At 40.6% G+C, this 125451-nt stretch overlaps 1 protein-coding gene across 1 annotated transcript; it reads left to right on the top strand.

The window, feature by feature from the left end:
* The first annotated feature begins 6023 nt into the window (after nucleotides 1–6023).
* Zip88E (Zinc/iron regulated transporter-related protein 88E) lies at nucleotides 6024–115558 on the top strand. The gene is made up of 4 exons (XM_067149257.2): nucleotides 6024–6725; nucleotides 86824–87246; nucleotides 100545–100710; nucleotides 115300–115558. The coding sequence occupies exons 1-4, from the start codon at nucleotides 6420–6422 to the stop codon at nucleotides 115332–115334; spliced, it is 930 nt and encodes a 309-aa protein (XP_067005358.1). The 5' UTR covers nucleotides 6024–6419; the 3' UTR covers nucleotides 115335–115558.
* Nucleotides 115559–125451: the final 9893 nt, after the last annotated feature.

The raw sequence follows: 125451 nt of genomic DNA, 5'->3' as shown, positions 1-125451 counted from the left end.
CCGCGAATGTTCTTTTTCAGACACAAACGTCGACATGATCACTGAACGATACAACACAGACACTAGTGTTTGGTGGACTCAACTTGTGTATGTTGGTAGGTTAATGTCAGGCAAACAAACTGATGTGTCAAATTCATACGCTGCGTACTGTTCGCTAGCGCCATATCTTAGTGGAACTGGAAAAGACTTAAGCATACACCTGGTATTTCATTTATTACATTTTAGGTATCACACTATCATTACACCATTATGATTACAAGTCAATTAATAATCTGGTCAAAGAGATTAGTATTAAATAAATAATACAATGGTCAGTCAGTATGTGATGTCACAACACCTCCCCATCAAAGATTAAGGTGACTAGGGGTACGACGACTCTCCCACTTCTGGTTGTCTTGCATTCTCATGCTGGATCCCCAGACAGTTCTTCTAGAGGTGGTCTTGTATATTCTCTTGCTCCATTGTTGTCCATCTCAGGCAATAGGAGTAGAGTTTTTCCTAAGAAGGTCCTTGTTTGCTCTATCTCTCGCTACCCAATAGAATCAGGGCTCTCGACCTTCCTGCACAACTGTGGCTCTTTGCCAGACTGTGTTGTGAGCTCTGTGATATACAATGTAGCCGCCTTTCTTATAAGATAGCTTCTTCTTTAGAGCACTGCGATTATGAAGTTCATGTGTTCTTTCTTGTGTACAGAGGTGCGGAACATATACATCCTGCACTCCCGGGATGAGAGATTCCCCCTTTATAGAAAGTGTTTGCACCTTTGGATATTTAAAGTTTGAGGCATTGATGCCTGAGAGTGACAAATTATTATAATGCAGAATCGCTTCTCGATAGTCCCTACAATCCTTGCACATTTAAAAAAAAAATTTCTTATTCCAATGGGCCTTTTCAGCCATGCCATTGCTTCAAGCATGGTGAGGAGTGCTTTTGGTTAGTGTTATTACATCTTTGGAGACATAAAACTGTTGGCATTCCCAAAACATGAATTGATCATTGTCAGATACAATTTCCACAGGGTGCCCAAATCTACAGACTATTTCTTGGAGTTCATTGACAACTTCGGGAGAAGATTTCTTATATAATGGTCTCACTTGTAACTATTGGAAAAGGTAAGCAATCAAAACCAAATAGCTGTTCAGTTCCCAACTTGCTAAATCTTAACTTGGGTATTGCATGAGGCAAGAGGTCTTCTTTATAATCATGATTTACATATTTTTCACATGTGCAATATTTTTTGTAGAATTCTAAAATGTCTTCACATATATTTGGCCAGTAATAGAGCTGTCTGGCTTATGGCTACCAGTGTGGCCCCTGTGTAATTAAGGAGCAACTCTGGAATAGTGTCAAGATCAGAGTGCCTAGCCAGCGTTGATGATTACTTCTTCTACAGTCATGAAGTTTTCTGCTGTTTTAAAGTTTTTAAAGCTGGGCTGAGTGGCTCAGACAGTTGAGGCATTGGCCTTCTGACCCCAACATGGCAGTTTCGATCCTGACTCAGTTTGGGGGCATTTGAAGGTGCTCACATATATGTCAACCTCGTGTCGGTAGATTTACTAGCACGTAAAAGAACTCCTGCGGGACAACATTCTGGCACCTCGGCGTCTCTGGAAATCATCAAAGTAGTTAGTGGGACGTAAAAACAATAACATCATTATTAAAGATTTTATACACTGCCTGACAAAAAATAATTGAAGCACCCAGAAGAAATGGTCAAGCGGCACCTATTATACTTGATGGAAATCACCATTTCACGCAACAACTCATTCACCAGACTCGCATCCAAGTATTTGAGTAAAAAAGGTACTCTCTGAACTTCATACTAACTTCTAGATCCTTCGAGCTAGACATAGATGATCGCCAAAAATGTGTCTACGTCGAAGGCATTTATGGAAACGGACATGTGTAGATATGCGTTATGTCAAGGGTGAGATGGTAAACTAAGAACTGTTGTGCTTCATACTTCAGATGCAAGGCATTTAACATGCCCTGTCCAGCTAGTCGTCCCTCTGGAGATCGAGCAGGGTAGGGAGGATGTTGCGGATTCTTAGAGAATATCATTCGTACATTATATTTGCTCTTAGTAAATGCAATGGTGATGGTAGATGGTCAAGGAATATAATAAAGTTGTGTAAGTTATGTTCTTCTATGCTTCACTTATTAACACATTCACTCCCATGTCCGACTTAAGGCAGATAACAATTCGCCGGTGCCTTAAAAGGCGTTTGATGAGAATAATATCAAGTTTCAAAGTCCAATATGTGTTTAGTATCTTAGGTTTACTAATAATTCTTATTTGGAGCTAATACGTTAACACACCGAGCTTGATAGCTGCATTCGCGTAATTGAGGTCAGTATTCGGGAGGTAGTGGGTTCGAACCCCACTGTTGACAGCTCTGAAGATGGTTTCCCCGTTTTCACACCAGGCAAATGGTGGGGCTGTACCTTAATTAAGGCCACGGCCACTTCCTTCCCACTCCTAGTCCTTTCCTATCACATCATCACCATAAGACCTATCTGTGTTGGTGCGACGTAAAGCAACTTGTAAAAACAAAATACCTTAACACTTTTATGTGATGTAGTTTGCCATAATGGAATTACAAATATTTGCAATTATTACGCTATGCTTTCAACATTCAAAGACCGATCAATACTGCCCATGGGGATGTATTGCAAGGCGCAAGTACACTACATGCACGACCGTAGTTCGGTAATGTCTTTGAATTTGAGCCAGAGGTATTCCTGAAGCCTATGGTAATATGATGGGGAGAGCCCACGGAAAATAAGTGGTGATTGGTAAGCGTGGATGCTGATGGGGTGGAAGGAGTACCTTTGGTTGTAGGGCTGTTTTGCTGTCTGTTATATTAAAAAAAAAAAAAAAAAAAAAATAGCATCACTGGGATATGTGTCTGATTGTGTGTGCAGACGGTTTGCATGGAAGTTACTAGGAAACGGCCAGGAGTGAATGTGTTAAGTAACCTTAGATATTCCTCCGCAACCTTCTCATTTTTATGTCTGCCACTATATCTAAAATCTGTATACAAGACTCTCAGCTCATTATTAGTTCTTATTCTCAATGCTTCATCTTCAACCCCTGGTCCATAGATGCATCTTAATATCTTCCTTTCTCATGTGTTGGGCATTATTCCATTAAAGGCTAGTCTTTTATATTTTTATATGTAATCATTTTACTCACTACTCAGAATTTCAAAACTAATTTGACTATAATAACATGTTATCTCCTTTATCACTCCTACAAATTGTCCAAGTACTATACCATCATTTGCATAGGCTGGGGTTTACTTCATTGTTTATGTTTTTGTGATTTTAGGTAGAACACTAGTTGACTATGCATATCCTTGCTTTCAACCTCTTCTCACCTGAAACAATTGCCACATCTATTCCTGAACTTGGACTCCTTAAAATTTTCAGCATTAACCTTACTAAGTGTACTAAATTTGATGTATTCACAAAGACGCACACAAATGAAGCAGCCCACAAGCCACGCCATTTCAGAGATACTGGTACCAAGGCACCTTCCCTTCACAGTTAATTTGCCTTCTATCAGAAACGGAGAGAAGGGGTGCTTTTTCCATTCTGACACCTCAGACGCTACTAATATGTAGACTTGCAGTGTGTGTACCATGCTACCAGCATATCATGTGTTACACTCCTCGCTCGAGGCGTGCTAAATATTCCCAGGTCGGGGTGGTCATAATGCAAAGGCTCATCTATACGAATGGTAAGATTTTAAAAAAAGAGAGAGAGAAAGTTATGTAGCTTCCCAACTCCTTCCCGTCAATGTTCAAACACGGCTATTCTATAGCAAGGCAACCTCCCCTAGAAGGCACATCATGCAAACGTCTGCTTTGTAACAGAGAGTACATACAAATATTAGGACCAGTAACCTTTGTACTACGATAAAAGTGTATAGGGAATGCTACATCAGAATGAACTATACCTCCCATTTGTTACAAAGGAATCTTCGGCAAGATGAGCATTAATGATAGGATCCAAGAGATGAATATAATATTGTAAATATTTCCAATATTATTCATCCTAGGATCAATTTATACTGGGTATAAGATTGGAAATATTTTCTACAACTTTCGTTATACAGGGTGCAGAGAACAGACCAAGCAAGAAAATAAAAAGGCAGGATGTGAAAGGGAACGTCGTAGGAAGTAAATTGAAGATACGGACCAGGCAGGTACGACCAACACAAAGGCTACTCAGATACTGCGACAAGCTGTCAATAGTAGTTGGTATGGGGTATATACGATTACCTAAAAATGTTTGTGCAGAGAACGTGAGTCGTGATGCTGTGCAGACGTAAAGACATGAAGACCTGTAAATACGTATATTTTATTTGACTTGAACACAAATGTTCATGTGTTATTTAACCAAGGTGATAAATGTAGCAATGGAGTATTGACTCCTATCTTAATTATGCTTATTTCGATGCTTTCATGCCTTAGTGAGTTTGCTCGATCAATTTCGACTACCCTGTTCATAATTTGTCGACAGGACCAGTGGTCTATTAATGGAGATATTTTGAGAATTAGCTTTTAGGTCTTCTCCTAAGCCACTGTTTCATGCAGCATGAATAAAATACAGGGTGTTGCTAAATCTGTACATGATTTTAAGACCGGCATCAGAGCACCAGTCGCCTGGGGAGGGATTTGAATGCAGACCTCCGAGCAGACAGCATCGCGCCAATGCAAGCTCGGTATGGCCCTTAAGTTGCTCTTAAGTCACTAGCGGATTTCGCAACAGTGCTACACAAAGCCCATTTGAATTTGCCCGCGAAGCGATCTGATTGGCTAACTTAAGCGGCTGATAAAATGACAACGCTGCGAGATACCGAATTATTTATCAGCATGATCAACCCTCGAACGTTCGTATACCCGGTTCTCGCTGTTTCCAACCACTCTGTAGACTGTAGTGCCTTCTCTCCTGACATTAAATGTAAGAATTACATTCCCTTCATATTATGGACATGACTGAAATATAAAACATCAATTATTTCAAAAATTGCCCAAAGTACCGACAAAACTCTTTTGTTTGTATATAGGCCTATTTCTGTCATTTATGTTTAGTGCTTATTAATTTTCAATGTTTCAAGCATACTTCATGTACTGTGTGACATTAATACCCTGTATATAATTTCGAACAAAAACTCTTCCGGCTGTATTGGTCACAATCATGTCTGAAATATTCTCATAGCAATTTATATTCTGTGAAATGAATGCTGACAAAATATTTTCATCGCAGTTGATAGGAAATGGTGTTGGATTTAATGGCTAAAAATAAGTTGTCTCTGGATTACTTTCTCAAAATCGCAAAATACCGACTTTATTATTATTATTATTATTATTATTATTATTATTATTATTATTATTATTATTCGTTAATCGGCCAGCTAGGGACCACGATAAGTTTCATTATACATCCTGGCGTTTATACAATGTTCACTTGATCCAGTAGGCTACTTAGGTTTTCATTAGTTTCCTGTGTCGAGCACGGCGTTCATTCGACTTCCTTGCATTGAAAACTGAAGTCCCTGGTTACCTTTCTTACACAATTGCCATCACCACCAACTTGAATTGTGAAGTTTCAGGAGATGTCGCTTTCGGAAATGGAACGATTTCCAACTCTTCGCATGAGATTAAATGGCGGTTAAATGAGAAGTCGGTAGAAAATTAAAAAAAAAGATCTGAACCAATTGACCTGAGTAGCATTATCACTTTCTTTAATCTGTATTGCTTCGTTTGTCCACCCCTAAACGGAAAAATGCGTAGTAGGTGCTTCCAAAACGCAGGAAGCCTGCACGTTCCTTTCCTACTTCATTATAAACAAGAAGGTACCGGTAATTCGGAGACAGCTCATAGTGTTTATGTTATCAGCATGTCCACAATATTATCAAGGGAAGATAATATAGGTTGGTAAACTGACTAAGACAATATCAGCCACTCGAAATGGATATAGATAACATTCTAAGATTTCATTAGTCTAGATGAGATTGAAGGTACCATGTGCTGTAAGTGAAGTGCGGTGCGAAAGAAGCTATTGTTTAGGATGCAACCGGTATGGATAACGAGTCATTCAGGCATACGTACTACATAAACTATATAATTGACGCTAGGCCCTACCAGTACGCCCTGTTGAGTAGTCGTGGTGACTCGAGACTTCTGCTTCATTTATCGTAGTGAAATTAAGAACAACACAACCGGTGAAGGTAGATTATGTTTAATTTATGTAAATCTTGCTCGCGACTTGAGCGGCTTATCTGTTAGCATCACGAGATAGCCACAGTGCTCCACTCTTCTTCCGTTGTAAACATTGTTTAGGTAGCTATTACGAGTTGTGTCAGTTATGGGAAAACAGTTCTCAGACTAGACAGAATTACTATACGGTCGATGATGAATGGTGTTGTTAGGACGAAGGTCCTGTCGCTGGCAGGCCTGGCACTGGGCAGTTTCTTGTTAGGAATTCTCCCCGCGTGTCTTTCCCCAAGCCATTTCCGTCGCTGGCCCTTGGCAATGTCCGCTATGCTATGCACCGGGGGAGGTGTTCTGCTGGCTACAGCTCTGCTACACATCTTACCTGAAGCCCGAGAAGACCTACCTTACCTCGCAGAGCCTTTCTTCTGTGCGGGGTTCTTCCTTCTCTACTTGCTGGATGAACTCGTTCATTGTTTCTGGACATCATCTAGTGAATCTCGGGTGAGTTAAGTTACTGTCATTTTGCTCCATCATAAATCCCATACGGTACGGTACTCAGTCACATATGTATATCGATTAAGTACGTACCGGTATATATTTAAAGAGAGCTAAAATCTAGTTACTTCCTTACGTAATAAAACTGTACAGTGAGTTTCTCTCATCGGTCGGCCGGCGGGCAGGCAGTGCCTTCCGTTGGTTTTATTATTATTATCGTATGGTATTTACAAGCATAATGTGCAAAAATATGCAATGAACATATAAGTTAAAATAGAGAAATAATTAAACTATAATGTCCAGCTTCGACAACCAGTCCATTGCACTTGGTGTCAGTTCATGCAGAGCCCTTAAATGCTGGCAGTGGGCACCTCTCAACATCATGTCTGCCTCTCAACACCGCACTCGCACTCAGCACTTTCACAATATCCCGCTTTTTCATCATTAGTGGCGTATTCTGGATTCGCCACCGAGGCATGCAACTAGTAACGATGCAGTAGCACAATGTAGTACCGTAAGTAAATTCCAATTCTGAAAATGAAAATCCACAGCCTGTTTCCAATCATTCGACCGGGTCAGGAATGGAATGAAGCCCCATCTAGCGGCGAGGATAGTAATCGTGTCGGCTGCCAAAGCCTGTCGCACTCCTCTGGGGCAATGATTAATGAATGACAGATAAAATATTGGAGAGCGTTGCTGGAATGAAATGAGGAAAACCTCTCCCGCGTCCTCTTTGCCCAGCACAAATCTCACATGGAGTGACCGGGATTTGAACCACGGAACCCAGCGGTGAGAGGCCGGCGCACTGCCGCCTGAGCCACGGAGGCTTATTCCAATTCTACTCCCCCTAATTACTTGACCCTGCGATTCTCCTTGCAGAATTCCTTGGTGACGTCACTGCAGAAGTGCTCACGTGATTTTATTTCAACATGAAGATCCTTTTCCATTGACATCATTCCTAATACAGAGATACGACACTGACTTACAAAGCTCGAGAAGACCGCTGTTATGACCACTGGTCAATAGGAATTTCTGGATTTGAGCCACAGTTTTATCTTTGAACTCTTCAGAAGTGAACATTGCCCTCAATTCGGATTTAAGTCGTACTATATCAAAATATTTCCCATAGACTTCAATCAGTTTACTGAATTGCTCTTTAGGAAAATCGCCAGAAAAAATAAAAAATTCTTACACGCAAGCATTTCAGTGGACAAATCTCCTATTGAACAGAAACGATATTTTAACTGTGCTAGAATTTTCATTGGTGGATCAAATATCTCTTCTGTTCTGTCCCAGACATTAGCAAATCCACTGTTTCGCATTATTGACACTTTAGTTTCTGATGAATTCACTTCGCTGGTGCAAAATGCGATGTCTAGGGTCTTAGATTGAAGGATGTTAGGCCTATATGTGACATCAGTCAATGAAAACATTTCATTAAAAATATTCAGAAGAAACTTGAACTGAAATTCCGTTAATTTCGCAAAGAACCCGCTTGCCTCATTGCTTGTAATGTTATCTCAGTTCCCCGGCTCCTCCAAATGCTTTCGTAAAGCTCTTGGAGGGGAGTACGATATTCCGCGATGGTCTGTACTAATCGGCTGAAATAGTTCCACCTTGTTGGAGCTAGCTTAGGAAATCTTTTCTTGAGCACACTGTCCAGCAGGTTAGTTGTCTTAGAAGAACTACTCAAAAATGTCTGAAAACCACTCATCATTCGCGCATGACACAGCTTGAGAAATAATTAAATTAAGCTTGTGCGCGTAGCAGTGGGTGGATACAGCCTCAGGAACCATTTTTTGTAGCTATTTGTTCGGGGCGTCGACCTAGAAACATCTTTTGCCCCTACTTGCACCATATGTGAGGAACCTGTGTGTACTTTTTAAATGGCGGAAGTGTAAAGTATTGAATGTGAGGACGACACAAACACCCAGTCCTCAGGCCAGGGATATTAATCATTTACAATTAAACACCCCTGACCCTGCCGGGAATCGAACCCAGGGCTTCCGGGTGACAGGCGGACGCGTTGCCCCCTACACCGCGGGGCTGGACAACCACTGCTTTTAATTTGGCTTGCACACCATTCAGCTGACCTGCAAGCACCGCCGCTCCATCGAAAGTCTGCGCAATTTATTTTTCGCGGCAGTCATTCGTTTACTATCCAGAGTCGGCTTTTCCCTCGGACTCAGCGAAGGATCCCACCTCTACCGCCTCAAGGGCAGTGCTCTGGAGTGTGAGACATTTAGTCGGGGATACAACTGGGAAGGAGGAGTAGTACCTCGCCCAGGTAGCCTCATCTGGTATGTTAAACAGGGACCTTTGTGGGAGGGGGGGGGGGCGGCCGTGACCTTAAGTTAGGTTCCATCCCGGAATTTGCCTGGAGGAGAAGTGGGAAAACACGGAAAGCTTCTTCAAGGATGGCTTAGATGGGAATCTCATTTGACCTCCCGAGGCTGAGTGACACCTATCCAGTCCTCGTACCACTTTTCAAATTTCGTGGCAGAGCCGGGAATCAAACCCGGGCCTCCGGGGGGGCGGGGGTGGCAGCTAGCACTAACCACTACACCTCGGAAGTTGGCCGTTTTAGATTCATCCATCGTTAATACATAAAACATCGAGCATGGGGGAATGGCACAGACACAACACACAATTAATGAATTCACTAATCAACAAAACAAAATGAATTAACCCCCTAGTAAGCCACTACTCAAGCAGTGGAAGTAAATCACCCCAGTGACAGTGATCACTTTCGTCACGTTGGGTTCTCGCTAGGGGGTAATCAGTGGTTCCCGCTCGCTGTAAGCTAGGAGTGATTCAAGTCATTGAGCTCTAATAATTAAAGTATTTGCCTTGGACATGCCGACTTTCTCCAAGTTGTTAACAGATGACAGAGGTTAGCACATGGATGGTGACCAAATTTCAATTGCAGCGATATCATTCGGAGGATTTCAGAACTATGTCTGCCACCGAATGCAATTTAAAGATTGAATGCGTTACGTTCTTAACTTCTCAATTTGCTTTCTCTTTCTATCTACAGTTGATTAGATGGCGAGACTACACCAGCACCACACGTAGTCAAGCAACGGAACTAGTGCAGTTGCGCGGAAATTTTGCTCTTCTGAGATATGAAATTGCCAATACTTGACTTGAAACAACCTCAAATCGTACTTCAGACAATTCTTCGCCCTATCATAACGCATACAATGAATGCCTTGCATGCAAGGAGAATACGCCCCTGTTCATCATATATCGGCACATGGCGTGGCCTGTTCTGAAACGGTTGAGTTTTGACCACTCATGCCGAGGAACATCGAAATCTGGCACTTTCTTCGTTGGGTCTTTAATCAGAAAGGCGTTGGTGGGTGGACATTGTTCCCATCGCTGTCTCCATTCTGCTGTTACACCGTCAATGTAATAAGTACGGTAGTACCTTACGACAGGAGATGGAAATGTTATCGTGCTACATCCACATATTTTTTGGCATCGTGTTGGGAAATTGCGATTTTTCATCACCATCATAGTGTATTTAGTCCACAGACTGGTCTGTTGTCACAAAATGATGCCAAGCTGTACAGCTGTTTGCAGTCCTTTTCATTGCTACTTAGTTTCCCATTCCGGTATCTTCCTGGATTTGCTTGCGATACAGTACAGCAGTGGCGGCGCGTGAATAAAACGTCTGGGTGTTCACTGCTGTGGAAAATAAGGTGTTCAGATTATTATTGTTACTTGATGTTTACATATATGTAAAATAGTGACATTGCTTGATTAGAAACATGACTTTGCTTTGCAGAGACACGGCTACAGCTCGAAGAAGTTACCAAAACAATGAAGAATGAAAGGCAGAGGATATGAGGTGCAATTACTTTAAGCTGATCCAATTTCCCCTCATTTTGAAGACGTTGCTTACGTAGGAATAACTTCTTCAGGAACGTGTTAGGCAGACTACTGTTATTTATTTGTTGACGTATTTTGCTGTTTACTTTTCATAAAACACGTATTACTAATGAAAAGTTTCATTTGATTACATAAACTTAGGCTACTTACGCCTATTGATGCTATACAAACCGTAGTTAGCAAACTATTCTGGCTCATTGCGGTTAATTACATCAGAATGGCAAAATCGCCAAATTAAAATCCCTTCAAAACCTACCACATGCGGCAAATTTTAACCGCGCGCTCTGACAATGCTTCGGCTAATTTCGGAGCTGCTCGATGTAACTCGTGTCTATCGCTGGTCCAGTTGTCAGCGATTCCTGGGCTATGTTTTCCCTGCTTCTCATTAGCGCTGTTAACGGAGCGGTTGTTTACGGAGCGGAGGCTCCGGGCGCTTTCAATCGTTTGCCTCCGGAGAACCTCCGATTGAATTGCAAGCGCGTAGTTTGAACTTGGCACGGGAGAAATGAACGAGCATTTGTACAGGAATTTATAACTTGTCGCTATTAATGTGAAAAACTACGCCCCTCCGTTAATACTTCAGTTATTTGGCGATTTTACAAATAGGCCTAGCATTCTTACGTACAGACATAATAATTATGTAACAGAACCTCCGATTGAATGACAAGCGCGTAGTGTGAACTTGGTACGGGAGAAATGGAAGAGCATTTTCTCAGGAATTTAAAACTTGTCGCTACTATTGTGCGAAACTAGACCCCTCAGTTAATACCTTAACTATTTATCGATATTGCACATAGCATTCTTACGTATAAACATAATTATGTATTTTCTTAAATATAAACATGTTATAATTTAGGCCTTGTCCGTGACTGTAAATTACTTCGTTATGAAATAATTAATACTATTATCATTGCATGCCGGGCTGAGTGGCTCGGACGTTTGAGGCATTGGCTTTCTGACCCCAACTTCGCAGGTTCGATTCTGGCTCAGTCCGGTGATATTTGAAGATGCTCAAATTCGTCTGCCTCGTGTTGGTAGATTTAATTACACGTAAAAGAACTCCTGCGTAACCAAATTCTGGCATCACGGCGTCCCCGAAAACCTTATAAGTAGTTAGTGGGACGTAAAGCCAATATTATTATTATTATTATTATTATTATTATTATTATTATTATTATTATTATTATTATTACTAGCTGATGTACCCGTGCTTCGCTACGGGATTCTCAGAAAGACTGACTTGGTGGTTTTCCTAACTGAATTCAACATAGGTCATTACAAAAACGTCAGTAGAAATGTAGCGATTGAAAGCAGTGTTATCATATAAAATACTCGATCAAATGAAAAACCGCACACTTTCTCACTTTCAACGAACAGTACTACGGTGCCGATCTAAGAGTCCAAAGTTCCAGAACTGGAATAACCAGGTCGCAGACTGCCGTGACCACTCCTCTGTCATTATTTCGTTAAATATGCACACTACTCATTCCAATCAGTGGCTCAGAGTAGGGATTTTATAGCTCGAATACAATGATGAACCAGTGTGTTACGTACCAGATATATCAGAAAATGTATGAACCAGAGGAATGGCATGCTAAAGAAGAAAGTTATCTTACCCCCCAGCTACTTCCCACCAATATACAGGCAGGCTGTTACAGTCGGTACGACCAAGCGAGTTGGCCGTGTGGTTAGGGGCGCGCAGCTGTGAGATTGCATCCGGGAGATAGTGGATTCGAACCCCATTGGCGGCAACCCTGAAGATGGTATTCGGGAGATGATGGGTTCGAGCCCCACTGTCGGCATCCCTGACGATGGTTCTCCGTGGTTTCCCATTTTCACTCCAGGCAAATGCCGGGACTGTACCTTAATTAAAGCCACGGCCGCTTCCTTCCACTTCCTAGACCTTTCCTATCCCATCGTCGCATAAGACCTATCTGTGTCGGTGCGACGTAAAACAACTAGCAAAGAAAAAAAAAACATTGAATGACAAGCGCGTAGTGTGAACTTCATACGGGAGGAATGAACGAGCATTTTCACAGGAATTTATGACGTCGCTGTTTTTGCGCGAAACTACACTCCTTCTTTAACTTCTTTTAATGCTATTTGTTCGGGGCATCAACCTATGAAGATCCTTTGCCCCTATTTGCACCATATATGAGGAAACCTGCGTGTATTATGCAAATGGCGGTAGGGTAAAGTGTTGAATGCGAGGAAAGGAACGTTAAGGATGATACAAACACCCAGTCCCCAGGCCAGGGATATTAATAATGTACAATTAAAAAACTGACCTGGCCGGGAATCGAACCCGGGGCCGCCGGGTGACAGGCGGACGCGTTGCCACCTACACCGCAAGACCAGTGGTTAGGAGTCATTTGTGCCATGTTTTACAGAGCAGCATTTACAGATTTGAACCGCTTGAACTCCTCCCTCCGCTCGTAAATAATCATCCCTTACTTCTGCCACGTCTTTCACGTGTTTTACGTATGTCCAGAAATTAAAAACGAATTCTAATTTAACTTGAAATTACTGTATTCTAGCGCCAATATAATGGGAATATTTCCATAATAATGATAATAATAATGAACGAACCACTGTGTAAGTTCTGCACAGGTAGGGCCTGTACTTTTCTGAGGAACAACTGAACCTATTAAGATATATTGTTTGTTGTATCTACAGGGTTTATACCTACAGGTATATGGGGTATGTATTACATGTCGATATAATTGCATTTTCTTGATAACAACTGAGAGGATGCATTAATTATTTAGAATGACTATACGTTCTTTGTTAAGGGGTATTGTATGGAATATCGGTGATATAGATCAATTTTTGTTTATGTAGGTAACGATTTTTATAGGGCGCCTACATTCATGGACGTTTGAAATTACAGCCCACTAAGTCCTTACACTCGGAGCTACTGTTGCGAATAGAGTTGGGAACGGAGCAGTTGCTCCTATGATTGCAATCGGTAGTGCGAGTGAGCGCTCCCTCCGGTATTCTCCGGTAGTAAATTGTTGCTGGGAAACCAATCGGTGCTTCGGCACGCGAGCGGAGGGCGAGCGGAGGACGGAGCAACAGTACTGAATGTGTGCCTCGCTTGCCGTTCCATCCGTGGTGCGCAACGGATGTGCTAGCGACATAGTAAATACTGCTTTATAAGTATGACGAAGGAGAATATAGGAAATATATACATTCTCATTTATCGTTCGTGTTTCATTTGTCGATTACTTTTGTAAAAATTTGCTTTACGTCATGCCGTCTTATGACGACGATGTGATAGGAACGGCTAAGGAGAGTAATTTCTAGGCGTGAAAATGGAAAACGACGTAAAACCATCTTCAGAGCTGCCGACAGTGGGGTTCGAACCCACTTTCATCCGGAAGATAGTGGGATAGAATCCCACTGTCGGCAGCCTTGAAGATGGTTTTCCGTGGTTTCCCACTTCTCCTCCAGGAAAATGCCGGGATGGTACCTAACTGAAGGCCACGGCCGCTTCGTTCCCACTCCCAAACCTTCCCTATGCCATCGTCGCCATAAGACTTACCTGTGTCGGTGCGACATAAAACAAAACCCAAAGTCTCACGCTCCAGGACACTGTCCTTGAGGCGGTATAGGTGGGATCCCTCTCTGCGTCCGAGGGAACACCCAACCCTGGAGGGTAAATTGATGGAAGGATTATTATTATTATTATTATTATTATTATTATTATTATTATTATTATTATTATTATTATTGTACTCCCATAACCACTTCTGTGGTTTTCTGTGACGTTAAGGTGCCGACATTTTGTCCCACAGGAGTTCTTTCATGTGCCGGTACAGTAGCGGCGATTAGGGGGGGCGAGAGGGGACAGTCTCGCCCCCCTACTTCGTGGAGAAAACTTTGCATTTGTATTCCATTTTAGCTGGATGAAACAAGGTATTATAGGAATTATTAAAACAAGCAATTTGTACAAGCCATGTACATTATTATTTGCTTTAATTAATAACGAAATTATTAGCCGGAAATACGCAACAAAGTCATTCACGCGGTTAACCGATTTGTATAGCGCCACAGCGAGTACTGTAGTGGAGACTTTGTATGTGCTGTGAGGAAGGGTACGCGTGCATTCGTTAGTCTGGCAGTCTATTTAGTGTCAGTTAGTTTTTTTTTTAGTTTGCAGTCAAATACTAAATGATTTTAATTATATAATCACGCCGTACGTCTATTTAATTGTAATACGTGTGTAATATTGTTCCTCTCGTGAAAGTTTTATTGTATAGTATTGAATCAAAATCTCAAATAAATATTATCAACACAGGTAAGTTGGTAGGCTGAGAATCTTTACCTCTCTGTCGAAATTCCATTTAGTAGCTTTTTTTCAGTTTTAATGTATAACGTATATACCCCCCCCCCCCGCTATATCCCACAAACTGGTGTACTTTGTTGTCTTTACATTTCCCCCCCCCCCTACTTCTAATTCCCAATCGCCGCTACTGCCGGTACACCTGACCACCTTCAGGTACCGCCGAGCAAAGTCGGAATCGAAACCGCAAGCTTGAGCTCAGAAGGCCAGCGCTCTACCGTCTGAACTACTCAGCCCGGTACAGCATATAACCAGTTTCAATCAGTTCGTACTCTTCAGTAAAAATTGAAATGGCGTATGACTTTTAGTGCCGAGAGTGTCTGAGGACAAGTTCGGCTCACTAGATGCAGGTCCTTTCATTTGACGTCTTTAGGCGATCTGCGCGTTGTGATGTGGATGAAATGGTGATGAAGACGACACATACACTTAGTTCCAGCGCCAGCGAAATTAGCCAATTAAGGTCAAAATTCCCGAACCTGCCGGGAATCGAACCCGGGACCCCTGTGACCAAAGGCCAACACGCTAACCATTTAGCCATGGAGCCGGATGTACTGTTCCGTAATAAATGAGCTACGAGTATAATTAATGTAAGAACATCGTATATAATACATGTTTACATGCAATGGAATATAATTACCACTTAAACTATTTTACTACCAGTATTAATAATATTGTTAACGCATTTGCAACAGTATAATATATGCCAATATTCAATCTACAGTATTCTGTACACCTGCACCTATTGCAAACTGAACGTCAGCAGATTAAAATCTGTTATTCATAACGTAACAAATAATGCGGCGATCTTGAAACGACTACATCATTTGAATGACAAACGTAGGGGAACACATACATCTGTGGAATTAGTACTGAAATCTAAATTGTAATTCCTCCTAAGATCACCGTTGCAACATTGCCCACATCAAAGCGTTTGAATTTTCCGCCAGTGAATTCAATCGGAGGACTACCGGAGGTCTCCGGAGGAGCGCTGTAATCGTATTATCCGATTCAATCAACAGGAGGTCCGCCTCCTCTTCACAGCGCTACTTCCACTGATCTCTATACATGGATCGCTGATGGCAGGTCTCCGCTGCAGGAGAAAGTACGCCAAGTTGAACGCGCGGTTCGCCATGTTGGCGTACCCAACCTCGAGCTCTCCTTATGGGGAAGCAATGGTAATATAGTCAATTTTAAGCCGCAATTAATGGCGCATTGGAATAATTAAAAATATAGAGACATGTTCACTCAAAGCATAAGGACATTGGGATCACTGACATGTCATTCCGAGGTCAGTAAATCTCCGGGATAGCAATAAACATGAGTGTATAATAACGGCCGACAAATATTAACTTAGATGCTGAATACATGCAATTAGCGATCGGTAACACAATACGAGTGAAAACCAGTTTCTGGAAACATTGCTGTAAATTGTATACATGTATGCCACGAAATTATGCATTCTTAAAATGATGTACCTATAAACGTAGCTCAATATACAGGCCTAGATTCGACATATCGTAATCGGTGCTTGATAATGAATTTCTGTTTCCTGTTTCCAAGAAATAACGCGCATATTATCAAATTAAAATATCATTGAAGCAAATGTACACATTTATAAAATCAGCAAATATTCAAAACTAGTCAATATATCACATTACCTGCAGCTTAATGTACTATTACAGACCTCTTTAATTAAATTCAGCTAGCAAAAGTCATCATCAGAAATATGTAACACCAGTTAAAAGAGTCCCAAATACCACGAATAGTATAATGGAATAGCCCCAAACACCCACCACACTTTCCCTTCTCCCACCACTCCAGTGTCTGAAACCCATACTTATTACTGATGTAAATAAGGTCTAGAATTCCTCCAGACTTCATTTTCTAAGATTGTTATAAGGTCACGTCAATTATTTCATCGAAACCGTCAGTTTAATTATGAGAAATAAAAACAAAATATATAAGTAAATCTTTACTTGCAGTTAATGTTCAGCAAAATTGAAAACAGTTGGCTGTACATCACTTCTAAGGTGTACAGTTTGTCCATTTCTATCAAAACAGTCTTCCTCTAAGTGATCCGAGCAGAGAACAGCTGTTTTAGAAGGCTCCCAATTCTCCCGCCTGATATTCCTAAACGATGATCTTAGATGTTCGGGTCTCGAGAAAGGAAACCTACAAAAATTAATTGCCATTTTGCTCCCGGAATATGCGAAATAAGATACAATAAACCTAAAACTCAAAACACTACCCTAGGAAGATTCTTATGTACAGTATAAAACTCCCCGAGCCGGGCTGAGTGGCTCAGACGGTTAAGGCGCTGGCCTTCTAACCCCAACTTGGCAGGTTCGATCCTGGCTCAGTCCGGTGGTATTTGAAGGTGCTCAAATACGACAGCCCCGTGTCGGTAGATTTACTGGCACGTAAAAGAACTCCTGCGGGACTAAATTCCGGCACCTCGGCGTCTCCGAAGACCTTAAAAAAGTAGTTAGTGGGACGTAAAGCAAATAACATTATTATTAAAACTCCCCGATGAAATGATTTCTCCTTCTGCTGATCGGTTCTGTTTGTACATCCATAAGCTGAACACTGTGGTATGTTAATGCCCCGTAGAATGTTTCTTCATTCATATTTCAGATAAACACATACATATTTACATTTAATCTTGTAATTCACAAGCATACTACAAGGCAACGAACCTAAATTCGTAAAATACACTACTATTTACTTTGCAATAACAAAGCACAGAACACTCGTGGAACTACAATCAAGAGGCCTGGCGTCACTGAACTAAGCATAAACAAAGCAAGCGCGCTCCTCGTGGTCTATTGCACCATGCGCTCGCTGCCATCTTACGACGCCAGTCATCTTCTATTCGGCTTACTGCTACCCAAGCTACCAGCCATCCAGGTATAGAGATCAGTGGCTACTTCTCATAACCCCTCGCCTTGCGCACCCTCCTTACGTCTCACGGCCCCGCGCGTTCAGTCCTGAAATTGAACCTCTTCGCTGGTTCCGGAGAGCAACCGAGTGTTGATGTCAAAACTACCGCTACGCGCGCTGATATACAGAGCAAATTTAAGGAATAGCCTCTGATAAAGCATTTTACCTAGACTTATCTATTTCTAGGGGGTTCACTGAACCACTGAACATATAGAACGCGCCGCCACTGCCAGTACAGTATGCATATTTTCTTCGATTTGCTTGAGATACAGTGCAGTATGTATATTTTCTTCGATTTGCTTCAGATATAGTACAGTATGTATATTTTCTTCGATTTGCTTGCTATACAGTACAGTATGTATATTTTCTTCGATTTGCTGGAGATACAGTATGTATATCTTCTTCCTCGAAGTCGCTTTCCGGTAATGAATCCTTCCACAATAAATGTCATCCGCTGAGAATGGCATAAAAATAATGTTATTGATTTTACGTCGCACTAACTACTTTTACGGTTTTTGGAGGCGCCGAGGTGCCTGATTTTTTCCCCACAGGAGTTCTTTAACGTGTCCGTAAATCTACCGACACGAGGCTGACATATTTGAGCACCTTCAAATACCACCGGACTGAGCCAGAATCGAACTTGTCAAGTTGGGCTCAGAAGGCCAGCACTCTACCCTGCGAGCTACTCAGCCCAGCAAACTTCGATTCACATGCATTATTTCGTCTTCCGTAAATGAGGCTATTTCTCGCCTGATATGTGGAGGTTTCTTGTATAGGCCTACACTTTACTTGTTTTTCTAAGTTCTCTTATGCCGGGCTGAGTGGCTCAGGCGGTTGGGGCGCTGGCCTTCTGACCCCAACTTGGCAGGTTCGATCCTGGCTCATTCCGGTAGTATTTGAAGGTGCTCAAATACGACAGACTCGTGTCGGTAGATTTACTGGCACGTAAAAGAAATCCTGCGGGATTAAATTCTGGCACCTCGGCGTCTCCGAAAACCGTAAAAGGAGTTAATGGGACGTAAAGCAAATAACATTATTAAGTTTTCTTATGAATAAAAATCGCAGACAGTTAAATGTCGTGTCCTTGGTGGCTATAAATGCGTACTAATAACCCGATCTTCAAAAATGTCCTCAGTGAAGCTGAGTGTGTCATTAACTGTATGTGCCATGACAGTCCTTCCAACAGTCAATGCCAGTCAGTTCGTCAAAAAATTGTTTGCGTAGATTATTCTTGTACCTTTGTGTATTAATTGTCCCCTCAAAAAGAAAATGATCCTGTTATTCCGTATCCATTCACTGCGCACACACTCCAATCCGTTCTTCATGCAGAGGAATTTCGTATATGCGATGGAGGTTTTCTGCACTCCAGTGTCTGTTATTCTGCGTTGAAACATATCCATGTAAAAATGGAACCGTGCTTCGTCAGAGAACAATATTAAACGCGGATCAATTACTTCATCATCATTTCGCAGCATCCAATTATTACATTAAACGTACCCGCTTATCGTGATCACGTGGATGCGGTTCGTGTACTACTTACTACATTTACCTTGTATGGTTTCAGTTTACACATTTTCGTAGCTGGCCATGCTGAGATCTTCGAAATACCGGTTTCTTGTCTAAGTCATCGTATCGATTTTGTAGGCGTATGCTTTGTTTTTCTTTTCTTTTTTTTTTTTTTTTTTTTTTTTTTGCGTCGCACCGACACAGATATGTCTTATGGCGACGATGGGATATGAAGTGCCTGGGAAGTGGAAGGAAGCGGCCGTGGCCTTAATTAAGGTACAGCCCCGGCATTTGCCTGGTGTGAAAATGGGAAACTAGGGAAAACCATCTTCAGGGCTGCCGACAGGGGTACTCGAACCCACTATCTCCCGATTACTGGATACTGGCCGCACTTAAGCAACTGCAGCTATCGAGCTCGGTCGTATGTTCTAATTTGTCTGCGATTTCGTTTACGTTCCCCTCATTAAGCACACTTGTTTCTTTTTGTTTTCCCTTCGCTACTTGTTGAGTAACGAATCCATTACTCTCAATTTGTTTACAAGCTACCGCAACGGTATTTCTATGTGGAGGGCGTACAGCTGGGAATTGTGTTGTGAATAATCTAACGACTTTCCTGCAAGAATTTTATTTTACACAACTTCTTCTTATCCGGGCTGTGTGGATCATTTTGACTTCCATCTACTTCTCGCACATCCCTGGAGACACAGAAGGTGCGCGTCGCTTCTAGGGGTATCTATTAGATTTTTGTTCTGGTCCTCTCGGACGCTTCATATAGGCTATTATTACGATGGGCTCGCCATACCCAAAGGCATGTTATACTTAACTGTCAAGTTTCAGTGGTAAAATGGGAGAGGTCTGATACTTGGAAGGATGAAAGTATGAGCAAAAGGAAGAGAAGGGCTACAAAGGACGTGAAAATGAGGCACTCCCTAGGCCTCGCAAATCTAATACCGTCGGCATCGGAAAAGAACAAGAGTTGGCCAATGTAGGTCGGATAGGAAAGATGAAAACGAGGAGCCTGACACAGCTAGGGGAACCGTAATCGTCAACTCACGCTCGAAAGTTCAGAGTTCCCCCTTTCAGTCGTCGCTTACTACAACCACTGGAGTCCGGCTGCATGGCTAAATGGTTAGCGTCGGCAGGGTCGGGAATTTAAATCATCATTAGTTAATTTCGCTGGCACGGGGACTGGGTGTGTATCGTCTTCATCCTCATCACGACGCAGGGCCTACGGGTGTCAAATCTAAAGGCCTGCACCTGGCGAGCCGAACATGTCCTCGGACACTCCCGGCACTAAAAGCCATATGCCATTTATTACAGGGGGGATACCGTTGATGCATTATACCACCCCTATCCAGAGGGAGAAACCATCGTACATAAATACGCTATCATTTTATCCTCATCACAATACGCAGGTCGCCTATGGGAGTCAAATCAAAAGACCTGCACGTGGCGAGCTGAACATGTCCTCGGACACTCCCGGCACTAAAAGCCATATGCCAATTATTACAGGCAGGGGATACCGTAGATGCATTATACCTCCCCTATCCAGAGGGAGAAACCATCGTACATAAATATCCTATCATTTCATCCTCATCACGACACGCAGGTCGCCTACGGGAGTCAAATCAAAAGACCTGCACATGGCGAGCCGAACATGTCCCCGGACGCTCCCGGCACTAAAATCCATACGCCATTTCATTTCATTTCATTCCATGCCATCTCTCCACTGATAGCTCGGAACATACCGCTTAGATGAGCTGCTCGTCTCCTTTCTCCCAAGTTTTCTCAGCCCAAACTTTGCAACATTTTTGTAACGCTTCTCTTTTGTCGGAAATCACCCAGAATAAATCGAGTTGCTTTTCTTTGTATTGTTTCCAGCTCTCGAACAAGTAATCCTGGTGAAGGTTCAATACACTGGAACCATACTCTAGCTGGGGTCTTACCAGAGACTTATATGCCCTCTCCTTTACATCCTTACTACAACCCCTAAACACCCTCATAACCATGTGCAGAGAACTGTACCTTTTATTTACAATCCCATTTATTTGATTACCCCAATGAAGATCTTTTCTTATATTAACACATAGGTACTGTAACTTATTTGTAAACTACCAATAAATAAAATCATGAATAATATATAAATAAAAATATGTAAATTAATAACATTACTCAAAAACTTCATAAAATACTTGAAATAATAAAAATAGTTAATCGAAATGTCCGTAGTATGGGCGCCAGAGTTCACCAGAATGGATCCTCGAATTTTGATAGAGCATGATCATTCATTATATCCCAGGGCGTGTACATAATGCTGCGTACTGGTACATCTGCTGCAGGCCTTACCTAACCTCCTGAAAACGACTAAATAGGTAGGTTCATCAATAACTCCACTGATTCTAAAATAGCTAACTATATTCTTAACAAAATCCGTGCATGAGCACCTCATCAACACACACAATTATACATATAATACACACACAAAAGACTGCTGGAAGACTCCATATTTACAACAACAACAATAATGAAACCAGTGGGAAAACGAAAGCGAGAACTAAGCTACCATTTGTAGATAGTCCGATCAACAATATACATATACGTAGATAAATACCCTTCACTGTCTCTGTATCAATACAACTTGCCGATTCTCATAATCGGCAGTTATAACATGACACAGATACTGTACCACGTAATACTGTGTTCACAGACTTAAACACTTGTTGTAAAGATATATACATTTGAGTAACACACGCTTATCGATCCTGAACATAAATTATGGAAAGTCTGAGATAGCTTTCACCAACATATAATGCCAAGCCGCCACAAGTGCTACAATCCTTAATGCGTAAACACTCCACATTTGTCGAGCAACCACTTTCCACGAACATAACAAGACTACGTTCCACGAACGTTTGAAGTCCAGTCCATTGTAGCCGTGTCACTCCAGTACCGTGTATCAGCACTACTTCCTTCCCGCACAGTCTGTCAGTTGTGGTTTTCTTCCGCTGTGATGTCGCCGTATATAAAGACCTCAGGTCTCACATGATTCGCCGAGATTGACCCTTGCCAGCCAATCATGAGTGATCCTCTTGTCAATACCATGCCCTGAACTTCTTCTTGCTCCCAAGACATAAACAAACTCTCGGGTTTTTACATGAGTCATAGAACTTTCCTAGTACAACAAGCTCAACTCATCAGACTGGGATGACCGCATGAGTCATCCGTATTACCAGAGTCCAATATAGCAATGTTTTCCCACTCGTGCAAAACAAATTACTCATACAGCATATATGGATACCTTCCAGCTTACAAAGATTAATGACCAATATACAAATGAAATACTGACGATAATAATAATAATAATAATAATAATAATAATAATAGTAATAATAATAATAATAATAATAATAATAATAATAATAATAATAATTCGAATATTGACAATAATATCTCTCACTTCTACATATAGTGCGAGGGTGTGATATATGTACTATCACAGTACTTACAATAATTCCCTTAGGGAACTTTCACTCCATCAACTCAGTAATTAAAACTGAGAGGACTTTTACTATTTGTGAAACTCACAACCTGACTTTTAACCCCGTTTATCATCATACCATTGCCTACTGTCCATTTCACAACATTATCGTGGTCATTTTGCAGTTGCTCACAATCTTGTAACTTATTTACTGTATTACTCTATACAGAATAACTTCATCCGCAAAAAGCCTTGTCTCTGATTCCACTTCTTTACACATATCATTGATATATATATAAGAAAACATAAAGGTCCAATAACTGCCTTGAGGAATTCCCTCTTAATTATTACAGGGTCAGATAAAGCTTCGCCTACTCTAATTCTTTGAGATCTATTTTCTAGAAATATAGCCACCCATTCAGTCACTCTTTTGTCTAGTCCAATTGCACCCATTTTTGCCAGTAGTCTCCCATGATCTACCCTTTCAAATGCCTTAGATAGGTCAATCGCGATACAGCCCAATTGACCTTCTGAATCCAAGATATCTGCTATATCTTTCCAATTTTACAAGTTGAGCTTCAGTTGAATAACCTTTCCTAAACCCGAACTGCCTTCTATCGAACCAGTTATTAATTTCGCAAACATGTCTAATATAATCAGAAAGAATGCTTTCCTAAAACTTACATGCAACGCATGTCAAACTGACTGGCCTGGAATTTTCAGCTTTGTGTTTATCACCATTTCCTTTATACACAGGGACTACTATAGCAACTCTCCATTCATTTGGTATAGCTCCTTCATGCAAACAGTAATCAAATAAGTACTTCGGATATGGCACTATATCCCAATCGCTTGTCTTTAGTATATCCCCCGACATTTCACCTAGAGCCACCGGCGAGTGCAGACGTACGGAGTGGAGGGTCCCTGGAGTGGGAGAAGGTAGTGTAAGTGCGGAGTGTTGGAAGTCAGCGAGGTGCTTACAGGCAATGATTGGTACAGAGCAGTACAGGGCGAGCATAGGTGGTTGGGAGGGAAGGAAGAAGAAAGAAGAAGTGAAGACAAGAAGATGCAGAATAGAACGGGATAAAATAGGATACTTTATACTTTCTGCAGCGGTGATTTTGATATTGCTTTGGATTGGGGGAGTAGAACTGAACCCAGGTCCGACTTCCAGAGGAAATATGAGCTGGGAGGACATGAAAACAATCAGAAAAATCGTAAAAGAGGTGGTAGCAGAGACATGTCCCTTCGAACAAATCAAGAACATGATCAAGGAACAAACGAGGGAGTTTGAAAAAATGAAGGGGTGGTTTCAGGAAAAGATAGAAGACACAGCTTCACAGGTGAGAAGAAATGGTGAAGAAGTTTCAGCATTAAGAGAGGAGATAGGGAGATTGGAAGAGGAGATATCGAAACTGAAAGCCGACGTAGTTGTTAACACCCGAAGTCGCAGAAATAAATGCTTATTTATATATGGAGTGCAAGAGGGTAAGAAGGAAGATAAGACGAGTATAGTTTATAAAGTAGTGGACATAATCCAGGGTAAAATGAAAATAAATTTCAGTGAAGTGGACATTGATGATGTGACAAGAGTGGGAAGATTTAGAGGTAATAGGCCTATCAAAGTGCAATTATTTTCTACACTGATGGCTGATACAGTGGTGCGTAATGCAGGTAACGTGCAAGGAGAAAAAATATGGATAAGGAGGGACATAGGAGCTGAAGAGTGGAGGAATGAAAAAACTCTTAAAAAACACATGATACGAGCTAGGCAGCAAGGGTTGAATGCAGTCATCAGAGGACAGGAATTAGTGGTGACAGGCAACAGATGGAGGAGAATATGGTCGGTGAATAGACTGATGGACCTAGAACGGAGGATGAAACAAGATGAGGAGGCTAAGAGAAGTGTAGTGAATAACGGGGATGACAAACGAGTGGAAGATAATAGGCAAGTGAAAGATAACGAGGGTAGAAGTGTAATTATAGGAAGTAGTACTGAAAAGTGTCAAGAGAGACAGAGCGAGGTGCTAAGTGGAAGTATGAACAACGGTAAGGAAAGAGCAGTGGACGGGCAATGCAGGAGAGAGGCTGAAGATCAAAGGGGTGATGGGGGAAAGGAGAGCGAGCAACAAGAAGCTGAGAGAGCTGAGTGTAGTGGTGGAGTTGGACAAGATCAGGGTATAAAAGTAAGGCCAGTGTTAACCCGTGAGTACCTCGCACAGAATTTGAGTTTGAGCGCAGGGAGAGATAGAAGATATACGGACATGATGAGAGCAATGAAAAGTAGTGAGAGTTTTGTTACAAGAAGTAAAAAACAATAATATAGCGAGTAAGTAAGTAATTAAGGGCGTGGAGGCTGAAATGTTGTGAAGGAGAAGTGGTATATAAGTTATGATATGTTATAGGGTTGAAATGTGGTGTTGGAGAAGTGGTGGTATAAGATGGTGGATGGCAGTTTGTTGATATTTGGAGCTGGAGGAGTGATGGTAAATGTGGTGCTGGATAAGTGTTGTAATTTGGCTATTTGTAAATTTTGGTTTGGGGGAAGTTGGAGTTTTCGGTAGGTAATTATGATGGGTGTTAGGATGAGTATGAGTGTATGGCAAATTGAGCAAATTATGATATGTTATAGGGTTGAAATGTGGTGTTGGAGAAGTGGTGGTATAAGATGGTGGATGGCAGAAGGTGAGTGTATTTGTAGAAGAAGTAGAGGTGGTGGTACTGAGATTGTATTGGTGTCTGGTATAAATGCTGAGTGATGGCAGATGAGTGTGTGTTAGGGCTGAAATGTGGTGTTGGAAGTAGAGGTGGTATATGTTGAAATGTGGTGTTGGAAAGGTATGGAGATGTAGTAATGTAACTCGGCTATTTGTAAATTTTGGTTTGGTAGAAGATGGAGTCTTCAGTAGGTAATTATGACGGGTAGGAGGAGTATGAGTGTATGGTAAATGCAAGTTATGATATGTTATAGGGTGGAAATGTGGTGTGGGAGAAGTGGTGGTATAAGATGGTGGATGGCAGAAGGTGAGTGTATTTGTGGAAGGAGTAGAGCTGGTATGCTGATGTGTGGTGTTGGAAGTATTAAATTATGATAGGTTATAGGGTTGAAATGTGGTGTTGGAGAAGTGGTGGTATAAGATGGTGGATGGCAGAAGGTGAGTGTATTTGTAGAAGAAGTAGAGGTGGTATATGAGGTAGGGTTAGTGTGGTATTGCTGAAATGTGGTGTTGGAGTATTGCTGGCCAAAATTTTTGGAGGCGTGATTGGTATTTGTTATTCATTGCCGAAATTTCTGGAGACGAGAGGTAATTTTATTATGGAGTGTTATGACGGAATGAAATGAAATGAAGCAATGTTAACGCAGATTGGTAAAAGTTGCGGTATGGTTGATTGGAACGTAATGACGGAATAAGATGGCCGGTTTGGTATGCAATCATGTAATGGCTGGTTTGGAATGCAACCTGGTAATGCTGCGGTTGCAGCTTATCCTGGAGTAGGTCAGGGAACAATAGAGGTGATGAAAATGCTGAAGTAAGAAGGTTGCGTACGTGAGAGTGATAACAAGCATGGAGTTGTAACACCAGCAGTAGAAGGTAAACATTGACCAGGCTGTTGTGAATTGATGTAGATGGAGTTGGTTCTGGTATAAAACCGGGACGGTATTGTTTATTTCATTTTATGTTATTTAGTATATAGTGGAGAGGGGTGGCTCAGGTTGGACTATTCTTATTAATCTTATTTGTTATTTATTATTATTATTGTGAACATGTATTCGGGGCTGAACGCCTGTTTTGTTCACTAATAAATACAAATACAAAATATCCCCCGACATCTTATCAATTCAACTGCTTTTCTAGTTTTAAACTTTTGTATCTGATTGTAAAAGTCGTTCTTACTATAGGTAAATTTAAAACTTCCTTCAGTATTAGTGACCTCCTCTAACTGGTCCATTATCCCTGTACCCAAATTTTTTTATATACTGCTGACTGAATACAAATGCCTTTTGAAAATCCTCGCATACACACTCCCCTTGTTCATTAATGATTCCTGGAATGTCCTTCTTGGAACCTATTTCTGCCTTAGAGTATCTATACATACCCTTCCATTTTTCAATAAAATTTGCATGGCTGCCAATTATGCCTGCCATCATGTTATCCTTGGCTGACTCCTTTGCTAGATCCACGGTAACTCGCAGAAAGCGCTCACTTCCCCTTCTATATGCTATGGTATAACGGTAGAAAGAAGGTCGTTATGCAGAGTTAAGCAATCTGCCTGCAACAGGCACATCTTACAAGAGGCATATTAAGGATTCTTCATATGCATGTGTAAAACATGGTAAATGGGGTACTGTAATAACTGCAGGGGCGGCTCTATGGATAGTGGTACGGCGAAGTGTCACTCCCTGGATTCATTGTATTTTTTAAATGTTCATTTAGTCAGTTTACTGTCCAGGTTTGGTTTCTCCGCCGGACTCAGAAATGGAACCCACATCATCTCAAGGACAGCGTCCTGGAGCGTGAGACATTTTGTTGGGGAAACAACTGTAGAGAAGGTCTAGTACCTCTCCCAGTTTGCGATGCTGAACAGGAGCCTTGTGGGTGATGGGAAGATTGTAAGGTTAGGAAAGGGAGAGAGAAGGGAGTGGCTGTGGCCTGAAGTTAGGTATCATCCCGGCATTTGCCTGGGAAGGAGTGGGAAACCACAGAAAATCATTTGACGATGGCTGAGGCGGGAATTGAACCCCCTCTACTCAGTTGACCGAGGCTGAGTGGTCCAGTTCCATTCCCCGTACTACTTTTAAAATTTCGGGGCAGAGTCGGAAATCGAACTCAGGCCACAGGGGCGGACTAAATTCATGAAAAATAAAGTATTTTTAGTTAAAATTTGTACGACATTGTTAAGCAGCAGAGAAAACTTCAGTAACAACTTCCCTCACACCAGTATTTTCTAATAAGAAGCATGTTTATACATAAGCCACACCAGTATTCTATAATTTTCTTTCATAGTCAACCGTTCGGTTTCTATCTTGAGCAGATGAACTGTAGGTTTCAGCTATTAGAAACGAAACTTTGCACATTAATTAACGTGCACTTGAAAACAGAGAAAAATTTTACTTTTGTTAAACATATTTAAACAGCTGTTATATATAAGAAATATAAGATTGATTCCACGAAAATGTCATATCGAGGCGTAACTTGCCAAAATGATATTAGAATATTTTTTTCAAGAATTATGTTTATATATAGTTTAAAATCTCTTATTACAGAAGGACGCATCGGAGAATCATTTTGCAATAGCCAATATCTTAATTCAAATTTGTGATATTGAGCACACTGAGAAATACACCAAATAACATGCATTATCCATACCTTGATATTTACAAGTAATTTTGTTTTTCTTCATGCTGAAATTTTTATATGTCAGAAAGTGACCTTTCCTGTACGTACATTGTTATAAAGTATAATTTTACTAATTCTGTTATTTGTTTAGGGCATATTGTGGTCACTCAGTCACGATAAAGATGTGAAAAGTCCTCTATATAGCACAATAATCGATGGAATAAAATTTCCTTCAGGATCCTACGTCACCTCAACGACACCATCAAAAACATATTTGAACACGTTCTTCTACGCTCAATCAATTTCCCGCTACGGCACCATGACTGACTAACATTCGCGTGCAATGTTATGCACATCTCACATTCCAGTCAGGTTGTTTTGGAGACACTGGTGAAGTTAGTTCACTGTGGTAGTAAAATAGTAATATGGGGAAGTCGCCAGCAGAAAGAAAACGAGAATACAAACAGCGTCTGAAGGAGAAAGGTCGGTATAAAGAATGGCAAGAAAACGTAAAGACAGCAAAAAGAAAAGTCTGAAGCAAGAATAACTAAAGCAAGAATAGAGAGACTAAAATTACGAAATAGAATCCACAAACAATCTCAACGGAAAAGGGACAAATTGGCGAGAGTGCGGAAAGTTAACAAATCGTACCAATATCGCAATGCCTGACACAGCATTCAGAAGTAGGCAGCATTATGGGTAAATGAAGGAAACGTGTAGCAGTATTGCCCTCTTCATCGCAAAAAAGAAAAGAGCTTATCCACGAGCAACGCAGCCGGTTGGTATACGCTTGGATAGTATTTACAGATCGTTTGATACACCTTCTGCTCCTTGTCTCGTTAGACGACCAAGTAAGCTTCCTCCGTGGTTAATTCGACGACCTGAAATCATCCTGGATCTGCATACTGGGCCTTAGATGAACACCGACCCCTCCATTTTTATGCAAGTGTGTAATGGACTAGTATAACTTGAAAACAATACTCTAAACCCATGGGTAAATAGTGAAAATGTCGATCTCGATTAGTAGGTATTATTATTATTGTACCGGGCGGTACACCTCCACGCCGCTAATTTAAAATTTGCGCCAGTTGAAACTCCTCTGCTGGAGGAAGTCTGAACTTTATATACGCTATTAATTCGCTACCTTCTCAAAAGATGTCACCACGTGGAAAATTTTGAGTTTTTGAACTGTGTCATTTTTGATGTGTTTTTGTTTTGCTTGAAGTAAGAAGTGTGAACTTTCTCTTCTAGAGGACACTACTGAAGATCAACAATAGTGCACCCTAGTGCGAAGTCAAAGAACTATTTTGTTGGAGAAATTTTTATTTCAAATGTTTGTCTTTGCTAAAATTTTTTCAGTTATTGTTTAAGTTGGCTGTATACCCCTCTCTTTCCCCTTGTTTTGCATTTAACCAATCCCGAATTTCTGTTATTAATTTCTGACCAATCGTAGGTATCTTCCTCCAACTTGAATATGTTGCTGTATCCTACCCAATAAAAAGTTTGTGGGAGGGTGTTTTCATTCCCCTGACACCTAGAACCTTCCGCGAGAGGATATAAACTGCTGATTTTAGGGTCTCCGGGCCACTTCTGTTCCATCTTTCAGTGTATTAAGTACATAGCAGGAGGCGGGAAGCGCCTCTTTCCTCGGCAGCGGTCAACAACAAGGTAATGGCCGATTAATAACTTCTTTCTTTGCTTGCTCAGCAGTTTAACTCTCGGGGCGGGTTCTAAGCGTTCCACCATGTAACCTTTTCCTAAATGTAACTACTCTTTTCATATATTCTCTTTTAAAGCTACATACTGGGATAGAGAGTGCTAACCCTCTCGAGCTCCCACTCATGTTGTTTTGAGGTGAACTTATTTTTCTCAACCTATTCTCGTTAACGTTAAACAAATTGTTCTCTTCTTAAGTCACCTCTTTAGTATGGGATTAGCCCTGGTATTATCGGCCTAGTGCCAAGTAGGTCTTAATCAAAGTGTATTAGGAGTGCAAGTTCGCCTCCTCTCAAATTGTTACCTTAGAGGTCATTTAATTAACCTTCTTTTCATTTTATAGACCTCAGTAGATTGGGTATTTTACCCCTGTGTTTATGTCCGTTGAGGACAACTTGAAGGTGGAGTTTGGTGTGGCCTGGGAGAGGCTTAAATTTGAGAGCGAGTGGCTCTTTTGAAAATTGAGTGTTGTATGCCTCGTGGAGGCTTTTCAGTGTAATTTGGAGCTAGGGCTCCTAGGCATGAATGGGGTTTTCTGCCCCTCTGTTGAAACTTGTGTTTGGAGGTAAAACTGAGCTGATTGCCCAGGCATTGTGTTTTCAGGCCTCGAAGCCCAAATCCTGTAAATATTGTAACTACCCTTTGACTTGCTACTTTGTACCTGCCATGCTTGTTATTTCTTTGTTTTTGAAAAGAAAATATAACCTGGTTAAATTTTAAATTAATTTTACTTTAGTAGCTTGAGACCCGTTCACCACCCCGCACCTTCTTTCACGCATAACTACCACAAAGACACGGTAACAAGTGGTAGCAGAGCGCGGTTGAATGGGTCTCAATTTAGCCCCTTTTGACGGCTAAACATTGTTTTGTTCCGAACTCTAACTATTTTTTCAGTTGCTGGAATTTTTTGAGTTTTTCAAAATTGTTCTGTCACCATGCCCGGCCCTCGCGATGTTCTCCATCTTAACTATTTGCGCAAGGAGGAGTTGATCTATGAATTGACTATTAGAAATGTACAATCTGGAGGCACGGTTGCAGTAGACACAAACAAGCTTAGAGAGTCCCTAGATTTGCCCATTTCCATCCCCAATTTGGGAGAGAAAGAAATTGACGACTCTCTTTCCACGATCACGGAGAATATTACTGGGCTAGCTTCTGTAGTTAGTTTTTTTGATGAAAATGATCCTTCGCCTAATCAAATTAAGCGTGTGCAAGCTAGGCTATATCACTTTTCAAATAGAGTTAACGATCTGTTGTCTCTAAAGTTGAATGACGTTCAGAAGAAGGAAGCTAGTACGCTGCTTGAAAATATGTCTGAATTATCTAGCAAGGTCACTCAATTGTTAACTGGGGAGGTTCCTCCCAAAAGCGATCTACCCACCACAGTGAATGTAGGTAGCGAGGAAGAGCCTCATAAGGGAGAAGTTAATAGGATAACCGTTGCTGCTCAAACTATCTCTGCCCCATTGGACAACGAATCTGAACGCCGTGCATCGTTGAGTAACATCCGTTCTGAATTAACTTCCTTGCCATTGAAACCTTTAAATACTATGTCACCCGGGTTTAGCAGCTTGCCTCACCCATTGGCAATGTTGCTCAGAGGTATCTCTAAGTTTTCGGTTAATACCACCAGTGAAGTAATTTCATTTTTAAGATTTCTGGTTGAATTTCAGGATCATGCCCTTGTGTTTTCTCTTTCTCCATGTCAAATTTTGCAAATTATCTATCCTTATGCAATTGGTATTCTTTCTGACAAATTAGTAAGAGCCATAGCCGAACAGTCATCTATTGAAGATTTTCATGCACACTTGCTTGCAAATTTTATTCCAGCCCGCGCGAGGTCTTCTCTGATTCAGAAGTACTATTATCGTGTACAGCGATTGGATGAGAACTTGGCTGATTTCATACAAGACATTAAGTTTTATACTAGGGTGTTTGCTCTTCACTTCCCTGAGGATCAAATTGTACAAGCTATTGTGGAAGGTATTTCACCATCTTATAGGTCATACTTGTGTTTCGCGGCGTGCCCGCAAACTTTCTCTGAACTTGAAGCGTTGGCCGTCTCAGCGGAAGGAGTTAGGTATGCCGATTCTTTGCGTGTGGCAAAAGAACCCCCTCCTTCGTTTAGTAATACTCGGCCTCCACCTCGCCGACCAGTCACACCCCGTAAATGTTATGCTTTCGGGTCGCCTGACCATCTTCGCAATAAATGTCCATTGGTCAAAACTAGTAGGGCAAATAATGGAGCTGGTTCAGCACAAGGCTGTTTTAAATGTGGGGCTTTCTCACATATCGCCAAGAATTGCCCAAACTCGAATAGCACCCCCTCCTGCTCAACTACTGGTGCAAATTCTACCTATGCCAATAATAAAAAGTGACTAGTGGCTTCGGCTGAGTCGACTAATCCATCTTCCCGAGACTCAGCCCCTGGTAAACAGGTTGTAAATTCAGGGAACGAGCAATTTTCAAATTTATCTTTTGAAGGTCCCAAAGAGTGTATTAGGATTGCGGCGGATTCCCCCGCACCTGTTCCTTTTCTTAAGATTGAGTTAAATAACGAGCCTATTACAGCTCTCTTAGATTCAGGCAGTGTTTGTTCGATTATTTCGGCTGAATGGTATTCTAAATTGAAATCTGTCTGTAAACTACCTGACTATGTCTCATCTCCTGTTCAATATGTTTCGGCTAATTCATCCCCATTAGAAATTCTAGGTTCCTTATTGGTCAAAATTCGTATTTTTAAATTCACTTGGAAAGTTAAATTGTTTGTGGCCAAGCTCTTGTCTTGCCCCATTATATTGGGAGCGGACTTTATTTCTCACACTGGTCTTGTGCTCGATCTTCAGAGTAGGTCTTGCACTTTCAAATTTGCCTCTAATTGTAGCATCCCTTTATTAAAGTGTAATTCTGCATCATGTTCTTCTATTTCGCCTACCCAGGATGAGATGTTGTTAGACCTTAGACATCTACCTGAGGAGCAGGCTGATAGTATTCGTTAGCTGTGTCAGTCGTTTCCAGAGGTGTTTTCTGATACTCTTGGTGTTACTGACCTGATAGAATACAAAATTGAGGTCACGGATTCGATTCCTGTCCGTTTTCCACCGTATAGGCTATCTCCACCTAAAATGAAGGCTCTGAAAGAAATTATCGATCAGATGTTGAAGGATGGTATTATTAGGCCCTCTAAGTCAGCGTATTCCTCGCCTATTTTTCTAGTCCCGAAACCCTAAGGGGGCTTCAGGCCTGTCATTGATTACAGGGCTCTCAATCGGAAGGTGGTGTTACAATCTGTGCCCCTTCCCGACCTTCATTCTTGTTTTTCATGGTTTCGTAAGGCCAAGTTCTTTACTATCTTGGACTTGAATCAGGCCTATAATCAAATTCCCCTTGCCGAAGAGTCTAAACACCTTACAGCGTTTGCCACGGACTGGAATTTATATGAATACAACCGCGTGCCTTTCGGGCTCCCCACGGGAGCAGCTGTACTCACTAGGCTGCTAGATAGGGTCTTCTCCGACATCAAATTTGAGTACTTATATCACTACTTGGATGATGTCGTATTTTCAGAGACTTTTGAAGAGCATCTAGATCATCTGCGAGAAGTTCTCGATCGCCTTCGTAAAGCTGGGTTAACTGTTAAGTTGTCCAAGGTTGCCTTTGCTAAGCCCTCTATGTCTTTCCTAGGGCATATTGTGTCACCTGATGGTGTAGCCGTCGATCATTCTAGAACACAGGCCATCCGTGATTTTAAACCTCCCAAGGACATCAAAGGCATCGCCAGGTTTATTGGTATGGTGAATTTCTTCAGGAAGTTTATTCCTAACTTCGCTAATAGAGCGGCGCCCTTAAACCTTCTTCGTAGGAAAGGCATCAAATTCGAGTGGGGACCTTCTCAACAAGCCGCTTTCGAAGACCTTAAATTAGCTCTTTGTAATGCCCCTGTACTTGCTATGCCTGATTTCTCGAAGAAATTCATCGTCCAAACCGACGCGTCGTCGTCAGCAGTAGCGGCAGTCCTTCTTCAAGAGACTGAACTAGGGAGGCGACCCATCGCCTATGCATCTAGGACCTTGTCGGCTCAAGAAGCCAAGTATTCCATATATGAGCTCGAAGGTTTGGCAGTCTTATTCGCCTTAGAGAAGTTCCGTCTCTATCTGGAACATGTTAAATTCGACCTGGAGACAGATAATCAAGCCTTAAGCTGGGTCTTAGGTAGGCCGCGTCGTACTGGTCGTATAGCCCGTTGGGCCATCCGTATTTCTGTCTTCCAGTTTGATGTTAGACATATCAGAGGTACCGAAAATATTGTCGCTGATGGACTCAGCCGTATGTTTTCAAACGACGTCGAGACCCAAGAACCGGTCAACAGTTCATCACCTCCCGAGTCCATACTATCTGATGTTAATGCCATCTTAACGGATGCCCCCATGCTCTTTAGGGATATCGAGAAATACCAACATGAAGATCCGACGCTGGCTCCGATAATGGAAACCCTTTCTTCTGGGGAACATGTCGTCCCTTATGTTCTGAGGAATGGTGTTTTATGTTGCCCTTCGAGGCATGACAAGATGATGAAGGTTGTCGTTCCAGCTGTCCTTGTGCCTATGATCTTCAAATACTATCATGAGACCCCATTGGGGGGGCATCTGGGAATATTTAAAACTCGTGAAAAGATTCGTGAAATGTTCATCTGGAAAGGTATGGACGGTGAAATCCGTGAACTTGTAAAAGCTTGTAAATCTTGTTTGCTCAGTAAACCCACCATGTCCACCAAGGTGGGCCTTTTGTCTTCGCATCAAGCATCGCGCCCCATGGAACGCCTGTATATTGATTATGTAGGACCCTTCCCCCAGTCGAAGGGAAATGCCAACAAATTCATCTTTGTATGTGTAGATGGTTTTACAAGATTTTCCTGGTTATTTCCGACTAAGCTGGCTACCGCTCAGTCCACCATTACTTGCCTAAATTCTGTTTTTTCTTCTTTTGGTCCGTGCCAATATATTGTATCTGATAATGCTAAGGCTTTTACATCTAATTTATTTCGTAAATTCTGTTTTGACTTATCCATCTCTCATGTAACTACTTCTGCTTATTACCCTCAACCATCTCTGGCTGAACGGGTTAATCGTAATCTCAGGTCCGCACTTATTGCCTATCATCATGAAGATCATTCCAGGTGGGACAATTCCCTGCATTGGTTAGCTTTTGCTTTGAATTCGGCGGTTCATGAATCACATAAATTTACTCCAGCTTCTTTGATGTTCAAGTTTGTTCCCAACTCGCCGCTCTCTAACCTCTGGTCTCTGAGTGACATTCTACCCGAGACAATAGATCCGGATAATATTAAAGATCTTTGGAAGAAGGCTAAAGCCAATCTTAAGGTATCTCATGAAAAGGTTAGGGAAAGGTATGATCGTGGACGGAGACCCACCACTTTGAATGTAGGTGACCAGGTGATGGTCAAGAACTTTGTTCCCGCGGGCAAGCTTGCCCCCAGATTTCATGGGCCTTGTATCATTCTCGATTTTCTTACGCCAGTTACGTTGTTAGTAAGCAATCCAGCCACCGAGAGGATATTTAGGGTTCACCTGTCACAGGTGAAACCGGTGTAATTTCCGTGTTAACTTGCTTCATATTATTTTGAAAGGAATATGAAGGTTATATTTTTTTTTTGAGTTTCACTTTTAAGGCTTTCTGCCCCTTCTATAATATTTTGTTTTATATGTAAGCATTTGTGTGAAACCTCCCCCGATTTGTTAAACTGCCATCCTGTCCTTGCCTCGGCCATTACCACGCTCCCGTCTCCTGCTCCAATACACACTGTGGCTGAATTATATTAAATGCCATGGACATCTGCACGCCGCTGACCCCTCAACCTCTTCACCAAGCCTGTGCCCTCAAAAAGATGATGGTCCAACACAATTCTGCCGCCTAGCTTTAATGTTTCAGTGCCCCCGCAGCCGCGCGGCGCCGTGCAGCAACTGGGGCAGAGGACGGGCCCCCTCTTCTCCAGCGAGGACGTCAGGTGCACGGCGAGCCGGAGCTCTCCTCCCGGCCAAGGCTGATGCGCGGCGCACGACCTGCTACTTGCCCGCAGCCTGTATATGTTCACCGCGGGCGCGGCGTGTTTCAACACCTCTGCTCCCCTCATAGTGCGGGCGAGCGGTATCTCAGGGTACTTGAGGGGTCCGAGCGGCCTCCCTTTGGACGCAAGCTGCAACGGCCGGTCTGGCCATTCAACGTAATCAACATCAACTACATGGACAGTTACGATAAGCAATGACTACACTTGGGAATTCCACAGCAATATTTGGTGGCAATTGCAAAATTTTTCTTCACCTCTAAGTATTAAAAGTTTATCTTCAGAAATTCAACTTCTACAAATATAAAGACTTTACTTCACCTGCAACAACAAAATTTTGAAACTGAATCAAACCAAATTAAGAAATCTTATAAATGCTTCTGCAATCAATCTTCATATCCACAGCATAACTTGGACCTTGTTTCAAACAGATTTCATGTGTCACCCCTGGAGGTACTTTTGGGGGGGGGGGGAGGTCTGTACCGGGCGGTACACCTCCACGCCGCTAATTTAAAATTTGCGCCAGTTGAAACTCCTCTGCTGGAGGAAGTCTGAACTTTATATACGCTATTAATTCGCTACCTTCTCAAAAGATGTCACCACGTGGAAAATTTTGAGTTTTTGAACTGTGTCATTTTTGATGTGTTTTTGTTTTGCTTGAAGTAAGAAGTGTGAACTTTCTCTTCTAGAGGACACTACTGAAGATCAACAATAGTGCACCCTAGTGCGAAGTCAAAGAACTATTTTGTTGGAGAAATTTTTATTTCAAATGTTTGTCTTTGCTAAATTTTTTTCAGTTATTGTTTAAGTTGGCTGTATACCCCTCTCTTTCCCCTTGTTTTGCATTTAACCAATCCCGAATTTCTGTTATTAATTTCTGACCAATCGTAGGTATCTTCCCCCAACTTGAATATGTTGCTGTATCCTACCCAATAAAAAGTTTGTGGGAGGGTGTTTTCATTCCCCTGACACCTAGAACCTTCCGCGAGAGGATATAAACTGCTGATTTTAGGGTCTCCGGGCCACTTCTGTTCCATCTTTCAGTGTATTAAGTACATAGCAGGAGGCGGGAAGCGCCTCTTTCCTCGGCAGCGGTCAACAACAAGGTAATGGCCGATTAATAACTTCTTTCTTTGCTTGCTCAGCAGTTTAACTCTCGGGGCGGGTTCTAAGCGTTCCACCATGTAACCTTTTCCTAAATGTAACTACTCTTTTCATATATTCTCTTTTAAAGCTACATACTGGGATAGAGAGTGCTAACCCTCTCGAGCTCCCACTCATGTTGTTTTGAGGTGAACTTATTTTTCTCAACCTATTCTCGTTAACGTTAAACAAATTGTTCTCTTCTTAAGTCACCTCTTTAGTATGGGATTAGCCCTGGTATTATCGGCCTAGTGCCAAGTAGGTCTTAATCAAAGTGTATTAGGAGTGCAAGTTCGCCTCCTCTCAAATTGTTACCTTAGAGGTCATTTAATTAACCTTCTTTTCATTTTATAGACCTCAGTAGATTGGGTATTTTACCCCTGTGTTTATGTCCGTTGAGGACAACTTGAAGGTGGAGTTTGGTGTGGCCTGGGAGAGGCTTAAATTTGAGAGCGAGTGGCTCTTTTGAAAATTGAGTGTTGTATGCCTCGTGGAGGCTTTTCAGTGTAATTTGGAGCTAGGGCTCCTAGGCATGAATGGGGTTTTCTGCCCCTCTGTTGAAACTTGTGTTTGGAGGTAAAACTGAGCTGATTGCCCAGGCATTGTGTTTTCAGGGCTCGAAGCCCAAATCCTGTAAATATTGTAACTACCCTTTGACTTGCTACTTTGTACCTGCCATGCTTGTTATTTCTTTGTTTTTGAAAAGAAAATATAACCTGGTTAAATTTTAAATTAATTTTACTTTAGTAGCTTGAGACCCGTTCACCACCCCGCACCTTCTTTCACGCATAACTACCACAAAGACACGGTAACAATTATTATTATTATTATTATTATTATTATTATTATTATTATTATTATTATTATTATTATTATTATTATTATTATTATTATTATTATTATTATTATTATTATCTACGTAGTTATGCACGGACTGTTTGGTATAAATCGTGGTCGTATCAATTATTATTTGTGTGTTGTTTGGTCTCTCTTGTGTAACAACACATGTGAGGTTATGACACGATACTTATGCTGTATGTATATTAATACGACTTTATTTAATGTAAGAACACGTAATTAATAGTACATAATTTATTATTACCTGTAAATATGATGTATAAATCCGATGTAATTTGAGCAATACAGTGTAATAGTCTAAAACAACGCACTTTTGTCATTCGAGTTTTATTGAATGTTCTATCCATTTGTACAAAGGTTATTGGAGACTCGAGAAGATACGAGAAAGCATGTTGAGCCATACTTTTCTAGAAGCCTGACCAGGCAAGTTATATAAAGGACCGTCTTGGGAGTTGAGTTGTTAGTAAAAGACGTTGGTCGAGTTAAGTCGGCTTGTGTGAACTTATTTTGTGTTGGTAGTGTTCTGTAGTTGGTTGACATGCTAATGGTGCAGTCTTCTTCTACTTCTTCTTTTTCTTCTTCTTCTTCTTCTTCTTATTCGATTAAGTTCATTAATGTATGTATGTGTGTGTGTGTGTGTGTGTGTGTAATGTGTAGGCCTATATATAAGTGTTTTCTGTGCATTACTCAGAATTTAACAAGGATGGTATTTCTTCATCAGCCGTGTCCACAGTAATAAGGATGTGCACTTTTTAACTTTCCGTAATTTCTGTATGTCTGTCTGTCTGTCTGTCTGTCTGTCTGTCTGTCTGTCTGTCTGTCTGTATGTATGTCTGTATGTATGTATGTATGTATGTATGTATGTATGTATGTATGTATGTATACGCATGAGGAGAAAACGGCTGAAGAGAATTTAATAAAAACGGTATGCATAGTCGGGAAATAATTCGCTACAATCTAGGCCATAAATAATTTTATCCGCGCTGAGTGAAGGCCTAAAAGTTAATTCTCAAATATTTATGTTCTTAGTGGTCACATCTTAACGAAAATCGGTAGGCGAAGTCGGGGTATAAATCGCTACGATATAGGCCGTAAATAATTGTATCCACGCTGAGAAAAAATGGTAGTCTAGGGGAAGGTCTAAAATTTAATTCTCAAATATTCATGTTATTAGTGGTCCTATCTTGAAAAAAAGGTATGCAAAGTAGAGGAATAAATCGCTATAATCTAAGCCATAAATAATGTTATTCACGCTGAGATATATGGCAGTTTAGAGGAAGGAAATAAATTTAATTCTCAAATATTGATGTCATTAGTGGTTGTATCGATAAAAATTACATAACTAAAGATATATAGTTTTAAATTTCCGATCATTTATGTCTTATACATTGTTACCGTACCGGCTATGACCACAGAGATATTCATAAATTTGGATTTTTGTAACCAAGTCCATATCAGCGCTGAGTCACGAGAAAATGGGTAAACAGAATTTACTGAAAATCGGTATGTGAAGTCGGAGAATAAGGAACTACAGTCTACGTTATAAATACTTTTACAAGACTCCCTAATATCATAGAGTCGAAAGAAAACTAAATGTGAAGGCCTACAATATAGAAAGCTCATAAAATTGGTCAACAATAGCATTACATTGACCATTGTTTGTGATGTGCTTTGTCTTCTCTTGCCACTCATAAAATTGGTCAACAATAGCATTACATTGACCATTGTTTGTGATGTGCTTTGTCTTCTCTTGCCACTCATTTACGATAGCTAGGGTTACTGCTGCGTACCGAGTATTCTTTTCTAAATTGCCCTACGTCACACCGACACATATAGGTCTTATGGCGACGATGGGATAGGAAAGGGCTAGGAGTATGAATGAAGTGGCCTTGGGCTTAATTAGGACACAGCCCCAGCATTTTCCTGGGTGAAAATGGGAAACCACGGAATACCATGTTCAAGGCTGCCGATAGTGGGGTTCGAATCCATTATCTCCTGGATGCAAACTCACAGCTGCGGGCCCCTAGCCCCACGGCCAACTCGCCCGGTCGTACCGAATGTAACAGCCTGCCTGAATATTGGCGGGAAGTAGCTGGAGAGTTAGATAACTTTCTTCTTTAGCATGTCATTCTTTTGGTTCATAAATTTTCTGATACTATTGGTACGTAACGCACTGGTTCATTCAGCATAGCATTCGAGCTATTCAGCCCCTACTCTGAGGCACTGATTGGAATGAGAAGTGTGCATATTTAACGGAATAATGGCCGAGAAGTGTTCACCGCTGTCTGCGTCCTGGTCATTCCAGCCCTGGAACTTTGGACTGTTAGATCGACACCGTAGTACTGTTCGTTAAAAGTGAGAAAATGAGCAGTTTTTCATTTGATCGAGTATTTTATATGAAAATATTGTTTTTAATCGCTACATTCCTACTAACGTTTTTGTAATGACCTATACTGACTTCAGTTAGCAAAACCACAAAGTAAGTCTTTCTGAGAATCCCGTAGCGAAGCACGGGTACATCAGCTAGTCTATATAAATAAAATCGTAACGACCGTGTGTCTGTACATTGACTATTTTGGCAAAATTTCTCTACAGTTATCCGCTTCAGGTGTAATAATGACCATCTGCATATTTTTTAGCTTTGGTGTCTGTTTGTTTGTCTGAGTTCTTATAACTTGAAAACTACTGGATATATTTCTACCAAACATGATATTTAGACTCCATCTGTCCTTGGGTAGGTTTTAGGGCCAATATTATATCTGAATACCTAAATTTGCTGCGGGTTAAAACATTTTTCTCAAGTGCATCATTTCGATAAGAGGATTAATAAGGGAGGTATCATGGACGGTCGGTTTCTCAGGCTAAGTCCAGCGGACATGGCCCGAATCTGTTGTACGTGGAGCAGATTACTTATCTATATAAATAAAATCATAATGACCGTGTGTCTGCACATTGACTGTTTTGGTGAAATTTTCGTACAGCTATCCGTTTAAAGGGTAATAATGGCCATCTGCACACTTTTGGTTTTAGTTTCCTGAAAGTCCTATTTTTTTCCGCCCTCCCCCAAAATCAAGAATGCGGCACAATTTGCCAGACGAGCTAGAAAATTTAAATTTGGAAAAATATACGTTTTAGCCTGTAACAGACGGAAAACTTAAACGATCTTTAAATTTTCAACTTTTTATTCCCGAAGAATATCGAAGTATCGAGGCAATTCTAATGACTGTGCAGACCTTCGCTTCGAGGTATTTTCTGGTTAAACGGCAAGTCCAATCACAAAACGGATGGCACAATCTACGTTCAATTAGAGTGATCTACAACTTTGGTCCTATGACGTTTTATCCCATCTCTCTCCCTTATACTTTAGATTTGGTTGTACTTCTCGATTGTATGTACATTTTATGATTTTTACACTATGTTTCATTGTTTGACACACTTATAAGAAAGATAGAGTCATCAAATTTGGTACGCACATTGATACACCAATGGCCATACGGGAACCAAATTTCATCATTCTAGTTTATACATAAGTATGCGAAAAATAATGTTTGGTGTTAAAATGTACCCATATTTCACACTGTTCAAATATACGAACTCAATCTAACCCATAATTATTAGAGATACGAGAAAATGTTTCGGATAACATTTGATTTTAGATGAAGGTGTCATATTGAGTTTTAAAATAGTTAAAATAGAGCCCTCTTGAGATCAACTGTAAAATAAGAAAATGAAAAGTGTAAGAGTATGCATAAAACACATATAAAACTTAATGATGATGTAAAAATACATATGACATACCATAGGAAGGGCAGGATTTTCCTCGTGGTCTGGTATTAGACAAACGTTTAGCTTTAAGTACGGGGCACGTTGGAAGCACATGATACTACGTTACCTCAAGTTATATATCGAACCCCTCAGATAATTGTATATAAAACCCAAGAACACCTTCATCACTCATTCCTCCATAATAAACCTAACCCACATCACCGCTTCATCTCATTCTCTATTTCTACAATTAGATCACTTATCTCTTCTTTTACTAGTAACGATATACCCACAGGATTCCTTCCTTGCTTCTTCTTGGTTTTATTCCTTACCACGAATCTCTTCCATGTTAATTGTTTTCCTTCTTCGAGTCATGCCTCTAGGAGGGCCTCTGTATCGAAATTCTCCACTATCTTATCTACTTCTTCATTATCCAGCTTACTTACCACCCCTTCAATATTTACAAAGCCAATCTTCCACCCTAGTTACCTGGTACTCTCTTTTGTCGCCTCTTTCTCACACTTATTTCTATTTACAACCGTTGTATTTGTAGTTTTACTTCTAGTTCTCCGCATTCCTTCTCCTTCCTCACTACTATCTTCCTTTTTGGACGTCTTAGCAAATTCTTTAACCCCCTCTCCCCCTTCCCTTCGCTTTTCTTCACCCACAATCTTTTAGACTTAAAATTCTAGCCCTGCTCATTACCTCTTTTCGGCTTCTCTCCTCCCCCAACACCACAGCACTTGCCGGTGTCGCTCTGCTGCCACCTCCTCTCGCCGCTCGTTGATCAGCCACTTCCTCGTCCTTCCGGTCTTCTCTGCTTACTCTTCTTTCCTTGCTCTCGACTTTACTCCTCTCATCGCCTTCAGCCTTTGCCTCATCGTTACCACCCGGACCCTCCTCGTCTCTTCTTGAACTTTTCACTACCGTTTGCATAACAGTTTGTAGATATTTTTTGTCCATTTCCTGCAACTTCTCAACCGACCATTCTCTTGACCATCTGCCGTTCCCCACTACCAACTGTTGGCCTCTAATGAACGCTCTCAGCTCTTGCTTCCTCGCACTCCAATAGTATGGTCAACATCGGTTCTAAATCAATGGGGGTTGAGTCAGTAATTTCCCACGAGGTCATCGAACCCCCAGTAAGGTCATTGACCCCTAGTAGTGTTCCTAGGGAAGTTCTTACACGTGGTCATTGACCCTTAGTTGAGTAGTAGGGCAATGGGGATTTGCGGATTTTGCGTACGAGAGCAAGCCTAACCACACAGTCGCCATCTTGAAGGGGCCTAATCTCACAGGGCGTAGTTTTACGGACAGACGGACAGATACCTTTCCCTACGCTATCTTGGAGGGGCCTAACCTCACAGGACGTACTTTTACGCTCAGACGCACTTCGTGACGCCAAGGCCCTAGTTTAGGGCCAGATGCCCTTCTCGACGCCATCTTGGAGGGGCCTAAACTCACAGGGCGTAGTTTTACGGCCAGATTCCCTTCCTGACGCCAAGGGCATAGTTTTATACCAGATGCCCTTCCCGACGCTATCTTGGAGGGGACTAACCTTACAGGGCCTAGTTTTACGGACAAATGCCCTTCCCATCGCCATTTTGAAAGGGCCTACTTACACCGTCGTCATCTTGGCCTAGTTTTACGGTCAGATGTCCTTCCCGTCACTATTTAGGAGGGCCTAATTTCACCGTCGTCATCTTGGCCCAGTTTTACGGTGAGATGCCTTTCCCGTTACAATTTTTGAGAGGCCTAACTTCACATTTGCCATCTTGGCGTAGTCTTACGGTTAGAAGCCATTCCCGTCACCTAACTACACCGTCGCCATCTTGGCCTAGTTTTACGGTCAGATGTCCTCTCCGTCACTAGTTGTGAGGGGCGTAACTACACTGTCGCCATCCTGGGCGCAGTTTTACTGTCTGATGCACTTCCCGTTACCATTTATAGGAACCTGATTACACAGTCGCCATATTGCCCAGTTTTTTCCTTGGCTAGATGCCCCTCCCTCCTCACACTAGCCATTATTTGTACAGGGGCTAGTTGTATTTTCCTCTTGATCTAACCCAGTTCTACGGTCAGATGCTGCTGGCATCGCTTATCATTTAGCACAAGATGCCCCTTCCTGTCACATTGGAGGAGCCGAATCGACGGACCCCTTTTTTCGGAAAAGTATAATAATAATAATAATAATAATAATAATAATAATAATAATAATAATAATAATAATAATAATAATAATAATAATAATAAACATTACAATTCAAGCGCTATCTGATGGTGTGATCTCGACCCCGGTCTAGAAAGCAAATCATAATGGCTGAGAGGATCTGTTATGCTGGCCACAGGACACCACATAATCTGTAGGCCTTAGAGCTGAATAATTTACTAATTATCATTACACGTTATTCTTTCTTCCATGGCACCTAGTTTAGCAGCCGAATTAGGTGATGAGAACAAGAAATAATCATAGAACACATGGATAAAAAGCAATTACCATTTCTTTCATGACTGTATAACTTTCGTTATTGAAATGACTTCAGACTGGTAAGCACGGTGTAGAGGAGTCCTTTTGTACCTTCTGATAAGACGTGATCATTGAGTTCAACATTTTTACTTACCTTTTTCCATTTTAACCTTTTGCGAGGTAAAGAAGAGGTGGGTGAGGAGGATAAATGAGTAGGGTGCGGTAAGGAGGAGGATGTGGATTATATGTGTAACACGATTTTTTCTTCTTCTGCATTTTTCATTTACCTTTTTTCAGGCATTGATATCATAAACATAATTAGAAGGATAAAGGGAGAGGAATAGAAGGGTAATGTTAAACTATTATACTAAAAACAATATAGCTTTTTGTATTATTCACCATCATCAATAGTGATTTCTTGTGTATTGCAAACAAATATAGAAAAACGATTTTGTGAAATATTAACATTATTATTTGTGATTTTGTAACGTTGTAAAACCTCAATAACTTTTGTATTCTGATTTTCTCATCGTCAACGTTATTTGTGATTTTTCTGTATATTGCAAACAAATATAGAGAAATAATTGGTGAAATATTATCATTACTATTAGTGATTTTATAACATTTTAAAACTACAATAATGTTTTGTATTCTGATTACTTTCAATTAAAAAATCATGCCATGAGAATCAGATAAAAATGTAGAGAATATTATATTTCTCATAACACCACATATTTAATATAGAAATAAAAGTATAATTTTAAAAATAAATGATGATGTAGTAATCTTTTATGACTTTTTATTTACATATATTTTTATCGATATGTAGAAAACTTTGTATTTTAGATAATCTTATCCCTTTTTCACTTAAACATTATATTTACATCAATGACAATTTCTTCAATAAAAAGATATTATAACATCGTAAACTAAAATAACTTACTGTATTCTGATTATTTACAATTTAAAAATCATGTCATATCAAACAGCTAAATGTTTTTGTACCCCCAACGTACACTCGTAAGAGAATCACTTTTCCACTGTCGTTTGTTATCAAATGCAAATAATGAACATTTATTCTGTTCAATGGTAAAACATGATGTCTGCGTGAAAATATTCTCATCTTTCTACAAGAACCAGCATTTTTAGATGCTAGTACATTACGATAGTGTTGAACATGTAAATGTCTAACTACACTTGAACACACACTTTTTGCCTTTCTCACAGATTGTGAATTTTCTGTCTCGTATGCATACATTTTTGTGCTAAACCAATAAACTCAGTCATAATATTCATACTACATTCACCTTTCATAAGACCTTTCACTTCCTTATCAAGTGGCTTCATGCCAAATTGATTACATAGCGAAAAAGAAGGTGTGTCGAAGTGTTCAGAATGGTTACGCATTACAACGTAGACGTTTGTATTCCGAATATGATAAATAAAACTATCTGTATCCATATACAAAAGTGAAAGATCGGTAAACTGCTGCTTTGCAAAATCATAATGAAAATCATACATTTTTAGTTTTGAGAAATCTAATATGACCATTCTCAAATAAATTAGCTTTGCATAAACTATCTCAGTTTTTCATTTCAACAATAATAAGATCACGATCAATGATATGATAGCTTTTAAAATTCGGTTTTGAGATGTACTTACGTGCACCATACCGTCTACCTCACTGACTAATTAAATGAATGTCGCGATGTTTGCGTACATTTTCCATAGATGGAGTTATTCATAAGTTTGAAAAACGTACTCTCAAATGTTAAAGTAGCACGTTGACGATGCTCTGTATTTAAATCCACATACGGTTTAAGCCATGCTTCCTACTTAAACGCAATAATACGGTGAATACACTCTAATTGTAAGCCGTATTCTAAACATTGAACAAGACATTGATGTGAATAACATACCGCTTTTTTTGGAATACGGTAGCTAGCAGTTTAATATGCTTTGATGTATTTTCAGGGGGAATCATTTTTTTCAACACAGAAAAGGTCAGAATAAGAATTATCCAGATTAGAAGGGTAATCAAGATAAACTTCTAAAACGAAACCGCGATTAGGATCTTTAGCAGCAAGGAAAACATCAAAATGTTCAATTTCATTTTCGGTTAGCCATACAAAATCGTTATATGGTAACGCCTGTGACATTGCATTGCCGTACAGATTATTAACATCAAAATGCATACCGGTAAGATAAGAATCTTCTTTCTCTGAATCATAATTGTTGGGGTATGGATTATTTGCAATTGCATGTCTGTTAACAAGCGGAACAACTCCACCGCGAATTCGGCGCTCAAAAAACAAAAGTACGTTAATATCAGTAAGAAGATACTTTATAACATTGCCTCACACGAAAGACCGGGAGACGTGTAGTAATAGCAAGGGTCCAATCCATAAATGGACAAACACATTTACCGAATTTTTCAAACACATCACAAAGTAAAATTGTATCTACTTTTAAATACACGTCAGCATATTCACATAAGATTTTATATTAAATGCTGACCACACATTACATGCAAGTAGATATTATTATTATTATTATTATTATTATTATTATTATTATTATTATTATTATTATTATTATTATTTCGTATGGCAACAAACAAGGATACATTATAAATACATATAAATAAGTTTGTAATTTACAAGTCAGCATTCAAAACTTAATGTCCAGACTTTTCAGCCAGTCCATTGCTTCTGTAAAGGCACTATGTAATTCTTGAACAGATCCATTGAATCTTCTTTTTGGGCAGTCCATAACAACGAGCTGGATGGTCTGAGGCACATTATCAGAGTCGCAGAATGGGTCTTCAGATTTTCCCCACTTGTGAAGCCAGAATTTACACCTTCCATGGTTTGTCCTGATTCTGTTTTGAGATGTCCATTCCCTTCTCGATAAGTTGAAACCAGGAGGAGCTCTACAAGGATGGTAGATTAAACCCAGGTGGTCAGGATTTGAAGAGGTCCATTCTTCGTGCCGGATCTCATCAGCATCAAAATGTATTTCCAGGAGTTTCTCGCCTAAATTCCACGATGGGTTTCTGGACTTTAATCTCTTCGGTTTCTGAGGGTTGCAGTCCTGATGTAAGGGCAGTAGAGAATTACTGCGACATTTCTGCCATTCTCTTACAAGAGGCAGTTCTCTTTGTATGTGAGGGGGTTGGATGTTTGATAAAACGCGTAACCATTTTAGGGGCGTCGATTTGATGGTGCCTGATATTGTCCTCATGGTATCATTCAGTTGTGTATCAACTTTTGAAGTATATACACTGTTAAGCCACATAGAGCAGCAGTATTCTGCAACTGGATAGATCAAGGCAAGAGCTGATGTTCGTAGTAGTGTCGCGTTTTCTCCCCATCCTGTTCCACTGAGCTTGTGTAATATGTTGTTCCTTGTTTTTATCTTGGCTGCAGTGTTAGAGAGGTGTTTTCTTGTATGAAAGTGTCCGATCCATTGTGACGCCCAGACACTTTGAATATGGGTTATACTTATGTTTTTGGCCTTTGAATTCGACTTGAGGTACATAGTTGGCTTTTTGGTTGTCTAGGTGAAAGCAGCTAACTTCAGTTTCGTTAGGGTTAGGTTTGAGTCGCCATGTACTCAAATATTTGTTCAGGTTATGGAGATCCTTTGTAAGTGTAGTTTCTGCTGTTTTAAGTCACTCGACTGGGCAGCCACAGCTATGTCATCTGCACATGTGAATTTCCTGGAAGAAGTTTCTGGAAGATCTGCAGTATTGATGCTGAACAGTAGAGGGGCAAGAACTGATCCTTGGGGTAAACCATCGTTTAATATATAGGGCTTACTCTTATTGCCGTTCAAATGTATTTTGAATGCTCTATTGCATAGCATGTTGTTCAGCAGTGTTGCAAGGTTCTTACAGGAAATGATCTTCAAGAATTTCAAAAATCATCCCTTGTCGCCATACTGTGTCATAAGCTGATGTCAAGTCCACAAAAACAGCGATGGTCTTCTTCTTGTCTTGAAATCCGTTCTGAACGTGGCTGGTGAGTGCCAAGACCAGCTCACAGCAGCTTCTGTTACGTCGGAATCCTGCTTGTTCACTTGGCATGTGTTGGAAGGCTGTGGTTGAGATTCTGTTGTAAATCATTCTCTCCATTAACTTGTAGCAAATATTAAAGAGTGCTATTAGCCTATAATCTTCAGGACTATCTCCACTTTTTCCGGGCTTTAGAATGGCAACTATTTTAGTTCTCTTAAGCAAGGATGGAAGCCTACCACTTCTTAAGATGTCATTAAAGAACATAAGTAACCAGTATAGAGTTCTAGGTCCACAATGTATCAGGAATTCTGGATATATCCCATCCACTCCTGCTGTTTTGCCTGGTTTTATTTATTTTAGAGTTGTTGAGATTTTTTGGATAGTTTGATGATTCTTTTAGCTACATCTACTGGAGATACCTCTGAGCTCTTGGGAGTACAGCTACCAAGTTTTCTAAGAAGAGTCCATGTTTTTCTGCTTGAGTGTTGGAAATTCATGCTTGCTGTCATTGAGTTCCATTTATCTTTTCCGGCAGAATTTAGGCAGAACAATAGTTCCTCTGCGACTTTTGTTCTGTTGCTGATTTGGCATTCTTCGTACAGCTCATCACATCTTCTATTCCATCCTGGGATATATTCTTTTCTAAATCTTCTGGAAATGTGTTTCTTTGCTATGGATCAAGTTAAACTAACAAATCGCCTATAGTTGTCCAGTTTGGGTGGAATCCACTGGATATCATGCAAGTAGTTTTCATCTGAAATGGATATTGTATGCTTATCATATGGTGATGTGCTTACTGATGGTGTACTGCTTTCATTTAATACACTTGAAAATGCAGACTGAGAAGGTAATTTCGTTTCCTCTGATGTATCAAAGCTTTGAATATACAGAAGTTATATGGAAGAATACCTTTCCTAATACAAAGTTTAAATTTCTCAGGATCTGGAAAAAAATCTCATGAATGTATTTTAAGTCCTCGCTTGAAAATCCATTTAGAAGCGTATCAAGAGAAAAGTTAATAAATTTATATGAGTCTAAAGAGCAAATGCTAATATCGCCTACACGTTGACTGACTGATACGAAACTCATTACAGTTACATATAACTTTGTGCAGTTTAATCGTGCAAACTCCCGAACGGTAAAGTGTGAGTCGTAGCCTGACAAGTTACGAAAAATGCAAGGAATAAAGTTAGGAACATGATATAAAATGTTGCATGATACCAGGGCAGGTCCACGATATTTTCCAGTAAAAGGACAGTGATCTCTAAATTTAATCTCTGGGAATGTAAAAGGCTGTTTACAGATGTGGCATTCATCTGTTTCATAATGCATAATCATATCTTCAAATGTCATTTCAGTTGGAAATGGACATGATCTTGGGCGCCCGCAAGGGGGAGCGAGGAGGGGGGGCGCTTGCCCCCTGGAATTCTAAATAGGTTGATGTTCAATTGCTTAATATAATACCAAATAATTTCATAAACTGTACTTACTGCCAGTCATCTAGCATCTGTTATAATCGGAAATTTCTGTAAAAATGTAGCTGACGTTATATTGGTTTTATATTCAAGAAATTTGTTAATGTGCCCCTCCCCTGGAACAGATCCTGCGGGCGCCCATGGACATGATATAAGTAAATTAACACGATGTGCTAACTCTTATAATTCTTTTGACAGCCATAAACTGTTTCTTCCACGATACATCTTAAAATATCATAATGATGAATCATATGAATAAACAACTTTGTATGCAACAGAAAACGGAGTATGCTTCTGTATATAATCAGTTGATGGTTCAGACAGGTCTGGCTGACAACGAAGAAAAGGTGTTGTAAAACATTCGAAATCTGCATAAGTAAACGGAACAGGTTCCTGTCGATAATAATTCTCAGATTTCATTTCTGCTTATCACTATTAGGAAGAATAAGCTTTAAGGCTGGGTGTGTCGTACAATCAACTAAGTGTGTAGCTAACATACTTTCTGTTGAAAAGTATTGCAAGCATCTGTCATGAAAGCTGCGAGATGAATATGATGACGTTTGGGTGAAGAAGCTGTATAAAGCGGTCTTACAATTCTCTCTCCCTTTATACCGTACACAAAAAATGAAAAATCAGCATTGTTTTCCTCAAACTTTGAAATGTTTTGTATGTCCATTGGAAAAGTAACATCGTCAAATGTAATTTATGCTGCAACTCAATGAACATATCTTCATACTGTGAAGTTCTAGAAGGATTATATGTTACTGGTTTTAATGCAATTGCAACACACCATAAAAGCAAGTCATCATTATTCTGAATATTGAAAACAGCCTTTTATCGGCAATGGCTTTCGAAAGTGGGATATATTGTCTTCCTGAATTTAATGGATCAAACTTACAGACATTAAGCTGAAGATGTAAAACACTTTGTAGTGCTTAACTGCTTGCGCCCTCTTAAACTTTTGAAATTTAGTAAGCAATTCATCTACAATGTGTTCACGAAATCATTCTGAAATTTTATCAGAAAATAACAGCTTTGTCATTTTCGAAACTATATAAAAAGTTTCAAGAATTTCATCATTATCTTTAAAAATTATAAATGAACGTGCTAAAGCTGAATTTAGCTTAAGTGCAGAATGTGCAGATAGGAAATAAGATACTTTATCATTAAACACATCATAGCATGATATTAAAAACGAATTTTGATCTAAAATATTCATTGAAATTTTTATACCACTCGTTATACGTGATGAAATATATGTATTAATAGTTTCCCAATTAGAAGCCATGACATAAAAACATTCCTGTTTATTCCATAAAAAATTAAAATATGTAATATTGTAACTAATCCATAATCAAATCAGGCTATGTGTGTGATGTAGTTTACGTGACATATTAATCGATTACATATCGTTAAAACTAACAATGCATCTATTGTGTTCAATACCATGATATGTCATTGAAATTGTTCTTTTTTTATATTTCAAGATCGGAATCGGAAGGTATATTAAATCAATTGGGTAAAACGCTTTAAAATCTTAACATGTGCATACAATTCTTTCCCCAATCTTGTTTTAATGTTTATTTATTGTCGCTTTAACTTAGAAAGTCATATCGCGACATTCATAATTATACATAAAAGATAATCACATTGATTACATAGAGTTACAATTGCAAAAATAACAACAATACATATTTATCATATAGTGATTACATGTCATTGAATAGATTTGTTTGTCTAAAAAATTTAATGATGTTTTTACACTGAGTATCTTTGTTCAAGATGTCACATACACTATTATTCTGCTTTAAATTACACAATTGTCTTTGTTGATCGTATAGATGGCATTCTAGTAAAATGTGGTCAACAGTTTTTCTTTTTTGACAGGTGTCACATATTGGTGGAGGTTTCTTACAGAAGATATGTGCATGAGTCAGTTTGCTATGGCCTATACGTATTCTAGTAATGAGCACTTGTTCTCGACGCTGAAGGAATGAAACATCAAATTTATCTGTAGATCCACGCCTGATATCATGGAGTCTTGTGGGTTGTTCCCGTGTCCACTCAGTTAACCATTGTTTTCGGATCTTTGTAGTAAAAAGGAGCAAAATCGGTGTGGGGAATTGGAAAGTTTGAATCATGTACACGAAGACGAGTTGGTTCTTTGGCTGATATGTCAGCTTGTTCATTGCCTTTTATTCCCTTATATGAGGGAATCCATATTATGGTAACTTGCGGTCCTTTATTTTTCACAGTATTGTAGGTCTGCAGTATGTCTTGGACTAATGTATTTGAGGTTGATGCAATTTGAATGAGTTTTACTGTTGATAAAGAATCACTAAGGATTAAAGTAGGTTCTTTTTTGGGGGGAACTCTTTATGGATTCCATAGTTTTAGGATAGCATACAGTTCACATGTGAATATGGAGCATGTAGCTGGTAGTGCATACTTCATTGTGTGATCAGCACAGCCGCTGCCATATTCGGTTTTTGAGCCATCAATGTATTGCACCGTTCCCGCGTCCAGGTGAGGATACATGTGTTCCAGACTAGCTCTTGATAATCGATTCCTTCTGTTTAACATTTCTGGGTTGTGGGTTCCGCGTGAGAAAGTCTGCCGATGGCCTATGGTAAATCTCAAGCTACGCAGAAGGACGTCTCCAACACGCTATCAGTCGGATACCATACTCGCATGTCGCCGAAATTTATCGCAAAAAATCTAGGTTATTAAGGCATTTCAAGAAATTCGTGCATGTTGCTACCGAAATCGCAATCAGAAAATAAGTCAATATAGCCTTATATCTAGCTCTTATTCTAAGTAGGCATTAAAAGAATTTTATAGTTTCACTACTCAGCTTTTATTGGCAATTCAGTCTAAGTATCATTTAAATATTATGTAAAATTTCGTTAGAAATTGCCTCATATAACGTAGACAGTCTCATAATGCTATCAGCATCTCTATGCGTTGTGATTATGTTGCAATAAAGGAAAACAGGTTTTGAAAAACCTTTAACAAGTAATTGAAAACCAGGCCTTAATCATCGACACACTAATTCTGGCCTGTCGAAATACTAGGTTGTAGTTAGGTAATGTCCGTAAAAATCAAATGAAAAAGAAAAATTAAAATATATGTAATCAAATGAAACATATTAAATATAGTTGAAATAATTAGATGCATCCAATTGGTTAAAATAAAAAGAAAATTGTACTCCCTACTATATACAACATTTCAAATTATAGTTTCAAATTCAGAATGTAAAAAACGCAGTGAAAATAACCAATAAATAATTAATTAATTAATTAATTAAGATCTGGAATCTTTTCTTAGTGAGCTGGATTGCTCCTCAAAGTTACCAAAAATTATATCACTTAATCTTTAATTCACATGTGGCTAGTGAAATGAATATCACTTTGCTGAAAACTTAACATCCGTGTCCATGCACAGTAGAAAATCGTGTGAGAAAGCAATGCTTGTTTCCTTAGGACTTCAAATAATTAATAAGTTTGAAAATTTCCATGTTCGTTTCATATTTCACAATGTCTGATCTCCATATAAGCAAATTCAAGTCCACTGTAAGTCGTAAGTAATCTCAAATTAATTCTATCATAAGGCTTATGTGGCTAAATCACTCAATTATTATTTTAATCCATGATTGAAATTCAATTTAAGTGCGTATCTGGCTAAATGTAGCATTGCCAAGTGTACTTAACTAATTTTCCAACAAATTATACCACAAGTGGAAAAATTGGTATACTAGAAGACTCTACCTTCATCTAAAAGTCCATATATGAATGACTAAGTCACCAGTAATGTGTCAAACTGCTCCCATAAAATCATAAATTAAGTTACTGTGTGTGAGAGTACTTAAAAATGATCGTGGATAACTCAGTGAAGGCCTAAATATTAACGTTATTCGCCTCTTGGCTCAAATGATGATTCTACATACTCTAATAACTCTGTATTGATGGCATTGAGATCGTATCCTAACCTATTTTGTGTATCAGGGAATAAAAACTGCAATTGAAAACAGTACGTTTCAATATATACCTTAGCATGCGCAATTTACACATACTATCATCTCTCAGAAGAATACTATGACCAACTTTTCAAATAACAATAACTATCACCATCACAACTTAACATCAACTCATATTATTACTTCATTCAACATTTATCACTTCAAATATCACGTACCATTCATATTAGTGCATCTCATGTACTCATTTCATCAAATACGCTGCATATGTGCCATAACCAACACATATAAAAACATTACCCTTACCGTCATAGTATCAAAGAAAAGTGCATCACAATACTAAGCTGTGTTACTATACTTCGTCGTAAACATTCCCTAAATACGATCTCCAAGCTTGTTGTTCTGTTAAAGCCATCGCACATGTATATTAACCTTCATATAATACTCTAACACTTCACTGACAACGATTTAAAAATATCAATCACTTTCTCTAACACCACATTGATAAATTTGCGAACGGCATTCACTGGTATTTTACGCCTATATATGGGATTAACGGTAACTTCAGATGTATACCTACTTCCTTGTAACTACACTTGAATATCATCTACGCACGCACAAAGTCACAAATCATATCACACATAGCCAAAAAAATAAAGGTTTCTACTTACGAAAAACGACTCATAGGGGACTTAACTTTGCTTATTGGGTCGAATCTCCCATCTCGCTGTTGTTCATCGGGAATGGTAGGCCTCGCTCCATGGTTCTGCTTAGGTAATCGGGTCCATCTCGTCCTCTCAGCTGATTACGAACCCTCCTGGGTCATCAATCTCGTGAAGCGCCACCATAGCCGGAGTAGTCTCTGCCTTAGTCTTTTAGTACATCATAGTGGTCTCTAGTACGTCAGGAACAGAATAATACAATTCATTAGTTAATATTGACATGCTGCAATTCGTTTCGTACTGCCAATGATATAGGAATATATGTGCTCTGAGCCGTCTAGTTTGGCTATAACAGTTCTAAATGTGTTATTATTTGTCAATTCTCTTGCTTGCTGAACGGATGTAATTTTTCCGTGAAGTTTGGAATTGCACTTTACAGCTGATTGAATTCTGCTCTCTACGGTGTGCAGTATCGGACAAAATATAATGCTTCCAAGTCCAACCGTGACGTAGTAGCTGAACAAGACTTGACGATTCCTTATCGCTGGTCTTAAATTTCGCGTATATATGTCAATCTATACAGTTGACGTTGAGCGGGCTGCCGCGGATTTAATTCTCCTCCAATAATTGATCATAAAATCAGATAACTGGATTGTTTCTTTACTCGATTCAGTCCTATTTACTGCAGTGCTGGATTGAGTCTAGTGTTCTAATGGAAGTCTCTTTTTTTAATAATTAGTTTAAATAATCCGCTTCTGTCATTCTTTTCTCACAGCCTTCTAAGAATGGTTCTTTCGGTGACTACCGGTTGAAAGGATTATGTTTTCGGCTCGTACCGATGTTAATTGCGTTCATATTGATCTTTTAATGGCTGGAACGCCGTTTTTGTTCCTAATGCTGTAACTATAGAACGGTGAAATGGCACAGTATATAGGAGTGTGTCTGGGCAAACGTTCACACTTTTCAGATAGCATTTGTTTAAATACGGCACTGTCTGTTGTTTCTTTATTGAATTCACTTAAATCAAACATTATTGGTGGTTGTTCAGTTTTCCATGGAGGGAATGTGATGTCTCTTTTAGTTCTTGAAGCAATCGGGGAACTGAGGAATTAATTTCCTGTAAGAATTGCGTAAACCTAATGTGGAAGGGTATATGTCTCTTTCGTTGCGAGGAATAGCGTTGAGGCTGATAGCGTGGGAAAACGTAATCGTGTGCTCTGGAGTGAGGAGAGGCCGCTATCTTCACTGCGTAGTTGATAGTCAGTTGTTTTCTGCGAGTCCGAAGCAGGGGTTCATTAGCTTCTATTAATAAACTTGAGATCGGGCTAGTTTTGAATGCTCCCAGGGCAATACTGAGAGACGTGTTTCGAATCGGGTCAAGCATTTTCAATGAGGATGCTGTAGCTGAATTATATATAATAGAACCATAATCCAGTTTGGTGCGAATTATAGATTTGTAAGTGCTCATTAATACATGAAGATCTGCTCCCCAGGTGTTAGCTGCCAATGATTTGAGTACATTAATTCGATGTAGGCAATCTTTTTTTACAACTTTTAGATGCGAGTTCCATGTTAATTTTCTGCCAAAGGTCATTCCTAGTATTTTATTTCATTTACAATCTCAATTTTATTTCCCTCGGGGTACAATTCTGGGCAGTTACTATCACTCTTTTGTTTGGAAAATAAGATGCATTTGGTTTTGGTTGAAGAAAAGGTAAAGCCTGTGTGTTTTCCCCATTTGGCAATATCTTCAAGAGAATTTTGTATAATTGTTTGGGTGGTTAACAGGTTGCGACCTCTGCAAAAAATAGTTATGTCATCAGCAAAGAGGCAAGTCTTTACAGGAGGGTTAACGCATGATGTGATGCCATTTATACCTACTAAGAATAGTGTTACACTCAGAACTGAGCCTTGTGGGACACCATTTTCTAAACTGACTTCTTGGGACAGGACACCATTAGCTCGAAATTGATTGCGTCGGTCTTGCAGGAAGTTATCGATAAAACTGATCATATTTCCCTTAATATTATGTTGCAGTAGAGTTTTAATAACATGAGTTTTCCATACCATATCATACGCTTTATGAATATCTATGCAGACTGCAAGGAGTTGTCCATAATGAAAGGCATCCAGGATTTCTGACTCTAATACTACTAAGGTGTCAGCTGTTGAGTGAAACTGTCGGAAGCGACACTGTTCTGCAGTGAAGAAATTCTGTTGTTCTAGTACACATTTTAGTATTTTATTTATTATGTATTCCATTAGTTTGCACATAGTGCAGGTTAGAGCTATTGGTCAAAAGTAATCTGGTAACATGTGGTCGCAGCCAGGCTTAGGTATTCGAATTACTATAGCTTTCCTCCAAGCTACTGGAAAGACTTTCTGTGACCAAATGAAATTAAATATTTCAGTGAGGAATGTTAGGCCTTCAGGAGGAAGTTCTTTCAAGAAGTCATATATAATATCGCCAGGACCTGGGCTTGTACTTCGACAGCTACTGAGTTCAAGTAGTACTTCAGTAATACTGATATTATCGTTGTAGCATTGTTCAGCACTTAGATGGATGTGTGACTGTAAATCAGGACGAACTTTACGAGAGGATAAAAATTATTTTTCATATTTAGAATTACTTGAAATTTTAGCAAAGTTCTCTGCTAATGCATTTGCAATATCGTGATGTGTAGTTGTAACTGATCCAGTCGTTTTATTGAGGGCTGTGATACGTGAGGGTTTTTAAAGCCCTCTTATTTTTCGTAGGTTTTCCCAAATTGTGTTTTGTGGGGTCTGATAAGAAAAAAGTGACACATGCTTCAGCCAAGATGCTCGTTTACGCTCTTTTATGACTTTTCGGGCTGCAGCACGACTTTCTTAGAACAGTAATTTGTTTTGCAAAGTGGGATGGCGTTTATAGTTGTAGAATGCTTGGTTTTTCCTTTTAATTTCATCTTTACAGGAATCATTCCACCAAGGATCTGATTTTCTGTAGGTTGTATTGCTGGTCCTTGGAACAGAATTTTCTGCGGCTTGAAGTATAATATTTGGTGAATTCTCTTACGATATAGTCAATGTTGTAATTTTTGAAATGGTAATCTGTATAACCCTGCCTTTATATTTGCTTTGTATTCTTGCCAATTGGCATGTATAGTATTCCATTTATTTGGGCGTATACCGGGGTGGGGCTTGTTGTTTCCATTTATTATGATAGGAAAATGATCACTTCCGAAAAGGGTTTTGCTAGCTGATGATATATATATCCTTGCTGCGTCTGGAGTGCTCAGACACAGATCTATAGTACTAAAAATTCCATGCTGGATATCATAGTGAGTAGGACCATTCGAGTCTATTAGGATCAAATTTTCAGAATCTAGCAACGATTCAATTATTCTTCCTCTTGTGTTAGTGTAGAGACAGTTACATAGGATGTTATGGGAGTTAAAATCTCCTAAGAGGAGGAATGGTTTAAGAAGTTGATTTATCAGATCTACTAATTCATTTAAATCCATGTTCTGGCTGCTGGGTAAATAAATATTACAGATGCATAGGGAAAATGTTAGAAAGACGGTAACGGCTACTGCATCCAAATTGGTTTTCAGTGGTATTTCTTTTTGAGGAACATTGTCACGAATGTAGGTAGCAACCCCTCCACTTGCATGAATGGAATTGTTGCGGTTTTTGTGATATGCTGTGAAATGTCTCATATTAGCTACGTTGTTATCTCGAAAATTAGTTTCTTGTAAGCAAATTATTTCCGGTTGGTGTTCATTAATAAGTTATTGTAGATATTCGTATTGAGGATAATATCCGTTCATATTCCATTGCAGTATCCGAGAATTCATGATGGCTTTTAAGAGATGTATTTACTAGATTTAATCCTTATCAGTTATTGGGATTGTCTGATCTGGGGCAGGCCTATTGCTTTCTCCGTTTATGGCAGTAAGTAGTTTCTTTACAAGTCTGGTAATTTGGTTTTTAATTTTTTGTCCTGATAGTAGGGATATAGTTTATGCAGGGTCTCGATGAGATCTTCAACATGGGAATTATAAGATAATGCAATAGGTAAGATATTTGTTGCTGATGTTCCTTTAGTATTTTCAAATAAACTTTTGAGTTGTATGAAATTAAGAATAAAATTTGAGGGACTAGCTTCTGTTACTTCTTTAACAGGAAGTAGTTGTTCTTCAAGACTGAGGGAATTTAATACCATTAGTTTCTTCTTAGGCTGTTTAAAGTCTTGGGTTTTATGTGATCCTAGAACAGGAAATTCATCATCTGTTTTATCATCTCCCGAGATAGAAGAATTATCTAAGAAGGAATTGTTATCAGCCTTGGAAGTGTTATTTGAAGAGTCACTTGAAAGCAAGGGTCGTTTTATTCCTTGAGGTTTAGTTATGGGTGATTCTTTATTTGCTTCATATATTGGGACTGAAGTGTTCAAGTTCAAGAAAATGTCCTGTTCAGGGAGGTTTCTAGAGGAAGATGATATGTCATTAGAATATTCAATAATTTGCTGAGGGTCAGTAGTTGGCTGAGGATTCATAGTTGCATTTGTTGGGTTGGGGGTGTCCTCCTTGGAGGAAACTGAATTGTTGATTAGGTGGCTGGTTGTTTTCTTCTTGAGTCTCAGGTAGTGAGGGACATACTCGGGCCAGGTGGCTTTCCTCTTTGCAAATAAAACAGGTGGGAACGTCTGACGAAGTGTAGATCCAATAATTGGTTCCTTCAAAATATATTTGTAGTGCGTTCGGTAGATTATTGAAATCGTCAGGTTTAACATATAGTTGTCGGCGAAAGCTAAGAATGTGTGTGAATCCCGGAATATTAATTCCAGCCTTTAGGCTGGATATAGATGACATTGGTTTGCAACCCAGTTGATGTAAGTGTTCTTCAATAACTGTGTTGGGTAAAATAGGACATACATTGGATAATATCACTCTCTTGTTTGCGACAATTAACGGTCTGAGAGTGAGATCAATATTATTGATTCTATTTATAGGGTGATTGTGTGACAATTCCTGAACAATTTTTGTGTTCGATAGGAATATGCAAATTCTTGAGTTTGAAATACGAGATATATAACGTATGTTAGCTGGATCTGTTATTTTTCCTACAACAAGGACGTAGTCTCTTATTGGGATTCCGTCGTGAGCATTAATAATAATAGCCTGTTCTTTTTGTGTGTGTGTTAACTGCATTACAGAAGCATACAGTAACTTATCTGAGTCTGTTTAGGTCCATTATGGGTAGAACTGTCGGTAAGGTTATGTACGAACTGATTTCCTTGGTAAGAAGCCATTTCTTTGAGAGTGGAAGGCTTTGAAGCCTCCCTGAATTACCATGTTCAACTGTTGATTATCGATATCCTAACGTTTTCCTACACGTAGAACAGAAAAGAATCAATTTTACTCTAATTAAACAAAACTATGTCGAGTCCAGTCCTCGAAGTTTACACTGAGTCGTAATACTCACGTTTAGTCCAGTATTTGTATTGAGAAAGGACTTGAAGTATTTTTATTTATATTACAACTGGCACACATCAATAACACGTTTGTACTCATTCACTGCCAACTCGATTCTGCCTAAATCTTGTAGATATTCTTTGAAGAGAAATAACACTAAATTGTTCATTAACAGCAAGATCGGTGAGTCTTTGTGTTTGTTTTCCTGCGAATCGACCGAGATTGTTAATGGCGTCCATTCTAAAACGATTTACTTTTATTAACGAATTGTAATAACAACAAGGTAGGCTGTTTTTTTTGCTGGTGCCTTTACGTTGCGCCGACACAGATATGTCTTATGGCGACGATGGGAGAGGAAAGACCTAGGAGTTGGAAGGAAGCGGCTGTGGCCTTAATTAAAGTACAGCCCCAGCATTTGCCTGGTGTGAAAATGGGAAACCACAGAAAACCATATTCAGGGCTGCCGACAGTGGGATTCGAACCCACTATTTCCCGGATGCAAGCTCACAGCCGCGCGCCCCTAACCGCCTCGGCCAACTCGCTCGGTACTTTATAAAATGATTAAAACATACCTTAGAATATAATGAAGATGTGTACACCAAATACCTGTGATGAGGTTACAGAATTATCAAATCACGTCACAAGATTTGAAAAGATGTGACTGGACAGCAGATTCACTAATAATGTTTGTTGTTGTTGGCGTTCTCGTACAGCGTTGTGACTTTGAGAATGTCTTCTTTCTATCTAAAATAAAACAGAAACAAAATAATAATAACAAGAAGAAAAAGAAGAATTATACACAATTTATTATTATCTTACTTTTCAGATAAATGTAGAAATCAAGTCACAAAATTTGCAGTTGAGACTGGTCGGCAGTTAAATTCACTGTTGTTTGATGTTGATGATGATGTTAATAATTATGATTTTGTGAAAAATCATAAAAATATAATATTTCATTTCTACTTTTAATATTAATATATACATATTCTTTCGCATACACGTGCTTACCTTGAGAAAATGTTGAACTTGATGTAAGCGAGCGAGCTCCGCTTGATAAAAGTGTGGGAGGGTGTATCGATCGCATGCTGTTATACATATATAGGCATTGATCAAAGTTCAATCTATCATTATCATTTTTAGTACATCGGTGTGCGCGCTTGATGTAGGAGTTTTACACAGATATTATGTTTGTTCACTACTGTTGTCGAACATCGTAAATGATAATTTTTAAAAGAAGGTAATCATTGAATTACTAAATAATGCACACACACGCGCACACACACGGCAGTGCAGGCGAAACTGTCTGGCTACTGCCTGCTACGCTGATAAGCCTCGCTCCCTGTACTGTAGAAATGTAGCCAGGGGTGTACCACATCGGAGCGGGACTGCACACAGCAAGAAATACCCCATATGAATAATCACGACCGGGCAAGCAACCGCGGCCTTAAGTTAAAGTACCATCCCGGCATTTGCCTGGAGGAAAGGTGGAAAACAACAGAAAACCATTTCGAGGATAGCTGAGGTTACTATGCCAGCATTTGCCTGGAGGAGAAGTAGGAAACCGCGGAAAACCACTTCGAGGTTAGCTGAGGTAGGGGGAATCGAACCAACCTCTACACAGTTGTCCACCCGTAGCTGAGTAGACTCCGGACGACTTTCCAAATTTCGTGGCAGAGCTGGGAATCGAACCCGAGCCTCCGAGGTATGTAGCAGCTAATCACGCTAATCACTAAAGCACAGAGACGGACACTGACGAGCGAATTGGCCACGAGGTTAGGGACACGTAGCTGTAAGCTTGCATTCGGGAGATGTGGGTTCGATTCCCATTGTCGGCAGCGTTCAATGTGGTTTTTTCGTGTTTTCCCATTTTCCATCCGCTACCTTCCTAATTCTAGCCCGTTCCCTCCCTTGTGATACCTTCGATGTGATAGTGCGACGTTAAATTATTATTATTTCTGGCACTATGGCTAGCCTTTGGTCTAAGGTCTGTAGGTAGGGAGTGGTACAAGAACATCCCCTAACTATCGTAAGAGGCGACTAAAAGCGACCCCCAGAGGCTCTTAACTTGAGAGCGTGGGTTGGCGACTACGGGGCCTTCAGCTGAGTCCTGGCAATGCTTCTACTCACTTGAGCTAAGCTCCTTACACCTCTGTTAATCCTAGAGGAGAAGTACGAAACCACAGAAAACCACTTCGAGGATAGCTGAGGTAGGGGGAATCGAACCAACCTCTACTGAATTGACTACCGGAGGCTGAGTGGACCCATACCACTTTTCAAATTTCGTGACAGGCCTGCGAATCGAACCCGGGCCTCCGAGAAGTATAGTAGCTAATCACGCTAACCACTACACCACAGATGCGGACACTGATAATATATTATTATACCGATTGAATTGGCCTCGCGGTTAGGGCGGGCTTCCGAGATTTGTAGCAGCTAATCACGCTAATCACTACACCACCCATAGAGTTAGAAAATTATACACTACTGGTAGCATTGGCGCCACCGTCTACGAGAGAAACCAACGAGCTAGAATAACATAGAGAGGTGGAAGCGCTGCCTGGGTGAAGCTAATAGAACGAACGTCCGCCATGTTTCCTGTGGTCAAACAAGCAAGGGGGCATGGCCCTGGAATGACGAAAAGTGTAGAAAATACGCATTTCAGAATCACTGGGGGAGAATTAAAGACCGTTGCCGAAAGTCAAAGCATTAAAAATAATAGACTGCGAATACCGCTACTTCATCATATTGCAGAACGAGGCCAACATCACGATCAGTTCATTGTAGGGTAGTTCGAAATCATCGCACAGTGACATACGAATAGGCCTCGAAATCGGAACAAGAGCGTTACCCTACTTGGCTGTTGTGGTTAAGCGTAAATTACAATTAAAGCGGTGGACATAAATATTTATGACAGAAAGACTTAAGATTAAAGGGAACTATAATAGGTTACAACCTCATTCTGTTCATATTTTTAAAACCATTGCATCCTCATGAGTACTGTCTTTCTTTCTTAATCTGTTTACCCTCCAGGGTTACTTTTTCCCACGGACTCAGCGAGGGATTCCACCTCTACCACCTCAAGGGCAGTGTTCTGGAGCGCGAGACTTTGGGTCGGGAGATACGACTGGGAAGGAGGGTCAGTACCTCGCCCAGCAGGCCGCATCTGCTGTACTGAACAGGGGCCTTGTGGGAGGTTAGGAAGAGTGTGATAGACAAGGAAGAGGGAAGGAAGCGGCTGTGGCCTTAAGTTATGTACCATCCCGGCATTTGCCTGGAGGAGAAGTGGGAAACCACGGAGAATCACTTCCAGGATGGCTGAGGTGGAAGTCAAACCCACCACTACTCGGTTGACCTCCCGAGGCTGAGTGAACCCCGATCCAGCTCTCGTACTCCTTTTTGAATTTCGTGGCAGAGTCGGGAATGGAACTCGGGCTTCCGGGAATGGCAGCTACTCACGCTAACCACTACACCACAGAAGCGGCCCATGAGACTGTACCACTATAATTGTTTAACCCATTAGTGCATGAAGTTTCCTGGTTGCATTTTAGTTAATTTTTTTGTGTTTTCCTAACCATATGTAAGCACATTAAATATATATTATGCATAGAACACGGGATATTGCGTACTTTGATAGGGAGGTGCGATCCGAAAAATCGGATCACATGCAGGGATAAAATACATTGAGGAAGAGGGAGAGAAATAGAAGACCAGTACAACACAACAATAATTTCTTTATTGTTGATTTTGTGAGAATATCAGTTACAAATAGACTCACATACAAGAAACATGCTCAAATGTTGATACAAACAATTTTTTTTGCTCATTATTCTGTACTTCTATCACACTTCTGTTGAGTTCTTCAAAGAAACTGCCTAAGGCATAATACCACCACTGTCTTTCTAGTGTGAATGCTAGGCCTTGAAACATTTCTGGTGCAGGTCTACATCCCATTTATCGCACAAGAATTTTGCTTTACCTGAGCACTGGCGACATTTCTTTTCAGTGCTCACGGAAATAGTCCAGTGGTTCCTTCCGTCAAAGCGACTATGTTGGGATCACACGGTTGTTTTTCCCTTCTAGAAACAGTTCCATGCGTCTTCAGCAAACTAACGCATACATCCCTTCGATACTTCAGGAGAATTTGCGATTTGTCATCATCCGGCAATATTTTACGCATTATCAGCCATGCATTGACAATACAAACGTCCAGTAAGTAAATAAAGAGTGGCCAGTACCATTTTTTTTTGACGTGTTCTGGTTCTGTATGTTGTCACTAACTGATCCATTAGATCTACACCCCCATTCCTATATTATAGGAGCCAAAAAGTGTAGGCTGCTTGATTGCCACCTTTCCTTTCTTTTCCTTGGACCATCTAGAGCAGGTTCCCTCTCTATTTTCACCGTGGTTTGTTACTATGGTAACAACATTGTTATCCTTCCACCTGACAGCAAGTATTTCACCTGAAGAGCGGAAATCGCTGGAACCACGTGGCAATTTTTTCATTTCTGCTGTGCGAATGAGAGGGCATTTCTCGAATAGTTCCCGTTGCACAGTAACCTTCATCAGACAGGTGTTTGAGCAATTTTAGTGACGTGAAATACACTGACTGACAGAGCAAATGCAACACCAAGAAGGAGTGGTTCGAAAGGGATGAAAGTTGGGGAAAAAACAGAGACGGCACGGACGAATAATTGATGTTTATTTCAAACCGATATGCAGGTTACACAATGCGCACGGCATCGACTCAGTAGGATGTAGGACCACCGCGAGCGGCGATGCACGCAGAAACACGTCGAGGTACAGCGTCAATAAGAGTGCGGATGGTGTCCTGAGGGATGGTTCTCCATTCTCTGTCAACCATTTGCCACAGTTGGTCGTCCGTACGAGGCTGGGGCAGAGTTTGCAAACGGCGTCCAATGAGATCCCACACGTGTTCGATTGGTGAGAGATCCGAAGAGTACGCTGGCCACGGAAGCATCTGTACACCTCGTAGAGCCTGTTGGGAGATGCGAGCAGTGTGTGGGCGGGCATTATCCTGCTGAAACAGAGCATTGGACAGCCCCTGAAGGTACGGGAGTGCCACCGGCCGCAGCACATGCTGCACGTAGCGGTGGGCATTTAACGTGCCCTGAATACGCACTAGAGGTGACGTAGAATCATACGCAATAGCGCCCCAAACCATGATGCCGCGTTGTCTAGCGGTAGGGCGCTCCACAGTTACTGCCGGATTTGACCTTTCTCCACGCCGACGCCACACTCGTCTGCGGTGACTATCACTGACAGAACAGAAGCGTGACTCATCGGAGAACACGACGTTCCGCCATTCCCTCATCCAAGTCGCTCTAGCCCGGCACCATGCCAGGCGTGCACGTCTATGCTGTGGAACCAATGGTAGTCTTCTGAGCGGACGCCGGGAGTGCAGGCCTCCTTCAACCAATCGACGGGAAATTGTTCTGGTCGATATTGGAACACATGCTGAAGAATGACGGTTGACGTGGCGCAGTGGCGGCGCGTGACTTTCGTCACTGGGGGTTCAACAGAAGAAAAAAAATTGCACCCCCCCCCCTCCACCTCTCCCGTCGTGGGCCGTAACCTCCCAAAATAAGATGATAGAAGTTTTGAAAATGTGATCGAATACGAGAGAAGCAGACAATACATGCCGATATTTACCACATGCAAAATTAGAAATGTTTCACAATCGACTTACCCTATGTAGACAGCTTATACAAAAAATCCATCCTGCGCTCCTTGAGGGATGCAAATTTATCTATAACTGCTTCGTTGAAGTCCACAGAGTCTCGAACCAAGTCCTTTTCAATTGACAGCATAGCAAGAGCATTAAGTCTATCCTCGGTCATTGTGCTGCGCAAGAAAGTCTTTATTCTTTTCAGGGTTGAGAAGCACCTTTCTGCTTCAGATGTCGTCATGGGAATAGTAATAACTATATTTAAAAGTTTTATGCTTTCACCAAAGACACTCTGCAACTTATTTTCTAAAAGAAACTGCAACAAAGTCGTAGCCCCAGAAACAGTTCGAAAATCATTTCTCATGTATAATATTTCAAGTTCGGTTCTCAGTTTCGGTTTGTCGAGAAATGGGTAGGCCTCACACGCTTTGTACAGAAGTGAGTGGGGAAACTGCTTCTCAAAGCTGCCGAAATTTTCAGCTTGAAACAAGTTTGCTGCAAGAAGGTGGTTTGTGAATTGAAACCGTTCCTTTGCTTGAAGAATGACTGTGTCACAAACTTCTTTTGCCGCAACTCGTTTCGAGGTACGCAGCGGCCCTCGTGATACCTTCACTGGCGGGGGCAGTATATCATGTTCGTCAGCGATGTGGTCAATTTTATTTTCCCGAACCATTTTTATAGCAGCCTCGAAACCTGAAAGTGCGCCTTTGACTTCCAACGGATCTGAATTTCGCTTTTGTAGCTGACTGTATAAAATGTCCACATGAGGCATTATCTGATGGAAAACAGCCAACCAGAACTGAAATAACGGGTGCTCCAATTTTAAACGCAAACCTCTTGCTTGCGATATGGTGTTAGGCTGTCGAGAGGTAGTTTCCAGTTGATCAAGGCATTCGATGAGGGCATCTCTGTTCTCGTAAACTACTTCAACGGTCCTTGATTTAAAATTCCACCTTGTGTTTGAAGCATGAGGTACTCTTCTACCAACTATTTCGGTCAATACACCTGATCGCTGCGGGGAGTTATTAAAGAAGCTGGGGATTTCACTTAAATCTGCAAAAAATATACGGACATCCGTATTCTGGCTTGTCGCTTGTGCCATGACTAAGTTCAAAGAATGGGCGTAACAGTGAACATAATGTGCATGCTTAAAATCTTCCCTGATGAGAGCTTGCACTCCTGAATGGCGACCACTCATTACATTCGCCCCATCGTAACTTTGTGAAACTAACTTATCTGGGCTATCAACAACATCGCTCAAAGAAGATTTTAAACACTCTGCTATTGTCTTAGCATCATGACTAGCGGGTGAGAGGAAACCCCAAAATCTTTCAACTGGCTTACCGTTGGGAAGAACGTAGCGCAGTACAATAACTAATTGTGCTGTAGTTGATATATCGGTGGTCTCGTCTGCGATTACCGAAATGAAGGGCGCAGTTGTGATTTCTTTCTTTATTTTCTCGCGACAGATTTCAAACATGCACGAAAGCAGTTCATTCTGAATGTCTTTCGAGGTGCCTTTGAAAACAGTAGCTTTGGACAGATGGTCCTTTAATGCAACGTCAATTTCAGAACTAAAATTAACGAGGCCTCGGAATATGCCAGGATTCGAGGATTCACTTGTTTCGTCATGCCCGCGCAATGCCAACTCAAACGCGCCACAGAACTTTACACAGTCGATAATTTTTGACAGCACATAACGATTTTTCCGTACTTGATCGTTGTGTCTTTCGACAGACTGCCTGTAAGCACAATCAAGTTGCTGCCGGATATCGTGTTTTCCCAGAAGATCGAATTCTAACTGGGCAAGCATATGAGATTTAGAACTTTCGTGTTTCTTTATTTTTTGGGACAAATGTCCTAAATCTACTACTCCGACTTTGGTCCAAGTCCCTTCGCTTTCATCACTCACGAAGCATAAACACGGAAAACAAAACAACCTGTTAGTAACTTCGCACCCACAGATCCACTCGGTTCTTTTGTATATATCCATTCTGAATTTACGCACGATTTCTTTACTTTTACTTTTAGTCTGCTTCGTTATAACAAGATCAGGCATTGGGCGCCCGGCATTCTTAATCTCAAGTTTTCGCTCAAGAGAGAGACAAGAAAAGTTTGTCTTCTTAAGTATCTGGACACTGTTCAAACTCATTATGTAGCTCCTTACCTTTCCGGGGCACAAAGATTGTGGACGTAACTACAACGCACAAAAACACACACACGCACACGGACAAAAGATTGTAACTTCTTTATATCCTAAAAATTAAGTTTCAGAACGGCACAACGGTGCAAAAAAACACTCACACGCTTGCACAGCGTACAATAATGTTACGAATTATGATAATTGCTAAGTACAAACGTTTACAAACACTAGTTTCACACTTGAAAAACACGAGGAAACTATAGGAATGAATGTTCGCACTTTTCACAATGTTGGTAACTTAATTTTAAGAACTAGTGTGAGCTGGTCAATTAGCGTTTTCATTGGTATTACCTTCCCGCTACTCTTTGCCTCAATGATTTTTAAGCTATGTTTCTCTCCAAAAAAAGTAATTATTCCAAAGAAGGCAAATGAATAGATGTTTAGTAAGTATTGATATATTTGGGACAAGGTATCAATTGGAATTTGGCAATTTAATATGACTTTTGGTAGTAATGATGCTGTTCAACACTAGCGCTAATTATGTGCACTATTCTCTGCTGCCTGGTTAAATTCCTGTAAGGGCAACAGATGGCAGGCACATACTATTACAGTTTTCTTACCCCAACAACACGACTTGCGACAGACTTGAGAGAGAGTGGCATACTGCGCATGCCTACACCACGGATATTCTTTTCTGCGATATCCAGGTCTTGCTTTAATGCTGACAGACTTCCCCCCGCACCTCACTGGTCCCTTCGCCTAAGTACGGACGGAGATGCAGCCTTGTATGGGGGTTCATTCCAGACGAGTCTCCAGCCACAGACTATGCGCAGCTCACATGAATTAAGAGCCAGTACGAGTATATTACGGACAGATGGGCTTAGCACGAGCTTTGAGAATGACAAGGGAATCGTGAAAATTAAGTAGCTGAGTACAATTTGATATAAACTGGAGGTGCATTGCTCCATTGCGCTATACCAGAAACCGCCACTGACGTGGCGTTCGGGGCGCTTGGCGGCGGATGCGCCGATCCTCGCGTGCTGACGTCACTCGGGCTGCGCCTGGACCCCTCGCACGTGCCACATGTCCCTGCGCCAACCATCTTCGCCACAGGCGCTGCACCGTGGACACATCCCTATGGGTATCGGCTGCGATTTGACGAAGCGACCAACCTGCCCTTCTCAGCCCGATCACCATACCCCTCGTAAAGTCGTCTGTCTGCTGGAAATGCCTCCGTTGACGGCGGCCTGGCATTCTTAGCTATACACGTGACCTGTGGCACACGACAACACGTTCTACAATGACTGTCGGCTGAGAAATCACGGTACGAAGTGGGCCATTCGCCAACGCCGTGTCCCATTTATCGTTCGCTACGTGCGCAGCACAGCGGCGCATTTCACATCATGAGCATACCTCAGTGACGTCAGTCTACCCTGCAATTGGCATAAAGTTCTGACCACTCCTTCTTGGTGTTGCATTTGCTCTGTCAGTCAGTGTATTTATCAAAGTATAGCTTGAACCCTTTGTGTGGGGGTACGTCAGCAGATTTTATTAGTGAGATAACTGTATCACCACCTAAGCCAAACTGCTTCTCATCATTTTCTTCCTTCCCTGTATAAATTTTGAAGGACACCATATAACCAGATGAAGAACAAAGTGCCCAGTTCTTGTAACCAAATCTGATTGGTTTACCTCTTATATACTGCTTAGCATAATGTTTCCCATAGTATGGAATCATACTTTCGTCTATAGACAAGTGCTCTTCAAGTCCACCATGGCTCCTGAAATTTTCGTTCAGTATCTCAATGATAGGTCTCAGCTTGGACAGGCGATCGTTCGGGTCAATGTTGTCATCATCATTGAAATGCAGGTAGTGCAAAATACTTTCAAATCTATTACATCGGATGCTGCTGACCAGTACATCCTTCTGTTGGGATATTTAGCATACCCTTATAAAAGCAGGCCTCCTATCACCACCAAAAATTCTGACTCTGTTAGGCCGAGAACAAACATTTTCTGAGCTGCATGTTTTGCTTTCTTCTACAACTTTCCGTACCAAGCTCTTTGAATAAAACAACTGAAAAAACTCTAATGATGTTTGGCATGTTTCTGCAGTCTCAGGCACAGGTATTGGTTCGCACTGAATTTTCAAGACAGGATGAGGATCGGATTTCCTCCAAGTAAAAATTTGTTTTCCCCCCACAGGAACACGTTTCTTCTTTCGCAGGAGTCCGCCATTTCCATCTGTTTCAGGTACCTGAACAACTTTTGAACCAGACGCGATAGGTTCTGGTGTAAGTCCGAGAGAATTTTCGGTTTCTTCAAGGTCTGCGTCATTAGTCTGTATTTCACACGAGCTAATCATCATCCTCCAATCAAGGTGGTTAAGGTTACCCTCATGTTCGTCATCAGTTTTATCCCTGTCAATGTCTGTCTCCCTACCCTCTGCTGGAACTGCAGCGTATATTACATTTTCAGTGTCATCACTGTCTTCCTCGTCCTCTTCCTCAAGCATTTCAATTATCTTGGCCACAGGGAGACTGAAACAAAATGAAAAACAAATATTGTACTCATTATGTTGAGATCAGAAACATCCTACAACGATTACAACATTTAGTTGGTATTGTATAAGGAGAACAATGTAAGACAGCTTTGCATGTGATCCGATTTTTCGGATCCATGAAAATAAATCACGTTATTTCCAAAACGTATGAACGTAGTTGTCCAAAATACATATCAAACAAAAGCATGGATTCTCAACAATACTTCTACAACAAATAAGTGTTCAGATATGTTATAAATAAATGACATTCTTGCAAAATACTTACCACATGCTCTGAAGAGTGCTCCTCTGAGATGCCATGTTGTCTTCTAATGAATACTGTATCAGTCTGGCCAACTGCACGCACTAACTAATGATACTGACTTGTTCGAAAGGAATTACTGAACAGATATGAAAGTGGAAAGAAAAGATAATCACACAAGTTTAACATTTAAAGCCAAGTTTTCGGATCATATGCACTAATGGGTTGATGTAATTATTTATTATAATATCATAAGTTACTGGGATTACTAGCAGAAAGGTAACCTCGAAAGTTGTCCGATATGAAGTGTAGCCTAGTTTTAAATACCAAAGCAACTGGCATCTACAATAAACCAAAACCCCATGGCACTACAGCCCTACCAAACGACCGCTGCTCAGCCCGAAGGCCTGCAGATTACGAGGTGTCACGTGCTCAGTACGACGAATACTCTTGGCCGTTATTCTTGGTTTTCGAGACCGGGGCCTCTATCTCACCGTCAGATAGCTCCTCAATTCTAATCACGTAGGCTGAGTGGACCTCGAAACCAGCCCTCAAGTCCAGGTAAAAATCCCTGACCTCGTCGGGATTCGAACCCGGGGCCTATGGGTAAGAGGCTGCATAAATTTCACAAATAGCAGTAAAATATTGTATTTACCATGCTTGGTGTACGTTTGCCCGAAATAGGTGACTTTTCGTGGTCACGTTTCCTTGGTGGTGGGTGCTCTATTTTCTTTGTTTGTAAATGTGAATGAAAATGAAATAGGGTTGGAACGGCATTTGACAGTAATCGCCGTTGGTAATTTTTTTCGAAATGTAAAGAGCATAAACGACTGAATTGAGTGGGATACGGTACCATGTATCTCTTTTCGTCCTCACATCGCATTGTTCCGTTATTTCCTTGTTCTTTAAAGAAAACCTGAAACATAATCCGACAAATAATTACTATGGCTATCCGTACTTTCGCTGTGTAAACAATAAAATGGATTTAATTACAAACAGAAATTACAAAATGGAATCTCGGCTATAATTCAGTAATACTTAAAATACGATATATCCTTGGTTTAATTACTGCGATTAATACAACCATACGCTAAGCTTACGGTTGGCATTCTTGAAAGCGAGGATCTATCTTTTCATTCTTAAAACTTAGGAAATTAAATTGGAATGCACGATCTCCCTGTCACCTCAACACAGGGGTGTATATAAGGGGGGGGGGGCCCAGGGGGCCTGCCCCCCCCCCCCCCGAAAAATGTATAAGCCTTGAAGAACCGGACCAAAATGATGGGAATTTTTGATCGTTGTTGACATACCGAGCCAACAGTTAGCAGTTTATGTGCCATACCTGGACGATTTTTGTAACTCACTGAAAGAACGCTTTGAATCTCACAAGGAAATAGTTGCATCCTTACAAAACATCCTTCCACAATTGTGTATCGTAACAGATTTCGGTTTACTGGAGGCTGCTTTTAGTTTCTACGAAGGAGATCTGTCACATAAAGAGATTGTGCAAAGTGAGTTTATGTTGTGGAAAGAAAAGTGGAGTCAGGAAAATCCTTCAAATCTTCCCAAAATGGCTGTAAGTTCTCTAGAAAAATGTGATAAGACTTTCTTCCCCAACATTTATACCCTTCTCAAATTACTCGCAGTTCTTCCTGTTTTTATCGCAACCGTAGAAAGAACTTTCTCTAGCCTAACAAGACTGAAGACTTACTTAAGGAACAGCACATCTGAAAGTAGGCTTAACGGGCTTGCTTTACTCTCTATCCACAGAGACATTATAGTTAGTGATGAAGAAGTTCTTTATAAGTTTGCAAGTGTACCACGAAACCTGGACTTCGTTTTGTAACCATTGGTGTACTCTCTCTCTCTCTCTCTCTGTGTGTGTGTGTGTGTGTGTGTGTGTGTGTGTGTGTGTCAGCCCAAATCAATGTTTCCTTTTTCCTTTCTAAAGTGTTTGAAATCGTCTGACCTCTTAAAATTACTTAACCTAACCGTACATCAATCTTGCCCCCCCCCCAAAAATATATTCTATATTCGCCACTGCCTCAACGTATGCTCTCACGCCAATTCGCTTTGTTTTGACAACCGTTAACATGGCCGCCCCTTATCAACTTGCTTCAGCAGGGAGCGCTGATGTCAGGCATATGTTATTCTAGCTCGTTGAGAGAAACGCTGTAGCGAGCGGAGTATGTTGAAATCGCAACTGTTTGGCAAAAAGCTCACTCCGCTGTACTTATCAATGTAAATAGGCGACTTTTAAAACTATGTGGGTATAGATAAGGTTTAAAATTCTTACATGAAAATATTATCAGATACTACAGTATACTTGCGATGCTTCTCTCCAGTACAAAAGAAAGCCCATAAAGCATACACACAGGAGAAATGCGTGATAAAAGAGGACGGTGTTCAGGCGCAGTTAAGTAACACAAAATCAACTTACCGTTCATAGTAAGTCTTCTAACAACATAAGTTTAGAAGGAGGGCTCGTACATTTCGCTATTTTTTGTGTAAATGACCAGGAATTTGGTATAATTCTGCCCAACGACCGTAAATGCCCTCTCTCGTTCGAAGCTGATGAGTGAGGTTTAGGCCTAAAAACGTTGGCGAGATTTTGGAGTAAAGAAGACAATATATTATCATCGCCGGTTTAGACCCTGGCTTTCTGAGCCGAAGTTGGCAGGTTCGAGCCTGGCTCAGTCCGTTGATACTTGAAGGTGCTCAAATATGTCAGCCTCTTATATATAGATTTAGCGGCACGTGAAAGAACTTCCGTGGGAAAGAATTACGACACCTCAGCGTCTCCGAAAACCGTGCAAGTCCTCAGTAGGACGTAAGGCCATTATTATTATTATTATTATTATTATTATTATTATTATTATTATTATTATTATTATTATTATTATTATTATTATTATTATTATTATTATTATATTTATCATCATCATCATCGATGTTTTCTAAACGTGATTACAAGTGGAAATATGACTCTCGGTTGTGGTTTCAGCCTATTATGAAATTTTTATTTAGCTTTTCCTGAAATGTATGATTTTCTTTAAGATTTTAAAAGATTGTAAAATGATTTCTGTTAATCGAAAGGCAGTGTGGTAAATTATATGACTGAAGAAAACTGAAAAAAGAACTTATAATATTTTTTTAATAATTTGCTTTACATCGCACCTACACAGATAGGCCTTATGGCGATGATGGGACAGGAAAAGGCTAGGAGTGGGAAGGAAATGACTGTTGCCTTAATTAAGGTACAGCCCCAGCATTTTCCTGGTGTAACATTTGGAAACCATCTTCATGGCTGCCGACAGTGGGATTCAAATCCATTATCTCTTGAATGCAAGCTGACAGCTACGTGACCTAAAGCCTGCAGCCACTCGCTCGGTATCATGCACATGCCCATTCAGTGAAAGGAAAATGTCATCCCTTATATTTCCTAAAACATTAATTTCAGTCTTCAAGGTAAGATCCAATGAATCTCATTCACGCCGACAGGGGAATCAATCGTGAAGTCTGCCCAAGTAGGCCAATTCACATGACAATATGTGTCACGCAAAGTATTATTTTATACTCTCGGAAATGAATTTCAAGGAGAATACCTGTGAAATAATACGCCATTGCCCTTTATGAATCTATCTATGCAGCCATAAGCTGCACAGGAGACTGGCATTTACCTTCAGAGAAGTATATATTTCAGTTTGTCGGGAAGCTCCATTAGTGACAGTGCCAAACAATCTAGCTTTTGCCAAACAGCGCGCTCGTCACAACTTCGCACGCGACTGTAGCGCCAATGCTACATCTAGTGTATTACTTACTATGACACCACAGAGGCAGTCACTGATAGAATCTGCTTATCGTAAGGAGCGACTAAAGAGGGGCCCCGAGGGACACATAACTTGAGAGCGTGGGTTGGTGACTACGAGGCCTTTAGCTGAGTCCTGCTCATGCTTCTACTTACTTGTGCTAGGCTCCGTTATTTAACTCGTGTTCTTTCCTAAACCCCCAAACCTAATAGGACATTCGACAACTAGGAAGTCTTTTATTTTATGTCCTTTGTAGCTCCCTAAGGAGTTTACGTGACATTCTTGTTTTTGCAGATGTTTGTACATTTTCACTCGACAGAGCCTAACACACACAAACTCTGCTCTGTCTCGCACGACGATCTGTGCCCATAATATTTAATATTCAGATGAAGGTTTGAATAACACCAATAAAGAGGGGTTCCCTGTGTTCGATTCTTGGCAAATACAATATAAAATTACTGTGATATATCATCTAAAGCCTTAAAGGTGACCATTTAGCCGAGGAGACGGAAAATAATAATAACCTGAGGCGAGTCGCTCTGCTCAAGGCAAAGGACAGGAACGCAGCCGCTGGGGTGCCCCTTTTAGTCTCTTCTTATGACAGGCAGGGGATATCGTAAGTCATATTCTATTGCACCGTACAAATGTACCAGCCCCGAGGGGGCTATAGCCTACCAAGCGACCACTAGTCCGCCCGAAGGCCTGCAGATTACGAGATGATGTGTCGTCAGCACAACGATTCATCTCGACCGTTGTTCTTGGATTTCTAGACCGGGCCCCCGCTATTTTACTATCATGTAGGCTGTGTGTTTAGACTACGAAACCATCCCTCAGATGCATATACAAAATCTCTGACCAGAAATCAAATCCGGTCGCTAACCAGCCCTTAGATAGTAGTAAAAAATCCCTGACCTGGCCGGGAATCGAACCCGAGGCGACAAAGTGAAGTGGTAGGAACAAAATGCCCGCTAGTCAGCCCGAATGGCTGCAGATTACGGGGTGACGTGTCGTTAGCACAACGATTCCTCTCGACCGTTAGGTATTCTTGGCTTTCTAGACCGGGCCACCCACTATTTCACTATCATGTAGGCTGTGTGTGTAGACTACGAAACCAGCCCTCAGATGCAGGTAAAAATCTCTGACCAGGAATCAAATCCGGTTGCGAATCAGCCCTTAGATAGTAGTAAAAAAATTCCCTGACCTGATCGGGAATCGAACCCTAGGCCACAAGGTAAGAGGCAGGAACGCAACCCTCTACACCGCTGCCCAGCATTTTAAAGTCATAACTGTTAATTATTTTTGTTATAATTCTGTAGGTAAAGATTGAAAACAGCGAAGTGATGCGTGTGCAAGAGTATGATGACTCAAACATCCGTTTTCCGGTTTGCGGCGGCAGGTGGCAAGCATGACAGATCCTCTCAGCCGTTATTCTTTGCTTTCTAGACCGGGGTCGACATCACACCATCACATAGCTCATGAATTGTAATGTTAATTATGATTGCGTATGAATAATAATAATAATAATAGTAATAATAATAATAATAATAATAATAATAATTTTTTACTTTTCTGAAAACAAGGGGTCCGTCGATTCGACTCCTCCAATGTGACAGGAAGGGGCATCTCGTGATAAATGAGAAGAGATGCCAGGGGCAACTGACCGTAAAATTGGGTTAGAACCGGAGGAAGACATAACTAGGCCGTATATACAAAATGTGAGGAGGGAGGGGCACCTAGCCAGGGATAAAAGTGGGCCGAGATGGCGACTGTGTAGTTAGGTCCCTCAAAAATGTTAACGGGAAGGGCATCTGACCGTAAAACTAAGCCACGAATGGCGACGATGTAGTTAGACGACAGGAAGGGCATCTGACCGTAAAACTGCTCCAAGATCGCAACTGTGTAATTAGGTCCCTGAAAACTTTAACGGGAAGGCATCTGACTGTAAAACTACGCCAAGATGGCGACGGTGTAGTTAGGCCACAACAAAATGGCGAAGGGGAGGACATCTGACCGTAAAACTGCGGCAAGATGACTATTGTGTAGTTAGACCTCTCAAAAATTGTGACGGGAAGGGCATCTGACCGTAAAACTAAGCCAAGATGGCGACGGTGTAGTTAGGCCCCTCCAAAAAAATGGTGACGGGAAGGACATCTGACCGTAAAACTGTGCCCAAGATGGCGACGGTGTAGTTAGGCCCCTCCAAAATTGCAGCTGTGAGGAGGGAAGGACATCTGACCGTAAAATTGGGCCGAAGATGGCGACTGTGTAGATAGGCCCCTCCAAGCTGGCGATGGAAGATGGCGATTGTGTAGTTAGGCCCCTCCAGAATGGCGATGGTAAGGGCATATGACCGTAAAACTAGGCCAAAATTGTGACGGTGTAGTTTGGCCCCTCCAAAGTGGCGACGGGAAGGGCATCTGACGATGAAATTGCGCCCAAGATAGCTGCGGTGTAGTTAGGGCCTCAAAAATAGCGATGAGAAGGGCATCTGACAATAAAACTAGGCCGAGATGGCGACGGTGTAGTTAGGCCCCTCCAAAATAGTGATGGGAAGGGCATTTGTCCGTAAAGCTAGGCTCTGTAAGGTTATGCCCCTCGAAGATGGCGTCGGGAAGTGCATCTGGCCATAAAACTAGGCCCTTGGCGTCTGGAAGGGCATCTGGCTGTAAAACTAATCCCTGTGAGGTTTGGCCCCTCCAAGATGGCGTCGGGAAAGGCATCTGGTCGTACAATTAGGCCCTTTGCGTCAGGAAGGGCATCTGGCCGTAAAACTACGCACTGCGAGGTTAGCCCTCCAAATAAAGTCGGGTAGGGCATCTGGCCATAAAACTAGGCCCCTGGCGCCGGGAAGGGCATCTGGCCGTAGGACTATACCCTGTGAGGTTAGGCCCCTCCAAGATGGCGTCGGGAAGGTTATCTCTCCGTAACACTACGCCCTGTGAGGTTAGGCGCCTTCTACATGGCGACCGTGAGGTTAGGGGCTTGCTCTCGTACGCAAAATCCGAGAATCCTCATAGCCCTACTATTCAACTAGGGGTCAATGACTTCGGGTCAGAATCCTCTAGGGACACTACTAGGGGTCAATGACCTTGGAGGAAAATGTTGACTCAACACCCATTGTTTTAGAACCGGTGTTGACCTTACTACTCTCTCCCCTTATGTTTTCTTAATACTTTAAAATCTCTACTCGCTTCACTGCCTTTATCCTGTTTCATCCAGATCTTCTCTTGTTTTAGGTTCCCTGCGTTCCTTTGAACAATATCTGCCATCAGGGTTGGCCTACCACCTGCACCTTTCCCTTTCACTCTTCCCACTCTCTGGGGCTCATCAATATCCACCTAACGGAAGTTTATCTTCATTCTGTTCTGTATAACCTCAACCACCTTTTAAACTAGTGTCGCCTTATCTTCTTTCGCAGTTTCTTCTACTCATGTATAAAAATATTCTTCTTCCTTTTTTCCTGGGTTCCATACGCTACTTCCCTCTTCAATTTCGCCACTTCCCCCTCCAGCAACTGCACTTTCGCATTTTTTTCCATCTCCTCCTCGTTTCTCTCTACTTTTTTCTTTTATCTTTTCCACTTCCTTCGTTATGCACTGCCTTAAGTCCTTTAGTTCCTTGGAATTTCGTTTAATTGGTCTATCTGACACGCCTCCCTCATCACGCCTTTTATCGCCTCAATTTTTTCCCACCTAAGGGCGCTTACTGGACCAGGCCCTGGGTTAACCTCCAGACACACTATTATAAGTAGCGCTACCATCACCACCGCCACCAGCATCCCTGCCATTTTCCCCTATATTCTGTCCCTTTATCCGTTTACACAATTCCGTCTTCTTCTTCCTCCTGCCCTGATAACTTCCAATCCTCACTCGATAAAGCTCCAACGTAATCCCCATCCTTCAGCACATCCGCTCACACTGCTTACTCATTCGAGACTGTGCTATCAAATAATTCAAACTCAAGTAACCACAAGCCACAGCTTATCCACCTTAACTCTGTATTATATTAGAAGTGTTGTAAAGCACCTCTTAAAATATATTAGTGAAAATTGTAATTCATTACGTACAGTATAAAACTATTTTAGGTTGTAGGCCTAACTCTTCACGTATTTTGACCGGATACAATAAACTGCAATAAACATAAATACCTTAGTTCTTACAACGTAAATTGAAAATGACGTCGATTTCTGCCCTCTTTCATTATTTTCTGCCTCCATTTCAAACTCGGGTATCGCTGCAGTGATCGAAAGTGAATGGGGAATTTCGCCCAGGCTTCGCGGCCTGTGACTCTGCTTGAATAGCATGCGCTCATCGCCTGCCTGTCCGCCCGCTTACAGCGTTGTGTGCCCGCGGTATGAAATGCTCAGCGTGATAATCTCTGCCCTACAACTACTGTAAGTGTTGAAGACCTTTCATCCATAAGGTATACTGAACGTCTTCTTGCAATGTTTATGAAACGTCTTTTAGATACTACTTCGATCAAGAGACGTGTACGGCGTGTTAGCTTCCCACTTTTAATTATATGCACATACGCGTTTACTTTTCCGTTTTGCCTTCTCGGGTTTAAATGATGTCCTTTATTCTTTTCCTTTTTGTGTGACGAGGTAGAAGTACAGTCATCACTATTCGACGTCGAATCCATTTCACAAATCACACAAAAAGAAAAACACCAGTTAATGCAACACGTCTATGTTGATGCGCATCGTGCTACACAATGGCCACACGCGCTAAGCCACGGACTAACAGTAACTCAGAAGTCCGAAGGTACATCAGGAACGCTTCTCCAAAGATGTTATAACCTGCTTCTTTGCAGTTTCAAAATCATACTGTTGGCAATGATTACCTTAGAGCATTAATACATGATCGAAGACGATTACGCTATATTTAGTTGAAGCAAGATAGTAGGACGATTGCGTATTGTGAACATTCGCTCAGACAGAAAACGAAACAATTGTGGGACATTTACAGAATAGTTAAAATGCGGGACGGTTGGTCACCCTAGTAATCGATTCTTACGTTATCGTACGGTGTTTTCTTTCCTGATGATTGGTGCTACCATTTGAAGGAGTTCAAAACATGTTTCCTCGTCCATCCTTAAATAATTATTCCAATAACTGGGCTCGAATCGTAGATCACATAACAAGTTCACATGCGAGTGTTTTTTTCTTTCCAGTAACCATTTTTTTGTCAGTTTGAGTCTTTTCTTGCAAGGCGTTTTTGTGCATAGCGCAACGGCAACGTCACGTAACATCTCATCTTCCATACTGATACTTACTATGTAATTATACAATTTAATTATACAGAAGTGCATAATCATAGAAAACAGCTGAGCGCTTATTCAACTACCTCTAGAGGCTTCCTAGCAAATGATAAGTCTGAACGTGTATGGGCAGTTACGTAATTCCTGCTTACCTCTCGGTGGCAAGTATGTACCTATATTATGTAGTATGATATAGGTCGTTGGAATGACGGATAAGTCTCCCGGAATTCTGTGTGTGTATGGGACCTACCACATAGTCCACCACAAGAATTATTCAGCATAAAAAGTTCTACAAAAAAGTCCGCGACAGCATAATTCTCATAGTATAGATGTATCTAACGGTTTAGCCAGCGTAAGCTAAAAAAAGGTGCTCGGACGACGGTTTTTCTTCGATTTGCTTCACTTAAATCTCACTGTAACAAAAAGCACTTAAAGTAGACTATGCGTTGAAATGAAATGGCGTATGGCTTTTAGTGCCGGGAGTGTCCGAGGACAAGTTCAGCTCGCCAGATGCAGGTCTTTTCATTTGACTCCCGTAGGCGACCTGCGCATCGTGATAAGGATGAAATGATGATGAAGACGACACATACACCCAGCCCCCGTGCCAGTGAATTAACCAATTATGGTTAAAATTCCATACCCTGCCGGGAATCGAACCCGGGACCCCTGTGACCAAAGGCCAGCACGCTAACCATTCAGCCATGGAGCCGGACGACTACGTGTTAAAGATATATATGCTGTCGCGCGCTGTTTTTTAGAAGTTATTGTACTGAGCAATTCTTATTCACATAGCATAGATGTTACTTTAACGGTTTTGCCAGTGTAAGTTAAAAAGGCGTACGGGCGACAGTGCTTTCTTCGACTTGCTTCATTTAAATCGTTACTGTAATGTAAAAACGCTTATAGTGGGCTATCTGTTAAGATAGATGTACGCTGTCGAGGAATTGTTTGTAGAACTTGTTATGCTGAACATTTACCCGCATAGTACAAGCGTAACTCTAACGGTTTAGCCAGCGTAAGCTAAAAAGACGCACGAACGGCCGTTTTTCTTCGACTTCCTTAATTTAAATTATTACATCTTGGCTTCCTTTGGTCAGAGTGTCTGCCTTTATAATGTTCCCTCCTTAAAGCTACTCCACGATTCGGTGCCAGCCGATCCAAGTGGACAACCATCATCTTCCCTCGGGGAGGCCGCCAGATCCTATAGATGACATTGTTGATCGTAGTGACGACAGTGTATGGGGCCTCCCGTGGCAACTGAAGCTTCGGTGATTTCCCTTTCATCCAGACAAGACCGTACAGCCGAACCCGGTTACCTTCCTGGAAGCCGCACAGTTCGCTAGCATGTAGTAGCGGACGCTGACTACCCTCAGATGTTGTCAGGCGTATTCGTGGATTTTATTGATCCTGTCCACCAATTCTCACATGTAGTCTGTCGCTGGCTGTTCCTGAGCCGGTGTCGATCGAAGCATCAGGTTGCATGGCAGAAATTGCTCCCTCTCGAAGAGCATGTTGGCAAGTGTCAAGCCCGTCGTCTCATGGGTGAGCGCTCAGATAGGCTCAAGAAGAATGGGACTCTCCCCTCCCAGTCTCTCCGGTGCACTGATACCACCTTCCTGAGGTGCTTCTCGACAGTCATTACGAAATGCTCCACCAGTCCGTCTGAGTGAGAGTGGAGAGCATCATGTGGATCTTCCGAACTCCCAGACAATGCAGAACATCCTGCATCAACCTCAACTCGGACGTTCCTGCCCTGGTCCCTGCTCAGTTCTCTTGGTACACCAAAGCAGCAGAAGAAGTTCTTCAGTAAGTCATAAGCTACTGTTTATCACACTTCGTTTGGGATAGGGTAGACCTCTGTCTACTTAGTGAAGTAATCCATGGCCAGGAATAGATAGCGATACATGGCATCAAATTCGAGGAACGTACCAATGATATCGATGGCGATCCTCTCGAAAGTTGCTCCGACATTGTACTGCACCATCTGGCCCATGCTCCTAATATGCGGGCCTTAGCTCGTAGTGTATGTCACAGACCTGACATCCTTTCGACATCACTCCTCAGGTGCACCCAGCAGTCGTACATTGTCAAAATTTTTGTTTACTCCTAGGTGGCCGGCAGTGGTGCTCACATACATCTTGGTCACCACTTCTTTCCTCATTCGCCTGGGGATCATCAACTAAGTAATCTACTTCTTGCCGCCGGTAGACTCCCATACATGGGTTAGCACTCCGATGTTCAATTTTAGATACGTTCCCTAGGCCCAGTATGCCTTTCAGTTTGGATTGCTTTCGGCAGTATCCTTCCATTCTGGTGGCTGCTCGACCTGACGTTCCGCAGAATCTGCCTGATGTTGTTGTTCTTCTGCCACTCCCTTCTCAGGGCGGTTTGATCCCAGCTTTCAGCGGCAGTAGCCCTTACGGCCTAGGCGCTTACGGCGCTTTCCTGCCTCTCGACCTTCTGGCAGTGCGCATAGTTCTAGGGGCACGGCCTCCTAGACAGAGCATCAGCATTGCAGTATCCTCTTCATTTTCAGTGTTCGGGGGTGAAGTTGTATTCTTCGAGGCGGCGTTTTATCCAGGCAGCTGGTATCTGTTTCTTTCTCGCTCTTCCTGTCACAGTCTGAGAAGGATTCAAAAAAATCTTTACTATAGATCGATAGGTCTAGTTAAGTAATTTCCTTGCTTTATTACCTTCTAGCGAATTGCCTGAGCTTTACATGGGATCAATTTTCCCTGTAGACAACATTGGTTGTTTCTCACCAGATGAACCGGTACCAGTACATAGGTAGCTCATTGCAATATTTTTCCAAGGCCTTTCAGCCACCTGCCTGTTAGCTTGCTCATTTCTCAATATGCCCTTTCACTGAAACAATGATCTCTTAAATTATTCGTGCAAATTAGATAGACTATTGTAAAGGATGTTTTTTAATCTTAGTACCGGTAAGTATTAAGGTGAATGAACATTTTATTTTGGTAACGATTACATGATAATCTCCACACAAAAAGGGTCATAAATCTCCCAAGATTGATGTGAATTCTGGAGTTACTCAAGGTTCTAATTTAAGGCCATTGCTATTCTTCTTTTTTAATGACATACTGATATCTACAACATCTGAAGTTTTTATTTTTGCTGATATTAAAATATATACGACAAATCTATTAAAACGCTATCCAATTGGCATTAATTTCAAAACGCTTTAGATTCTCTTGTAGACTTGTAGACTTTTGTAACAGACTAAGTTAAATTTTAATATAGAATATGGTTATTATTCTTACTATATGGAATTCTATATCATTTTGCCCAAATACATGGGATCAATTTTCGCTGTAGACAACATTGGTTGTTTCTCACCAGATGAACCGGTACCAGTACATAGGTAGCTCATTGCAATATTTTTCCAAGGCCTTTCAGCCACCTCATTTGTAAGGTCCAGACTTGAGTACCGTATGGCTCAATTATTTAGTATCCAATGACCACAAAGCACATCAATCTTCTAGACAGAGCTCAAAACAAATTCCTAAAATTCGTGTCTTATAAAATCAGAGGCAGTTACGTAACATTCATAAGTTATTCAAGTATACTCAAGGAACATGGTGTGAATAGTTTGCATCACAGACAAAATTGCGAAGTTTTGAATTTCCTGTATAAAATAGTTAACTACAATTTTTTTGCTAGTTGCTTTACGTCGCACCGACACAGATAGGTCTTACGGCGACGATGGGACAGGAAAGGGCTAGGAGTGGGAAGGAAGCCGCCGTGGCCTTAATTAAGGCACAGCCCCAGCATTTTCCTGGTGTGAAAATGGGAAACCACGGAAAACCATTTTCAGGGCTGCCGACAGTGGGATTCCAACCTACTATCTCCCGAATACTGAATACTGGCCGCACTTAAGCGACTGCAGCTATCGAGCTCGGTAACTACAACATTGATGACTGAATATGTTGCTGTCAATCTCTATCTCTACACTACAAAAAACTTAATTGTCCTAGAAATATATTTTTCTTTTAAAGGTTAAGAATGAAATTCATACGAACTCCTCAATTAATAGAGTAATGAGACCTTACAATAATATTCATCCAAATGGTGATGTTTTTAGCATTACAGAAGCTACATTGACTTCTTGTAATGCTGTGCTTCTCAACTTAATAGATATGAGTGTATACATAAATCATCATATTCAATTCATTATATCGCAAGTGAATTATCCTGTTCTAATAATTGTTTTAAGTATTATATTCTACCTTAATTAGTATTAATTATTATTGTAATATTAGTTATGTCATCCTTTGTGTTTTTTCTTAAATCTGACTTGTGGTTCTTGAGATTAGCCTGTTCAAACACAGGCTTCAGCAGCAAGTAGGTTTCAACTATTGTACAATATTCTGTTGCCATATCAGTAATATAATCAAATTAGTTTATTTAAAACGTTGTAGTGAATAACTAGCTGCAATTAGTGAATATACTATAATACTAAGTACATTTAGGAAAACAGGGTGGACTAGGGAGCAGTCAAGGATGACAGTAATTGGTACCAGTACTGTTAAACTGTAGAAGTATTGTAAAGACGGGAATACAATTTAGTAATTTACCAGATATTGTCGTTGGAATTGAATAATGGTTGAGAAGTGAGATAATGGATGCGGAAATGTTCTCATGGAACTTGCGTGTTTATCGTAGAGGCAGGTTAGGAACAGTAGGAGACAGAGTATTCATACTGGTGGAAGATGAATTTGTAAGCTACGAAAAGTTAAGGATGAGAAGCATGAAAGTCTAGGTGTAAGACTCATCTCTACAAAATAATAGGCAACTTGAATTTTTTGGGGTGTACAGACCTGGCAAGGCTGATGTTGATGCTGATGCAGAATTATTTGATAAGATAATCAGCTATGTGGGGAACGACATAGGAAGGAACATGATTGTTGCAGGTGATCTCAGTTTACCAAATGTTAAATGGGAAGGGAATGAAAATGTCAGGGAGCATGACCAACAAATGGTGAATAAGTTAATATGGGAAGGACAGCTGAATCAGAAGGTGATGGAACCAACTATAGGGTAATGTATGCTAGATGTGGCGCTGATAAAAACAGATTAGCTCTATAGAGAAACTGAGGTGATAGATGATATAAGTGAACATAAAGCTGTTTTTGTCATAGTTAAAAATAAATGTGACAGAAAGGAAGGTTGTAAAATTAGGAAAATTACACAATACTATATGGTTGATAAGACAAATTGGGGCAAACATTAATTTATAGGAAGGGGAGTTAGGGATTGGAATAACTTACCAAGGGAGACGTTCAATAAATTTCCAATTTCTTTCAAATCATTTAGGAGAAGGCTAGGAAAACATGAGATAGGGAATCTGCCAGCTGGGCGACTGCCCTAAATGCAGATCAGTATTGATTGATTGATTGATTGATTGATTGATTGATTGATTGAGACAGGAATGGGGAAATTTAAAAAAGCAATTATAATTGGGATATAGTGCCATCTGAAATATCTTATTTCTGTTTACATGAAGGTACATTACTAATTGAATGGAATTTTGTGTTTGAAGGATGCACAGGATGTGAATATGTCAATATCGGGTAGTGAGTTCACAAGAGTTGGGAGGCGTTGGAAGATGTAAGATGAAAGGTGTTAATGTAAGATTAGGCTTGGAAGGGACACATGATGAATATGCTAGGTGCGTGTTGGGCAGGAGGGAATGTGTATAGGGAAGTATGTTGGAAGAGTGTTGCATTTGGTATAGCCATTGATTATTTTATGTAAGTAACACAGGTCGGAGAACTGTAAACGGCTTCTCGGGTCAAGTATACCTAGGTAGTTTATATTTCCCTATATATAGAAATGATATGAGTGAAGAACTAGAATCACAGGTAAGGCTATTTGCAGATGATGTTTTGCTGTGTAGAGTAGTAAATAAGTTATAGGAAAGTGAGGGACTACCAAAAAGACATTAACAATGTTGTGAAATGGACGGCAGACAATGGTATGATGGTAAACGGGATTAAACGTCAGACTGTAAACTTCACCAAGAGAAGAAGTCATCACAGTTTTAATTACTGTATTGATGGGGTGATAGTACCTCATGGGATCTCCCTGAATAGGTAGGTGTTAATATAAGGATTGATTTTGATTGCGGTAATCACATTAACGAGATTGTAAAGAAAGGTTACATATCTCTCCACAAGGTTATGAGAGTATTTAGGCATTGTAGTAAGGATGTAAAGAAGAGGGAATATAGGTTTATAGTAAGATCCCAATTAGAGTATGGTTCCAGTGTGTGGAAACCACACAAGGACTACTTGATACGAGAATTGGAAATGATCCAAAGAAAAGCTGCACAATTTGTTCTCCGTAATATCCGACGAAAGAGCAGTGTTACAAAAATATTGCAAACTTGGGCTGGGAAGTCTTGGGAGTAAAGAGACAAGATGCTCGACTAAAAGTGGTATGTTTTAAGCTGACAGTGGAGAGATGACGTGGAATGACATTAGTGAATGAATAAGCTTGAGTGGAGGGTTACCCTGATCTTCCAGGTTGGAGGTTGATCATAGGGCTAACAACCCCATATCACAATATGAATATAAAGTTAGAATTCAAGGGGACAAACTGGGGCAAATATTCATTTATAGGACAAACAAGAGTATGGGATTGTAATAATTCATCAAGGGGAATGTTTGAAAAAATTCCAAGTTCTTTGAAAACATTAGACTAGGTCAACATCTGATAGGGAACCTGCCACTTGGGTATTAGTCCAGTCATTGATGATTGATTGGAAATACAATTGTATTTGTATTTCCTTGAAGGATAGTACACAAACTTCTTATTTCAGACCTATAGACATCTACTTGTTAGTTGTCCTGTGGACTTCCTTTTTCCCATATATAGTATATTAGAATTTTGTTTATTTATCTGAAGCACTTCTTTCTTTCCTCTTCATCCTACTAGTGTAAGAAATTGCTGAACAAGTTTTCATATCAGGTTAATTAGGAATTGAATTTCATAACTTCTTGTCATGCTCTGTTTATCATAAAACCTAATATTAGTTCTATGTAAATCATTGTTGTGCCTCTAAAAGCAGCTATGTGACAGTCTTGTCAGGAAAATACTCCCAGCATCACCTGCACCATCGAGTGTAAATATACGTTAATGTGTCTTTTACAGTCTATCACTTTTAAGTTGCGTTATTATTTCACACATAGCTTTTTCTGGAGTTGAAACAGTGATACATTTGTAAGTTAGGTTCTATCAGCAAAATGTTTTATCCATTTTTCAGCCCTGTAGTCGCAGTGTGGATGAATCCACTAGTTTACTTCAGCCAGGTCCATCACACAGAGGTTCAGGTGACGATCCCTCACTGCTCTGTCACACCACATTCTCAGAACCATGCCCTCGAGCTCCATCAAGTAGGACAGGCTTGCTGCTGGCCCTCACTTTACACTCCTTGCTTGAGGGAATGGCCGTGGGATTGCAGCCAACGTCAGCAGCAGTCTTGCTGTTGGTGGGTGCTGTTGCTAGTCACAAGCTAGTGGTCAGCTTCTGTCTTGGTGCAGAACTCGTGGCGAGTGGTAGTTCTAGTCAAAGACTCATGTCTGAGATGTTACTGTATGCATTTGGCTCCTCATTTGGTATTGGAGTTGGAATGTTGCTGCTCAAATCTAGAAGTTCTCTAACATCGTCCACTGTTCCTACCCTACAGGTAAGTCTCCCAAGGAATCTTTCATTAAAATGCAAGAAAATTCTAAGGAAATATGCTTGGAATGACGAATAATTCAAGGACAAGATTTTAGTTATCAAATGGTGTGGTAGAAATATTAGCTCGTGAATATACAGCTAGCCATTGCTTGCCTAAGGAACAAGATTTTAAGGTTACTGTTCAACATCAAGTTGTTAGTAATATATTTATCCTGTTTAAGTTTGCCTGTAACATCATCATTCTTCATCAGCCACTTAGTAAGCAAACCATACTTGTGAGGATCATGTTTTTGTTTTTATTAGTGTTTTAATATTACACTAATACCGGGAGAAGGTTTTCAGCGATGCAAGGATGGAAAAAGTAGTGGCTGTGGTCTTCATTAAGGTACACAGCCCTAATATTTGTTCCTACACTGGTATCTTCAACTTGTTGCATTGTGGAAACTTGGGTGCTTAAGTGATCCTGAGAGCTATGCCGGCAGGAGCATAAGTTCCTAGATAGGCTTCCCATCCAGATAGCTCAGAGGTGATAGGCCAGAGTAGAGGGATACCGTGGTCTTCCAGGTTGAGGGCTAAACTACCCATAAGTAAATCATTACAAATCTCTAAAGACAAAAATAGCCGGACTGATGATAATGATAAATGGCCCATACATGCAAATTGAAGATGCAAATGGAAATATGATACTGAGCCCTTATTGAAGTGCTCATTTAATTGATCATTCATTTATTGAGAGTGCAGTGATTATTTCGTTTTATTGAGTCTTAGTAACTCGCGGGGACCGAGGTATGGGTTTCAAAATTTCAACAGGAAGCTTGGAGCCGAGGGTTTATTTGTTCACGAGCAATATTAAGAAAGAGGGGTTGCTACATGACGCACCCGACCTTCACGTGCTTTCTTTAGAATAAGGAAATAATGGAAGACAGTGGCTTGGGCCAACGGACCACATTTTGGAAGACCGGCAAGAGGCTAGGATATCATACGACATGAGTTTGAAGTGAGCATCGGGGACGCGATGATTTGAACCAATGAAAACTAGCATTATTCCAACATTGGTTAAAGCGAGAGATGGTCCTGAACGAGCATAGGACAGCGCCTGTGGAGGCGAATTAATAAAAGTGACCAGCGCGTGGGCTAGCTACCTTTATTTGGCAGGAGTCTTCGAAGTAGTAACGTCGTGAGAAGAACTGTACTTACGGCAAGCGCGGAGTCAGGTAGTATGTGTCTTGATCGTGTGGGGACTTTCTAACATTTAGCTCAATACGCTCAAACTTCACTTAATTGCTCATGATTTAGGAGTGAGCTAAGAATATTTGTAAACATGGGGGCCTGTAAGAGCAATGCCGAGACAATAACTTTACCTATACGCACTAACATTTGTGAGTGCAATTGAACTTTGATAAATTGCAATTTAATGTCTTCAAATTTCAGACGGAAAGAACAGTTTCGATACGAATATTTACGCGTATACGTGCCTGCCTATTTAAAGTAGATTTTCAGAGGACATGGACGCCACAGTTTCTAGTTCAGCATTGTGTAATGTTTCCAGATGTTTTAGCTGTGACATAATGCAGTTGAAGTGCGGAGAGAGTGGGAAATTGACCTAGTTACGGTGTTAGCTAAGCGGCGAGTAATGGCGCGACTGAATGGGAACTGGTTTTCACGGTCACGGTGAATCACCCCGACTGTTGCAAATAGTAACTGGCAGGTTGTATCGATCCAGTTGTGATACCGCGAATGAACAGGAATGTTGTAGTCAAGGTCTGAACCCGCAGAAAGAGGAAGACGCAGGGAGAACACATTTTCTACGCCGGGATGGAGAACCACGGACTGAACGTGTTCCAATTTGAAGGCATTACAGTCAATATGGCTGGCTAGAAGGATTGGGAGCGGGCTGACTTGCAAGCGGGCGGTCGAATCAACAAAAGATAAGTTTAGATTTGCAATGTAATAATGTATTTGTGCACATGTTTTAATGTAGCCAAGGGGATAGGTTAGTTTCTTTTCTTGTTATTTAATGTCAGTAGGTTTAGCCGTTGGTTGGATGGTCTACGTCCTATTACAGTAAATGTAAGGAAGCTTGTAAATATAAATGTAAATAACTGTAAAGTACATGTGGACCGACTGCAAGAGGTCAAAGCTTGCCTTTTCTTTTGTTGAGATTTTATAGCTGAGTGGTTAACGTCATTCTTTTTACAAGTCATTTTCTTGCTTTTAGCCTTGTTTATTTTTGTTTTGTTTTCCTTTGATGTTTTAGACGCAGTGAACGTCTCGGGGCTTAAATGTAAATATAAAAAGGATTTAAATTAAAGTAAGAAAGGACTAGATTCATTAGATAATGGGATTTCAAAGTGTACGAGAGTATGCCGTCACGTTTTCTTTGATTTATTGCATGCAGTGCGTACGAGGATATATGTTGGTGGAGCCTGAATCTACGACCTTTGGGTAGCGCCATCTTCATGATTATTTGAATGTAAACATGGGTGATTGGTTCACGATTTTCCTCGATCTCAGTTTCGTGTTCCAAGTTCCGAATATTAGAATCAGTTTTCTTTAAATCGTGCCATTATTATTATTATTATTATTATTATTATTATTATTATTATTATTACATACATACATACATACATACATACATACATACATACATACATACATACATATCTTTATTGCCCACCCTAGTGTACACCATCGGCTTACAGGCAATAAAGACAGACAGAGCGAAACAAAGGAAAACAAGCAATAATAGCAACTACATCTCTCTTAAAACTACTTAACTACATTTACTACCTCCACATCTACTCAGTATCATCCCACATGTACGCGGATAGCCAGCACACATGCAGGACGATACCGCACTACTAACTACCCAAAGCCCAACCCCTGACTACCACCTAAAAAAATAATTTTAAAAAAATTAATTAGACTGGTCGCTGCAACAGCCCTGGCATGGAACACATGCCCACCAACCCGTCTACAGCAGCCACCAGCCTTGCCACGTGAGAACTGGTATCGTATTTCACCGACCCTCGCTGACAAACACTGTGTTCCTTTCCTTATCATGTGTTACAAGCCATCCTGGCTGAAACCAGACCCAACAGGTGGCCTGCAACACACTTCCGCTATGTACGTCACACATACTCTTGTCCATTGTCAGCACACTACCTTCCCTATCCTTTTCATTTCCGTGCAGACATGCTCAAGTCTAACTTCTTTGGAGTTGATACGTCACCCTCACCTCTCACGCACTACTCCCGCTATCTACATCTCACCTTATAAAACTTAAGACTTAAACGTCAGCTAACAACCATTTAAAAATCCCTCATCAACGCACCTAAAACAATTAACACTTTTTTTTTACACAGGCAAACTTTTTTCATTCGAAGTCCATTAGTTCACTCAGTCTTCTCCACCTACCGCACCACACTTCATATATCAAACCGACTCACCTTATTAAGCTTCAGACTTAAACATCAACTAACAATCATTTTATATCGCACTTAAAACAATTTGACTTTTTTTTCAACATTTCACTTACACACAAATAAACAGTTTCCATTCCAAAACCATTAGTTCACTCCTTCTTCTCAGTCTACAACACCTGAATTACATCAAACTGTTAGATCCCATTTCTTCCATCCTATTAAACTTAATACATAAACATCAAGAATCCCTCAATTTTACACCCCTCATCAAGGCATCTACACCATTTAAATTTTTTAAATTTTTTTATGACCTACATTCATAATTTCCATACTGCCAACATTTTCTCCTTAACTACATTCCCACTTAATCTATCACAATTCTATCACATATACCTTCTTTATACCCCCTCCTCACACAAATATACTTAAACAATCCATTTTTTTCACTCCTCATTTACACACCAACAGACAGTACTCCATTCCAAGTCCATTAGTTCACTCAGTCAACTCGCTTTTTTTGTTTTATTTATTATTTTTAAAATTTTTTTACTTCCACCTAAGCTTTACACTACCCTCAAACCTACTCAACCTCCCCTTTTCTCAACGATTACCTAATTTTCTCAGGCTTTCCCTTTGCCCCAGGCGGATCACCTTTCCACAGGGCAAGGTGTTCTTCCCCTTTCCCCTAACACTACAGCCCCCTCTTCTGATATCATGATTACCATGATACCCTTCCCGCATTTGCTCAGGGCGGATATCCATTCCTCTGAGCAGAATGCCTTCCCCCTTTCTCCCTCAGCACGAACCACATTATCTGCACAACCCCTGTTACTCCCTCAATTTCTTTATAAATATAGCTCTGGCCACATTTAAGAATTTCGCTGTATTCTTTCCTTTCTCCCACTCTCTACATAACCAAGATGTTATCTTATAGCTTTCCCCTACCATATGCAGCTCCTTCTTACTTAGTAGTTTGATCTTTATCTCCGCCAAAGGTCGGCATTGATTAAAAATATGCAGGTCCTCCCACTTCTCTCCACATAACACACATCTATCCCTATTCTCACTACCTACCCACCCCCTATTCCTCGGAACACCCAATATCCACCAAAACAAACCTCTCTTATCCCTTCTACCTTCAAACTCCGTTTTCGGGTTTATTACTTCCACCAATTTATTTAATACTGATAAAGAGACTCTCTCTCTACATTCCCCTATTAAGCTCTGTCTTTCAATATCTAGTAGTCTTCCCTTTATCCTTTCCATACCCATTTATTCCTACCATCCCCCCAGACCTCTCCATATACCCCCAATCCAATCTTTTGTAACCATTTTTTGCACTTATTCACATAGTAACCTTCATTCGTCATACCTTTCTGAAAATTAAACGTTTCTTGTACTAACGCCCCACCCTTCCCTTTCTCCAATCTAATCCAGTACTTGAACACCCTCTTAGCTATTTCAACCTCTATCGATTCTTTACAGACTAATCTGGCCCCGGCATTGGCTGTACAATTCGGTAGGTCCATCATGATCTTGCTAAATTTCGCCACCACCTGGTTTAGTTCACTCCTGTCTTCCTCCATTCCCCATACTTCAACCCCAAATAGCATTTTGCCCATTACCAGTGATTTAAACACCGTTTTATGAATTTTGTATTTAACGTCTGGAAATTTCTTTTCTAATACTCCTACTACCGCAAGCGCTCCTCTGCCTTTAAGTTTTGCCTTCTTACACTGATTTTTCCAAGAAGCATTCTTACTAATTATTACACCTAGGTACTCAATTTTTCCCCCTGGTTTAATTTCTTCCTGCTCCAGCCTCCAGACTTCCTTATTCTTTCTCCCACCCCTTTTCCTACACACCATTATCTGAGTCTTTCTTACATTTACTCTGAGAGACCATTTCCTAGTATATTCAACTACCTTGTCCAACCCTTTTTGCAACCCATTTGCCGTCAAAGCCAAAATCAATAGGTCATCCGCGAATAGCAACCCCGGAACCTCCATTTTCCCTACCCAAGGGCATTGCCATGCGTCTCCACCATGACCCTCTAAAATATTATTTATAAATAATATAAATAATATCGGGGATAGCTTACATCCCTGTCTCACCCCGCTTTTCGATTCAAAACACTTACTCAACCTTCCATCCTGTAATTTAATCATCACAAACACTTCCTCATAAATAGTTTCAATTGCCACCCTCATTTTTTTCGACATTCCAACCTCCCCTAATCTCAAAAATAGCGCCTCCCTACTGACCGTATCAAAGGCTTTTTCTAAGTCAATCGCTGCTATAAATAATTTACGCCCTGCTATCCTCACATACTTTGTAATCAAAGTGTCCAGAATCCAAACATTATCAACTGTATTACATCCTTTCCTAAATCCATTTTGGAACTCAGATATCCTACCGTACTGTTCCGCCCAATGTGTTATCCTATTCGCCAAAACCCCTGTGTACACCTTTGACAGCGAGTCTAGGAGTGTAATTCTTCTATAGTTGTTTGGATCACTACTAGCTCCTTTATTTTTATAAATAGGGCATAATACCCCCTTCCTCCATTCTCTAGGAAATTTCCCCGTTTCCAGCAACCTATTAAAGAATTTCACAATCCCTCTCAACATCGGTTCATTTGCCCCTACCTCTTTCCATACACTATTGGAAATACCATTCACACCTCCTGCAGCCTTGGGTCTAGCATTTTTTAATACTGTAATTACCTCCTGCCTTGTTATCTCCCCATCCAATATTGTAATGCCTACTTCCAGTTCCCTTCCAATTTGTGACTTGTCTATTTCTCTACCCAATTTCCTCTCCCCTTCTAAAAGCCTTTTAAAATGCCTCACCCACTCGTTTTCTCCTATTGTATCCCCCTTCCCCTCCGGTTTCGTTCTTCTGATCTTGTTTATTGACTCCCAAATCCTCTCAAATTTCTTCTCTCTACAATATATATTTATTTTTTCAGCTTCCGCCTCCTTCCATCCTCTTTTCTTCTCATTCAATACCTCCTTATATTCCCTTCTCAATTTACAATATTCCTTCCTTTTTCTTGCACACCCTCCTTCCTAAACTCCACTAGGGCTCTCATTACAACCTCACGTTTTCTCCTACAGTCTTCATCAAACCATCCATTCATTTTATTCTTTTTTCCCTCTACCCTTCTCCTCACTTTCTTCCCCACCCTCCATACAGGGAGTTCAATTAATTTTAGCACGTTATCCATATCATTCCCTTCTACCGCCCTTTCAATTCCTACCCTTAATATATCTCCCTCCTCTTTCAAATGCCGTCTTAATTTCTCTTTAGTATTATCATCCCTTCCATCCTCCATTCCTATACCTCTCCTTACTTTCCTCCATCTTTCCCTTCTCATCAGCGACCAACGTTCTCAATTTTCTTTTGATAGGCATATGTTCTGTCAACCCATATTCTAACACCTCAAAACTTATTATTCTCCTTAACGCTATCTCTGAGCTTATTCCTATGTCCACCACACTCCCTCCATTTGTTGTAATATACGTCAAATCTCCCACACTATCCCCCCCATTTAAAATAAATAAATGTTCTAGAGCACATAACTCTAATAACCTTTCTCCATAACTATTTACAACATTATCCTTACTCTTCCTTTGCAGTACCCCGTCTACTTTTACTTCTTTCCCGTATACCGGTACTCTATTGCTCACTCTCGCATTCCAATCCTCCAATAAAATCATCCCATCTTCTACATACATTCCTTTAATTGTGTTTATTTCTTCAATCAGTTCGTCAAAAAATGTTTATTTGCATACACTGAATCGCTCGGATGGTTATAAAGCAGTGCCAGACAAATTGCTTCCGCTGCCCCCTTCCCCATTTTTACTCTCAACCACACTACCCCTTCTACCCTAGTCTGTAACGTCTCCACCCATTCAGCTATCTCATTTCTTATTAAAACTACTATGCCCCCTGGGTTTCGGCCCCTCTTCCCTATTTTTTCCTTAACACGTTAACTACTCTATAACCGTCCCATGTAATTTCAACCCCCTTCCCTAACCACGTCTCTACTAGAGCAATAATCTCAAAATCTTTCACTAAATCCACAATTTCCTTATTCCCTAACTTCCCCATCAACCCCTCAATATTCAGCATCCCTATCACCATATCTAGTTATTTATTTCCTCCCCCTCCCTCCCTATACTTCTGCATTTCACCACTTCCCCCCTTACTTCTCGTGATTCTTCCTTTTGGCTCCACCCCATCCCTCTCTTTCTTTTCACCCCCATCCTTCCCCTTTTCCGTGCCAGAGCCTTTTTTCCCACCCCATAGATCTTTTAAACTTAAGGATCTCGCCTTATTTAACGCCTGCTTTCTCTCCAGGTTTATTTGTGCATTATTCCTATTCGGGGAGGTTGAGTCACTACCCTGACTCCTTTCCCTTCCCGTCACCTCTTCACTACCTGTATCCACTTCACTTCGGTCTAGTGTCCTACTTGTTGATTCACTCCTTCCTGGGCTGTTCTGACTCACCAAGGACTCTGCTGTCTTCGCTACCTGCCCGCTGACACCGCAGTCCCCTCTTCACTCTTCCTTCTCCGTACTGATGTCGCCCTGCTCTCGATTTCTGCAACTCATTTCCTCCTCACATTTTTCCATCCTCAGCAGTTCCTCCTGTGTCCACGATCGCGACCAATTTCTGCCTGAAGTAACCAGACACCTCCCCACTATCTTGACTCGCAATCCCTGCGCTCTAGCACGCCACATATGCCGCTTATAGACATCCGACCGCATCCTGTCTTCTTTCTCTATCTCAGCCTTCAAATAAATGTTCGATCCTTTCAAATTTCCAGCATTCCTCAGAAGTATATCAGCCATCAGGGTTGATATTAATCTTAACTTCACCGGCCTATGTCCCTTGTTCCTTCCCACTCTATATATTATATCACCTATATCAACTTCAGAAAAGTTTATCTTCATTTTGTTCGAAACTATGTCCACCACTTTCAATACTAATTCCACTTTTGATTCTGTTCCTTCCTCAGGCACACCATACACAAACACATTTTTTCTTGCTGATTCGTTCCTCGCTAACCTCACTTCTCTCTTCATTGCTGTTAATTCCTCTTCCAGTACCACCACCTTCTTTTTCAAGCTCCCTACCTCATCTTCTATCTCCGCTAACTTGTCATTTACACCTCCAATTTCTTCTTTTATAAAACTTTTTAAGTCCTTCATCTCCTTCATTTGGGTTGCCTGGTGTTCCTGCATCATTTCCTTAATTTCTTCTCCTTTGCTTGCTTCCTTCACCACTCTCTTGATCTCTTCAAGCTCCTCCCAGCCGAACGGTCCCTGGTTTGGACCCGGATTTTTTTCTATACCTCCTACCACCAGCAGCGTCGCAATAACCGTCGCACACAACATAATCTCCTTCATAACCACTAATTTCTCTTCCTCTCTCAACTCCACCTTCCTTCCAACACTGCCTTGCACCATGCCATCTTCCAATTCTTAGCCTGTATTGCTGTATCGTTATTCCCATATTGCGCACCTCAGCTCATTCACACGTCCGCACTTCCCGATGTCTCGCTCGTGACGTATTATTATTATTATTATTATTATTATTATTATTAATGCGATTTTCTCGAGTTGAACAGGTAAGATATTTCAGTAACTTTCAGATTTTCAGCCATGATCTATGTCTATGTGGTAATTTCTCTGTTTCTAGTTATTGTCTTATTACAGAGTTGGCCATTTTATTTAAAGCTTAACGTTACGAGCGCGAGTGTTCTGGTATGTTTAACAGCGCGGTGCTTTTTTTTCTTGAGAGCGAAAGTTAAACGGCGATATTTATATTTGTATCAGTTTTGGCAACTTTAGGACATGCAATATTTTGTGTGATTATGCATTCCTCATTTTTAAAGGCCTGCATTTCCTTGTTTGAGTAACTTGCCTCGAGTAGACCTGTGAGCAGTATGTATTAAGGGCTGGATCCCAGATGTTTTGGTATTTGCTGCAATTTTGGGAGACTGCATCTCCGCTTTTGAGTCATTCCCTCGTGTGGCAGGCGAGAATGATGTGTGTTTCTACCGAGGAGAGTTTTATTTTAGCGGCCTATTTGAGTTGATTTCATTGGTGCTTGTCCATGTCACTTCGGTTAATGCTGTAGACGAGACTTTTATATCGCGACATTAAGTTTTAACTTGTCTTTTATGATACGATTAGGATTATTTGTGTCATGTAATCTTTTTCAGAGACCAACGTTGAGTTTTGTATTGAAGGTAAAAGCTTACTCTGTTATTTTCTTGAATTTTGTGTCATGTAATTTATTTCAGGAAACCACGTTGATTTATGCGTGATGTTGTAAGGTCCACCAGATGATTTGTTTTGTGTCATGTAATCTATTTCCGGAACCTACGTTGAATAGGAAGTGATTGCTCAAAGTATACAAATTTTTTCTTCAATATTTTCCATTGAGACTGAGTGTAAGTGAGAGTTGCATGAATGCGGCATGCTTTTTCTTGGTGATGTCTGGAAAATATGACAACATGATTTTGTTCTTTGATGTGTGCATATTGTGCCATTTATGTGATTTCTTGGTGTGTGGTTCCATTACAAAAATATTGCAAAGTTTGGGCTGGGAAGACTTGGGAGAAAGGAGACGAGCTGCTCGACTAAGTGGTATGTTCCGAGCTGTCAGTGGAGAGATGGCATGGGAGGACATCAGTAGATGAATAAGTTTGAGTGGTGTCTTTAAAAGTACGAAAGATCACAATGTGAATATAAAGTTAGAATTCAAGAGGACAAATTGGGGCAAATAGGTATTCATTTATAAGAAGGGGAGTTAGGGATTGGAATAACTTACCAAGGGAGATGTTCAATAAATTTCCAATTTCTTTGCGATCATTTAAGAAAAGGCTAGGAAAACAACAGACAGGGAATCTGCCACCTGGGTGACTGCCCTAAATGCAGATCAGTAGTGATTGTCTGATGACCCATAGTTGATCTTTTTGTGTTCATGAGTATGCTCATTATTGAGGTGTATACATTGGTAGGATGTTTCACCACTCCGTGTATGTTTTATGGTGTACAGTAGAGTAAGATTAATTATTTTCACCCCGAAAGACATTAAAACACATCTTTTCTTTAACCCTGACAATTACACCATATGCTTTTCTGACATGTTGTGCGAATGAATGCCATCTAGTCCTCATAAGGAGGGAAGAGTTTTCCCTCCACCACCTCTATTCCTTGTTCATTCCGTCTGGTAACTTTAATGTAACTTTAAATAATAGGCTTTGAGTGGCACATCTTTGAGACGTGTGGTGTAACTAAAGCGATATTTATAGACGTGTTACTGTCAGGGTTAAGGTTAGGGACCCCCACTGCAATGTAAAGTGTGCAGAAAAGGGGAAATACTCATCTAAAGTAGAAAGAAATAACAAAGCAACCAGAAGCATGGTGCAAGAACGCAGGCCAAGTGTTAAAGTGCTAGATAAAGTTAAAATACTGAAATCTCATATGTTCTTGTTCTTCACTCTGTATCCACTTGTTACAGTAATATTTAATGTAAAATCTAGAATTAGAAGTTGTGATAAGAACCCATACACATCATACTCAGGGGCTACTATAGCAACTCTCCATTCATTTGGTATAGCTTCCCTTATGCAAACAATAATAAAATAAGTGCTTCAGATATGGCACTATATCTCAACCCATTGTCTGTAGTATGGTATATCCCCCAAAATCTTATCAATTCCAGCTGCTTTTCTAGTTTTCACTTTTTGTATTTTATTGTTATGAAGACACTGGAAAATTATGTTCCCTTCTAATTTACTGTAATGATCTGTTGGAACAGTTCATTATTTTTGAATGGGTAAGCAACTTAGTACTCACCTTATTGCTCAGGTTGCCCTGATAATTCATGAATATTACATACGTAAGGAAAGAGAATCACCACACACATTTACTTAATCCCCATATATTCGGGCTAACTATCACAAATAACACAAATCCTGAAATTAGACCCTAACATACAAAATGGTACCCAATACAACACTAGAGGGAAATATCCTTTCATTCATGGCCAATCATGTTCAAATTTTTTCTTTTTACATTAAGGCCATTTAGTATGGGCACTCATTGCCTTTGTTTATGTTTCTGTAACAGAAAGTGAAAAACTGCTGAGCAGAAGATAAGCCCAAACCAAGCTGCGTGACTGTGAATACCTTATTTGAGATTGTCAGGTATCACCTTCTGCGCTGTAAGAAACTTATGCCTCTAAGAGGCTGGACTGTATTAACTTTTGGAGCTCAGACTTGTAGGTTGTGTAAATTAATGGAGCAACATGCTCTTATAAAACAGTGTACTTGTTTTGTATATTATCATGTTGATAATTCTCTCAAGGTTTGTACCTGATGTTTTGAACTTGAAGTCATTTTTGTTGGAGTTGAAAAGCTCATTATAAGTTGTTATTGTTCATTCAGATCTTCTGTTTATCAAATTTTAAATTTTTTTTAAAAAAAGGAAAGAAATAAAATTTTGGATTTTGTTGTGTTAACTTATGCTCTAGTTAATTCCTTGTCTGTCCATTCACCTCAGCAGCTTTTTACTCCTCTGTGATCCACAAAATTTCCTTAATAGTACTGAAGGAGCCAATGTTTTTAATAAATGACAATGGTGTTAGTAAGTTAGTTCCTGGCAGACCGTTGCAACATGCTACAAACTTTTGTTTATCCCATTGCTTCAACCTGGGATGAAGTGGGCAATGAGCACTTTATGCACGATGGGGCACCTCCCCAATTTGCATTGATTTCGCAAGAATGGCTTGACAATGCTTTTCCGGGCCGCATTAGTGGACGTCCTGGAAATGTTGAGTGGCCACCGAGAAGTCCAGACTTGACCCCATTCAAATTTTTCCTCTGGGGGTATTTGAAAGAGAAGGTGTATGCCAGAAAACCGCCTGACTTGGACACTTTGGAAGCAGTCAATAGGGAAGAGTGTGCGCAGGTACCAAACGACATGTTGCAATGGTCTGTCAGGAATGTTGGGCCCCTAATGTAACGGTGTGCTGCTAATGCTGGTGCCTGCATTGAAATATGAAATTGCAAGGGCCATAGTACATTATAGAATTGAATGCAACCATGTAACATTGTTAATGACAGAATAATAGTGAAATAAAAATAGGGATATAATTGTGGATCACCCTATATATCAACACTGTGAGGTCCTTATCTTCTTCAGTGTTTGTGCTGCATTCTTAGCCTTTAACCATACCATCTGTATTCATCTTTATCTTCTTATCTCTTCCTTTTTCCTGTCTTTATCTGGCTTTCTCTTCTGAATCTCACAAAAAGATGAGAACTAACTCTGTATCTTCATATACTTTCATCTTCATATTTATACTGTAGATGAGCTCTTTCCTCATCAATCCCAGTCCTTTTACATCTCTTTCTTTTCAACCCCTGATTAACTTGTTTCTGCCTCCTAGCTTCATCACGAGACTGTCTTGACAGATCTTCATTATCTGTGTGGAAAGGGATGGATTAGAAGCAAGCCAGACAAACACAGAAAAATGAGGGAAAGTTATTACATTTCTTGTTCCTATCTTTCTATATTTTGTTCTTTATTTATGATAATGAGTCATTAATGTTTGATAACATAAAATCTAAGAGTTAACCACGTCAGACAGTTTTGAAAAATACAAAAAAAAAAAAAACTTTAAATTTAAAGAGGGATATGAAAGATAATGAAGGATGGAGGCCAGTTGTAAAGTAGAAAGTTTAATTTCCTCTTATCAGGTGATCCCATTGTCCTACCTTGTACAGGGTGATTGTGATTGGTGCAGAGCAAAACTCTGCGATGTCTTGAAGGTATGGTATTTGTTATGTTCCAGGCAATTGCTGGAGGCACACTACTATATGTAACAGTTTGTGAAGTTTTGCCAAGAGAGCGAGCCAAATGGCATCATCAGTCAACGCATCGATTTGCTGGCTTGGTACAATTCTTTTCTGTTGTTACTGGTTTTGTGATGATACTGGGTATCAACTGTTTCTTCGAAGGTAAGCAATAATATAACCTATTGAACACGCACGCGTGCGCGCACACACACACACACACACACACACACACACAAAATAATCATCATCATCATCACTGGTGCGACAACCCTTTGTGGGCCTTGGCCTTCTGAAGAACTTTTCTCCATTCTTTCCTGTTAAGTGCAGAGCTCCTCCCATTCTTGATTCCAATTATCTTTACATCCTCTCTCACCCCTTCTTCCCACCTTAACTTTGGTCTGCCAACTTTCCTAATTCCTTCTGGCACTGCATTAAATATCTTCTTTATCATTCTGTCATTAGCACGCAGCACACGTCCTGCCCACTCCAACCTTCTGATTTTTATACAATGAACAATGTTTGGTTTGTTATATAAATTATACAATTCATGATTATATCTTCTCCAGATGCCATTTTCTTCCACTGGCCCAAATATTTGCCTTAAAATCCTTCTTTCAAATATACCGAGTTGTCTTTCATCAGATTTTGAGGGTGTCTGGGTCTCAGCACCATATGTTAATACTAAAACTTTATACATCAGGACTTAAGTTTTCCTGAACAGCAGCTTAGACTTCAGATGTTTCCTGAGGCCATGATAGCACTTGTTAGCAGACAGTATACGTTTTTGGATTTCAGAACTAGCATTGTTCTAGGAATTAACTTCTGATCCAAGGTAAAGCTATGCACAATATCAAACTTATACGAGCCAATTTCTATGAATGTAGACCCACTAGGGTAGTCTTTCTTGGTTATGGGCATGTACTTAGTTTTTCCTTCATTAATCTGTAAATTCATCTTTCTTGCTGCTTTTTCGAGGCTTGTGAAAGTTTCTTCAATGCTCTTGGTGTTCTTGCGATTAAATCAATATCATCTGCATATGCCAATATTTGAACTGATTTATATAAGATGGTTCCCCTTGTGTTGATACCCGTATCTCTAATAGCCTTCTACAAAGCTATATTGAATAAAAGGCATGATAATGAATCTCCTTGCCTAACTCCGTTCTTGGTCGTTACAGCACTTGATAACATATTCTGGATCTTAATTTGATTCAGAGTATTTTCCATAATAGCTTTCACAAGGGCAATGACTTTCTTAGGGTTCTCAAACTCTTCCATTGCTACATAGATATTATTTCTATCAATGCTGTCACAGGCTGATCTGAAGTCAATGAAGAGATGATGTGTATCAATTCCAAATTCTTTACATTTTTCAAGTATGTATCTGGCAGATTGTGAAGATCAGATCAATAGTAGGTCTTCCTTGGCGAAATCTGCATTGATAGTCACGAACCGCATTTTCCACGTAAGGCACCAATCTGTTAAAGAGAATATTGAAAAATATTTTATAAGCAATGGATAATAAGCAGATACCTCTATAGTTAGAACACATCATGATATCACCTTTCTTATGTATCAGGCAGATGATACCTATGTTCCATTCATCAGGGATTGTTTCAGCTACTCATATCTTGGCCACTAGTTTGTGAAAATGTTTAATAAATTATTTTCCAGCATTTTTCACAAGCTCTGATTGTATTAAATCCATTTCCGGGGCTTTGTTTTTCTTTAACTTCTTGATGCCAAGCTCAAATTCCTCAGTAGTAGGTATTGGTAGGTACTTCTATGTCTGATTTTCTTGTATTTACAGGAGGTAAGGTTTCTTGGTTATCACCTGGACTTTCATTCAACAGTTCATCAAAATATTGGGCCCATTTTTCTAGTATTGCTTCCCCACTGCCCAGTATTATGCCATCTTTATCTCTACACTAACTTGTTCTAGGCTGGAAATCCTTTTGACTTTTATTTCATTTCTGATAGAAAGCTCTCACATCATTCATCCCTTTCAACTGTTCCATTTCTTCTAATTCTTTCCTCTCATACTGTCTCTTTTCTTTCTTGTGCAATCTCTTTTCTTCTCTCCTGGAAGTTCTATACTCTTCCACTGCTTTTCAGGTGTGGTTCCTCTGTTGCATTCTCTTGTATGCTTCATTTTTTAAGGTTGTTGCTCGTGCACACTTTTCATCAAACTAATTGTGGTGCCAGACTTTCTCTTCCCTTCCTAAAACTTCATTTGCAGTTTTTAATAGTGCATCTTTAAGATTCTTCCAGATTTCATCAATACTCTCACTATTACGCAAATCAGTCAGGGCCTCATTAAGCAAGCTAGCATTTCTGAGAGCAGTTTTGGGCTCCTTCAGCCGAGCACTGTTGAACTTTCTTGCATTGGATCCATGTACCTTTCTTGCATTAGATATTTGTATTCTAATAGTCACTACCACAAGGTAGTGGTCAGAGTCAATATTGGCCCCCCTATAACTTCTAACATCCATCAAGTGTCTTGCGTCTATTGGGAGGTGATCAATTTGGCTAAAAGTACTTCCATCTGGAGACTTCCATGTCATTTTATGAATGTCCTTGTGATTAAAAGTTGTACTTCCCACTGCCATATTTCTCGATGTTACAAAATGTATAAGCCTGTTTCCATTATCATTAAAAATATCATGCAAGCTGTATTTTCCAATACAAGGTCTGTATTCGTCTTCCTTTCCTATCTTCACATTCCAATCCCCGAAGATTATTTTACAGTCTGCTCTTGGGCACTCATTATAAATTTCATCTAATTCATCGTAAAATGAATCTTTATCTTTGTCGCTCTTCTCTTCAGTTGGAGCATGTGCACAGATAAGACTGTAATTGAAGAAATTCCCAGCAATCGTGGAGGGCTGATGTTTTCTTTTGGGGTTGTCTCCCTTAGCTGGTGGGTCCCCAATTTGAAGCGTTGGGAACTCGCTTTTTTGCCCTTACATGACTTAGCCGTGTACATACAGTGTATCCGTTGCCCAGGAGCTACGGCGTGGATGTGCATGTATCAGACTAGGTAGGAATAAATGGCATTTTCTGTGCTTTATTAGTACACTTCCACCAGCAAGAAGTGAACCCACAGGACCACGCACTATCCCTTCGGCCCCCACACACACAAACAAAATTCTGATTGAATACACGTGGGGAGAGTTCTGCAAATTCTTTCCAATTACATTTCTCTAATTCTCCTGTACAAAATTGTTGGAAAAAGTGATGCTAAATTTTGAACCCAATCTCAAAACAGGCTTACATGCTTGTTATGTTCTCCCTGTAAATCGACCGACTGACCGACCGACCTGCATTTAGGGCTGTTGCGCAGGTGGTAGATTACCTATCAGTTGTATACCTAGTATTTTCGTAAATGATTTTATAAAGTTGGAAACTTATTGGTATTGAAATTTATTGGTAAATTCATCCAATGCCTAATTCCTCTTCCTATAAATGAATATTTGCCCCAGTTTAACCACTTGAATTCCAGCTCAATTTTCATTCCTACTTTATTCATTTATTTTCTTTCTTTCTTTTAAAAATTCCACTCAAGATTGATCAAGTAACAAAGAAACTTTCCAGTATTAGCTTAGAGGAGGGCAATAAAGGAAATAATAACACACAGTTGATGACCCATTTAGTGAGCCAGTCAGTAACTTATATTTCAGATATGGAGAGCAGTAGAGACATCCTACAAAATTACAAGACTAATGTGAACCCATGTTCCAGCATCACAGGGACAGAGTAAACTTGTAGAACCAAACAGAGATGAAAAGCTGATCAGATTTCCTCACCTTCTCTCGTTTATGGTAACAGCTCATCAAAATTATACAGTGCTAAGTACAATGGGCTCCTGCTGGTCTTTCTCATAACTAGAGATGAGAATTATAGGCACTAAAAACAGTTAAAATAGACAGGCATATAGGTTCTTAAATTAGCCAAAAAAGGCATGTAAATAGGCACTAACTTGTAAAATAGCAACAAAATATGCATGAAAAAATACTTATAATACAATAACACACTCAATTACTATAAAAGGAATTTACAACAAGCAACTTTTCAATGTTTTCCAGTAACAATTTTGTTCTCCTGTCAGGCAGAAGGTTTTGTACTGAGAGAGAGATCTCTCAAAATCACAGGAAATGATTGGACAAAACTTCAATGAAGTCACTTCATCTGGTTTTAGTTCAACTGCTTCATCTACCTCACCTCGTAGCACCCTGGCTACTTTTACCGTCGCTTTCCATCATGGATTCTGCTGCAGGACTCTTATGGAAGTTTTTGCTGACACCAGCTACCTTCCCAGAAGTTCGGTCAAAACTTCTCCTGACTTCTTCCACAATCTTAAATGACTCCACCAGGGGAAAGCCACTCTTCTCCAACTCGGTGATTGCTCCCGGCAGCTTGTTGAAGTTTGAAGATGCTCCAGTTTATGCAGGAGAATATTTGCTCCCACCATTGCAGTGCACAGGTCTATAGAAAATTGTTGTTGGTCGCTGTTCACAGTGGACTGGTAGAAAAGCTACGATGACAATGGTTTCTGTACTTGTGTCAAATGCATCGCAGTATTTCTGTGTTGATCTATATGGTATCTTTTCGCATTTGATCTAAAAAAATAATAAAATTGACTTAAATTACTAAATTTCTATATCTTAAATTTCTAAAGCTGTGCTAATTGGCAATAATGCTTAGTATAAACATGCATTTGTTTCATAAAAAAAGAGAAAGACTATTAGAGGTGATATTTCTAGAAGTACAAAATTTGGAATTTACATGGAAATATGTCCTCATAAATGTTGGGTTATAATCTGGCAGTTTCCTGTCGAGTTCATCGAGTGAAAAAATAATAAAAATGACATGAAACGATACCTGAGTAGCGTGGACGAGAGATCCTTTCTAAATGCTTGCCAGGGACTCACTAAGCTGCACCTAGCAGTATTCTTACTCTTATACTGTATAGAAGAATTAAAACGGAGGCACTATAAATCTCAGATTTGTGAACATTTTATATGTTGCTATTCGCTGGCTTTGGTCAGCCGGGTCAGCTGTCGTGAAGACTATTTTCTGTTGCTTGCAATAGATCCTGCATCATATGTGCCCACAAGGCTGCCACCCTTGCTGAAAAGTAGAAAACCGCATGATTTGAAATTGATATAGATGTTGATTTCCACAGGGAATCTGAAATATTTGTCCTGAATGAGTAAATTTATAATACCAATATAAATGGTCCGTTACTGGACATTATAATTTTCCAGGTAACTCATTCCTGGTTGCCAGCGTTTCGCCCTCGTGTGCTAGGTTGGTCTCATCAGTTGGTACCTAGCCCACCTACCAAGACGCTGGCTAGTGCATACCGTGGAGACCACTGCGTAGGCTACTTGGGTGCCAATGCACTATGAGAGACTTTGTCTCTTTAACAAAAATTTATGCCTGCTTGGCTATCAGATGATATAGATGTTGATTCCCATAGGGAATCTGAAATACTTGTCCCGAATGAGTAAATTTATAATACCAATATAAATGGTCCGTTATTGGACATTATAAATTTTCCAGCTAACTCATTCCTGGTTGCCAGTGTTTTGCCCTCGTGTGCTAGGTTGGGCTCATCAGTTGGTACCTAGCACACCTACCAAGATGCTGGCTAGTGCATACCGTGGAGACCACTTCGTAAGCTACTTGGAACCACCGGCAGTGCCAATGCACTATGAGAGACTTTGTCTCTTTACCAAAAATTGATGCCTGCTTGGCTGTCAGATGATATAGATGTTGATTCCCATAGGGAATCTGAAATATTTGTCCCGAATGAGTAAATTTATACCAATATAAATGGTCCATTATTGGACATTATAAATTTTCAAGCTAACTCATTCCTGGTTGCCAGCGTTTCGCCCTCGTGTGCTAGGTTGGGCTCATCAGTTGGTACCTAGCACACCTACCAAGATGCTGGCTAGTGCATACCGTGGAGACCACTGCGTAGGCCGGACCAACCTGGACTGACCCAGACCAACTGAAAACAGACTTAAATGGATGGAAGAGCGAGCAGTTAAAGGGTAAAGACGAAGTGCGCTCTCTCGAAACCGAGGTTGACAATGACGATGTGTGGGACGACAACGAACTGGATGAGAAAGGGGTCTGAAGGGATGCTCGCGGTTGTGGAGTCCAGAGTTTGAGGCCCAGCGGTGGAAGTGATTGCCCTGCATGCGAAAACAATGGCTGTGGAGATACGAATGAATCCTGCTAGCAGCGATGGCAGCTCCACCGTCGTGAAGTTGGAAACCCCACGGAACGACAGGATTACTTCCAAGAGAACATGCCAGACCCAGTTTGAGACCGGATCAACGTCCAAGAAGAGTGCCGAATATTTAATCGCCGGACTATGTGTACAGAAGATGACAGTACAACACAGCCCGCAGCCAAGTTCGACCTACGAGGAGGTTGTGGGAGTGCTCAACGTGTGCTGTCCAGCTGCAGGAGAGGACTCAGCGCACCGATACAACGCCGAGGGAATTCAACGCTGAGATCGAGCGACTAGGTGACGTGATTGTGGAAGAGTTATCCTGAGGTGACACCAAGCTTGAGGCGGCTGACGCATGTGATAAACTACGTGGTGCTGAGATCCGTTCAGGGAGGACAATCGGCAGGAAACAGAACTACAAAGAGGCTCTGACGATGGCCCATGAGACAGAGGCGGCGATTGCAATGGTACGGCTGGAGGGACACCTACTAGGAGACGGAGCACCATTGGAAGACGAACCGATGACCAATGAACGAAGATGCCACCTGACCAGGACACTTGTTGCGGAACGAACATCAAATTCCGCACCCCGGAAGAAGAGGAAATTCAGCAGGGCTAAATCTGGGACGAGCAAACCAGTCCCGGGCATCATACCAGAGGACTACGAAGAAGCTCAAGCCCTGAAAGTAGACGTGGATGTGGACGAAATGAAAACCACCAAAGTTCCGGCTGCCACGCTAGAACTTGCAGATTGTTATTACCGAGAATGAGGACACTGTCGACCGGATCCAGCGGATCCCCTGTGGGTAGGTGGTGGCCAACCGAATAAACCGTCTGGCACCGTATCGTGGAGCAGCTCGGGACGAGCAGCCTTAAGGAGGGGGCAATGTAATGCTTGTAGCGTCCGTCATGCCAACTTGCTATGGGCTGAGCTCGTCACTGTATTGGCCCACCCGCTTACGCTTCGACCGCGCCAATCACAAGCAAGACTTAAATGCTGGACCGGCCCCCTCTCTCTTCTATCTGTGGTCACGCCGCATGGGACGATGGAAATTACCAGATGATTAATCTGGAGTCTTCCATCTCGCGAGGTTCCTGGATACATCTAGCATCCAGACTGTTCTGGAAGGGCCGGCACAGATATATAAGAGAGGAGTGACTTGCCTGGAGTGAGGGAGAGTGAGATTGAGTTTGCTGGTGTGAGTTAGCGAAGAGTGCATTCAGTGATAGCCTGGGCCGAGGTGTCAGCCTGATGGAGTATCTGTCTGGAGCCGAGAACTCGTTCCTGTTTCCCTGACGTCGTGTGTGTGAGTCTCTTGGGGCCGGCTGCTGGAGAAGAACCTTGGGTGTTCTAGAGCAGTGCGAAGGGAACACTGGGTGCTGACGTGTGCAGACTGCGAACGGAGTTTGACGGATTGAGTGAACAGCTGATACTATCCCGAGCTGAGAGACTGACGTGTAGGCTGGCCATAATGAAGAGGTTCTTTTAAGACACTGTCTGGGAATGTCCCTTATATTGGTACATACGCACTTGTACAATAGGCCAACATCAGCGGATCACCTGTTATGTGAGTATTAGGTAACAATAATTTCATCTGCACCATCTGCAATTACTATATAAGAAGCTTCACAATCTGACTTTGATACTTGGATAATACTGTATTCTTTCAAAGTGGGCGATGATTTAGCCTTTTTAACATTAGTCCTCTTTTTTGATGAATCATGCTACGTCTCGTCTAACTACAAATGCATTCTTTGGAAATGGGTAGGTATGTACATGTCCACTGTAATAGACAGAAAAAAAAATAGTCTGAAATTTGAACTAGCCTCTGCATGGACTAGTTTCTCTCAACCATACAGGTGCGTGCTTTTGCAGCTTTAGCTAGGGCTAGGCTTAGCAGTCAGTAGGAAGTTTGCCATCTCTATGGTATCTTTTCATAGGATTCCTGTTGCAGCGTAAGTGTTATTCATAGCTGTGATTGTTTCATGCATTCTTTACAGTTTCTATCAATGCATTACCACTGGAACTAACGATTCCACCCATATTGTTGAGATTAAACCCAAACATATCGTTGCACTTATCCTGTATAGGAACGGGGACCAATATTTTTGGATTGTCTATAAACTGCAAGTGACATAACACCAAGTTTCAAAGGGCTGATGGAACTATGTATGTATAAAATTATAATTTTGTCTGTCTGTTACATTATCAGCTCAAAGGTTGGTTGGGTCCTCAAATGATACTGCTAAAGGTTATGTGGTTATAGTGAAACCGCAATAACTGATAGTCGCACCAAAATGAGGCACACTATGCAGGCATTTTGTCTACACACTTCAAATTTTTTACTTATACTTCATTTTAATCTTGGATTAGGTATATGGAAGTCAAAATGGGTTAGTTTGATTTTGTCTCTGTCTGTTTGTTCATTTTGTTTGTGGCAAACTCACGAGAAACAGTTGTACAGGATTTCTTGAAACTCTGTGTTTAAGTTTAGGGATAGCCAGGTTGTACACTAGGCTACATATTATTTGATTAGTATATGGTAACATGTTACCTGGTGCAAAATAAAAATTCTGAACTTTTATGTTTCACACATGTTTATGATATGATGAGTAATTTAGTAGAATATTCCAAAAGATGTTCCATCAATCAACACTATAAAAGTACAATATCAAAGTTTTATAATCGAGTACCAGTTTTGGTTCACTTAGAACCATCTACAGCTCAAAAATAGATGAAATAAAACATTTAGACAAACACACATTAGGTACAAATAAATGTACATGGCAGTGGCGTATGCTGGTATCAAGACGTGGGCTACCACTAGATTTAGGCTACCCCGTTTCGATAGTTGGTTTAGGGAACATCAAGCCTTAAGCATTTTGAGCTGCAGCCAACAGCCAACGGAGCTGCCCGCTGTGTTGTCAAGGCTGCTTCACAAGCTACTGCCCTGGCCTCTGCCACCGCCAATACTCAACACCTGATCAATCGAGTTGGTAGCCTAAGGTTTAGCAAATTGAAGTCCTGCTTTGAGGCTAAATGGATAGAATGCTTGCCTTGGTCCAACGGCCCCGGTTCAATTTTCAGAATCAACCCCCTCATACTGTTAATTCCCCTGGCTTGGGAACTGGGTGTTTATGACGTCTTCGCCATTCATTTTATCCTTATTAGGTCACCACCAAGCCTATGTAGATGCCATGCACCATTATTATTATTATTATTATTATTATTATTATTATTATTATCATCATCATAATTGTTAAATAACAATGTTGAATTTTACAGCGGTTGTACCCGTCGTTCAATGGTTAATTATCTTCCTCGGAAGATCAGTGGTGGTGTCCGACCCATGATCACGGGTTCGATTCCAACTAACAAAAGAGAACACTAAACCTGAAATATTGCGTTTCATTTTAGCAGATCTACCAATAAAAAGAAAACTATATTACTGCTATAACAGCAGCCCTGCAGTGTCTTTCTACAAGGATGTAGAAGTAAACGGGAGTGACATACCAGTACTCCGTTATCAATATATTTAAGACAGAAGTATGAGGTGAGGAAGTATATACGATGAGTAACGCATGGTGATAGTTAGCAGTGGCGATCTGACGGACCGAAGCCTAGCACAGCTATCCTCCGCCGGTCCCCGCACCTGTAGGCAGACAGCACCAAGCTGCGTGAGGCGAGTCGATGGGAAGGGACGAGAGTCTGGGTTGCAATATCAGTCTCCGAAGCCTTGTTCTCAGAAATACGTGCGACGTGTTTTCTCATTGCTTTCAAGGTTTGCAAATGTGTCAGATGCTTACGATATAATGTGCTTTAGATTTCCATCGCTCGCATTTGAGGTTTGGGCTTCACTGATAGCCTTGGTAGCCCTCAGTATACGCCACTGGTACATGGTATGATCACCGGTAAAATGTTATGTGTTTGACTAAAATCGTGTTCATTTTTAAAATTCTTATTATTAGAAATATGTTATAAAACCATTTCATTTCAACTGGACAAGTTAATCTTAAAATATTATGTGATTCTTATAACCTTGATTCTTCTAAATGTTTGATGAAGATAATGTAGTAGTTGAGATGTGGAAATGAAATGTGTTGTACAAACTTGGGATATAACTTAAACAACTATTTGTTGCACTTATTTGTTGTCATCAGGGTGAAGACTCATTTGTGGTGACACTTTAAAATGTTGTGTTGTTAAAAATACGTGGAGAAAGAGTTGTTGTTAAGTTAGTCAAATTGAATAATAATAGTGTACATTGTAGAATTGTACAATTTTGAATTTGACAAGTTAGCACTTGTTGCAGAATACATGCAGGACATGTGAGACTGTCTCTGTCAAAATTCCATTTTGTAGCCTTTTTTCTCCCCCTTCAGTTTTCATGCGCGCGCACACACACACACACACACACACACACACACACGGCCCCAACCCTGTTATATCCCACAACCCTGTGCATTTTTTTCCCCCCTACTTCTAATTCCCAATCGCCACTACTGGTGCTGATGATGGCTCCAAGAGTCAAAACATGTCCACTATTATTTCATAAATAATCTTTTCAGAATATAGTGCTGTGCATTGATTAGGTGGTTTAAACAGTGGCGTATCCTGGAATCTCCACTGAGGCATGCAACTAGTAACCATGCAGTTAACACAATGTATTAAGTAAATTTCAATTCTACTCACCCTAATTACATGTAGGTGAACTCGAGCCAAACAGTTTTACCATAAGTTTCTGGATTGAACGTGCGTACACAATTCTTGTTTTCTGATTTTAAATTCACGAGGGTCCGCCTCTGTGGTGTAGTGGTTAGTGTGATTTGCTGCCACCCTCGGAGGTCCGGGTTCGATTCCCGGCTCTGCCACGAAATTTGAAAAGTGGTACGAGGGCTGGAATGGGGTCCACTCAGCCTCGGGAGGTCAACTGAGTAGAGGTGGGTTCGATTCCCACCTCAGCCATCCTCGAAGTGGTTTTCCGTGGTTTCCCACTTCTCCTCCAGGCAAATGCCGGGATGGTATCTAACTTCAGGCCATGGCCGCTTCCTTCCCTCTTCCTTGTCTATCCCTTCCAATCTTACCATCCCCCGCAAGGCCCCTGTTCAGCATAGCAGGTGAGGCAGCCTGGGCGAGGTACTGGTCATCCTCTCTAGTTGTATCCCCCGACCCAGAGTCTGAAGCTCCAGGACACTGCCCTTGAGGCGGTAGAGGTGGGATCCCTCACTGAGTCCGAGGGAAAAGCCAACCCTGGAGGGTAAGCAGATTAAGAAGAAGAAATTTAGGAGGGAAAGTAGAGGTCTCCCGGCTTTAACTATTTGAATCTTTTCATCAAACTAACGGCCAGTAAATGGCTTTTCAAACTGATTTACAATTGTATCCGTTTTAGACTCATCCATCGTTAATACCACATGTGCGCAAAATATAAAAAAACACCGAAAATGACGAATAGCACAGGAACAGCACACACAGAATGAACTCACTAATCAGCAAAACACACAATGAATTAACTCACTAGTTAGCCACAACTCAAGAACTGGAGGTAAGTCACCCCAGTGGCATTGGTCAGTTTCGTCACGTTGGGTTCTCGCTGGGGGGTAATTGTGGGTCCCGTTCGCTGTAAACATGCCGACGTTCTCCAAGTTGCTAACAGATGGCAGAGGGTAGCACGGGTATGGGGTGACAAATTCTGACCAAGTTTCAATTGCAGCGACATCGTTCGGAGGGTTTCAGAACTAAGTCTGCCACCGAATGCAATTTTAAGATTGAATGCCTTACATCCTTAATCCCTCCATTTGCTGTCTCTTTCTTCCTAGAGTGGGGTAGCCGGCGAGACTACACGAGCACCACACACAGTCAAGCAACGGAACTAGTACATCTGCGAGGAACTTTTGAACTTCTGAGAGATGAAATTGTTAATATTTGACTTGAAACAACCTAAAATCGTACATCAGACAGTTCTTTGTGCTATCATAATGCATGCAATGAATGTCTTGCATTCAAGGAGAATACGCCCCTGGGTTTAAACTATATATTTTCCCAAGTTTCTTTTATTATTTAAATATTTTTAAAAAATTAAATGTTAAAAGAGAAATTGTTACAATTTGTGATGTTTCTTTTTGGTTTGCTTTGTATATAGCACCCTGCAGTTGGACGAAGAAGAATTTAGAAATAAATTCTTTTTTTAATAATACTTTTCTGAGGACTGTTGTAATTTCAACTGTATTTCCTAAATTAATGATTTTTAAAAAAGGACCTATCCTCTAAAACCGGTTCTTAGATTTATTATGAAACTAGCTGATGTACCCGTGCTTCGCTATGGAATTCTAAATTTTATACAGAATTCTAGGTTAGGTAGTGTAAACGTTGTGAGCAAGATTGTATTAAGTTGCATAGCTCTTAACGTTGCCCTAGAAGCACGACGGGCAAGTCACTGACGTCTTTTCTCATATCAAGACTGGGTTAGGGAATTTTCATTGTAATGGTAGCCACCTTGCCTACCGTCAGTCACAATAAGGTTGGGGAGTTTTCATTATAATGGCAGACACTCACTCTCTGCCTGCCTTTATAGATTCTCAGAAAGACTCTCTTAGTGGTTTTCCCAACTGAAATGAACATGGGTCATTACAATGACGTCGGTAGGAATGGCGCGATAAAAAGCAATGCCTTCATATGAAATACTCGATCAAATGAAAAACCACACATTTTTTCACTTTTAACGAACAGTACTATGCTGCCGAACTAACAGTCCAAAGCTACAGAGCTGGAATGACCAAGACGCAGACATCCGTGATCCATGAACAATCTTCGTCCTTTATTTCGGCGGGGTGTGTGTGTTCAAATAGTGGATAGTCCCAGGGCAAAAACTATGCCCGTTTACTTATCGGCTTCCTGGGAGTACCCGATGAGTCGGAAAATCTCAATTCACCACACCGGCGGGGGAAAGAACTATCTGACGTGGAGGCAATTTTTCCTCCAAGCCAGAGAAGAAACCACATCTTCGCTGCTAATTTGGAATAAAATTCATGTAGATTTAATGAAAGTGAAGAGGAAGAAGCTTTTCCTAAGAAACGGCTCTTTTCAAGGTTGAATTTTGAGTTATTTTGTGAATTCTGGTACTATAATTTGGAATAGGGCTAAATTGTAATTCCAGACCAGTTCATACTACTACTCCTACTACTACTACTACTAACTGAGCCTCTGACTTAAGTGCGCACACTGCTCATTCAAAACAGCGCGTCAGAGTAGGTATCGAATAGCTGGCATACTATGATGAACCAGTGTGTTACGTACCAGCAGTATCAGAAAATGTATGAACCAGAGGATTGGCATGCTAAAGAAGAAAGTTATCTAACTCCTCAGCTATTTCCCGCCAATATTCAGTTAGGCTGTTATACTTGGTAAGCAGCAGTAATCCCATCTATCGGAGTTGAATGTCAGCATAAGAGACAAAGAATATTACAAGAAACAACGGTCAGTGTAATGTTATTGTTAATCTATGTTGCGCACTTTCGATATTGTAGGCCGTCATATTATTAATTGTCTTCTGGTTCTGAAATACCACTCTAATCATAGTCGGTACGGTAAAACTGAATAAAACATAAATGATCCGAAACTATATTCTCGATAACTTTTGTTTTGTAGTACTTTTCCATAGGACCAAGAACATAGGTCCTGTCTGTCTATCTGTCTGTCTGTATGTATGTACACGCATCACGAGAAAACAGCTGAAGAGAATTTAATAAAAATCGGTATGTAGAGTCGGGGGGTGAGCCTTCCCGTAAACTACCATTTCACCCAGGGTGAATAATTTTGTTTATAGCTTAAAAAGTTTCTTATTCCCCGACTCTATACACCGATTTTCATTAAATTCTGTTTACCCATTTTGTCGGGGCTCGGCGTTGATATGGACTTAGCAACAAAAATCCAAATTCATGAATATCTCTGTTATCATAGCCGGTACGGTAAAAATGCATAAGACGTAAATGATCAGAAATTTAATTCTACATACCTTTAGTTGTGTAGTATTTATCAATATGACCACTAATAATATAAATATTTGAGAATTGAATTTTAGGCCTTCCCCTAAACTACCATTTTACTCAGCGTGAATAAAATAGTTTATAGCCTAGATTATAGCGGCTCACCCCCCGACTCTACATACCAATTTTTATTAAATTCTCTTCAACCGTTTTCTCGTGATGCGTGTACATACAGACAGACAGACAGACAGACAGACAGACAGACAGACAGAAATTACGGAAAAGTAAAAACTGCATTTTCTTGTTACTGTGGACATGATCGATACAGAAATAACATTCTTTTCAAATTCTGAGCAATGTACAGATAAAACTCTTATTTTATATATATAGATTTAAAATGACATTAAGACTGGCATATCATACATATTTAAGCCTAAGTAAGGTAAAACCTGTTAAGAATTTACTCACATGAAATCTGCCAATTACTGCATTTATAAACAAATCTTTGTTTTTTGGTTTCAGTTTCCGAGGGTCAGTCTAGTGTGGAGGCCACCTAATGCAGCATGCAACTTTTGATGTAATAAATTTATGCATGCATATCTTCTGGAGCCTGTTACTTTTCTAGGAATGACAAGAAAAGTAATATTGCACTTGTTTCATCCCAGCAGGATTATCGAAGAAACAACAGGGAAAATATATAGTGTTTCATCTATTTTTCACAAACTTGTAGTGTATACTTAATGAAAATGTTATAACTTATTAAAAAATATTTTAGAAGGCATGTAAAGTATTTTTTTTATTAATATGCCTGAAATTACAGGTGAACACAAGGATCCAGAATACTACAGCACATTTATACATTAATAACATACAGCAGTTATGAATAAGTGTGAAATATAAAAATCAAAGCAGGAGATTTCTGATCGGCACCACTAGTGTGTATTAAGAGAGGATGCATACAGGTGATGTCTCATGATCCTGATTGATCCCTTCAGTGATGTACGGCAATGGTGTGGGTGAATTTTTGTTGATTCTGAGTTTGTTGAAGAATGTAGCTTTAAGGCAGAAACGGGTTCCAAGAAGGACAATCCAGGAATCATTAATGAACAAGGGGAGTGTGTATGCAAGGATCTTCAAAAGGCAGGAGTATTCAGCCAGCAGTATGTAAAGATCGTAGGTTACAAGGATAATGTCCAGATAGAGGAAGTGACTAATGCTAAAGAAGTATTAAAATGTACATATGATAACAATGACATTTAAAATAAGATACAAAAGTTGAAAACTAGAAAGGTGGCTGGAATTGGTAAGATTTCTGGGGATATACTAAAGACAATGGGTTGGGGTATAGAACCATCCGTATCTGAAGTACTTATTTGATTATTGTTTGCTACGGGCTTTACGTCGCACCGACACAGACACGTCTTATGGCGATGATGGGAGAGGAAAGGCCTAGGAGTTGGAAGGAAGCAGCCGTGGCCTTAATTAAGGTACAGCCCCGGCATTTGCCTGGTGTGAAAATGGGAAACCACGGAAAACTATCTTCAGGGCTGCCAACAGTGGGATTCGAACCCACGATCTTCCGAATGCCAACTCGCCCAGTGATTGTTTGCATGAAGGAGCTATAACAAATTAATGGAAAGTTGTTATAGTAGCCTCTGTGTACACAGGAAAGGGTGATAGACATAAAACTGAAAATTACAGGCCAGTAAGTTTGACATGCATTGCATGTAAGCATTGAGAAAGCATTCTTTCTGATTAAATTAAATGTTTGCAAAATTAATTACTGGTTTGACAGAAGACAGTCCAGGTTTAGGAAAGGTTAATGCATTGAAGCTCAACTCGTAGTATTCCAGCAAGATATAGCAGAAATCTTGGATTCAGGAGGTCAAATGGATTTTATTGTGATTGACCTGTATAATACATTTGATAGGGTGAATCATAGGAGACTACTGGCAAAAATGAGTGCAATTGGACTAGACAAAAGAGTGACTGCATGGGTTGCTATATTTCTAGAAAATTGGCGGCGGCAGCCAATACTCGTATCCGAGTTTTCGTTTCTCGCCTGCAGTTCTGTAATCCTTAGTCCACATGATGAAGGTGGCGCCGATGGCTTATCAGACCAATTCTCGCATAAAACATGCAGACACATATTTTGCATCCAATGGAAGGTGGGGGACGTGGCAGTGTTTGACGTAGCTTCTTTCTCTGGCGAGTTTCCTCTTCCTGTCTTCGACGTTCCTGCTCAAACTGTGCAACTGCAGTTGAGATGGTAGTATGCCAGCAAGGACGATCCAATGCAAAAGTATGCCAAGTATTTAGGTTTGTATCTACTCTTCTCATTGTAACCGTGTCCAACTCGTTGGCTGAATGGTCAGCGTACTTGCCTTTGGTTCAGAGGATTCGGGGTTCGATTCCCGGCCGGGACGGAGATTTTAACCTGCATTGGTTAATTCCAATGGCCCGGGGGCTGGGTGTTTGTCCTGTCCCCAACATCCATGCAACTCTTTTTTTTTTTGCTAGGGGCTTTACGTCGCACCGACACAGATAGGTCTTATGGCGACGATGGGATAGGAAAGGTCTAGGAGTTGGAAGGAAGCGGCCGTGGCCTTAATTAAGGTACAGCCCCAGCATTTGCCTGGTGTGAAAATGGGAAACCACGGAAAACCATCTTCAGGGCTGCCGATAGTGGGATTCGAACCTACTATCTCCCGGATGCAAGCTCACAGCCGCGCGCCTCTACGCACACGGCCAACTCGCCCGGTACCATGCAACTCACACACCACACATAACACTATCCTCCACCACAATAACACGCAGTTACCTACAAATGGCAGATGCCGCCCACCCTCATTGGAGGGTCTGCCTTACAAGGGCTGCACTCGGCTAGAAATAGCCACATGAAATTAAATTAAATTGTAACCATAATACTGAGCGATTATGTAAAAGAAATAATGATGATAATAAATTTTATGATCATTTTTATGAATTTAAAACCACTGTAAAAACATTAGATCAGGCACAAGGTTCACAGACTTGAAGTAGTGCAAAAAGTAAACAACAGGTTGGGAAACGTGACAACTACCAAAGGATGTGGGAAGCGGCATGGAAACCCTATGTGAAGTAGGTGGAGCGTATCGCTTGTGAAAAAGAACTGGTAGAAGATAATCACCCTTAGACAATTTTGTTTAATAAACTAACCAAACCAAAAAAGGGCACATGAGGGCGAAACGCTGGCAACCAGGAATGAGTTAGCCGGAAAATTTATAATGTCCAATAACGGACCATTTATATTGGTATTATTAATTTACTCATTCGGAAGAAATATTTCAGATTCCCTATGGGAATCAACATCTGTATCATCTGATGGCCAAGCAGGCATCAATTTTTGATAATGAGACAAAGTCTCTCATAGTGCATTGGCACTGCCGGTGGCTACAATTAGCCTATGCAGTGGCCTCCATGGTATGCACTAGCCAGCGTCTTGGTAGGTGTGCTAGGTACCAACTGATGAGCCCAGCCTAGCACACGAGGGCAAAACGCTGGCAACCAGGAATGAGTTAGCCGGAAAATTTATAATGTCCAATAACGGACCATTTATATTGGTATTAAAAAATTCAACAACAAAAGAACCAAAACAACTCATATACAAAATGAACATAAGTTTTGACTGCGCCTGCAAATATGTGCTACGTACAAAGTAACTTTCAAATTACACTTAAAGAATAAATAAAGCAAGAACTGAACAAAACTCATAAGATAATCACTAATTGTGCCTTCAGATATGCTCACTATACCAAAGAAATTTTACATGATTTTTAATAAGGGCTACAGTAATCCCATTTTACAAATTAAAAAAAAAAAAGAAGGAAATAAAGTCTTAACACAAAGGCACAATTAACCTGCGTCTATACTAAAAACACTTCTAGTAAAGAGCATAGATTTAACTTGGTTGTGTTAAATGAAGCAGGAAAAGGGAATAGCCTCAAAGGATCACACTGTGTATGCTTAGCTGAAATCCTGAGGATAAACTCCTGCGCACTAAAAGAAATAATTACATTTAAATTAAGTTAATGTCCGAACTATAATAAGAGGGAATTGTGCTTACCTCAAAACAGGTATCCCATGGCGGGACTGATGCAGGAGCATGACCACTCTCAAGGTTGGTCAAAAACAAAAGACCTGGAAGCAAGCTTAGCTCCCACGAAGGAGCGGAAGAGATCAAGAAGGAGGAAATGATGCAAGCACAAGGTAACCAATCAGGCTACAGCATTTTATCCTCGACTTTCACATTCACCAATTAAATTTAATTTTAGTTCGACCAACCAAAGATCTCTTCATTTCCGCTGGCCAATGTTTGAGATATTTATTTTACGCAACTCTAATTTTGCCACTAAAACGGCACGTGTTGTTGTAGTCTGTTTCGCAAGTAAAATATTAAAACTCGCAGATATCTGATACAAAAGATTTCACATATTAATAATAATAATTTTGTACAAAAAAATTCTCAAAATAAGTTATTTTTCTTTAAAGTTCAAAAGTTCCAATCTAAATAATTTTTTTCTTCAGAGATCCAAACATGATTGTATCTTATACAACATAAATCATTTTTAAAACAATAAATGAAGAAGTTGTTTTCCCACTGCTGTCTCAAATCTGGCCACATCCTCCACCTCACAAACTCGAGTTACGCTCGAAACTGACACACTTTTATTTATTTATTTATTTATTACCTGGAGGTTATTGCCATACGGTACCACTTTGATGCCATTCACTGTAGGAACGTCAATATGCATCTGTTTCCTTTCTTTTAGGTATTGCTGATTTATGTAACTGTCGACACTGGCCAGCTGCTAACAAACTCCCATACACTTTCAGTCCAACCACATAAAGGCAGCAACATTCCAACCACTCGATCCCAGTATTAGACCATTGCAATCAAGTAGTTTAGTGCAGCATCCAAACAGGCACAGTAGTTTCCCCACGAGATGGACCAAAGTTTTTGCAGCAATTGCAACACAAACAGATACGCAGGAGAAAAGGGGAACAGATCATGCGAGGTCAGCGTCCAAACGTTCTGAAGGGTTTTGATGAAGAATTGAAGAAAACGATAATTGGGGCAAATATTCATTTATAGGAAGGGGAGTTAGGGATTGGAATAACTTACCAAGGGAGATGTTCAAATAATTTCTAATTTCTTTGAAATCATTTAGGAAAAGGCAAGAAAAACAACAGATAGGGAATCTGCCACCTGGCCGACTGCCCTAAATGCAGATCAGTATTGATTGATAATAGTCAAGGGTGTTTTTGGAGTTTTTATTTTACTCTAGTAATTAAAGTAGCATCACCCAACCGGTGGCTCAATACATGTTCCATGAGGAGACTCCCTCCCACACTTCCCAGGCCAAGCACTATTCATTAATTTAAAATAAGATGAAAGAATAAAATGAAAACCTACAGAAGTATACCCCCTGAGCCTGAAAGGTTACAGTTAGAATTTTCTAAGTTGTGACCATACAAAGGGCTCTAGGAAAGTTTTGCAATATGAGTGAATGCTTTAGACTTTTTCAAAATAATTTCCACCACACTCAATACACTTCTCCATACATCAAAAGCAGTCAATGAACCAACTCTGCCACTTTCCTTTGGTTACATTTTCACACTCTTGATCCCATGCTACCAGAAGCTCCTCGTCGGATGCAAAACGCTGCCCTTTCAGCTTCATCTTCACTTCTGGGAAGAGTGCAAAGTCACACGGGGCAAGATCAGGACTGTATGGAGGGTGATCAAACACAGTCAAACCTGATCTGGCAAGAAAAACCATTGTTACATTATTTATTTATTTATTTATTTATTCACGAAGCACAAGATACAGCTACAATGAGCAAATATCACTTGCACTGTCAACAGACTATTTAACAAACGTAAACTTTCATAATAAAATATAACAAACATAACAAAATACAAGAAGATTAGGTATACAGCCTTACTAATAACAACGGTCCACATCGAAAACCATGAGAATGTCCGTGTTCATAGCCAAGTTGTCGCGGGTCAAGATGACTGTATAATCCCTTCACATCAACTTATCTTTAAGAGACTATTTACACACCTCTCGAATATGCTTTTATTTGATGCTATATCAAGCTCTTGTCCCCTATTAATATTGTTAAAGAGTGTTGGGAGGCGGGTTAGGAAAGATCGTTGAAGTATAGAGTGCTGAGTGTGGGGAATGTGGAGAAGGTCTTTGGTTCTGGTGGAACGGGAAGGAACACGGAGAGAGAAGGGTGAGACAAGATGTTCCGAGCGGTAATGCCCATTTAAGATCCCATGGAGGAAACACAGGTCAGCTACCTGTCGCCTGATGTGCAGCGGTGACATATTAATTGCCATTAATACCTGCTGCGTAGACAGATTTCTGAGCTTGGGGTTTCTGTTCCTTACAATTGCAGCAAAGAAGGACACTGCTCTGTCTAACTGCTTACTATTGTTACTGTTGTCCAAATCGGAGAGCAGTAGTTTAAGAGAGATTGAATGATCGTGAGGAAGAAGTGACGAAGAGCAATGGGGTCAGAAATTTCTGTGAAGCGATAGAGAATGCCTAGTAATTTCATAGCCTTGATTGTATATGTTTCTATGTGGGTCGTAGATTGTAATTTTGTATTTAATATTACACCTAGGTCACGCTGTTGCATAACTATGGTGATGGGCTTGTCGAGTAGATAATATGATGTCGGTAGAGGAGATTTACGTAGTGTTATGGTCATGTGGCTGCATTTTTGTGGACTGGGGATACGTTTCCAAGTACGGCACCAGTTCGAGAGGGCATTAAGTGAGGACTGTAGCAGAGCTGCAACTGCTGGATTCCTGATCTCCCTAAATATATTGCAGTCGTCAGCAAGGAATAGGGTGTTCGCTGTTTCGTTGAGTTTGGACGGCAGATCATCCATAAACAAAGAAAACAGCAAGGGGCCAAGGGTACTACCTTGTGGGACACCGGAGGTGACTGGTAACCATGAGGATAAAGGGCCTGATATTACCACTCTCTGCCAATGGTTATGTAGGAAGCCAGCAAGAAGGGTCAGAAGACTGCCATGTATATTAAATCGTTCGGAGAGTTTATGGAACAACAGAGTATGGTCTACAGAATCGAAAGCTTTCGAAATGTCTACATAGCAGATGTCCAGCTGTGATTTAGCTGCAATGGCATGTGATGCAAAGCTATGTATAGTGGCCAGGTTTATTAGACAAGAGCCACCAAGTAGAAAACCATGCTGCTTGGTTGGGATACACGGCAAAGTGAATGCGAGGATAGTGTGGGGAGAATAGAAATTGGTCGGTAAGCTGAAACATCAAATTTGTTGCCTGATTTGAGAAGTGGAACTATATTTGCCTGTTTCCAGGTATTAGGAAAATAGCCCGCGGCAAAACATCTGTTAAATAATTTAGAGAGAGGGACGCAAAGAGTGCTGGCAGTATTAGCACAATGTGCTGGAGCATTGTCGTGATGCAAGAGCCAATTGTTGAGCTGTGACCTTGGATGGAGCTGCTTGAGAGCCTGGATGACATGAGGCAGACAAGTCTCACTGTACCACTTCACAGTAACTGTCCTTTGTGTTTCTAGCACAACCCGAGTCAGGATACCCATTTAGTGAAGAATACTGCAATCCTACTAGTCTTCACTGACCTTGACTTTCACACAGTCACAGGAGTACCCTCATCTTCAAACAGCCACACCTTGTTCTGGGATTTTGTTGGGACATCATAATAATAAAGCCAAGTTTCGTCACCTGTAACGATGCTATTGACATTACGCGAAGTCCCATTTTCAAACTGTTTTAGCATTTCTCTGCACCATTTCACTCGATGTGCCCTTTGTCCCTCTGAAAGTGAATGGGGCACCCAAAGGGATCAAACCTTTCTAAGATGGAGATGGTCATGTATAATTGAATTAATAGCTGGTGCAGGGATGTGGGGGTCTCTTCTACCTGCTGATATGTCAACCGCCTCTCTTGCTGCAACATTTTCCTCACAGCTTCAATGTTTTCCTCAGTCACTGATTCAGATGATCACCCAGAATGAGGATCGTCTTCAACCCCAGTGGAAAATTGTTTCTGATGTGGACAGTCTTTCCCCAGCACAGGAGTCATTTCCTCCAGGCGCTGGTCAACAGTTAATCCACGAGCAAAACTGTAGCGGATAATTGCACGATATTCACCTTTAGGCCTCACTGACATCTTAACTTGCTTTCAATCCCACTGCTTGGTAACAACTCGTGTGAAAGTCGCACCTTGCTGTCTTCTAGACTGGTTTTCACCACTCTTTTCATTCCTCACCATAACAGGGGTGTCCAGCCAACCGTTTTCACCTATTGCAAAACTTTCCTAGTGCCCTTTGTAAAAACAAAATCTTACATAATCTAATCATTATAAAACAAAATCCATTACATTTAAAAGAAACAAATACCTAAGGAGGAGACCTAATATAGTCACAAATGACAATTACAATTTCTATTCCTTAACTTACTGACATTGATCATAGACAAAGTCTACATACACAGGGATAACACATGTGTTGGCTGGCCAGCCATAAAATAGTAGACATTTCTTACAACTAAGACATAAATGGTCACAGATCAAGGAATGTACATAACTAGGGTACATTTATTTGCGATAAATGCACTTTACTGATCCTCTTCCTTTAAGGATCACTTACCAATAAGGAAACTGGGGTAAGAAATTTCAAAATCATGCAGGGACCTCAAAATCTGGGGGCTAACTTACTAATAACATGGTCCGCAGCACTACTGACAAGATGAGTCTTAACAAAAACCTGGTCACCCACAGACAGATTGTGTGGTCTTCACCCGTGATTGCAGTTACGCAGAAATTTAGCGTAATAAATCTTCAAATTTTTACATGCATGATGCCAAGTAGCACGGATCATTTCTGGGTTGGCGACGTGAGGAAGGAGATCGTTAATGGACAATAGACATGAAAGTGGAGAATTAGGAATAAGAGCTAACATTAATGAAGCAGGGGTTTGCTTATGACTTTCATGGACAGCCGTATTTAAGGCAAAAGACAACAAATTGAGCGATGACTCCCACTTAGATAGGCAATAAGAGCAGAACTAAGATTTTGAGTAACTCTTTCGGCGTAATTTTGTCCTCAGATACTATGGGGTAGTGGTTACATGAGAAACTGACAAATCAAAACAGAAATTAAGGAACTGAACAGAGGTAAAAGCTCTGGCATTGTCACTCACTAAAAATTGACAAGGTCCAAAGGAAGCAAAGATCTGTTTCAAACAAGATATGGTAGTATTAGCATTAGCCATGCGAGTTGGAAACAGCCATGCACAATGCGAGAAGGCATTAACACACATAAGTATGAAATATTGGCCGGTCCGTGACCTTGGGAAAGTACCAATGTAATCTATGAATAATCTCTCAATAGGATGAGAAGCTTGCTGAGATGACAACAGACCTAGGCAAGTATTAGGTGCAGGTTTACTAATGTTACAAGTTTTGCAAGAGTTCAACAAGAGTACAGATTTCACCATCCATGGATTTCCAAATGAAATGCTTACGGATTTTCTCTCTAATTTTGAACACACCAAGATGTCCACCAACTGGGGATTCATGAAAATATTTGAAAAGAGCAAGAAGTAGGTTAGATGAAACGACAATTTTGGGGTATCTTCTATCATGAGCAGGACAATATATAACACCATTCTTAAGAACATAAGGTTTAACATGTTTGCCATATTTAATCCTGTCAATAATAGCCTTTAATTCTGCATCATCTTCCTGATGTTTGGAAATATCCTTGAAAAGAAAAGGTGAGTTAGTTAGAACTACATTCACAAAGGCCGAAACTTGGTTAGGAGAGGGATCTGAAGGCTCTGATTAAGGATCAAAACTACCTGGATAGAACATTTTACTAAGGCTATCAGCCACAACATTTTCAGTGCCACAAATGTGACGAGCTTCAAACTGAAGACAGATAACCGGTCTGTCTTGTTTTGGCCAATACCAAACTCAAAGCCTGGTTATCAATTTCAAGATCGAAAGGGAGATGTTCAAGGTACATTCTGAAGCATTCTACAGAAAAAAAACAACAGCTAAGGCTTCCAGTTCATAAATAGAATAGTTTCACTCAGTAGGATTTAGACTATGTGAAGCATAAGAAATGGGATGATGTCCATCTTCAAATTCCTGAAGGAGAACACCAGATATACCTGTCGAAGAAGCATCGGTTTGAAGAATGAAATGCCTAGAAAAATCTAGGATTGCCAGAACAGGAGTGTTACATTAAAGCAGATTTCATATTATAAAAGGCTTCAAGTTGGGCATCACCCCACACAAATTTTGCATCCTTTCTTCTGAAAGCATTTAATGGAGCTGCTCTTTCAGCAAAATTGGGGATGTATTTATGAAAGAAATTGACCATACCAATGAATCTGGCTACAGCTTTGACATCTTTAGGGGTAGGAAAATTTTGGATGGCAGATGTATGAGACTGATCAATGGAGACACCTTTCTCTGACAAAATATGCCCCAAGAATGACATTTGGGGTTGTACAAAAGTAACCTTGCTAACCTTAAGGATTAGGCCTGCTTTCTGTAGTCTTTCAAGGACTTCATTGAGATGGATAAGGTGCTCTTCAAATGTT

The sequence above is a fragment of the Anabrus simplex genome, chromosome 1, assembly GCF_040414725.1.
Source record: "Anabrus simplex isolate iqAnaSimp1 chromosome 1, ASM4041472v1, whole genome shotgun sequence".
Taxonomy (NCBI): Eukaryota; Metazoa; Arthropoda; class Insecta; order Orthoptera; family Tettigoniidae; genus Anabrus; species Anabrus simplex.
This window is presented reverse-complemented; position numbering and strand designations above follow the sequence as displayed.

Excerpts from the sequence above, each read along its gene's own strand:
- Zip88E (XM_067149257.2), top strand. The coding sequence starts at position 6,420 with ATGATGAATGGTGTTGTTAGGACGAAGGTCCTGTCGCTGGCAGGCCTG. Across the intron at positions 87,247-100,544 it reads CCACTGTTCCTACCCTACAG|GCAATTGCTGGAGGCACACT; the intron begins GTAAGTCTCCCA and ends GTTATGTTCCAG. Across the intron at positions 100,711-115,299 it reads TATCAACTGTTTCTTCGAAG|TTTCCGAGGGTCAGTCTAGT; the intron begins GTAAGCAATAAT and ends TTTTGGTTTCAG.